The sequence below is a fragment of the Anguilla rostrata genome, chromosome 11 (assembly GCF_018555375.3).
Source record: "Anguilla rostrata isolate EN2019 chromosome 11, ASM1855537v3, whole genome shotgun sequence".
Classification (NCBI taxonomy): domain Eukaryota; kingdom Metazoa; phylum Chordata; class Actinopteri; order Anguilliformes; family Anguillidae; genus Anguilla; species Anguilla rostrata.
Genome location: NC_057943.1, coordinates 10,039,511 through 10,179,746, shown reverse-complemented (window position 1 = coordinate 10,179,746; position 140,236 = coordinate 10,039,511). Strand labels below are relative to the sequence as shown.

General features: G+C 43.8%; 12 protein-coding genes and 1 long non-coding RNA gene across 27 annotated transcripts in view; 6 read left to right on the top strand and 7 right to left on the bottom strand.

Annotated features, from left to right (window-relative positions):
• The window catches only part of mfn2 (mitofusin 2), an 18,464-nt gene extending 16,075 nt beyond the window's left edge, over positions 1-2,389 (bottom strand). The window contains exon 1 of one of the 4 annotated variants that reach the window (XM_064297796.1): positions 1,939-2,389. The gene's annotated coding sequence lies outside the window, so the exon portion shown is untranslated. Of the gene's footprint in view, positions 427-999; positions 1,891-1,938 lie in introns of those variants that run through there. The other 3 variants (XM_064297792.1, XM_064297794.1, XM_064297795.1) reach the window with 3 other exon arrangements.
• Positions 2,390-3,476: 1,087 nt separating this feature from the next.
• plod1a (procollagen-lysine, 2-oxoglutarate 5-dioxygenase 1a) lies at positions 3,477-18,955 on the bottom strand. Of its 5 annotated transcripts, none has more exons than XM_064297800.1 (20): positions 18,726-18,869; positions 17,751-18,095; positions 16,445-16,536; positions 15,618-15,751; positions 14,902-15,065; positions 13,891-14,003; positions 13,574-13,637; positions 12,130-12,227; positions 11,618-11,719; positions 11,227-11,358; positions 10,653-10,774; positions 9,734-9,838; positions 9,492-9,617; positions 8,878-9,019; positions 8,436-8,549; positions 7,778-7,843; positions 7,493-7,597; positions 7,243-7,389; positions 5,637-5,762; positions 3,477-4,284 (listed from the first exon to the last, which is right to left on the bottom strand). In XM_064297800.1, exons 2-20 carry the CDS (start codon positions 17,851-17,853, stop codon positions 4,129-4,131), a joined length of 2,211 nt encoding a protein of 736 aa, XP_064153870.1. In that variant the 5' UTR covers positions 17,854-18,095; positions 18,726-18,869; the 3' UTR covers positions 3,477-4,128. The 5 variants fall into 5 exon arrangements, with proteins under 5 accessions (XP_064153870.1, XP_064153871.1, XP_064153869.1 ...); XM_064297801.1 differs by lacking the exon at positions 5,637-5,762 and adding an exon at positions 5,308-5,433; XM_064297799.1 differs by lacking the exon at positions 3,477-4,284 and having other exon boundaries at positions 5,322-5,762; positions 18,826-18,955.
• A 32-nt stretch (positions 18,956-18,987) lies between these two features.
• On the top strand, positions 18,988-25,641 carry kiaa2013 (KIAA2013 ortholog). The gene is made up of 3 exons (XM_064297802.1): positions 18,988-20,586; positions 20,824-21,677; positions 23,302-25,641. Exons 1-3 carry the CDS (start codon positions 19,596-19,598, stop codon positions 23,332-23,334), a joined length of 1,878 nt encoding a protein of 625 aa, XP_064153872.1. The 5' UTR covers positions 18,988-19,595; the 3' UTR covers positions 23,335-25,641.
• A 123-nt stretch (positions 25,642-25,764) lies between these two features.
• Positions 25,765-35,745, top strand: LOC135233876 (atrial natriuretic peptide receptor 1). 2 transcript variants are annotated; one of them, XM_064297805.1, is made up of 7 exons: positions 25,765-27,446; positions 28,277-31,196; positions 32,047-32,221; positions 32,697-32,795; positions 33,481-33,572; positions 34,112-34,255; positions 34,684-35,745. In XM_064297805.1, exons 2-7 carry the CDS (start codon positions 30,990-30,992, stop codon positions 34,966-34,968), a joined length of 1,002 nt encoding a protein of 333 aa, XP_064153875.1. In that variant the 5' UTR covers positions 25,765-27,446; positions 28,277-30,989; the 3' UTR covers positions 34,969-35,745. The 2 variants fall into 2 exon arrangements, with proteins under 2 accessions (XP_064153875.1, XP_064153874.1); XM_064297804.1 differs by lacking the exons at positions 32,047-32,221; positions 32,697-32,795; positions 33,481-33,572; positions 34,112-34,255; positions 34,684-35,745 and having other exon boundaries at positions 28,277-30,985.
• Positions 35,746-52,936: 17,191 nt separating this feature from the next.
• LOC135233872 (uncharacterized) lies at positions 52,937-53,670 on the top strand. Its single transcript, XR_010323984.1, has 2 exons — positions 52,937-53,198; positions 53,592-53,670. It is a non-coding gene; the product is annotated as an uncharacterized LOC135233872 (long non-coding RNA).
• A 4,951-nt stretch (positions 53,671-58,621) lies between these two features.
• nppb (natriuretic peptide B) lies at positions 58,622-59,941 on the top strand. The gene is made up of 3 exons (XM_064300218.1): positions 58,622-58,853; positions 59,066-59,348; positions 59,718-59,941. Exons 1-3 carry the CDS (start codon positions 58,737-58,739, stop codon positions 59,720-59,722), a joined length of 405 nt encoding a protein of 134 aa, XP_064156288.1. The 5' UTR covers positions 58,622-58,736; the 3' UTR covers positions 59,723-59,941.
• Positions 59,942-62,152: 2,211 nt separating this feature from the next.
• Positions 62,153-63,656, top strand: nppa (natriuretic peptide A). Its single transcript, XM_064297791.1, has 2 exons — positions 62,153-62,329; positions 63,101-63,656. The coding sequence occupies exons 1-2, from the start codon at positions 62,216-62,218 to the stop codon at positions 63,407-63,409; spliced, it is 423 nt and encodes a 140-aa protein (XP_064153861.1). The 5' UTR covers positions 62,153-62,215; the 3' UTR covers positions 63,410-63,656.
• A 2,599-nt stretch (positions 63,657-66,255) lies between these two features.
• Positions 66,256-86,721, bottom strand: clcn6 (chloride channel 6). The gene is made up of 23 exons (XM_064300252.1): positions 86,629-86,721; positions 85,393-85,452; positions 85,129-85,194; positions 84,569-84,634; positions 83,453-83,519; positions 83,029-83,175; positions 82,193-82,258; positions 81,620-81,696; positions 81,323-81,381; positions 80,610-80,742; positions 80,110-80,223; positions 79,561-79,727; positions 78,539-78,656; positions 77,840-77,969; positions 77,260-77,413; positions 75,790-75,946; positions 75,037-75,143; positions 74,394-74,580; positions 73,758-73,918; positions 73,519-73,675; positions 73,051-73,158; positions 72,594-72,719; positions 66,256-72,033 (listed from the first exon to the last, which is right to left on the bottom strand). The coding sequence occupies exons 1-23, from the start codon at positions 86,701-86,703 to the stop codon at positions 71,953-71,955; spliced, it is 2,583 nt and encodes an 860-aa protein (XP_064156322.1). The 5' UTR covers positions 86,704-86,721; the 3' UTR covers positions 66,256-71,952.
• Positions 86,722-86,739: 18 nt separating this feature from the next.
• On the top strand, positions 86,740-98,629 carry mthfr (methylenetetrahydrofolate reductase (NAD(P)H)). 2 transcript variants are annotated; one of them, XM_064297790.1, is made up of 12 exons: positions 86,740-86,896; positions 93,039-93,307; positions 94,245-94,483; positions 94,673-94,783; positions 94,921-95,114; positions 95,373-95,623; positions 95,775-95,909; positions 96,164-96,344; positions 96,516-96,698; positions 97,191-97,292; positions 97,401-97,520; positions 97,917-98,629. In XM_064297790.1, the coding sequence occupies exons 1-12, from the start codon at positions 86,885-86,887 to the stop codon at positions 98,118-98,120; spliced, it is 2,001 nt and encodes a 666-aa protein (XP_064153860.1). In that variant the 5' UTR covers positions 86,740-86,884; the 3' UTR covers positions 98,121-98,629. The 2 variants fall into 2 exon arrangements, with proteins under 2 accessions (XP_064153860.1, XP_064153859.1); XM_064297789.1 differs by lacking the exon at positions 86,740-86,896 and adding an exon at positions 90,977-91,173.
• Positions 98,630-102,679: 4,050 nt separating this feature from the next.
• LOC135233869 (protein SFI1 homolog) lies at positions 102,680-106,739 on the bottom strand. 2 transcript variants are annotated; one of them, XM_064297787.1, is made up of 5 exons: positions 106,138-106,739; positions 105,522-105,655; positions 105,099-105,222; positions 103,700-103,817; positions 102,680-103,130 (listed from the first exon to the last, which is right to left on the bottom strand). In XM_064297787.1, the coding sequence occupies exons 1-5, from the start codon at positions 106,306-106,308 to the stop codon at positions 103,027-103,029; spliced, it is 651 nt and encodes a 216-aa protein (XP_064153857.1). In that variant the 5' UTR covers positions 106,309-106,739; the 3' UTR covers positions 102,680-103,026. The 2 variants fall into 2 exon arrangements, with proteins under 2 accessions (XP_064153857.1, XP_064153858.1); XM_064297788.1 differs by having other exon boundaries at positions 103,707-103,817; positions 106,138-106,738.
• Positions 106,740-106,873: 134 nt separating this feature from the next.
• On the bottom strand, positions 106,874-119,948 carry LOC135233863 (protein SFI1 homolog). The gene is made up of 15 exons (XM_064297778.1): positions 119,710-119,948; positions 118,634-118,827; positions 118,096-118,237; positions 117,409-117,607; positions 116,637-116,809; positions 116,271-116,367; positions 115,112-115,318; positions 114,268-114,411; positions 113,755-113,933; positions 112,283-112,491; positions 110,710-110,854; positions 109,594-110,073; positions 108,979-109,252; positions 108,577-108,694; positions 106,874-107,798 (listed from the first exon to the last, which is right to left on the bottom strand). Exons 1-15 carry the CDS (start codon positions 119,922-119,924, stop codon positions 107,596-107,598), a joined length of 2,979 nt encoding a protein of 992 aa, XP_064153848.1. The 5' UTR covers positions 119,925-119,948; the 3' UTR covers positions 106,874-107,595.
• An 18-nt stretch (positions 119,949-119,966) lies between these two features.
• LOC135233864 (protein SFI1 homolog) lies at positions 119,967-126,980 on the bottom strand. Of its 2 annotated transcripts, XM_064297779.1 has the most exons (8): positions 126,066-126,980; positions 123,868-125,740; positions 123,712-123,767; positions 123,234-123,432; positions 122,673-122,863; positions 121,621-121,797; positions 120,811-120,999; positions 119,967-120,174 (listed from the first exon to the last, which is right to left on the bottom strand). In XM_064297779.1, the coding sequence occupies exons 2-8, from the start codon at positions 125,665-125,667 to the stop codon at positions 120,069-120,071; spliced, it is 2,718 nt and encodes a 905-aa protein (XP_064153849.1). In that variant the 5' UTR covers positions 125,668-125,740; positions 126,066-126,980; the 3' UTR covers positions 119,967-120,068. The 2 variants fall into 2 exon arrangements, with proteins under 2 accessions (XP_064153849.1, XP_064153850.1); XM_064297780.1 differs by lacking the exons at positions 123,712-123,767; positions 123,868-125,740; positions 126,066-126,980 and having other exon boundaries at positions 123,234-123,460.
• A 118-nt stretch (positions 126,981-127,098) lies between these two features.
• pex10 (peroxisomal biogenesis factor 10) lies at positions 127,099-131,259 on the bottom strand. Of its 4 annotated transcripts, none has more exons than XM_064297783.1 (7): positions 131,116-131,259; positions 130,064-130,177; positions 129,652-129,732; positions 129,067-129,473; positions 128,291-128,463; positions 127,911-128,046; positions 127,099-127,778 (listed from the first exon to the last, which is right to left on the bottom strand). In XM_064297783.1, exons 2-7 carry the CDS (start codon positions 130,173-130,175, stop codon positions 127,710-127,712), a joined length of 978 nt encoding a protein of 325 aa, XP_064153853.1. In that variant the 5' UTR covers positions 130,176-130,177; positions 131,116-131,259; the 3' UTR covers positions 127,099-127,709. The 4 variants fall into 4 exon arrangements, with proteins under 4 accessions (XP_064153853.1, XP_064153854.1, XP_064153852.1 ...); XM_064297784.1 differs by having other exon boundaries at positions 131,131-131,259; XM_064297782.1 differs by lacking the exon at positions 131,116-131,259 and adding an exon at positions 130,562-130,709.
• Positions 131,260-140,236: the final 8,977 nt, after the last annotated feature.

The window sequence follows — 140,236 nt, the reverse complement described above, 5'->3', positions numbered from 1 at the left end:
ACATGCCATGTGACCAAAGACACTCCACCCACCCCCTCCCTCCGTCAGACACTCCTTTTTGGCACATGCAAATTCAACTTTTATCTGGCAGAGAAAACCAAAACTTCCTGCCAATAAGTATTGGAAAGTACAATTTAAATTCAAGAAACATCTGTCACCATTGTTGCTCAGGAGTGTTACAGACATCTAGCTGATAAGCAACTTTAATGACTTAAATACAACTGATGTTTGAAATTAAAGACAATAAAAATGGATGAAGGGAACTGAAGTCACTTCGTTCACATGCAAACAGACAAAGCAGAAAATCACATTTTCTTGAATATGTTACTTTTGGTAGCAATTAAATAATCAGACTAATCAGAAATAGTCTGTGCAGCTAAACCCAGTTAAAATACAAGCAGACTTTGCGCCAGTGAACTTGTATTCAGTGACACATCTCTCTTTCTCCATGGCTCCAACCGGGGGGGGGGGGGGGGATGTGAGGAGGGGTGAGGAGGGGTAGGGCGGTTTTATGTTTGTCTTGCACCGTTATCTGTGAATATGTCGCCCACTGGGCGACATAGCTCAGGAGGTAAGACCGTTTGTCTGGCAGTCGAGGTTGCGGTTAAAACCCGCCTGGCGTGTCGAGGTCCTTGAGCAAGACACCTAAACCCTAACCCCTAACTGCTCTGGCGAATGAGAGGCATCAATTGTAAAGCGCTTTGGATAAAAGCGCTATATAAATGCAGTCCATTTACCATATGTCCACAACTGTTTTATAAAATGTTTTTTCACACTATCAATATCCTAACATCAATAAATAATAATAATAATAAGAAGAAGAAGAAGAAGAATGATAATCTAGTAATAATAATAGCATTGTGAACAATTCAATGTTACTTTTAATCTCCTAAAATGTAGCACATTCAATTCATTTCTCTCAAAACAACCTAGCAATTCAAGCTCTAAGAAGTTTTGACAGCCAGGTCCGTGCAGACAGCAAGACAAATTCCAGCTTACCTTGAAGTATGGACAGTATATCCAAGAAACGTAACTTAGTTAGCTAGCAGACTCTTCACCCGCTGTGACCGTTCACCTACATTCCCAGATGACAGCCAGCCATTCCCCGATGTACGCGATTTACATGAAAGCTAATTCCTTAGCCTAGCCCGTGCGTAATTCCAAAAGGGCATCGAGTGCTGATTGTCAAGCTGTTCGCTTCAAGGTCACGGGCAAATAGTAGACACTTATCATAGCTAGCTATATTCACAAATCAGGTTTATCACGAAGTAATAACGTTAGCCTGTGTAAGCTCGGAGAAAAAATCATAGCTACAAAGAGCATCAACAGCGCAGGTAGAATACATTAGAAGTCAGCAGACGATAAAGTTACATCCAGATATAGCACAGGCAGCCTATCAAATCCCAGGTCATCTGGCACTGAAGAGAGGAAATGCCAGTTTGGTAATATTTGACAAATGAGTGAAATACTGAATTGAACGGTGAAAGTCCACACAAACTGCCTTAGCACAGAAAGAGGCCGTTTTAGAGAGCAGAAATATAGCCAGCTCATGCTAGCGAAATATGTCGCAACGAGTTTCCTCACATTCAGTAACTAACCTTAGCACCGAATATGAGCTTTGTTAGACAGAAGCTGGCTCGCGAACGTTCTAACCGTTAGCTGACTAAACTGATATTTATACAAAATGTTAGCTCGCTATATAGCTACATTGGCTAGGTGAACGTGGCTAGTAGGAAAATGAAACACAAATACATTCTACGGTTTCTGTCGCTAGTGTCATCCATTTGCACGAGGTAAATACCTAGTTAGCTGATAGCGTCCTAAACGGCAAGTAACCGGTTCAAAGTAACGTTAGTCTTGTTGACAACACAGTAAATGGAGAAGCTGAAGAATACAAAGAAGCTAGCTAGCTAGCGTAGTTGGTGTTCAAGAACTTACCCAAGGGGTGAGTGCCGCTCACAATCCGTGCATTTTGATCCTCTTCACTGAACAAAACGATGATAGTTAACGGCTCGAATTAATCTTGAAGGTGTGAGTTGCTAGCTTAGCTTGCTAGGCGGGAAGAAATAGCAAAATAGGTATTCTAGCTACGGTTACGCCTACTGCTAACTAGCAATTAGCCAAGTTAGCTACCTGTGGGTATGTAGCTAGAAAAGATGCGGATACCAAAATTGTTCAAAATACGAAAGAACACTCAGTAACCTTCTCATATGATAAACGGTAGGCAAATTACAGACTGTGATATGAAAACGTTATTCCCGTTATTTTTTTGCAGCAATTCTCGAAGAACACTCCCCTGTTCACCTTCACTATCTGATCAGAACTGCCAATATTCGCCATGAGAAAATAATGCGTCATTTCAATGCGACGAGCTATAAAGCAGGCACAATACGTCGTCATTTAGAGGGGATCAGAAATGGCTGATACTGGCTTAGCCACACATTATGATTACATACATTACCCAACGTTTCTTCGTTTTTATCATACCCAGTCTATGGACACTATGCTACAAATAAGTCATACCCGAATAAAGTGGAAACTAGGAGGTTACTACTGGTCTCAGTTTAGTGCTGAATCTATGTTTTTAGATTAGATGTTAAGCATTTTGTCTTGATGTTATTACTAACCTCTTTATCTGAATCTGATTGTGATTTGTCAGCCTACACTCTTATACCACAGGTTGATACACCAGACTGCTCTGCCTATCAGTGAATTGTTAATTTATCTGATAATTATCAAATTGAATGATAGAACACTGAATGTGCGAGGAGTCTGGTGTTGAACATTAAATATGGGCATTAACTGTTAAAGCAAGCAGATTCAGCACTTGTTATTTATGTCAAATGGTCACACGCACAATAATCCATAAGAACATATTCCTAAAATCTATATGCCTACCAAATTATTACCATTATCATTGCAGGCTATAATTAAACTTTCATCAATATGTTTTACAGAAACTAAACAAGCACTGCTCATGTCTTCCTACATTGTTGTAACTTGTTACCCAGTGACAACCAACTAATCAGGGGAGGACAGAAGGGACCATATGAACTAAAAACAGGTTTTAAAGGTTATCACAATGACCTGGGTAGACAAATGCTTCTCCCTGATTGTCACTTCCATATTTTTCCAGTTTATAACTTCCCACAAATTATGAGATGGGATCACGGCACAGAAACTGCTCCAGCTGGGAATAAGCAGCACAGCAAGTCTCATATAGTGGATTGGTGGATGGCTGCCCTACAGACTGTGCCATATGGCCTCCTAGCTTGGATTATATGTAACAGTGCATGTAAAACACACAAGGGAGAACAAAATAGCACTCAAATTCTGTTTTCTTTTGGTTTTAATTCACATTTGGCCAAAACAGTAACAAGAATAAAAACCAGCAACAAGCAATCCTTTGGTTATAACTGATAACGGAATGAAGCATTCCATAGCTGCATAAAGTGAGTGGGCATGAGTTTCCCCCCCCCCCCCGAAATTACAGTATTTTAAAAAATAGAATGAAACATTGAACATTTAAAACAATGGGAATTTTGGAGGTCATTATCATCGATCACGGTTAGCACAAAAGATGCACCGCCCTGAAAGGAACGCATCTCATTTTCACCATTAAAAGAAATGTCCATTTACATTCCCAAATTCCATATTCAATCTTTGTTCTTTGTGACTCACATACGATTTCATCGTTTAAAAATTAATAAATATCATGAGCACTACTTATCCTTGCACACATGAGAATTGCATAGTATCATAGTGCATAGTATACTCAACAGCACCGTTGAGTATTGAATTTGGAGTGTTCGTACAACTGACAGCGAACATACACCGCTCCAAGTACAACGCTGCCAATGTATTTGAAGAGACAAACATTTCTTATTAAAAATTCACTGATTGACTAAAGGCACTTTTTTCATCAAAACATGGCAACTGCCCAATTTCAACACAACTGATTTCCCAGACCCCTGCTAAACCCACCCTCCCCTCCCATCCCTTTCAAGTCTTTTGGCTGGACATGTCTGGTTTAAAGTAGAACTAGGCCCGAGTTCGTTCTGCATCTCTACCAAAAGCCAACGTGGTTAAAATAAGGGGAAAAAAGAATTTAAAAGTCACGGGTGTGTTTCAGGGGTCCACGAAGGACACGGCAATGTAGCGGACCCCCCCGGTTGTGGGGAGCCCCTCGTGGTAGTGGGTGAGACGCCCGGGATGCATGAGGGTCCACCCTTTGCGTGGAGCCTCGACTGAGCAGTTATACCGAAGAAACCGGCATCCCCCACCCTTCAGAGAGGAAGCAATGGAGAAAAATAAGTCAGTTACATACCACACACAACCTGGGTCCGATACACAGGCAAATAATAAACACCATGCCTCTAATTCTCACGTTAAATAAGCCCGTTCTGATCTTAAGTTTCTTGTTTCTTCATAAAACTCAATCACAATTGGCAATCCACTTAGACAGTAAATAATACTAAAGATAGCATTCAGAGTACAGTTTTAAACTGTGTGTGGTTCAGCAGCTGATTAGATCAGTCCTGGAGGGTTGTAGGTATTTGTGGCTTCCTTTCTGTCAGCCACTAGCTAAGGCCATGAGATCAAGGTGTGTGGACTCTTTAGCAAATCCACCACTTAAATGAATCACTGGTGCTGAAACACACTGAAAACTAGAAGAAACTGTTGCCCTCCAGGACTGGATTCAGACACCATAGGACTACATCAACACCAGAAGTACAGTGTGACCAGCATGCATTTTCCACAGCTACTGTGCATCTACATGCATTTGTGACATTGGTCACACCTGGATGCAGGCTGACATCATCGGGTAATAATTATGTTAGACAGGTTTAAAGAACCTGGTTTGCTACCTACAGGACTGTTAGGAAGACATGCAACACAGAAAAGATGCAATATGTCCAGATCCAAATAAGAGAAAGCCATGAACAGAACTCATTCATGCCTAAAAGTAATGGAACGTAATCTCATGGCCCATGAAACACCTTTATAAGGATCCTTTTGCTACAAACTGACATGTCCATTGCCATGAAACCAAAAACCTTCCTTAAAAACAAGCAGAAGAAACAACCAAGAGGTCAGATAGCCTCATTATATGTACACGTCAACAATAACATGACTCTCAGTATCCATACTGAATCTGAAAACCTCAGAAACACCCATTATTTCCATTATCTACAAGGGGGGTGGGCTAAGAAACACATCAAGCAGTACACACGGCTACCAATCAATTAGCAGTACACACAGCAAAGTCAACAAAGTCAACAGCACAGCCACAAGGCACACACTCACCTGGTAATCAATCCCCACTTGGTTGAGTGCAATATTTATAGTAAATGTGGACGCGTCATGATGAGGCCTTAGAAACGGCTGTTCATCGGGTTTATACCTAACTACAAACGCCAAGTCAAACTGAGCCTGCAAAGAGAGACAATAACAGTGTGCCAGAAGAGTCATGCTGCATTCCCTGCTGAAGAGCTCCAGAGCAGAGACCCACCGCACAACGCACCGGCATTCACAGAGGAGGAGAGGGAAACGGATAGACGCGCATGCCTGCATCTCGCACTGCCCCTTCTCGGCTGCCTAGCTATGGTGTCCAGGGAGACGGCGGGCCCGTTTACCTGGTAGTCAACACCTTTGCTGTTGAGAGCTACGTTAATAGTGAATGTAGATGCGTCGTGATGAGGGGTGAGCAGGGGCTGCTCGTCAGGTTTGTACCTCACCACGAAGTTGAGATAAGAGGTACACTGTTTGATGGAAGAGGAAACGAACGTCAACAGCAAACAGAATATTTTGGAACAGACTGAGGAACCCCAACACTCCATTGGTCAAACTCTGAGTGTCACTTCAAGCAAATGAGAATTGAATGGTACAAATACAGAATAAAATCAGTAGTTTTGTAGTTGCAATATTTTACCATTCTTTATGAATTTTATATGCTCCTGTAAATACACATACCTTTCATTTTTTATGTATTGTGTGAAAGTGTATTGTACCATACTTCCAGATGTTTATGATGAAGAATTTCATATGTTAATACAATCTTACATCTATGCAGTTACCATTCCACTGTCGAGTATTTATGCTTTCTGTTGACTCAAGTATGCATATGTACAAGGAAAACTTTCAGTGCTTTAATAAAAAATAATAGATGAATGGAAATCACACATACTATAACATATTAATGCTAATAATAATATAATAATGTTATTTAAATGGAAGTAGTTATGTTCAGCACATTGTCACATATCCTTTGCATGCAATGACTGCTTGAAGTCTGCGATCACCAGGTGCTGAGCATCATCTCTGGTGGTGCTCTGTCAGGCCTAAAGTACAGCCATCTTAAGCTCCTGCTTGTTTCAGGGGCTACTTGCCCTATATTTTCCATTAAGAAACACATGTTCAATTGGATACAGATCAAGTGAATGACTTGGCCAATCAAGAACCTTCCCATTTTTGGCTTTAAAAAACTCCCTTGTTGCTTTAGCAGCATGTTTGGGAGCACTGTCTTGCTGTAGGATGAAGCACCGTCCAATGAGCTTGGAGGCATTTGCTTGAACTTGAGCAGATAAGATGCTTCTGTACATTTCAGAATTCATTCTGCTGAAGGGAGCCTGTACCTGTGGCAGCCATGCATGCCCAAACCATAACACCTAACCACCATGTTTCACAGTTGAGGGGGGATGCTTTGGATCTTGGGACCCTTTGGCCTCCACACATTGTCTGTGACATCACTCTGATACAAGTGAATCTTGGTCTAATTTATCCACAAGAACTTTTCCCAAAACTCTGCAGGCTCTTTTAGGTACTTCTTCGCAAACTATAACCTGGCCATCCTGAAATGGGGGTACTATGTATAAAATGTGCTGTAATGTCTACATGGTGAAACCAAAATGTGTTAATAGTCTGATTTTTTTTCTTTATTTATCTAAAATTGTGGTGTACAGAGCCAAATAAATAAATCCCAGGGCAGCCGCTGGGGCCTGTTACAGTTTGTCTGGATCCTCGGCCTGCCTCCACATGTTGATTCTATGGTTTAGGTTGCTTTGCAGATATCTCTGCTTCCCCTCTCACCTCATCTGCTCTTCCCTGATCGATCTGGGCTCATGTTTCTGATTTTCAGAAAGTTCATTTGACTATCCACGAGAACGGTTTCCTCCTTGGTGTAAGAAAAGACTAAATAAATGACATCAATTTAAACGGTTTACTTCAGCGAGTTAAACTTACCTTGGTGTAATATCCGGGGTACATTTTCTCTGTGATGGGTGCAATGTACTCCAGCAAGAACTTATGCCACTCCTTCTCATAGCCAACTTGATTCATGTGGATGTCAATGGTGGGCACGTTTTCATACCCTCCCTGGATCCGTGTGTCCTGCGGTAAGCCATACCAGGAACAGCAAGGCTCAGTAGGAGAGAATGCACAACGGTCAGGACATCTTTGCTTTGATGTTTTCTGAACAAAATAAATACCATACCGAATTTCCCCCTTTTGACCACTGGCCGAAGTGCTCCATCTCTTCAACGATGTGGTCACAGGCAACGTCCGAGAAAATGGGAAACCAGTAAACATCAGGGCATGGCTGTCGAAGACGAAGTTCACACATGAGCACATTATTTGCTGAGTGAAGGATTGAATTTTGCTGTACAAATTATAATTTATGAAAATACACGCATGGATTATGGAAAACTGAATTCTCTGAGAATGATTTTCCAGTCACAGGATTACTCCTTAGAAAAAATGACTTGACGAGGTTACTCACATTTTCTATTAAGTTGTCTTTCATTATTCGGCTGTAATTTGGATGAATGTATCGCTCTTCCCAGTCCTGTGGAGAAAAAATAACTGATTGCACAACTCTGCATGTACTTAAACCCTCATTTCACAAATCACATTATTAGCCACAGAAAAATTGAATAAACACAGCAGCAATATAATTTTGACATTATAGCATATCGTCCACCACAAGATAAAAACTTAATGGTAGCAGTGCAGTTTCTGGGTCTTCTTGATATATTTTTAGTCTATTTTCAATTGGCCTTAGACAAAATGTTGGCTTTGGGGTTTTGTGGCTAAAGCAACAAAAATACACTTCATATAGCTCCAAAGAAGTAGCAGTGTTATTTCCAGAGGCTGTACATACAACCAGATCTTCAGGTAGCGGAGTGTTTTCGACTTGTATACTCCAGTGGAAATGGTTCCAGACAGAAATAATAACAGTTCATTATTCTGACTTTCAACACAATACATCCCTTCAGTGAAATGTACCATCTGTTCTGAAAAAGCAGATCTGCTGCTATAGGGCATTAGTTCCAAAGTCATAACGAGTCTATGATCTTGATAACTTTTTATTTATCTTGGTTCTACTCTGCCTCCACCACCCCCATCTCCCACCCCAACACTGCTTCCATATTTCTCACCACAGGGTTCTCAAAGATTTGCCAGAGGTCATTGTGCAGGTGTGTGGTCAGATAGTTTTCAGTGGAAAGTACGCGTCCAAATTCATGCCTGTTGGTAACGAACATAAAGACGCCCTGCAAGAATGTAAGGAGAGAGTCAGCACAACACCCTTTAAATGTGAGGTAAACATTATAAACAGATAGATAGACAGATAAAGGCCTAATTAAAACATAAACTACATCATTATTTCAGATGTCTAAATATGAGCACATTTAGAATAATAGGTTTACACATTCTTCCTGACGTATAAACCATAATTTCCCGTAAAAAAATAAAATAAATAATAATAAATAAATAAATAAATAAAATTTCCTGTGGTCCATGGACGTCTGCACCCAGCCACCCCCAACACACACACACACACACACACACACCACCCACCACCCACCAGGGAGCACCGACCTGGGTTCTGACTTTGTGGCAGAAGGTCATGTCAGAGTCCAAGGTGTCAGACTGAAAGAGGTTGTTAGCGGAGAGTTCAGTCTTCAAGACGCTGCCCTTCACCAGGTACACGTTGGATATGTAGGGGACGTTCCAGACGCCACTGCGAGAAACAGAGGCACAGACTGACACCCTGGCTATGCCACACTGGATTTTCAAAGCAATATCAAATGAAAAAAATTAAATATACTAAACATATTTTACAATCTCAGCTTATAAAGAACTAAGAACCAGAGAACGGGATCATGGCTTGGATCTTGATCTAGTGCTCTCAAATGATTTAGAGGGGTATAATGCTGACAAATGTAGCCAGACAAAGCGCAAGAGCACCTACTGGGAGCATTCATAGTCATCAAAACAGAATTTTTTTTACAGGCATTAGACAGTTTAGAGTACTCACAAATCATTCCCAGCACACACTGCTATCGATAATACGTCACTGCTAAACAACAGCAGACGGCAGCCATTTTTAAGCTGTGAAAGAGCGACTGTGGGATTCGAGCTTCAAAAGGGTTCAGGGTAGGAGTTCCGGGTCTTCTGAAAGCCAGAAGCAGTTTACAGGAAAGCACACTCACAGCCTGCGCCTCTGCACGATGTCCACGTAGTCCTCGGACCTGGCGTAGTACCCGTCCGCACTGAGCGCGCCCCAGAAATTTGACCACAGCTTGCCCGTGCGCCCCACCATAGGAGCGATGACCGGTCTGCAGGCGAGACGGTATTTAAGAATCAGGGGCATCCCCGGCTCCTCCTGTGTTTCCACACGTACCACCTGACACGGAGAAACCCCGCGGGGAAACCCGGGCGTCTCCACACTCACCGGTTCTGCTCGATGAGAATTTTGAGGGTGTCGGCGTTCTTAAGGACCACTTCCGCGTCCACGCTGAAGAAGTACTCGCAGTCGCTGTCCTGGCGGCAAACATCTCTGCAGGGGCCACACAAACAGAGGGACGCCACTGACAACTGCTCACAATCGCAGTTTAAATGCAGCAATGACGGCGTACACTTTCATTGGCATGATTCACATCTGTAGACAGTGAACAATAAATTGTTGTTATTTTCAACTTTCATGTCTAACCTTACATTAAAAAATGAACCATATTAGAAAAAATGTAAAGAAAGCATTTCCACTGTGTTCAGTGAAAAATGTGTTTGCCTCCATTAACTTAAATGAAAGTATTTGGACATCACGTTATATGGGCCATAAATTTCTACCTGACTTTTTAATGTGTAATCCACCAAATTACCGAAGTTTACCTCAATTAGTCACTCAGCTGCCGCAAATGGTGCATGTTGCAGTTCAGCGCATTGTCAGCAGGTGGAGCTGCACACACCCACTCATATACATGGCATTTCATTCCTAATACTGCACTCAGATGATCATTGGAACTAGTGCTCACTATGTGGTGTATTTTCATGAGCCAAAAGAAAACTTACGTACTGTTAACGGCTATTACAATGACACCTACAGGATAAGGGCTGAAATGCAGGTTAGCTCTCTCAGGAACAAGACCAGATCAAAACCTAGTATATGGCTGGACCTAACACACGTGATCCGGCCGACCAATGGTGTAACTTCATCACTCAGTCACTCAGTCACAGACATTCGCGTTTGTAGGGCTGGCCCCGCTGCTGCGGTCCAGCCAAAAACTCATGACCCCTATTTACTGTATGACAAAAAACATGAGCGTTTATGATTTCATTACACTTTTGCCAGTGGAATTAATGAGTTAACTCACAAGCCAAGATTGCGTGATGTAGTGCTATCCATCTCCTCCTCTGGATCAATCACTTTCACAGCCTGGTACTCCGTCCCATGACCCTCTAGGAAAGAACTGATATGTTTCTTGTGGTGTGGTTCCTATGAGAGATAAAGGAGGAGAGCAAAAATATAAACTCATGTCAGATAGCGAGCAACATACGTTAAACATAAAATGTTTCAATTCACTTATGTAGAATTATAATAAGAGTTTTCAGCCCCTAATTCAAGCACCATCTTCAAAGAAAGTCAAATATTTAAAATTAACAATATTTCCAAGTTGTGTAAATACAATACTTAATCAATGCAGTACAGCAGACAACTCTTACTCCGTCTAAAGACCCCAAGGGTCCACAAAACCCTAGTTTTGACTCTGAAGATAGATGTAATGCTGCTATTTGAACATTAGATGGCACTGTATTTCCTCTTATTAATTTAAACCTGAGCCAAACTGCATTCTCAGGCTTTCTTAAACAAGTTACTCGTTTACATTCAACCTGGTCTGCACAATACAGCAAGTGTATGTCCTGTGCTCCAGCGAAAGTGTCACTCACCTGATTGTAAATGAACAGTTTTAGTCTGTCCTTGGGGTATTTCAGGTTCAGAAGGCGCTCAAAGAACACAGCAACAAAAGGGGTAGGCTGCTGGATAAAGATCCCTATGAGGACCACGGGGTACTCGCTCTCCTAAGGAAGATAAACAGAGCTCAGCCATAGCTGCAGCAGGACTGAGCTGCAGAATCATTCTGAGGATAAAGCCTGTAATTATAACCAGGGTACAGCAAGTAAAGAACAAAAAAGGGCTATCAATAAATAAACAAATAAAAAACATGGGTTATGTTAAAAATGGAAAAAGAAAGCATGGCCCGTGCAGTTGAAAGACATGCACTTTGGGAGAATCCCATTTTAAGAAACAGCCTCCCCTGATATAATACGAACAGCCCACCGTTAGCCCAGAGAGTGGCCTCAGGTCAGTATCACACACAGTGCAGCCCGTTTCAAATGTCCACGCCGTCGGGATGTAATTGCCCAGGTAGTTTATCTGGAGCTGAAAAACACAGACAAATTTATACTATTAGTGTAATTACACATGAAAAAAGTAAAAACCCACCGCCAATCTAACTTGAATGAGAAATGGGAGAAATAATCCCATCAACAGAAAAAGACACATGAATACAGACTTATAATGTTGATTATATGCATGTAAACAAATAAGACTGACTTTGATTAATATAAGCATTTCAAGGATCTAAAATAATTTCAAAAAGTATTATGTTGTTGAAAACACTTCTAGGATATTTGGCAAGAAAATTAGAGATTTTAAGTAGTAGATATTTGAACCTAAGTAAATTTTAAATGGCATTGCTTTCTGGTACATTTCATCATTTTGATTGGCAAATGTGCATGATAATATAATGCATATCCCTTAGTCTTCATTACCTAACAGTGTCTTCTCACCTTGGTAGGTCCATTTCCATGAATCATTACTGGGAGAGTGTCGTACATCACATTTCTAGCCCGCACCCTTCCGTCCTCAAACTTCAGAACCACCTCATCTGAACATCAACACAAGCCACACACAAGAAACGTCAGTGATTTCTCAACTCTCCTAAACTTCAATATTTCTGGGTCAAATAGTGACACACATTGGTATCTGCACAAAGTCTCCACTGAGGGTTGGCCATTAAAACGGCAGAAGTTAAACTGTCACTTGCTTAGTTAGTTACCTGCTTTAAAACAACTTGGTGTGAACAGTGCCATTTCATAATATTCACAAGCTTTGTGGAGACTAAATCTACAATACTTAATATTGTGCTTTTGGTTTTATGTTCACTACTAACAGAAAATCTAAAATAGTTCTTGCAGAAAAGAAATCATCATTTCACATTTATTTTAAACCTTATTTTTCTAAACAAACATTAAAAGAGGAATATAAGCATTTTAAAATGCTTTTGCAGGAGAAACTCAAAACTGGCATTTTAAAAGCCCAATCAAGCTTAGTAACACGTGCCTAAGACACGCGAGCTTCAGCACACAGAGGTGCAGAAAGCTGTTATTTTTTCCTGCTGGGACACCAAATGAGAGCAGGGAAACAATGAGACGGCTGCAAAGCAGAGGTGTAACGTTCCTGTGATCTCAGCAGGCTCCAGGTTTACAGGAGGCCTAATGAAGCAGCTGGCTCCTCTTTACGCGCGCAAGATGCTAGCGCAGTCACGGCGGCTAGCGGGCCGCTAGCTACCGCGGCGCAAGTTGGCCTACGTGCGCACAGTCACATCTCGCAGCGCACTCAGAAATTCCACACCCATGTGCAGCCAGTCTGGCCGAGAAGCTCCCACTCAGAAGGATCTGGCGTCGCTCCAGGAAGACCACCCCCCCCCCACCCCCCAACCCGCCAGAGCGGCGGAAAGAAGGGCTCGGATCCGCGCGATAGAGCTCATTACCCACCGCTCTCCTCCAAAACCTCAAAGGCTCTGAAAGCTAATACGCCATAAAAAGAGAAATAAATATAAAAAGATCCTTCCGTTTCCCTTCTATTTTTTAAATTTTTTTTAAATCGGAGCTCATGCTGGGAAGCCATCAGAATCTCTACTAAGCAGAAACTGTTCAAAGCACAAGGTTGCAGATTTTTTTAAAGCTTGTGCCAGCTTTGATGGCTGATGTCTCATTATCTGGGGTAGTTATAATATATATGCGGCCCATTTTCACACATTTTACCAATATATCAGTGAATATGTCGCTCCTCTTTATAGTAGGGATAATAACTTTTAGACATTGGTTTTCAAGAATAAATCCAGCAAATATGCACATGAAAATATAAATATGATAAACTTAGATGAACAGTGTGTCGTTTGCAATAGTTCCTTGTTAAATATGAAACTTGAACAAAATATTAAAGCCTTACCAATAGCTCCATGAAGATTCTGAAACAATCTGCACTTGCTGTCCAAAGTTATATTTATAGATTTCTGGAAGACAACACAGGACAAAAAAGAGGTTTTACACATTTTCTAAAGAGGTACAGAAAGTCTACCACATACGCAATAAAAGCCAATAACCATAATGAGTCCCTGAATAAGCACCAAATAAACAAATAAAGAAGTGAAACTAAATATATAACAAAATCTTTGAGCTGAAGCCGAATTACATCATTACCCAAACTTTTCATATAAGCCATGATTTAGAAATACAAAAAAAAGGATGAGAGTAAACACTCTGTACCCTTTTTTCTGGATCGATATACATCTTGGTGTAAAAAAGTTGATCGCTCTCATTGTCCTTTCCTGCCCAGTCTGCAACCAACTCTTTGAGGTTAGGCACATAACCAATGAATCCTGCAGGGACAGAAATGGCCATGGAGCCATATTAAGAGAAGAGAGGAGAGAAGCAGGAGGATCTAGCATGCATCACCCTTTAATGTGTAAGATCGCAAACGTGATTAGAATTTTCTTAATGGTGTTCACCGAACAATCAGCAATCACTGCTGGTAACTGACACCAATGGACTTCTAGAACACTGACTAAGAATTATGAAAAACCCTGCTCTTCAAAGGGTCAAAGCTCTGCAGTTCATAACTTTCGAACGCAAGTCTGAGTTCCTGTTTTTGCTTCTGCGGCTTTTTAACTCAAGGGTAGGTTTCAAAACATAGACATATAAATTCACTAATGCTGAGGCTTTCCTAAATTCACAGTCTTGGTCTGGAACAACCAAGGCACTGCCAAATTAAATCATGCCTAGCATCCTGAAAGGAGCTTCTGTCCTCTTGCATGAACTGAATTATGAGAACACAGTACAATTCAAATTTTCAAAATGGCCGAATTAGGGTATGACTGAATATGACGACACCTAGACGGCTTTTACCTCCAGCCGTCTTGCTCATTACATTACATTAATTTACCAAATGCTCTTATCCAGAGCGACTAACAAAGAAAGCTAGCGTAGGTGCATCCACCAGATTTATGTGAGCAACGGTGCCAGGTCTGGCTAATAACATTCCCATTCCAGCAAGCATACATGTAAATCAATGAAGCATTTAATGCAAGCCAACGTCCACTATGAAACACGACTCCATTTAGATGTTGTATAGGCCAGAGTTCCACCCTTTTATTTTGAAGGATGAAAGTTTTGTTCCATATCTGTACGGACACTGCCATGATGAAATGATCACAGGAAGGAGAATTTCATATTTCGGGGGCTGTTGGGATACGTTTACAGACGTCGCTTTATAGGCACCTCCTGAGCCCAGGAACCTCTTCCCCTCCCTGACGTGCGGGTGCTTGTCCCCAAGGTGTCGGTCGGGCCAGATGAGCGTCTCGGCGGAGAAGACCACCTTGTGCCGAGCCTGCTTGAACTTTTTCAGCAGCTCCTTTGGGCCCGAGGCGAAGACCACATCGTAGCTATAAACAGGAGAAAAACACCGTCACACCACTAACACCAATAAACCCTCTGAAAATAGGGAGGCATGGATACTGGCATTGTGTAGGGCTCTCCGTGAGGCGAAGACCACATCGTAGCTATAAACAGGAGAAAAACACCATCACACCACTAACACCGATAAACCCCCTCAAAATAGGAAGGTATGGATACTGGCCAGACCTGGGTCAAATACGTATTTGTTTTGGATTCAAATACTTTTATGTGCTCTGTTGATCTTGCCTGGTGTAACTGAGCTTGCCAATATGACCAGAAAGCGGGGTTTGCACTTTTTGAGAGTATTTTATTGGTTCCAATACACCAGACAAGATCAGTAAAGTGTAGAAAAGAATCTGAATCCAAAACAAATAGGCCTATGTATTTGACCCAGGGCTGATACTGCCATTGTGCAGGGCTCTCCGTATAGCATGCCTCTGAGGGGAAATCCTCAACTGAGGTTCATAACAAGCGATAAAAAGAGCTCAACGTGAGATGTGTTCCGACATACTCAGTTACAGATGCCACTTTGTCTGTACCTGTCAATGAACAGGATGACCTTCTTCTCATCCTTAATCTCTTCCAGGGCAGATTTAAGCAGCCGCACTTTTTGGCCACCCCCGGGGGCCGACATGTAGTCCCCACCTCGCCATTTTTCACCCCTTCCCAACACCTACAAAAGCAAATACTAACCAGTCAAATCCGTACCTTTCCTGTGACAGACAAAAGGTCTTCCATTACCAGCATTAGTTGGTACGGTGCAATCCGCCTATGAGCACAAGTGGATGTAGAAATAACCAGGATGCTGTCATTAAAAACTATTGGATGGACTCGTACCTTATTTAAAAGAATAATTTTCACCTATGTTAATAAATGAATTATTTATATAATGTACAATCTGTTAATGCCACATAATTTTTTTCCGGTATAATAAATTGGCCAATAAAAACTATTTTTGTTTAAATCAGAGTAACATTGCGATGTGGTTGCTGTCAAATCACAAAATGACATGAGTGAAAGAAACTCTTCATTTGTATTTCAAAATTTCATTCCGCAGCAGTGTCATTATTGGCCATACTTATTGAGTAAAATGACAATGTAGCATACAGTTCAATTATTTCAAACAAATCAGGTCAAAGTCATTGTGCATTGTGGATTATTTTCCTCAAAACCCAGAAGTAAGTGTGTTTCACTGTAGAGTACTGTAGCTAGTTAATGTCTGAAAAGCACTGTGCTTCTAACAATGAACTGCCCTGGGAAGATTATATTCCTACAAGCAGCTTTGAGTCTCTCTAAGGAAATCATCACAATGAAACCTACATTTAAAAGTTGAAGGATGCATTCTCTTATGTTTTTTCCCTCATACCTTGATAGTGTAGTTAAAATGCTGGGCCGATCTTAAAAACCTCCTGAAGCCGTCTGTCTCTTTCGTGGCCACAGTCAAAACTAGAAGATTGCCTGACAAATAGAAAACAATTTAAACAGATGTTTGAACAGATGTCATAATACTCAAAAGAATAATGTTTCTACAGACTACTTAAGAGTCGAAAACAAACAAGGGTGTACAACTTCATTATTTTTACAATTTCATATTTATTAGGGTAGAACTGAAGTGTTTTATGTCAGTCATTGTAACTCTTCATCGAGATATTATGAATGTCGAGGCTACAGGCATTGTATAGCCTACATTACAATGCACACGTTCAATATGTATTTTTCAAAAGGGTCAAGCAATATTTACACACGTATCTCAGAAAAGGCCTTAGAAACCACAGCATCGTGACTGATTCCTAAAAACTAAGTCAAGAAAATTAATGATTTCGATGAAGCGGCCATCAAATTTGGTTTTCATATACATTACCGTCGTAAATTCTGAGCCCACCGTGGTTCGCGTTTAAGCATTTATTTCACAGATCGGATCACATCCCAGCTATTTCTTTTCGCTAGCGCCTCGTCAAATTCAGTTTTCAACATGCAGGATAAATAAATCACTTCCGAAAGCGACAGGTTTACTCTGCAGCCCTTGGAATCGCATGTTGCGCCTGTAGTAAAATCTTCCCCTGCAGGCAGTATAAAGCAAAGAAGTTTTGATTTTTTTGTGACATACCGCACCCGTTTATCTCAAACCACAGTGTAGACTATAGTCATCTCTTTAGTTTTTGTATTAATCAATAGATAATGAAGAATGCACCGAAGAACACGCACAACTGCAAACATGCACTAGCTAAGCCTTGTATTTTCCCATCCCGTCCACGTCAGCAAGAGCCAAGACTGGAAATCTCTAGAACGGAGTATTTCTTTACATTAGTTGCTATGCAGCTGTAGCTTCCTTAGAACGTCCCATTGTCACAATATATATGCCCATCTTGTAGCTTGCTTGCAGTTTGCTAGTCTTACAAACAAGCTTTGGCTGACCGGCTACAAGCTAGCTATTGACTGAGTATGACTAAAGTTAAACGTTAGCAAGTTTAGCCAACAATCCCGCAGACTTAAATAGTAGGACTAACGTTCCCAATATTGAGTACCAAGATATAACCGTGGTATTCAATAAGTGTTACAAATGAAAACAGTTCACTTTTTCATGTCATATTAGTCGAGACACATTTAGCTATCTTCCCATAAAAAAACAGATAGCAAACCACATATCACAGCACAAAAAGAGAAATTCTTACCTTCGGGTATCGGACGCTCCGCCTCACAGTTTATCGCCACCAACAAAGTGGCGAGCCAAATCCCAGAGAAAAGTGCCAAAGCCCGAGCTCTCATTTTCAGCATCCTCGCGCACTGTAGCAACCTCGGGTAACGCAGTTTCAGTCTCTGTACTAGAAGCTATATACGAAAATGTATTTGCTTTGATTTATTTGTCCGCCCTTTTTCATACAGAGAAGGTAGACTGCAAGCTTAAACACTCAGACCGCCCCTCCACCCTCTATACATCATCAGATCTTCTGGGGTTCCCACGAATCAGCGCGCTGCGGCCACAAAACACATCTGGGGAAACTTCTGGTGGGAGAGATCTTCCCGAACATGTTAAAATTAATAGGAAAACGACAAAAAACATTTAATTAACATACCGATTAAGGACGATTCTGGTGAACCAGCAATGCACATAATGTATTTAGTTTATGACATTTAAACTTAACGTCAAATTATTCGTCTTTGAAGCGCTGAAAATAATGACTATTTATAAAATATGTACACTAATATGCAGGACCACATTCATCTCCAGAGCATACCATTCTTTGTTGGTGGACAGAAAACGTGTTTTTACATGCCTACACGTTTTACAATTGTAATAGCCTACAGTTGGGTATTTGCTTAAACACTTAACATCTGCCATCCACGTTAGAAAAGAAAAAGAAAAAAGTGTCTGGGTAACCAGCCAACCCGACTGGCTACGTGACGCTCTGCATGTGTGGCGCAGTTGAACGACTAAACTAAGCGTGACACAAACAAACAATAGTCGCTTAATTTCTGGGTAGATTCGCTTTCATATTAACTTTCGCTTAATATATTAGTACATATGACGTGTGTGTAGTAACATTACTGTACAAATTAACGTCTGTTTCAGTTTTCCAGAGGCATGCAGGTCATGCAAAAAACACTAACATTACGCCACTGGGTCAGACGACAGTCAGTACTGATACCTTATAAGCCAATACTAAATCATTGGCTGAAAAACGTTAAATTGTTGCAATTTTCTCCCCTGCTCAATAGCTAAAGCAATTGGCTAGCGCCCGTTATTACCTAACTGCTTGAACATAACTTGCCTGCGGCAAGCTAAAAATTCTGCAGAAAAAAAGTTTGGACTTCGAAAAAGCCGAAAGCTAAAATGTCGTGAAATGGAACGAGATACAAAATCGCGACACTTCCGGATTATGTTTTTTTACTTGGTTTACGGCACTGAAACCAGAAGTGTCAGGACGAATGCTGTGATCGAAAAAATGGTGAAGCGAAAACAAACGACTACCAGGAAGAGGAACTGACAGACTATCGAAAATGTGAAATTGGGAAACATATGCATGCTGGGACAGGTGTTCCGTTGCTAAAATGTGAAATAAGATTAAACAACCTGGCTTTATTGTTTTGTGAGCTAGCTAGGGAGACAGATAGCTAGCTTACTTTGTGTTAAAACAAAGCGCGTCGACTTTTCTAACTAGCTGGCTAGCTACACAGATGAGGAAATACATTTTTGCTCCTGCTGTTTAAGCACAAATAATTGATGATCTTGCGTACAACTGACAATAGTATAAGACCGACGACAAAAGTAATTTAAATCTGAAGATAATTAGCGGGGTAACTAACTAGCTAAACTGAGATACGACAATATTGACGTGAAAGATAGCTTGCTAGCCAGCTACCTGGTCATCTTATCTGTCCAACTACGTAGTTACACATTATTCGCTAACTTCTTATGTTAGTCAGGGCACCCGTGTAACTTAATTAAAATGTGTACAGTCCTTATAACTATCTAACAGATCTGTGATAGGACTTTGCCGGAAGACTATAAGACATAAATGATAGATTTTTTTCAATATAAAAACGATAAAATGTGGCTCCAGCAAAGACTAAAGGGCCTACCTGGTTTGCTATCCAGTAGCTGGGCTAGAAGGGTTCTTATTGTATTACTTATGTTCCTGATTTTTTATTGGTATCTCAGCTCCGATGGAATTTTGAAGTTTTTGAGTGCCTCAGGGAAATCGGGAGGAGCAGCAGGCGTTTGTTTACAGACTGAAACCCTGAGATGGAAGCCACTTGTTGATCGGGGAGAAGGGGTTGTCTTTAGTCCCCAGAGCAAAGTCGTCGCCCCTGCCGTGGTCGGTAATGGGCATTTCTTGGTGGACATTGACTCCAACAAACTTTGGGTGAGTTCCTCTTCTCAGGCAGGGTCACCCCCGGTTCACTTGACAGAGTATTCCCCTGTCGTTACCCTGGACATGCAAGGGAAGCGCTCTGAGGCACAGGCTTCTGTGCTCTGGTACCGGAAGGGTTCCGTTCTGTCCGTACGCTGTATCATACCGGGAACAAGCCAGTCTTCCCGGGACTGCGTTACTGTGAGAGAGGAGTTCATAGCGCACCGCAGCCGGCCGAACGTCTACCTTCAGCGGGTTCACGTCACCAATCCCTTCGACAGGACGGCCACCTTCGACGTCACTTCGCCCTCTCCCTCCTTTGGAAACAAGTTTTCGGCCAGCTTGGAGAAGACGGATGACAAGGAGTTCATCCTATCCACTGGTCGAGTACTGACTGAAAAGAACCACATTGTGTTGGTGGTAGTAGCCGCCAAAAAAATACCCAGCCGGCTACAGGTAGCTGCAAAATCAGAATACATGGAGAACATGGTGTCAGTGGTCCACATATCTGAACCCATTGAGTCTTCAAAACTTGAGGAGACCTTCACCAAGCTGAGAGATGGGGCCAAGAAGGAGATTGGGGATCTACTAAGAGCCAATATAGAGGATCTCATGCAGGATCACCTGCAGGCTTGGATGGATCTGTTCATTTCAGGTAATTTGGAGATCAATAATTTATCAAAAGCCAAATTTTATTTGTGAAGGATATGTCATCTTTCTCTTGGCAGACGGTGGATACAACTCACTGGTTTCATGGGAGATCAGAATATGAATATAAAATATGTATATTTCATATTAAATATGAACATGATTGGAAAAAAGTGTAGTCTTGAGTGACTGTGGTGTTCCAGCCTGTCTATGTGTTCAACGTTGTTCCTCTTGTCTTTTGCAGGGGTTGAGATGAGAAAGATTACAGACTCCCACACGCCGTCCAGCCACACAGTGAACACCACGTTGTATTACATCCTCTCCACGTCCACAGCGCCCCTGCTGGACAGAAGGATAAGCGCGGACGAGCACGAGCGGCTGGAGTCCAGCCTGAATTACGCGGACCACTGCTTCAGTGGCCACGCCACCATGCACGCCGAGAACCTGTGGCCCGCCCGGGTCAGCAGCGTGGCCCAGATCCTGCAGCTGGTGACGCTGTGGAACCTGACGCTGCAGAAGAGGGGCTGCAAGGTGCTGGTGGCAGCCGGGGCCCACGGCGTCATGCAGGGCATGGTGCTCAGCTTCGGCGGGCTGCAGTTCACCGAGAACCACCTGCAGTTCCAGGCGGACCCGGACGTCCTGCACAACAGCTACTCGCTGCGCGGCATCCACTACAACAAGGACCTGATGAACCTGGCGGTCCTGCTGGACGCCGAGGGCAAGCCCTTCCTCCACGTGTCCGTCAAGCCCCAGGAGAAGCCCGTCAAGCTGTACGCCTGCGAGGCGGGGTGCATGAACGAGCCGGTGGAGCTCACCTCCGAGGTGAAGGGACACACCTTCCCCGTGATGGTGACCCAGCCCATCACTCCGCTGCTGTACATCTCCACCGACCTGACGCACCTGCAGGACCTCCGGCACACGCTGCACGTCAAGGCCATCCTGGCCCACGAGGACCACATGGCCAAGCAGTACCCGGGCTTGCCCTTCTTGTTCTGGTTCAGCGTGGCCTCCCTAATCACGCTCTTCCACCTCTTTCTGTTCAAACTCATCTACAATGAGTACTGTGGACCTGGCGCTAAGCCCCTCTTCAGAAGCAAGGTATAGACGCTTTGTTCTTGGTGGTGGCAACGTTCTCCTTCTGTCTTTCGCCTCTCCAGCCATGGCCTTGTCCTGTCCTTTTGCTTTTTTTTTGTTTTTGTTTTTTTGTCCCTCCTCAGAATGGCTGTCTAGAAAATTCTGGAATTTGACAGAAAATCAATTTGCAGGATTTTGGTGTTGGGAGTGAACCAGTTCTGTGCAGAAATTGCCTTCTCTTTCCTCCTTTCTGTGAGCAAATGAATGCCATGAATAATCGTAATTGATTGCTGAATCCATTCGGTAACAGATGTGTGGCACAAAAAAATAATTTAATGTAGAATTCCTCTGTATTTCCCAAATTTAAGAATTGACCTAACACAGTTCTTCCTGCATAAAACTACTTTCTAAGAAGGTCATTCTTATTGCAGAATGTCATGTAATTGAAAGCACCAGTGCAAGCATTCAAGTGGCGTTTTAAGATGTAGACTGCAAAATGGGGCAATTCAGTCGAAGTGAAGTTACCCATCTGGAAGTAAACAAAAATATTAAACAAATTCTGGCAAACAGTACAATTTAAACTAGTTTAAATTGGTTATTTTTGGCAAACTGCCCATCCAGGTAGGATGAATTGTGCAATAAAAAGTGATATTATAGCACTAAAATAATACATATCATTTAAGAAGGCTTAACATGAAACTTAATTGTTTAGAGTAAGTTGATAATTGGATAAAATAATTTAGGAAAATGAAATTAATGCTAATACAGCCCTCAATTCATATTCAGACATTCATGAATATGGCTAAATTTATTGTGTGAAATTGAATTGCCCCCTTAAAATATCTATTGTGATTTGTACAATTTCATATCATTTGGAAATTTTGACTTCAACGTACAGTGCTTCCACTGGTGTCTTCAAGCAGTTCCTAACTCACGTTGGTGCTGTGGCTTTCTTTTGTCTTTACAAGACATAATATATCTCTTAACTGCTCGTAGCTTTGGCCCTGAGGACAGGCCTGCTCTGTGTTTGCCTCTGGAGTAGTTTTTACCATCTTATTTATTTAATTTCCAAAGACTTTAATTTAACGCATAACCTGATTGTGTTCTTGTTTATGTCATTGCATAACTTTGTGTTATGAAATCAGAATGTTTCCACAAAACCAGTATTTTTTATAAGGTCTCTTGGGCCCTGATTTTCCTTCGTCTCTAGTCGTTCTGGAATAACTCACAGGTAGCACAAGATGGTACAAACTATTGCTTTAATCCTGAGTGATATCTCATAAAGTTTGTTCAGTAATGTGAAATGGTTGCGCCCTTACTTGCAGTGATTTCATGAGGAAGTAAGCATGGAATTGGTGATGCTGCAAAGATATATGCATACTTGTTTGGAGTGAGGTTTTTTTATCACCTGTGTCTACCTTAACTTCAGTGAATTCAGACTAATAATAACTTATGGTGGCTTTGCTCTTGTTTGGATGGTGTTTTTTTATTGATTCACTTTGATTAAATTAACGAGAACCTACGGTAAGACTGTCGTCTCTTTAATGATTGCTGACGTGTCGCACCAAGCGGTAAATGTCCATTCTGCAAGGCAGGAACTGATGGTTCAGCCAATGACTGTTTTAATCATTACTTTTAACCTCACCAGGTTCTGACCGCAAATGAGGAAGTCAGTCCCTAGAGGACAGCAATGACATCAAGTCCTTGATTGGAGGGATTCTACACAAGTTTGTTTTTGCTGCCCTTCTGTCATATTGCGTGTTCTCTGATGGGGTGGGGTGGGGGTAGATGTATGTGAGTAATTTTAAAGTAATTTTTAAAAGAAGTTTAAATGTTATATAAACTATGGTTATAGCTCGCTTAGTTACAAAAATAATAGTTTTTTAAATTTTGTGTTGTTGGAGGGGATGTGATTTATATTTATAATCCAGAAAATGTGATGGGATTTGCAATGCACTGAATAATTGTCATGATATTTTTTTCACAAGATGATCAAAAAATTTTACTGAATTTTAGAGTTCTATTTATTTTTTTGGTATAAAACACTGACATGCTTAAACTGATGGAAAATTTCAAAACCAGCCACAGAAATGGGGCTCACAGAGAGCTCTTGTGTATTTGAAACATTTTAAGAAGCTATCAGCAGTTTCAACATTGATCACACCTCAAAAATGTCTTTAAATTTTAATATAAGACATGGGGACATGAGAATATTGGTCAGATATAATTGTTTGACCTCAGAATATTATATTTTGTGCAAATAATGACATAGCAGTGAAACATTTGTTTTTCACCATAACTAATCATATTTTAATTGATAGTTGTTTGGTGTAGTTACCCAACAGGTGTTATAATTAATAGATTTGACAAAGTTTACTAATAGTTACTTGCTTGGTCAAAAAGAACAGGGTTAGATGCCTTGCTTGCATGATAACGTAACCCATTATCCTGCTAGATGACCAATGATTTGGTAAACTGGATGAAATTAAGAGATACTTGTTTTAAAAATCGCAAAAATAATTTTTCAACTCGCTGGAATTGTGCTCCTTTCTTGGGAATGCAAGTTCTTCATGCGTCTGCTTTTAGATTAGTTTTTCATTTTGCTTTGGTAGTTACTTACAGTGGCAAAACAATAAAAACAATTGAGCTAAATCTGATTGGCCCTGACCAACATAGGTGGTCATGTTGCCATATAGAATGGCATATAAAACAGCTAACATGAGGAAGAACAAAGTGAGGATGCACTGGCTCTGCTGGGCTGTAATGCTCACCCATTTGTTGTGTAATCCGGGTGTGAGGGGAATCGTTTGGGGACGCGTGATGCTCTCCCATCACTTGGGGCTTTGTGTGAGTGCAGCTGGGTTTATCTGACTGAACACGCAGTGGTGATGTCATGCGTGACACCTTCTCACTGCAGGTGGAATCAGGGTTAATGTGATTCAAAAACGCATAATGTATACATCTTACAGCACTGAGGCTCAGTTTGGCCTGTGGTGTTATATTTTGGGCATTGTTAGTTTATGGAGTAGTTTTGATTTTTATACACTTTCTGTGTACATTTTGGAGGGGAAATGGTGAGCGTTCAGGGTCCCACATCACCCATTACCTACATCAGGGGTCGGCAACCCTGGTCTTGTATTTTGTTTCATCTGAGCTTGAGTCCAAGATATCGGTGAATTATTATGAGCAGCCTGAATGGTTAAAGCTTTAGTACCTCCAGCACATGCTTGCTTGCATTCGTAAAACATAACCAATCCAATTATGTTGTTAATGGTTTGAGCAAAAACCAGGAGCTCCTCTGTCACGCCAGGATCAGGGTTGCCTATGCCTGACCTACTTCATGCCGTTTCTGTTTCTGTATGTATCCATGCAAGCAATACTGACGACTGCCAGTGTGGGTATGCTCTTGAAACCCTTTGAACTTTGTTGGACTTGAAATGAAGTGTGTTCACACAGGCAGTTACTTGGGTGAAAGTTAGATTACAGAGGGGCTGCCCAACCCTGTTCCTGGAGATCTACCGTCCTGTAGGGTTTCACCCCAACACAAAAGAGCACACCTCGTTTAACAGCTAGAGATCTTTTTGAGCTCCTAATTAGTAGAATCAGGTGTGCCAAATTAGGGTTGAAATGAAAACGTGCAGCATGGTTGTTCACTAGGAACAGGGTTGGGCAGCCCTGATTTACAGGCTTCCGTGTGACTTCCGTTTATCTCTTAAGTGATATAGTGAGTTCTTAAACCACTGACTGTGCCTTATCAAGTGGAGTTATTAGGGCTTTAATTATTTATTTATTATTATATATTATATGGGCAGATATTTTTTAATCCAATGTGAATTTGGCTTGAGAATTTTTTCTCTGCAGAAACAAGTGTCCACTGAATCTTATAAATTTGTCTCAAAGCTATTTTTTCCCAAAGCTGCAGAAATTCCTGTTTTTTTTTTTCTTTCTTTGGAAATAAAATTTCAGGGAACTTTCTCTCAAGACTTGACATCTCATGTATTTGATTGTGGTCTTTGCTGTTAGAGGGGAGGACAATGGCTGCTACAGTAAACCCAAGGACATTTTTGACATGAATTCATTTTGTAAATAGTTGAAAGGCAAACAGTGATGCATAAATAACATAAATGTGTAGTCTGAAGATCACAAATGAGCTCAAACTACTTTGCATACCTACCTTAACATAATTATTCTACCCTGCTAATGTTTTCCTATGGCCCAAGCGTCCCTGCATGTATTTGTGAGTAATTACTGCAAGGCCAGTTTACCATCAAAAGCACTGTCGATCCAGCTTCGTAGTTAGGTCGTAATGTAGATGTAATGTAGCTATTATTGAAGATTAAATAGCAGGTCTTGACATCAAGATTTCGATGCTGCTGGCCCATCCTGATGAGCACCACGGTATGTCATCAGACCTGCACCCTGCCAGCGCTGGCTCTGTTTGCTCTGACGTTGCAACGGAAGGGAAGGCTTCCATGCACTGGGTAGAGAACACAATTAAAATAAAAATTAATAATGATAAGGCTTCCCTTGTTGGTGAGCCTGGCCTTAGGTAAATCATTAAAAAAGCTTAATTTGTCGCAGCAATTATTCCAGTATTCAACGGTAAGTTCTTTATTCAAACTTTTTTTTTTTTTCCAGAAGCATAATTTTAGGTAAAACTACTAATTATTCTCATAGGCCTACTTCCCTGAAGATAAGAGGAATCGCATCTGGTACGTGGAAAAGACAGGAATGCATTAAAGGGCTATGTGTTACAGTATAATAGCCTCAAAGGACGACCATTAAACCCCCAATTATCAATACGCGTTGTATATGCACTCCATGTCTATACTTGCCTATTTCAAACACCACAGTGCGGCGAGCAGGCAATATCGGGGGTGTGAATATTATCCGTAGCAAAAAAATTGCTCTCCTGTTGCCCACTCAAAACCAATAATCTAGCCCGTTGATACTTCAAAATATTAGCATGGCGTGATCCCGAGATATGAATGTTGCCATCTTGTTTGCATATTTAGGTCTCAGAGTCTGTAAGGCTGTCCAATAATTTATTGTAAACAAGAACATACCACTCCTATACGTTATAGGCCTATTCTACCTTTTAATTGGCCCCATAAACGGATCTTATCTTACTTATTTTCCACATTTGGCTTTCTGGGGAAAAATACATTTTAAAAAAGGATATCAGGAAATAGTAGTGTAAAACATTCTAAACATGGAATTTATCTAGCACATGCAACAAAATAAGGATTTTCGTACGTCTCAAAAATAACAGTGTGATGTCTTTCATGTCTGAAGATGTCTGTTGCCCTGTCCCGCAACTGAGTGAACTGAATGGACCTCTCTAGCAGCATCCCACTCCGCGTGCTGGGCAGATATCAATTTCACATAATACAAACATGGAGCGGACGTCGCTGTTCATTGCGTTGCATCACAATAGAAAAGACCGTTGATTATTATAATGGAAAGTGATCATTTAAAAAGAAAACCGTGAAAATTCACAGTATCCATAACTAATATGATATACTTGTTCATTATTTACAGATAGCCTAATTCAGGTTTTTTTTTTTTTTTTTTTTCAAATCGAGTTCTTTTTCCGTACTGTATTTAATCCAAAGGGGGAAAGCCGATGTCATCAGTGGAGTACAAGAAAAAGGACTGTTTTGCTTCTGGAACCCTATCTTCTGCTTCTATGAAAGGTACATTTACTAAAATCCAACGAAGGAAGGTTAAAGCAAGAAAAAGACCATCAGCAAAATCACTAGAAGACACGGAAAGTGACTGTGAGATTTGCAGGTAAATTGCGCGTGGTAGGAAGATGAAACGGAAAAAAACTTTATAGTTCAGTATAGTTATTCTCTTGAAATAAACCGAAAATATATAGCATATATATTTATCAAATCAAGTTTGATTAACTTTAAAATGCTAAATATGAATATTGCTTTTAACACTGTGTTCCATATATGTGTGTAAACACATAGGCTACATTTCGGCCATCAGAAATAATGTCAACATTTAGCTACTATTAGTCTAATAATATTTAGCTATACTTTTAATAAAATCATATACATAAACATATACAATAATAATAATAATAATAGTAAAAATAGTATTATTATTATCATAATCAGAATAAGAATAAAGTCTGTTTTATATAAAATATTATAAAATTGGAGAATGTTATGCGAGACTAAGGGCCATTAATCATTGACATTATTAACCCGTTTAGGCTACACAAAGTGGAATTCATTAAATTATTTTATTGAATTGTGATATGTAATTACACGGGTTTAATTTTACTGGACTACAAATGCCAGTAAATTTCTTTTTTCTTCTTTATGAGTGTTATTTAAAAACAGTAACACTTTTTTGTTCATGTTACAAGTTAGCAACCCAGTAGCCTACCCCACACTGGATATAAAACGTCAAAACATTATTTGGCATTGTTTCGACAATCAGATTTATAATGATTCAACAACATTTATTTTTATGTTGTTGTAATTAATTGTCCTCTAACGTACAGCCTGCAAGAATTTATATCGCATGGTTTTTTTTGTAAGCCGTATGTATTAGGGCGAAAAATTACTTTTGGGCTAGTTGTCTCTACGCTGTCTTCCTTCGTTTAGGTGTTCTGTCTCCACTGGGGTCGCGAGCAGCCGCACGGTTCGCCGCATTCTGACAGCCTGCGTGATCTCATTTCTGTCTCTCTTGGGCTCGGTGTCCGTGGACCTCAGTGCAAACATGGAGTTGTGGCGAACCACCCAGGATGCGTTTCAGGAGTTCACATCTTGCCGGACTAATATCATACTCGGCCTCGTCGGAGCGCTTCAGAATGAGCGGAGTCGATGCACTGCTGCAGGCTCAGGTGACATGTCAGAACCTGGAACTTGCATTCTAACAACTTCAGATGTTCCGTACCTGGTTATCCAGATTTGTAAAGAAATGCAGGTTCGTAATGATGGCCAGGGACTTCCATGCGATGATAAACTCACTCAGTTTTGCGTGGAGATTAAAGATGACATTGTCATGTTCATGGATGCAACTCAGAGAGCAGGAAACACGGACGTCGATAACGTAACTTACCTATCCCTGTCAATATTGCGTGTTCTTAGGTTTTGGGGGGATCTAGAGAAGGACATCGGGAAAGTCAGGCAGAATGTTGATTGGGCCAACGTTCTGTCTCTAAGACAGCTGGTGATATTCAAAGAACTCAATTACCAATTAAATGAATCGCCCTTGTTGGTGCATGAAACAAGCTTTCAGAACTCCTGGCACCATTCTCTTAGCGGCCTGATCTTTGGTAAGCTGCAGTCTGAAGCCTTTCACAAGTGCTGGATACAAAACGCCAGTCCAAGGCTGAACTCCACCCAGCAGTGGTTTAACGATCTGGTCCTGCTGCCCTGGGTTAACTCTGCGTCCATCAGTCCTGCTGTGCCGCCATTCGCTGACATACTGGTGGACATACAGGACTGCTTGCTGGAAAAGGGCGGGCAAACGCTCCAGCGGAAATCCAGGGACTTCCTGTCCAGCTTAAGCCTGAAGTTCTGCCTGCTGGCCATCGCTTGCCTTATCTATCCCATAGTGCTGCTGTCCTTCAAGCAGATGACCGAGTGGATTCAGAACTATGCGCAGAGCCTGAGGGACAGGACAGAGGACCTCAAGCAGCAGAGGCGTCTGGCCGAGGACCTCCTGCACCAAATGCTGCCCAAATCTGTGGCCAAGCAGCTGCGTCAACAGAAACACGTCAAAGCAGAAAGCTATGAGAAGGCGAGGCACAGCTTATCTACGAGAGCACAGCCATCACAGTAACATGTAGTACCTACCAGAGCACAGCCATTACAGAAAAATGTAGTACCTGCCAGCACACAGTCATTACAGTAACATGTAGCACCTACCAGCACAGTCATTACAGTAACATGTAGTACCTACCAGAGCACAGCCATTACAGAAAAATGTAGTACCTACCAGCACAGTCATTACAGAAACATGTAGTACCTGCCAGCACACAGTCATTACAGTAACATGTAGCACCTACCAGCACAGTCATTACAGTAACATGTAGTACCTACCAGAGCACAGCCATTACAGAAAAATGTAGTACCTACCAGCACAGTCATTACAGAAACATGTAGTACCTGCCAGCACACAGTCATTACAGTAACACGTAGCACCTACCAGAGCACAGCCATTACAGTAACATGTAGTACCTACCAGAGCACAGCCATCACAGTAACATGTAGTACCTACCAGCACACAGTCATTACAGTAACATGTAGCACCTACCAGAGCACAGCCATTACAGAAACATGTAGCACCTACCAGAGCACAGCCATCACAGTAACATGTAGTACCTACCAGCACAGTCATTACAGTAACATGTAGTACCTACCAGAACACAGCCATCACAGTAACATGTAGTACCTCTACAAGCGCAGCTATCACAGTAACAAACACAAGCACAGTCATCACAGTAGCATGCAGCACCTAGCAGCACACAGCCATCAGTTATAATAACATTTTCCCCTATACATGTAACATATCACTTGTACAAGTAACATTTTATACTTCAGTAATGAAATAACAGAAACAATAATTTGGTGTGATGGGCTTTTCTGATTCTTTAAAGATCATGCTGATCTACAAATACAAATTTGTGGCAAGTTTCTCAAGGGATGTAACTTTATTTTTCTCAGATTTAGTGTACTTCTTTCATGTCAAAGACCTCTCTCCACACACAAACACACACAGACCATTTAGAAGAAAAAAGCCCACTCTATCAGATATGTCGGAAAAGGGGTAACATAATTTATGAACGCATTCAATTTGTTTGTTCTCATTGTTGTAGTAATTACCTATAATTATGGTTTTACATATTCAGTAGGAGATAAAACAGGATCTGCGAGGGAAAATGGTGTGCCTCTTATCCAGGGTGGCTAACAGCTGGGTCCTAAAGCATTACACTCTCCTTAGCAAAATTGTGTCTATTCACCCTCTAAGCAGCTCTGACACAGTTTCCATGAGAAGAAAATGTGGTCATAAATGCTGCCTATCTTCCAAACAACAAAAACAACAACAATAATAATAATAATTTTATTATTATTAATACTTGGTCAAGGACATTTATTTTCAGTGGTTGCGGATATTATGATATCGTTTAATATACCATGCTGTGAAAGTGCGCATAAGTAATACTACTACAAAAGTAATATTTTGTAAGGATGTATACTTAGAATTCCTGTCTCTCTTTTATAATGCACTAACTGTAGTTTAATGGTACTACACAGTATTGTACGGACAGTATTCCGCCACACATATTATATTTGCTACTAACTGTTGGGGATGAGTCAAATGATTGATGAAAATTCTCCATGGATTTGTTTACGCGTTGATTTTTCTCATCTCATTTTCCAGGTGACAATTTTCTTCTCAGACATAGTGGGCTTCACAATGATCTCCGCCTCCTGCACTCCCTTGCAAGTGGTGGAGATGCTGAACAACCTGTATGTGTGCTTTGACACACGCATCGACTCCTATGACGTTTACAAGGTACGCACGGGACCTACATGTGTTCCCTGAAATACTAATTTACACCTGTTACATGTAAAATATGTTTTTATTTTACAATTGCCATGTTGCAGGTGTATCTTTTTACGGTTTCGAATGATCTAAAACTTAAAAAATGTTTTTTTTTTATTTTATTTTATTTTTTTACATTTTTATGATCTCAGTTTTCCCCTAATTTGGAATGCCCAATCATTCCCTAGAATAACTGCCTTATTCAGAGGAGCCACCCAGGAGCACCAGGAAAAGAATATTACTGGAAATTTAGTATGTGATGTTAATGACATTTACAAGACTGACGTATAAATTGTGCTGTTTAAGGGATACATACTGCATGGTGACATGACTTGTTCCTGATTGGCTTAGTCAGTATAGGTGCTTGCTGTGAGAGTTTAGATATCATAGATACGCGTGATCAGCTGACTATGGCTACAGGTCTGCAGTGGTGGAACTAGTCAATACAGTATTAGGTGAGCTTTAGTTGGTGAGTGTATCTAGGTTTGCTCCTGCATCAGTTCCTCTTGCTGACAGAATAGGCTCCTATAGCTCACCGACAGTTAGCAACTACAGATATATCTGTTCTCTGATTGGTGCTAGCTCTCCTGATGTATGCTGCGAGATTTGTTTTATGTGAAGTTGTCATACATTAGGTGTGTGTATCAGAGGAGTGCAGGCATGCACAACTGGTAGTGTTGTCTGTGTGGGCAATGGCATCAAAACACAAACTTACCATTCGATAATGGGGAGAAATCTCACTTGACCAGAGTTTAACATGATGTTTCATGGCATGACTGTAAAAATTGAGCCAAAATGGCCCATACCCCTCCCTCAACAGGTGGAGACCATAGGCGACGCCTACATGGTGGTGAGCGGCCTGCCGGAGAGAAATGGGGACAAGCACGCCGACGAGATCGCCAAAATGTCCCTGGACCTGGTGGCGGCAGTGCGGCAGGTGAACATACCCCACATGCCCGGCAAGAGGCTGCAGCTCCGCGCGGGCATCCACACGGGTGTGTGACCTATCCCGCTGTCGCTGTCACTGCTATCGTTGTCATGGTTATCGTCGCCACCTCTATAGCTATCTCCGCCGTCGCTGTCGCCCCCATCGCCACCACTGCAGTCCACGCAAATCCTGTCATCGTCACCGTCACTGTCAACTGCTATCACATTGCCGCCATTGCCTTCACCACCACAGCTGTCACCACCATCAGTGAATCTGCCAACGGAGTCACCGCCATCACCAACCATCAGTGCCATAGTCATCACGCCCAGGGGGCTCATTTTAGGCCGAGGATTAAATTCATGCACATCGCGCTGTGTAACCACACTTTTGGCCAAACTCTATTATTATCTTGTTAAGCTGCTGAAAATGTAAGATGTTCGGGTAACTGAAGTATTGCTAGGCAAGGGGACCTTATTGCATTTCCTCATATTATGGGATGGCAGTAAATTTCTCTTATTAACACCTGTGCCATTTTCCCCCAGGGCCCTGTGTAGCAGGCATCGTGGGGTCTAAGATGCCCCGGTACTGCCTGTTTGGGGACACGGTCAATACTGCCTCTCGGATGGAGTCGACCAGCCTGCGTAGGTGGAGCTTCCTTCTGATTCCTCAGGGGAGGTTTTTTTTATATTCAGCACTGTTTGCTACTGAGAGAGTGTCTGCTTGTCAGTTTTGATTAGTTTTTTTTAAATCTGGCAGAGAGTGTTTTCATGAATACGTTGTCTTACTTGGAGTACCAATGAGATTGCTACTCAGACAGGTGCATGAAAACCTGGTTAGCCTTCTCTCAGTCCAGCCTGGCTTTCAGTTCCTTGAGTTCATGACAAAGCCGCCCCTGCATGGTTTTTAAAACAAAGTAACAACATATGCATGTCAAAAAAGGAGGTGATATTTTGCCTATTTTACCTGATCATTTGCTACAGTGGTTCCTAAACTGTGTGTCGGGACCAGCTGCTGGGTTGCAGAATACATGTGAACAAACAACTTCCTGTGTGTTATACTCCTTTAACATAGATACAGTATACACCAGGTAAATTAGACTACTGCCTAGTTACATGTAGCACTAGTTACAGTGTAAATATAGCTGCTTTGATACATGTTGGTGAAATATTTTATTACCATATTTGGAGGTATGTTAGGCTGTATTGGGCCACAGAAACTGCATTTGCTCATTAAATGGGTCATAGACTTGGGAGGGTTTGGAGCCACTGTTTAACCCCCAAAATAGACATGAAACTGCAGTGCCGCCCCTGTGTTCCTGTGCGACAGCTCAAAGAGTCCATGCCAGCTCGGACACCTACATCGCCCTCATGAAGGACAACGCATACGAGCTGGAGTTCAGGGGGGAGATAGAAGTCAAGGTCAGACTCCATTTCTCACACGCTGGAATGGCCATACCATTCGTAATGCAAAATGGCATCCCTTCGAAATGATTTCTCACTGATTTCTATAAAGACTCAATTTTTCCCCATTTGATTAGGCAGTGTAGATAATGATAAACACTGAATTCCTCACATGCTTGAATGACTGAACGTACCTTGTGTAAACTGGTGAGGGTCGATGCAAATGCGAATTTAATTGTAGCACAATGCTAACACCCTCTTAACTCTGCCTGTATTTGCGCAAGTGCAATTAGCCCAGTCTATTATTGCCATTTTGGCTAATGATGTGCTGTAGTTAACAACCATTAAAAAATCTGAGCTGACATTTCATGGAAGCCTTCTGAAGAGGTGCGGTAGGAGTTAGCACAGGCGAGTGAGTGTTGGAGTGATGGTGATCTGTAGAACAATGAGTGGAAATGTAAAGCACAGACACTTAGTGTTCATCTCATTATTGGGCACTGACCGTGCGTGTGGCATACTGTTTGTTGCCCTGCTGCCTGCATTGTACTCACTTTCAGGGAAAAGGCAAAATGAAGACCTACTGGCTGATCGGTCACAAGAACTACAGCGTTCAGAATGACAGCCTGGTGTGCCACTGGAACCCTGGTATGGCCAGGAAGAAGAAGATAGTGGTGCCTGGTAGCAGTGGGTCTATAGAGCACGTGAGTATGAGACTGCAACTGGCACTCTCTCTCATATCACTGTATCACAGCAGCAGTGCTCTGGCTCCAGTGCATTGTGGGAAATGCTCTTCGACGCACAAGGCAGCTGTGAGCTGGCTCCAGTGCATTGTGGGAAATGCTCTTCGACGCACAAGGCAGCTGTGAGCTGGCTCCAGTGCATTGTGGGAAATGCTCTTCGACGCACAAGGCAGCTGTGAGCTGGCTCCAGTGCCTTGTGGGAAATGCTCTTATGACCCACACAGCGGCAGTGCTCTGGCTCTGGTGCATTGTGGGAAATGCCCTTTGACCCACACAGCAGCAGCGCTCTGGCTCTGGTGCATTGTGGGAAATGCCCTTTGACCCACACAGCAGCAGTCCAGCGCAGGACGTCCCCAGGCTGTGCTTTCACGTCTCCTTGTCTCCCGCAGTCCAACGCGAGCACCCTGCTGCCCAGTCCCAGCGAGAACACCACGCCCGTGTCCCAGCAGGACTCTGACTCGTTGAGGGCCCAGGAGGCCGAGGGCCCCCTGCTGGTGCGGGCGCAGGTGGAGCAGCGCCCTGGGGGATCCGGGACCCGGGCCTCCGTGTCCAGGGGGCCCCAGGGCTGCAGCAGCGAGGCCAAGAGCCCTCAGGAGTCCTCCGGCAACGGGAAGACCTTCTCCCTGACCCAGGACAGACCGCACCTGCTGCCCGGCTCTGTCCCGCCCATGTAGACCGCGCTGGATGCAGCACATGCCTCATACAGCATCATACACCTGCTTTCATTTTCCCTGTAAATTACTGCGTGGTCCTGCATTCAATCAACATTCACCCTTAAACCTGTTGGTGTTTTTATTCTCAAACACGGTCTAATGGGTTCTGCAATCAAAAAGCATAATTTACAATACATTTTTTGTGGAAAAGCATTTGCATTTGTTTGTATTCCAATTGGAACTCATCTTAATTGAGTCCAGTTGACATTGTAAATCTTCTACAGTTTATGGATGTTTAATGCATGACCACATTTCAACAACGCTGCAACTCCTAGGTGTATTTGTCAGAAATACAATCATTTAGAGGATTGTCTGTATTGTGTTGCCATAAAGCAGTGATCTACATTCCTGGTCCTGGCAAACCACCGGGTCTGCTGGTTTTTGTTGTTACTAGCTCTTAATTGATCAATTGAAGCGGTCAATTACACAGTTAACTGTTGATATTAAGGTGAAAACAAAAACCAGCTGACCCTGCGATCTGCCAGGACCAGTAATGAAGATCACGACCATAAAGCTAGTAATCAATGGGATTTAGATTCATCAATGTGACTGGCTGCAGAAAGTAATGGATCACTACCACATGGCCTCTGCTTGCATTTCTGATGGCTGCCCTCTTGGTTCATCTCATCCACTTGATTATTGTTGTACGATATTATCTGTGCAAATGCATTCATGGCACACTTGCTAAAGTTATGTGAGTAAACTCACTTTACAGTAATAAAGATATGTGCTTTGGTATGCTTTTGAGAACGCTGTGGTATTTTTAATTACTCATTACTGCCATCTTTTCAGCTGTGTCACTCATCTGAAGCAGAGCCATGACACTTACTTTAAAAACATTCTGTTCAAACACCCAGCACCCTTATAATATACAGTTATTATATGAAATTATATCTGTATATTTCTAATCATTTGGAAATTAAGTTAATTAAAATTAAGTACTTAAAATGTATTAAAATATAAAACTAAAATCACAATGAATTTGGGATGATGCATTCACTAATCTAAGAGACTAAGAGGCAATATCCAGTTGTAAAAATTCATGATACTTTCCATCTGTAAAGTACCTGCTGTATTTGTTCCTGGAGGTGAATAAGTTGATGCATAAACTGACATTCAGTGCAGACACATTCTTCAAAGAAAGAGTTTGAATCTCTGCTGGTTTATTAGAATGAGATTACATCAGGGGTGCACAACTCCGGTCCTGGAGGGCCGGTCCACATGCTGGTTTTTGTTCCAATCAGTCACCTCAGTTTTAGTTCTCTGACAGCTCTATAAACTACGCTGGTTCACTCCTGTACTTGAGCCCAGTAAAATCTTTAGGATAAACATGCAGTCTGTGGCTGTAGCTGATGCTTGTACAAATTTCAGATCAAGGTATGACTGGGCAAATTAAATAATTAAGAACTGAAGTTGGCACAAAATCCTGAAACGGATCAGCCCTTGTTGTGGATCACATGGAAATGGTTGGGGATCGTGACAAGGGCTGTTAGAAAGAGAGAGGCTTTGATTGATGCAACATCTGAAGGAGAGGCCTAGTGTGAGTGTGTGTGTATTTGCTTGAGGGTGTGTGTATATGTGTGTGTGTGTGCCAGTGTGTGTGTGTGAGTGTGTGCGTGTCTGTGTGTGTATATATGTGTGTGTGCGTGGTTCCATTGTGTGACACTGAGACAAAATCTTTGGATAATTGCTTTGCTGAAAGCACGCCGGGGTCTAGAGTGCCTGCTTTTGTCATAGAATCCACAGCAGTCTTTCAAAACACCTGGTGCAGCGAGCAGCATGTATAAAATGGCTGCCGCATGCAATACTGAAAACAGCAACCAAGACTGCACCCAATAAATGATGTCTACTGTAAGTTTACTTTACTACAATTCAGCAGACAGCTTACTGTTAAGCAAAGAGAAAGCAGATTATGCTAATAGTTAAAGGAGATAAGGATCTTGTGACTGGCAAATTGAATACATGTGCTGAACAATATTAAAACTGCACTTGACTCCAAAGGTTTTAATGTAAATATTTATTAATTTGATTATGAAGGCCAGAAGGCAAGGGTTCTCAGCAGCACTGACGTTTCATGCACTCCGGGGCCTGGTTTCCGTGAATAACAATTTTACCACAAGATGGCAGTAGGTAGTCATTTTAAATTTTCGTTCGCTGTTATTGGTGCCCGAACATTATGACGAAATTAGTATAACCATATTCAAAGAGTTGGGGAAAGCATTGAATATTTTTAAAAAGCTCTTAATTTTAATTTACCCATTTTTCATATGATATTGTATGACTTACAAATTTTGTGTAATGGTTGAGCCATTAATCTTATCTTCTCCAATAAAGCACACAAAAATCATGCATATTACGCTTCTTTTATCAGGCTTGAACCAATTTAAATGAACGAATGAATGAATAAATAAATAAATAAATAAACCTATGTGGAAATTGCAGTGCACTACCTCAAGATTTTTATTCATGTAATAATACAGGAGTGACAGACTGGAAACTGCAGAGATCACAGGTTCAGTGAATCACAAGTAGCACAGTAGTGCCCTCTAGCAGGCAGTACTGGAAATACAGTGTGGGGCATTAAAGCTTTAACATGGTCCATTTTTCTGCTCTAGATACATAGCTTGCCACCACTCAGGGCATGCTGATTTGGCTAATTACCATTTGCTTTGTCCTTGAACTCTTCATTTTCCATATATGATTTTAGTGTCAATGGCCAGGTTTGCACATTCAGCATTTAAGACCTTATTGATTTCAGCTGTTCTATCAATTAAGTAATCAACATAAAATGTGATCTCTTCTGAATTCAGGCATTTACCATGACACGTATCAGAAAGTGAAAGCATTAGTTGTCTGAAAATTGACCTGACTGGCTGAATATCTTGAAATTAATATGGAATATCAATGCCTTTTAACATGAACATCTTTCTGACGTGTCATTGAACGAGTAATCATCTCTCATTAGACCCTAGAAGTCTCTAATTAAGACCAATTAGCAACTCATGACGCTTCAGGAATTGCCATAAAGATCTGAACAAAAACCAGCACACAAAGGGGTAGCCCAGGACCAGGGTTGAAAGCCACTGATTTAGACAGTAAGTAACGGGAAGGCTGTAAACAACTGGCCTTGCTATGCTTCCATACATAATCAAAGGTCTGGCAGACGTAAGTAGAAAATGCAAGCGCATATCCTATAGATATGCGCCTGCACTACTTGAAAGAGTGCCAAAAATAAAGGAAGCCACGTAAACTTTCCCCTCCATCCCATAGTCGCATTTAAAGTGCCTCCCTCCCGTTTACATTGGGCTGCTGGGAAATCATATGACTCAGAGCACTGTATCCTGTAAACACTTGAAGTTTTCAGCAGCTCGCGAATGACATGTAGTCACTGGGCAGAACTGGAACGGCAGAGTCCCTCTACCCCTGACCCAGCGCTGGGTCCCGACAGCACTGAACCAGTTCATACCAGCCTGCAGCCACCCTCACCTTTTAAATAAAACATACGCATACGCTCACACGCTCACTACAGTAACATGTGATGGCACTGCCAGAAACATGTACAGGGAGGCTTACTGCCCAAAATGACCTGGGCACTGTACACAAATAAACAACTTCTTCTTCTTCTTCTTTTTATCATTATGATATATAAATTAATCTCACATAAATGCATCTGGTTTTATAAAAAAGGAATCCTGTACTGAATATTTTCATCGAGCAATATATGATGTCTTGCAAAAGAGATTTTAATCCAAATGAGACTTCCTGATTAACAAAATTAAGACAATGACAAGTAGCGGAGAGCATGAGAATGAGATGAATGAGATTTTAAAATGTTGGAATGAAATTTATGGTACTATTGTAGATAAATGTAGACACGGTGTGCACATAGATGTGTGCTCACTCTGTTATGTGCAAGTGCAAGTATGCAAGTAAAGTATAAACATGAAAAAATTGCATCTGAAATGAAGTGGACTTCTAAAGTGGTTTCTGAAATGGAGAGTGCAGCATTTAGCAATGCCTTTTGTCCAATTGATACTTGATACTGAGAGCCACATAAAACCAAGATGAGAAGCATTATTGACAAGTACTACTTGTTCTGTACCCCCCGCTCGATTGGCTGTAAATGGGGTGTTTAATACCACTAGGTGGCTTACGTCAATTTTTGGAAGCAGTGACTATGAGCTTGACCTCTGTGTAATTGAGCAAGGCACCAACAGCAGAAATCGTGATTGGTAGCCCCATGAAAAGCGAACAGGGTCTCCTCTGCAGTTATCCTATGACCCGTCATCGAGAGGAGATCAGAGGTAGACGTGATCCACAAGTCAGTAATTCCAGCTCCAATTTTTCAGGGGGTAATGATGAACTATTATATGAAACCACTCCATATGAAGCTATGCAGTAATAGCTGTTAGATTTTCATGCAGTCACTATAAAAATTATTCATCTGCTTTTTGTGTATAAAAAGGGAAAGATAAAACAAAAGGGCTTTAACAGAAATAGCTTTTTTTTTTAAATAAAAAAAATATATAACAAGAAAAAGAGAAAAGCTAAGGTCTACTTTTGGTCTGCTTACTTTAAGTGACATGATACACAATTTTTGCGTTCTCTTCAAAGTGTGCAGAAGGTCCCCAAGTTTAGAAGTTTTCTGCTTCTGCAGGCTGGTGAGAGGCTGAGCTGGAGCAGAGCGCCGTATGGCTGGGAGCCTGGGCCACGCCAGGACCTCCAGACTGATTGAGGAGGCTTGGAGCTGAAGGAGACAGCGAAACCTCAGCGCTGCTCTCCTCCCCCCCTCCGCCCCCGACCCCCCCCACCCCTGCACCCCTCCCCCGGACGCGGTGCGCCTGTTGGCGTGCCGAGCCGAATGTCAGCCACACTCACTTGTCTGGAGGTGTGGAAGCTGTCGGAGTCATTAGTGGAAATGGCTCCCCACACATTCCGGCAGATAATAAAACTGTCACGGGGGGGGGGGGTGGGGGGAGCGTGATGCCTGCCGCGCAATCAGCCCTCTCTCCGGCTCCTGGCTAATGCCTGTACCCTCACCCCCCTCTCCCCCCCCCCCCCCCCCAGAATCATAATGCTGTCTCTGGGCGGTGATTCATTGAGACCCCCATTCACCCACGCGAGCACCCCACTATCGCCGCCCTCTGAGCCACGTTATGAGCTCAACGTTTCATGCAGAGGAGGAGAAGTGAGCAGCAGGAAGTCTGTGCGGGACAAGCAAACGGCCCGTGTCTGCCCTGCCGGTTCGTCTGAAGGTGCCCGGAGCCTCGTTTTTAAGCCAATGGTTAATGTCCGTTTTTAAAAGCAGCAAACCTCAATTGTATTTGTGTTCCTCCTGTCTCATCGCTGCTAAATGCTCTTTAAATTTTGGGAAGGGGGGCAGAAAACCACACGCTTTCCTCTGCGTGTTCCAAATCCTTTTTTTTCTTTCATCGTCCTTTCGTTCGAAACACACAGCCGGTGTCTAGTGGTGAATAGCTCCACTTTTTGCTCCAGGAGGCTGTTGGTTTTCTCTGTGACTTTGTTTAAAAAAGGTTGTGCCTTCCAGGTTCATGGACAACTGCGCGCTTGATTGGAGGTGGAAGTGAACCGAGTAGAGGGGAACTGCCACAGACCAGAACAATCAGGATGATCAATAAGGTATTGATCATCAAAAACTCACAAATTCAACTCAAATCATCAGTAAAACATAAATCTACCTCACACCCTCCCTAGTTGGCTCATGTCACTCAAGCTAATTCTGTGCTATACTTGATTGCCTTGGCAACAACACAGTCTGTGCAAAAGCACCAGTGTCCTCGTCACCAGTACCTGCATCAACTGTAAACAGCAACATGTTGAGTGCAATATCAACTCTGATGGAGCACTTTAAACTCCAATAGAGTACATCGGGTCCCTATTGGAATCATATAAGTTGTTAAAGGTGAATTAACACTGAGAATTTTGCGTTGTTTTTAGGTGCCTGTTTCCTGTGCATAGGTTGAACCAACAGGAGCCGGATCTTTCAAAAGAGCAACAGAATGCCAGCGTTGCCTTGGTGGCGTGCCACACTCACGGTCATGTTCTTCAGTTTCCCGGTGCTTGTGTCCATGTGAGTGAGTACTGACCTCCTGGAAAGAGGTGCTGTCTGAGAATTCCTGTTCCCTGGAAGGCTTAAGAACAGACTGACCCAGATCAGAGGTTAAGCTCGCATTCAGTCCCAACCTATCAATATATTTCATAAGGAATTCAATTCACTTGAGGTGCTGGAAGTGCTCACATGTACTCTGGGTATATTGACTAGAGATAGACTGACTCTAGACATGGTATTGAAAAGGACCTCCATCCTGAAAACGTCTTGTTTTGTTTTGGGGCTGGTTAGAGTTGAGATACATCTATGGATGAATAGAAGAAAGGAAACAGCAGGATTAATGGAGAATAGACGAAGCGCAGATGCAAATGAAAAATGATAAAACATAAAACATCACATTGACAAATTGGAAGTGATCACATGCCATCCTTGCGCCCTTCCGTCTCTTGGTGCCCCCCCCCCCCCAATCCCCACGGGTCAAGCTGTCATTTGCGGAATCCTGGCACACAAGTGCCCCATGCATTCCACCCCCAAACATGGCCACGCCTCGGCGGGACGGGGGGAGACGGGAGGGGTGAGCCCCCCCCGCTGACCGCTCGACCAAGCCACCACTTCCTGTTTGCTCATTTAAGCCCCTGACCCTTCTCAGCCCCCTTGCCCCGGGCGGACAAAAGGAACGGGGGCTGAGGAGGGGGACGTGACAAACCCGGCGAAGGCGTGGGGCGCGGCGGATGCCGCTGCACACGGGGCCCTTTTGTGCCCGCTTCAAAAAGCAGCAACTGATACAAAAGAGAAAGAAAAAAAATGCTAATTAAACAGGCCTCCGAACGCTGGCTTGCTTTTTCTCGCAGGCCTCATTCATTGACAGTCTCCCCGGTGTAATTAAAATCGCTCGGCGGGAGTCATTTACACTGGAGGTGATTAGGAGTCTGGACGTCTTTTCTTGATATTAAGACAAAGCTCACGTCCAGCTGATTTCCTTCCTCCCCCTGATCTTGGCTAAATGCAGGGCAAGGCCCGGCTCCATAAATAGTGGAAATAGTGGGGCGACGTCAGCCAGATATTCTTTCCTCCATCCTGGCGCTCCATCATTAGTCACTGCAGGAGTAGAGGTGCCCTGCAGAAATGCTATCAATATATGTCAGAGAGTAATGGGGAGTGCAGTAGGGCACTAAAGAGATTTTAATGATGCGCAACACAACTCTTTTTGGATTCATGTTGCAGCATAATATGTGCGGAGAACAAACACCCCACACAATGGAGTGAGGGGGTCAGTCTGGGGTGTCACTGTGGACGGTACCTAAACAGGCTGTGCCATTGCTTATAGTCTGTATTCAAACAGACTGTGCCATTGTTTTTAGTCTGTATCTAAACAGACTGTGTCATTGCTTTTGGCCTGTATTTAAACAGGCTGTGCCATTGCTTTTAGTCTGTATTTAAACAGACTGTGTCATTGCTTTTGGCCTGTATTTAAATAGGCTGTGACATTGCTTTTAGTCTGTATTTAAACAGGCTGTGACATTGCTTTTAGTCTGTATTTAAACAGGCTGTGACATTGCTTTTAGTCTGTATTTAAACAGGCTGTGCCACTGCTTTCTCAAATCATATCTCAGCTGAGCACACAGTTAAATGTGGTCTACTGCCCACAGTTGAGACCTGCAAAATACTAAACATCCAAATGAACCCTTGCCTCAGATATGAGTTTGTATTGCAGGCACTGCTTCACAGCAATCTGAAATGAGGGTGGCACATCTCAGTCAACAAGGTGAAGTGCAGTTCTACTTTTAAGCATTCAAACATATCCACTTTTGAACAGTCTAGCAATTCCCTGACAAATCCCAAGACAGCAGGAACTGAAAAAAAGCCTCTTGAAAAAATGTTTTCACACAGCAAAAAATTTTTTTTTGTCATCCTTGATTTAGATGTTTCCCTCGGGGAGCTTTAGCTTAGCCAATCACTGATCTGAATCATCAGCTAACAGTTATAAAAGAGCTTGCCGTTGAATGGATTGAGAGGACAGTCCTTCCTTAGGTCTGTGCAGCACTGGTATACATAATAGTCTTAGAACAAGCATGTGTGCAATATGTTTGTTTCCAGTGGCTCCAGTGCCCATACATTGAAGAATGTCAATATTTATTAGTCATGATTTCACACCTCCTGGTTGCCTTGTCCAGCTAATGTGCTAGGCTAAGACTTACTAGGAGCAGAGATGTGTCCCACGGTCTGAAATTCAGAGCAGTCTTTTGGCATTTTAGGGGTGAAAATAGTATTTTCCTGAAGTATTTGTATAGAATTACAGGCTTTCAGAGTTTAAAGGTGTTACATTTACAGATCTTAGTTCTTAATTTTGCATCTGCCTGACGGAGATTATAGATGTTCAGATAAAGATTTTGAAATATAGGCAACAGACATACAAATGTACCAGAAATGAGCCGTTCTTGTTTATCTTGTTTATCAAGTTTATCAGTTTTACCAGTTTTGTTTCTGTAGACTATTGCTCATGGAAAGCACATCTATAATCTGTCACAAATAATAATTTAATTACATAGCTTGTTGTTAAGGGTGAATATGGGACCGTGCACAACTTTCACACTGATCTCAAATCAGCCTCACATGATTTCAAAGTGACAGTTTTCAATGAAATATTTTTAGACTGAGGCACAGACTTCCCTGCAATGTCAAGTGTTCCATCCCATCATATATGTTACAAAGTTAATAATAGCACAGTCTCAGGCTAAAAATATCAAATGGCGTCTTCTAAAACAGTCTTATCGGTCCTTAAAGGTGTCACTAGAGAGGACGCAATGAGCCTACCGCGTGGCAAGACTTCAGCCTCCTGTAACGTCGGTAACCAGATTCCACCTATAGCCACGAGTTATGATGTAACTGTCCAAACGTGGACTGGAACAGGCCCACCACCCCTCCCCAAACCCCCCCTCCCCGTTGGCACTGGGTGCTGAGAGGGTACGTGCGTTCACACGTCACATCTCCTGCCCCTCGTGAATTTGAGGCACGGGGTGGGGGCGGGGGTGGGGGGGGGGGGGTGGGCGTGGTGTCTCTGACGGGGTGCCGACACCATAGCACCGCGGACAAATCTATCTGCCACCGCAGCCACTGCTACATGCCTTCTGCAACAGGTCACCTGCCAACACAAAAAAACAAAATATCACAACCAGGCCATTGTTCCACCATCCAAAACTCAAAAAAAGAAGACAACCAGTTTACTCGTGATATTTAATAACTAAAAAAGCAAGTATAAATAACTATAATACGACAAGCTGGTGAACAGCATTTGCATCCCTTCAAGACCTTAACTGCACAGTAAAATGTGTTGGTTCCACTCTAACACAGTACATATGAGTAAAATAGGGAGTTCAGTCTCTTCATTGTTCATCCACTGTCACTGTACTGTATATACACAGAGATTAAGCTAAGTGGAGCTTTATTTCAGAAGAGCACTCAGACCCAGTCGGACAGCATTGGCTCATCCAGCCCAATTAGACCTACTGTGAAATGAGTTCTTGATGACATTTCTATATCTTTTTAGTTAATGGAAATGTCAGGTGCTGTTTTGACATCGGTAATTACTGTACGGTACTTGAATCAATTAATCATGAATAACTAATTAAAAGGATGACGACCTTCTCAAAAAACAGCAGCTGTGGCATTTCCATTCCCATGAATGTCCAATTTCCAGTGTGAGAGTAGCGTAAACTTTGCCCATAATCATTCGTGCTTTTCCTGCTTTTTGATTGTACTACATCAAACAAGACTGCATCAAAATTATGGATTATTTTATGGATTTTTGCATCAAAAGTATGCTGTCAAATAGACCCGCTTCCTGTTGAATTTAATGCAAGGCACAGTAGAATAGAATAGAATAGAATAGAACAGAATAGATTTTTTTTGTCAGGGGGAACTTCAGGACAATGAAAACGGTCTTTTCCGAGCACACGTTACTGTGGCATGTTTACTCTTCCAGTCGGCTGGTGTCAGGCTTTAAATACTGAGGAAATAAGGCAATGTCTTCCCTTTTATTGTTCAGTTGTCCGATGACTCAGAGAGGAAAATGCCATTTCAGTAAGACATAACATCTGCCTCACCTTTCATGACCCATTTGCTCTGAACATCTCATACTGTTTGTGTAACGTTTTAATGTCACTAGTTGTGTTCTAATAATCATTACATGGCTGGTATAATAATCTGAACAGATTACTAAATATTTTTCTGTGAAAATGTATTTTTCAAAATGGGTGCTTCAGGAAAAGTAATGCATCTCTCAATCCTTCATTTTGTGGAACAAGTAATGCGGGTCATAGTTATATTACTCTAGGTAATGCAGGAAGAAATGTTAAGAAGTTAATAGAATCTGCACATTGACCACTTATGAATTGTTTGATTGCAAATCTAGAATTGTGGTGTACAAAGCCAAATCAAGATTTAAAAAGTATTTGTCCCAAATATTATGGAACTCACTGTATATACTGTACAGTTTAGGTTTCCATCTAATACTGGTTACACAGTGGTGTACTTAATAATTTTGCTCCCAGTTAACAGTAAACAGAAGCGCCTTCCCACATTATTTGTGTAGTCAATGAAGATGCTTGTTGCATCAAATAATCACTCTGGTTTTTTTTGCCCCAGTTCATAATAAATTTCTACATGAGCAATATGTTCAGTACCCCCCCCCCCCCCCCACTCAATTTGTAAATAACATAAAATAAATTTATAATACTTGAAAAAAATTCACATTAACTGATCAGCCTTCCATTTCCTGGTTCTCTCACATTCACATTGATAAGACTACTGGTTCCTAACCACAAAGTGCACCAGACTCAGTGCTGACAAGCTGGGTTTGTAAGGACCATGTCTCTGATAGACTTTCTTTTGCCCCTAATCAAGTGAGAAATTCTTCTTCCTGACCAAGACAGGCAGGACTGATTGCAAGGTCAGAATTTCCCAGTGCGGTGGAAACCCTTCAACCGGAACCACCAGATTTTTCCACTAAGCTTCATGTCTGTGAACTCGTCCATCTGTACTTCTGAATAAGGTAGATTGTATAACTGAATGTTAGGGAGTGACAGGGAACGATGAGCAGTTACCTCCAGCACATCAGACTGACCGCCCAGCATGGAGGGACACATGGATTAAACGACATTCGGCCAGACTTGGCACACGGAGCAATGAGCTTCAGTAAGCTCAACGCTGCAGCCATTTAGGAGTCGCCTTCACGCTGGATATCATTAACTTTTAGAGAATGTTTTACTCCCATTTAGCGAGTCATGGAGATAATAGTTTTTGCAGTACCTAAATTTAGATCACGTTGTAGACACGTTTTTTTTAACCCTGTGAGCGAGCATTTTGTATGTGAACTTCTTCTGCTATAATAATACATGTAATTATTATTATTAGTGTTGTTATATTGTAATTGTCATTATTATATAAATAACATTATTTACCAGGAGTGCTTATTGAGCACTGAGAGTGGCCTTCAGTGCATAGGCCTGTGCATACAATTCAAATTAATATCTGCCTTTATTAAAAATGACAGAGAATTAAACATTTCTTAGGATCCTGTCAAGAGACAGAGACGGCTGAGCATTGCTTTTAATGTGCACAAATGAGCTGATTAGAGACAGCTGGCAACTGCAGATATGGTGGAATTCCAATCAAATTAAATGGGTATGCATAGAAAAAAACAGTCTTTGAAAATAAGAACATTAAATAGTAGTGGAAACCAATATAGCAGTTTGAAGGCTGAAGGCTGTTTGAAGGTTATATGCGCATACTGGTAGGCCTACTTGCACAGAGAGTCTCATTTAGCTAATGGCACATTGGCTACACGCTGTTTAGTCTCTTCAGTGTATATCAGAATGCTGTTACAATTCCCTTTTTTGTCTTAGAATGTTTTTGCTAATAGTTTGCTATTTTATGAGTTACATTGAGATATCCATATTTTTATGTTCTCATCTCAGTAAACAATGAGAACATGGAAACAGAGATACTGTCACTAAGATAAAGAATGCGCTGCAGTGGTCCTCTCTCATTAACATCTTAATTAGCGCAGCGTCGGTTAATCACTCAGATGCTGGTGCTCAGTGAACTGTGCATTGCGGAGTGCACTGGTGTTAAAATGAATTATGAGCCTTGGGTAGTCGACATAAAGCAAGAGGAAACAATGAAACGAAATAAGCGTCGGTATTAACAGTGGTCGTGCGCTCGCGCTTTATCATTCAAGACCCAGAGGTTCCCTCCTTTTACTTATACGCTGCATCTTAAGGTTAACCTCATGCACAAATAAATACAAAATAGCATAATAAATAGATAGGTGCACAATACGTTGAGTGTGCTTCTTAAGCAGTGGCTAATCACGGTCATAATACACACGAGCGCGCGTTTTAACGTTGTTAACAGTTTAGCGCCGAAGTCTTACAACTCAGAAATTCGTTAGGAGTTCTCACCGCCGTCTACCTTTCGCGGAGTCTGAGGCATTGGGATTGTCAAAATTTGAGAGCTCAGTATAAACACGGATATCTAACATTGTTTCTGGTCAACCAGGAAAGTGTTCGTAAAAAAAAATTAGTGCTTTTGGCGTTTTCTCCAATTTCCATCATCTCACTTACAGAGTGGGAGGCTTATTTGTACCTCGGAACTTATTCGATTAAGCAAACACGAATAGATTATAGGCCTAATAGCAAGGACTGGGGAAGGAGGTTCGAAGCAGCGCTGCTCGAAACATAATGCTCAGAGTCGAACCGTTTTGAACATAATATCTAACTCCGTTCACCCTCCTCCGCGACGAAAAGTGATTAAATGGTCTGCCCCGCGGGGTAGCAGGCTACAACAAAGGCCAGGCTAATCCGTATTTGGCCAAATGTTTCCATGGAGACGGAGAGAGTCACTGTATTCCATTTTAGAATCGCTGCCCTGAGCAGCAGTGACCAACAGCATTAAAACATATGTAGGCTAATCAGTGAACATAAAACGACGTAAGCAACCTTTCGCGTTGTAAATGGAGGCGTTTCTTGGAAATCAGAGCCCACATTTTAAGCAACAGAAATATTGCGTAATTAAGACCTTTCAGGTAGGCTTTGGAGTATGTACATAGAGAGAAAGAAAAAAAAACGATGGGCAGGTTAAGATTTTTTTGCAGTGTGGGTCAACAGTCTGTCCATAACCAATGAAGGACAGGAGTGGATGACACATCAAAGGAAAACAGCCTCTACATATTTATCATTTGCTTGTTTTACATTTTTTAAAAAGAAAGAAAACTCCATTCCCGTTTGTTCAGAATGCGTCTTATTAGCGGTATACTAGTTTGGATTTTAGTGGTATTCTTTAGAACGTTGAAAATCATAACCTGGCTGTACACAGGGCCCGTTTAGTTGTTAATGATGCATTTTAGTCACAGCACCAGCCGGTAGTGTTAATGTTAATGCTTTCCGGTGACAATCAAAACGTGTGAAAGAGGAAACGGAAGTGATCCAAGTAAGTTTCCATGCGGTCATAGACATACGCTGTCTGCATTCAAATATTTCACCGGGTTGATTATTACCAGGAGAAAATTTCGTTATATTTTCAGCGCCAGTAATTCAGACTCGCTTGATTGCCTGGACTGGAGATCGAAAGAGAAAGAAATAAAAATAATAATAAAATGTTTCAATCTAAGAATAATTCTGACTGTCAATCATTACTGACAGTCAGAATAATTCATTTAATTCACATGAGAGAGTGTAGTACAGACTGTCCTGTTTTGTCCAAGGCCAGGTTGGATCTCATTTCAAGATTTAATATGAGTGTGATGAAAGGGAATTTAGACCTAGCACTGCAAGATCCAGGAGGAGTAACAAAGTGAGAAAAAAAAATAATGGAAATGGGTTTTGGGGGGGTCTTAAAAGGAATTGTATGTATAATTCAGTACACCACACAATACCCCCTCTGTCTCAACTGATAAAATATTATTAGACTGCCTTGTGATATAGACTTGTTGTTGATTCATTCAATAGTTTTAAAATGTCTTTCTGGCTTTGTTTTCTTTCACTCTGTGTATGAACTGTTGTGATCGGACAGCAATCTCAATGCCATAGTGATATACAGGTATGTATGGCATGAGAGATGAAACTTCTGATTCTGATGATAAAAAGGTTGTTTTAACCCTCCAAATTTTGATAAATTTAATTCGTATCATCCATAAAACCCCCTACCCCCCCCCCCCCCCCCACATTTTTTGTTTTCATTTTATCTCCATAGTTCAGGTTTATTTGGTTATATCTAACAGTTATTGACTTTAGATTTGATTTATTTCAGTGTGTTATAACATTTCTTCATTATTTACAGAAAGGAACATGTTATATTAAATCTACAATTATGTGGTTTGTCTCTCTGTGCAACTATTCCTAATTATAAAAGCATTTAGAGAATAGATTGATTAGACTGATGATTCTCCAAACCATATTTGTCTCGTTACAGTTTTGAATGCCATTGAGGGAGATCACAGGTCACAAGTCAACTGTGACAGGAGAAGGCTGTGTACTGTGATGGAAATTACTATTGAAAGCCAATGGGGCCTCCAAAAATACTACTAATTATTGTGAAAGAAGATACCCAATGTGCTTCAAGCCATGCTAAATAAAAGAGGGCTGAATAGACATTTTGTGTGCCACTCAACAGGTTGAACTCTGTGCCTGATAAATTGGCCAGCGGGGGTGCTAGTGAGTGATGCGATGCTGTCATCCAGGTGGACTGACACCATTCCTCCCCTGGGCAGAAACTAGCGGCAGCTGTGCATTACCCTGAGGAGCTGTCAGCCACAGTCAGCACTGGCACAATCCGGATTTGGAACCAGACCGTGGGGGCCCATCCACGCTCTAGAACAATGCCTTAATGGGACAAGCCCCCCAGCGGGGCGTCTGTTTAAAGGCCGTTTCATGGTTTATGCGAAAAATAGCTCGGAGGGGGGTCTGCACAGGGTTGTGTATGTTGTGTGCCTGTCCACAGGGTGCCACACACCTCCCTGGATTTTTAATTACACAACTGGCAGTGCAGGTATTGTATAAGCAATGATTGGTTGCTTAGTGAATAGAGGCAGGGCTTCCTGTAAAAATGGCCTTTGTGTAATGACATGTACATACAACCGCTGCGCCCAACTGACACAGAGGCATAACTTGCCCATCGCATTCGCCAGTTTTGAACATGCTTGCACACACGGCTACTGTGTTGCTTTCGCATAACCTTAATAAAGTGGCCTTAATGTGCAACCATTTTCTCTGAAGAATCTGCACCAGACCAGTGATTGTCCCACAGTGAAGAAGGTTACAATCACTACTCACCACTGTTGAACAGATAAATAAACGAGGTACCCTAAATGTCAGACGCACAAACGTCACCACTCATCATTCACTCATAATATACATCAGTAAATAGGCAGCTCTTTAAGAACAGTACTGAGTTCCCTGCAATGCCAGCACCTGGTGTCTCCATTCCAGCTGCAAACAATTCTTTAACCCACCCAGCACCACCTAACCCCACTCTGTGAGGGCTCAAGTTGGCTGATGGCTTGGGAATGCTCACTTCTCTGTACAGATTAATGCTCATACTGTGAGCTCACCCAGCGCCCGGACCTCCTGTCGACCATGACGCTGTGCTCTGTTTCGGTGTTCTTACTTTGAGGGTCAAGGAAAGAAGAAAGGCCCGTCCAGCCAATGTATGTGAGGAAGGAGAGGCTGTTAAAATGAGAAAAGATTAACCAGAGTTCCGCTCACAGATCTCTCGCTATGTTTCACCCAGTCTTGTTTACACTATGCATTGCATAGGAATTTACCAGGTGCTCTTATCCACGTGGGTTTACATAGGTTACATTCCTTTTACATCCAATTCATTTATACGGTTGCATTTTTACCAAAGTAATTCAGGTTGTGTGCCCTGCTCAAGAATACAATTGCAGGGCCCCACCTGGGAATCCGACCTATAGCCTAGGGGTTTCAAACCCAGTTCCCTAACTGTTACACTACACAGCCACCCATACGGTCTGTTGAAGTGTGATGCTCACGTGTTGAAAAAGAATATGCTGTATGGAGTTTTTATTGTCAACAGCAAAGGGATGTAATTACTTTGTATTATGTGTGTAGGGCTTGTCATAGGTTATTTTGTGGGTTGTATGTGGTTATAACACATAACATATAACCATAGCCAGTTTCATACCCAATTAATCTTCCCAATTAAGACAGATAACTGTTATATCATTACTTCATTATGATTATTTCATAGCTGTATCGTGTTTGCTAACATGTTTGTGCTGTCAGTAGCCAATACAGGGAGTAAGTATTCAAAATAAATAATAGTTTTTAGTTGCCATATTTCAGTTCTAATAATGGCTTGATCACAGTGCTGTTCTTGAAGTGTCATGTTCATGAATTTTTGTCACCTATGATTTTTTTTTCATTACATATTCAGGATAATTTGCATTAGATTAAATATGACTATACAAAATGTGTTGAGGCCTGCAGTGGTGGACATTTTTCATGCAGCAAGCCTTGGTTACAGTGTCATCCATTCCTGCATAATAGAGCACCGGTGGTTTCTCTGTCTCTGTTTACCTTTTGAGATCACCGAGATCACTTCCAATGAAGGCAGGGCTGAGGTTATGATTTAATAGGTTACGAATAAATGCATTCACAAACAAACATTCTACAAAAATAACCTCAGATGGTCGGCTAGCCGGCTAGCTGACGTAGTTGGTATCCTCTCACCTGCAACTTCCTGTACTGGAATACAGTGATAGCCCTTTCCGTAGGTGGAGTGCTGATCAGGTCTTACGAGCAAATCTTTCATTTAACCTATTGTATGCCTTATAATTATGTGTACATCAGTTTTGGATTTACTTACAGCAAAATCTGATATTATTTCATGTCATCATCACAGAAGGTTTTGATACGTAGATTTTTCAAATTGTCGGCTACTTGCCTGGATAATTACATTAATGAATACTATGGAGAACAGTGTCTGTAAGGAGAAACCTATCCTATGCCTGGCCTCTAACCTGAGATAGTACATTTCTTGTTGTTATTTTGCTGACTGCCCGACCTACAGTATGTGACAATAACATCCCATACAGACACGCACATGAAAACGGACAGCTCTGTCGTTAATGACCTAATTCTATGGAAAACGCTTGACTACAATGTGTGTCTGTTTGCAAACTGGCAGGACGAAATAATAAAGCTTCCCTTGAATTTTAATTAGCACTGTTAATGATAATGAAAGTGCTATATTTTTCAGATAGTTTCTGGATGAACCATAATTAAATTTGGAAAAAAAAAAAAAAAATCACTTAGGCTAAAGGTAATGTCATAACATTATAGGTTGTGCCTGAATATAAAATGTAGATACAAAAAAGTTATGAAAACGGATGTGAAGCACCCAATTTCACCGACTTGGGTGCAAAGTACCACAACCATGACAACTCTCGCTTTGTTCTCCGGACATATAGTTAACAATTGTCCACATCGTTGCTTAACGTTGCAGTGACTTGAAAGATGACGTAGAATGCGGAGAATGAAAAGTATGAAAACAGACAAACGTCAAGGCAATGTCATATAGGTTAATCAAAACGGAGGCGACTTTAGAGAGTTTAAGGTGAACATACACTAATATAGGTAGTTAATAGGTCTTTCTCTCAAGTATCACTCAGTATCTCAGGAAACAATCATCTTGAAGTAGTCTCCGAGCTATGATGACCCGAATATGGTAAATTGCTTAATTAGGATTTTAAAAAGCCCTCATTAATAATTTAAGGTTTTGTCCGTTGTACATTTCCAAGACTAATTAACTAGTCCCAAAGTGTGGTCCTCTCCTCCTAAACTGGTTTATGGTTGATATTTTCTCAGGTCTCCGTGACGCAATCCACCACAGATATAAAAGCGCACCTGCTGACGATGCCCTACCAAAGGAGAGGGACGAGAATTTAATAGGACCACACAGCCGACAGGTCTCCTCCACGCTGAGCATAAAGCTGAAAACGAACCATCCCCCTTCAATTATGATATCAAACATCACTATTTACTGCATCTCGTCATTGCTGTTTTTAAACCTGGTTGGGGGCAAACCAGTGTCCAGCTTGCAGGTAAGTTTAGCCTGCATTAAAATAATACGAACCTGTTATAATACCCTTATAGTGTAGTTATACCACGAATCTTTCATCTTAGATTGAATTTACAGTAAATGCTAATTTAACTTATAAAACAGGACGCAAGACAAAGTTGCACACGAGGATCACCATTTTGATGTTTTCATTTTATGGCATAGGCTATTGTATTTAAATATTGTTATATTCCTTCTACAACTAAAATTTTGGAATTAGATAGAAAAAGTCTTTAAAGTACTGTAGACTTTAAACCACATATGGAAGTTTTTTTCCCACTCCTAAAGTGCAGAAATCCATTCAATGAGAGGCGTCTTGCATTGTTAATTACAAATCAGGCTATTTCAATTAATCCGTTTGCTATTACTCTGCCAGAGTCTCAAGGAGCTCCTGGAAGAAGAGAGCAATGCGCCCTATCTCGACTCGGAAGAGGCTGAAGTACAAGGGAAAGAAATGAACGCAGAGAACGCAGCCTTCACCAAGGCGTCCTTGCATTCCTGGGACCCTAATTCGAGAGATGCCGCGCTCTCTTCAAAGGAGAACGCACTTGTACGCCTGCTGGATGACATTCTGTCATCTTCCAAGCGGTCCTGGAGCAGATTCAAGAAAGGAGGTCTACGAAGCTGCTTTGGCGTCCGACTCGAAAGGATTGGTTCATTTAGCGGACTAGGCTGTTAAATGGTAGGTGCGCTTCGTTTGGCGCAGTATTCTACCGACAGAGCGGCGAAACTGATTAGAGTCGTATACTTACTGATGTAACCTTGAATCAGAATGTAAGAAATGAGCAACAACTGTTTCGAGACGATGATCGAAGTATTTTATTTAATTCGTTGTTTTAGATCATTGGGAATATCACATGTAGTAACGCACACCTGATGCAGCTATTGTAACTCTATGAGGAGTAAAGCAATTTATGGTGGATAAAATGTAATCAATAAACTTTCCACTGTTTCCTCAGGTATGACGGAACTTGATGAGTGCGCATGAATCTCCCCTTACTTGAACTCTTCGGATAGGACGTACCTCTTCAACCCAGAAAGAACTGCATACACGTTTACAATAGTATTTATGATATTATTTATTGAAGATATATTTTGTGTTTTTGCTGTCTAATGGAAACTGTTTAAACATAAATATACATATTTTCAAATAGACGTTTGACTGTTCTGTATATTGGTGTTTTATTGTATAAAGTATTTAAACATATAATAGTATCATATTGGAGCGAAATAAATATTTTGCATAGTAAGTGGGTGGTGGCGTGTTTTAATCGTACTATTTATTCTCTATAATTGGACACTATAGTCGGTCAGAATCACTGATACTTAAATCAGATATTATAAGATGGTCTGCCAAATACACTTTGTGAAAAATGGCCTTTAACGGGACATGAACTGATAGACTTCACGGAAATAGTTGTCACATACACCCCTCCCTCAACCTTGGTTTAAAAAAAAAAATTCGATTACTGTACTGTTGGTGATTTAATGCGCCTGTGCAGAATTCGATATAATGTTTCCGTGCATCCTGGTGCTCAGCTTACTACTAATAATAGGGGTTCTATTTGTGCGCTCTATAGAACAGTAACGTCTCCCCCCTCATATATGTATCTATCCTGGAATCTTCAGAAAGTATTTTTGATATGGTCAGATCGTAGTCGCGAGAGAACGGCTTCTCCCTGCATTATGCGTTTTACACCAAGAATGAGGTTCACTGCCTGTGCCCAAGCCTTTTGCTGGCAAAATGTCATTTGGCACGTGAGACATGTGGTCGTTGGCCAATTACCATCATACACAATCTTGTCAGCCTCGTCATCGTTCTCATGGTCTACAGCCCCCCAACTCCCAACCCAGAACCCCCCCCTCCCCCGCCGAACATTCTTCATCATCCTTCTCCTCCTCATCATCATCGTCATTATCATTATGATCATCAGTATCATCATCACCACCACGAGGGTTCTGTAATCAATAGCCCACTTATTTTCAATCAAAGTTGGCAAAGCTCTCCCAAGCCTCCAATAGGCAAGCTCTCTGCGGCACGGAACTCTGTCTGGTCCAAGTATTATCTTAAAAGGTAGTGCGCTCAGAGCAGAGACCGGCGCTCGTATCAGTACAGAGGCGACAGAATGTCAAGATGAGTTCTGTCATAACACGGCGTGAAAGATATGGACCGGTCGGCGCATATATAGAAGGAGTTCACACTCACTGGCTCACTAAGATCTCAACGGCGTATCACGTATAAACTTGAAAGACCCTATAGACTTAACAGGATCGTCACAGAATGGCAAAGTCTGGCATTTACTTGGGATGTTTTATACTGATCCTAATACAAAATATGGTGGCGGCAAATCCTTTGTTCAACAGGAACAATGTCCAGGAGCTGGAAAATCTGAAGGTAAGACACACTCGCTGGGATGAAATCCAAAAGGAAATGAGGTTTATACCGCAGTAATTACGAGTAACGCAGTCGTTTACATTAGTAGACGACATTAAGCAGGGACGCTCACATATTTTTAACATTACGCATGTACACAACAGGGAATTTATTGTAGTTTTTAGAACATTATTCAAGGGTGTCCCATCTGATTATATTCTGGAATGTTTTTACTTCAAGCTCAGTTTCACAGTCACATATTTGATCTTGCTCTCTTTCATAACCACAACAGGAGCTCATCCACCAACTAGAAGAGAGGGTGGCAGTCAATGAGGAGCCCGAAGTTTACCCAGAATCTGAAGACATGAAAATGGATGCGGAGGAAGAAGACGCCGGAATTTCACCCGGAGCTCTCCGTCGAAGTGAAGAGAATCTACTCATGAACATCGTCGACAGAATTGCCCCAGAAAGTCCCTTGAGGTCACGGTTCCGGGACCTGGCTGGCTTGGCTAAAACGGCCAAGTCCTTCAACAGCTGTTTTGGTACCAGGATGGACAGAATTGGCTCGTGGAGTGGACTTGGATGCAACAGTTTGAAAAATGGTAACCGTCAACGTCATTTCACGTATACACAATATATATTTCCTTTTGCACGGTGCCCTCAGCTACACAGTTAAATGTCCAATGTTAATTGAACTCTAACAGAGTACATACGAGTTCAAGAGGCACCATATGCACTCTGTACGGGTTGATTTAACACTGAAGCGCACTTGGGCCGTCAAGAGACCGCTAAACAAACTAGCCTATAAGAAAATTTAACGGTCCCCAGTAACTTACACACAACAAGGACATGTAGGCTACTTCTTATTGGTGTATGACAGACATACAAATAAATTACGCTCGACGGTTTGATGCCTATATTCCGACCTTTAATAGCATATACTGCGTAGAATCGAACATATTAGCTAGTGATACTAATTACGCCTCTGTGAAGAATTTGATTGTCATTTGATTGTAATGACATTGCAGTCTTCAACATACAGCCTTATCCTCCTCCAGGTACCAAGAAGAAGATATTTGGGAATTGATCTCCAAACATGGAGATTACCAACCACGCTGACTACGGCTACCACGACTATACGACGACAGCAGTCCCTTTAAGTCCTTTATGCAGGAAAACGTAATGATAATTATAGTTTTCCAGTACATTGATGCAATTTAATGTTTTTTGTTTTTTGTTTGTTGTTTTTTCTTCCCAAAAAGAGTTCCTGTCATTATTCCAGTTCATATGCATATTTCCAGTCACGTTCCCCTTCTTTACGCGGAAGACTTTTTAATTTCATGAGTTAATTTGTGCTGAGATTCTATCAGAAATGGACGTCTTCAAGATTGAATACCACAAAGCTGTGTATTTATTTGTGTCTTCCTGTGGGATAAAAAGCTTCCAAAGAAAGTGCTATTTTCCTTTGCCAATATTCGCTTTGAATGTTTGTACAGAATTGAAAGAGTCCACTTGTGTTCATTGTCTTATAGTTTTCTACTTTAAATTGTATATGTGTACTGAAATATTTATAATAAACTACTTTTAATCAACAGTTCGTCGCATTACTAAGTGATTTATAAACCAACAGTATTTCTGACATCACCATAAAGTGGAAGGATGTTATTATTTTGAGGTATATTCATGGTCCATTTGTGAAAAATAAACACTGCCATTTATGGGTTAGGGATACTGAAGATAGGGTCATACCACAAACAAAATTAGGCGTATACAAGTACATTAATTCAGGCTATTTCGGTGTGATATTTAAATACTGAATTATTTCCACACAAAATGCACGAGATCTCCTAGTCATTAACCACAAATTATTCCCCCTATATCATGAATTAAAGAAAAACAACCAATATTTACATGCCATCATTTTCATGTATTTTGTTTTAGATATAGGCCCTAGCCTTCACACTTAATATGTAAACATGCATAAACAACTTTGACAAAGATTATGAAGTCGCAGTGAGGAAGTTTTGATGGATAAGTTTTTCGGTTCTGGCCGAGTCAATGCCTTGGTTTTCTTTTCTACGTGTATGTATCTTCCCTGATATAAAATAGCACGAGTGGAGGAAAAAAAACATTATATATTATTCCCGCGGGGCAATTCGATTCATTTCCCTTCGTAAATACTGCACGTAGGTCTAACCTTAAATGGCAGTTCAATAGTTATTTCAAGTTCTTATTCACTTCTGAATGTTCAATGGAAGATACTATTTTTAAGCCCTCAATTTAATTAGAACTAGCCATTCACTCTGAATTTGCTTAACCGTCTCAGCTTGTGCCATGTGATGCCGTCTTTCTTAGCATGAATATGTATTGTTTTTAAACCTGTCCGCAAACAAATTTCCCTTGGTGGGACAATAAAGTTATAAACTTGACTTAACTTTTTTTCTCTCAGCAAACGCCTGCATTTATTTTCAAAGCAAAGTTAAAAACTAATATTTTTTTATTCCAGTTCTCCACATCAATTGTCATAAAATGCTCATAATATAGACAGTCAATTCAACTGACAGTCTGTTCAGTCAGAAATAATAAAACGTTTGATCTCATACTCGAAGCTCAATTAAGTGATCTTGCCTTAACCGATTTTGGAAGACAAACGTCATGATGAGGCATGCAAATGAGTTGACTCTGAGAATATATAACTGATGAAATATCTTTTTTACATATCTCAGTTTCAAGTTCCCCCGTCAATCACGCATTCTCTCTCTGTTATATGCCCAAATTCAGTATACGCCGGCAGGCGCAGTTAACATGAATCACCTTCCCAAACTGCAGCCCATTCCAAAGACTATACTGTTTCTAAACAAAGGGCTGAAACGACACTGGCCCAGATGCGTTGCATATATGATAAAACAAAACTTAAAAAGGAATCACTTCCGACAGCTTGCTTTATCAAAATCAGGTGACGGTATGCAATTCAAATTCCCAGCATAGCCAACCGTGTCAGAGTTAAACGTTTAAAAGGCCTAGTCCTCAGCGCTTAGACAGAGACAAAGAGCCAACGAGAAGAGAAGACAATCACGAGAACTTCAGAGAAGCAAATATATATACTTTTTACAGTAGTCTACAGTCATCTATCAAGAAGGAATTAAGATGCAGCCAGTAAACATCTCCATGTTCTGTTTTATGCTGTTTCTCAATGTACAGCTTTTCAGCGCATATCCTGCGTACAGCGACAAATGGACCAACGATGACATGGATGTCTTAAAGGTAGGCAAACCACTTTGTGTGAAATAATGAGGACACACTGGAAAGCAAGAAGTCCCTATATCTAAAATATATTGTATACGACAATGGCTGTTCCGTTATCTAACATAGGCCTGGGAATATGGACATAGAATGAACACAATAACAGTCGTAAAATTAAGTAGTCAGTCTGTATAAATTAGTCCAAATTGTTTTTTTTCAAACTTTCATTACAGGTGCTGCTTCAGCGACTGGAGGACTCCATTCTTGAACCAAGAGAGGTCACGCCATATCAGGCCGAGATGTCGGAAAGAACGCACTTCGAGAACATTTCTACAAAGGAAAGCAGCGAGCAACCTCAAGAGAAAATCGACCAAGCCAAAGAGTTTCTTTCGGCCAAGGATTTGAAAGCTGTCCGTGGCGACTCGTCATCAAAGAGATATTCAGGGTGCTTTGGTCGGAAAATGGACAGGATCGGTTCCATGAGCAGTCTGGGATGCAAGACTGTGAGCAAACGTAGTAAGTCTGCAATTCAACATTTATGATCACGATGAAGGCCCCGTTGCGGATAGACAAGTGCTCCCTATTATCTAGAATAAGTTCTAACCAAATACACGAGTGTTTTGTTGGATAAAAAGCTTTAATTGATTGCATATTCAAGTAGACTACGGTATCTTTCTACAGCAACAAGCCGGGGAATGTAAAATTATAATCATAGCGATTTGTGTCTTTCATCATCATCAGATTATGTAGTTTACGCTCTGCAATTCCGGAACAATGCTTATGCGGAAGTTTTTTAATTATTGTTGAATGATTACGTTTCGCTTTGAGAAACGAAAGCAGAATATTTTAGGCATCATGCTAATTTCATTCTCTCTGTGTTTTCAGATTGAAAAGGGGATGAAGTCTTACACGGTGGACACCTGAGACTGCCGAGTCATTACAAACCTGAAGTTTTAAACTTGATATTTATTTATGTGTATTTATTCCTAAATATTTATTAAACTTTATTTATGGCATACTTTTGTATTTTCAATGAAACATCAAAAGTGATTTATACCTGACCGTATCTGTGTTGTAATTCAAACAATTAAAACTGATATTTGAGCAAACATTGCTTGCATTCCGGATTATTCTGTGCTGTATTACAAAACTACATCAAAAAAAAAAAAAAAAAAAAAAAAGGTATTTGAAGGGTTTGGTTCATAAACGACCAAAGGGTAGATGTCTTCCACTGCATTCATGACTTTAATGGAGACTGAAACGCTGTAATAAAAAAAAAAAATATATATTGCAATATTATAAAATGAAAAAAGGATGAATTAGTAATGAACTAGTTACAATGTTATTACTTGTTTCTTTGAATTATCTGACGAAAAGACGAAAATATACATACACTTTTCCTGCTAGTCGTTATTAGTCAACTAACTTTCCGAGCTTTGCATGAAAAGAGTGCTAAATAAATAAATAGACAAATAAATGTACACCCAGGATACTTGTCCAGCGTGCAAATATAAAACGTGAGCCTGCGCACTAGGCCTACTTAGCCTACTCACAACTGAGTGAAAGAGCAAGCCCCCTCAGCACCTTGGAGAGCGACAGCGCGAGAGAGTGCGCAATGGCTAACAAAACGTATACTTTCATATTTACTTTCATGATCGCGTGTCATAGCATATTGATTGGACTAAATATTAAGCTCATACTGTCAACTTTCCAATGGTACAAGTACTGGTTTAATCACAAATGTACTTTATTGAACAATAAACATAAATTTCAATAGCCTATTAGCATAAAGGATCGACACAGAAAAAAATCCTCCGGCTGGTTTAGTAAACAAAGGAAATAGAAACCGGATGAACGAACACTACACGAGTTAACATACAATATATATATTTTATTATTCAGTGTTATTATCAAGTATAACATGGTTTCCACCACTTAGCCCTGAAGGACAAGCATGCATTTGAATTCGAATCAAAGTTGAAGCACGGCCCGATTATGAACCGGGACTGAAATTCTTCTGCTACCGTTCCTTCTCCGCAGTCACGTGTCCTACATAAATCGCATTCCGTTATAAACGACCCTCCCTCCAGTTTGTCGCAAATCGGATGTCGGCCTTTGGCTGTATATCAGACTTTCAATGGTATTATAAGCACTAGAACTTTTGCGTAATTAGTTTCTGCGAACTGAATAACTTAAGGAGTGAAGACATAGTTTAGTTTAGTTTAGTTTAGTTTATAAGGAAAATGGTAAGCAGTACATAATGCAGGGAGACGCAAAAACCCCAAAGGATCTCTTATTCATGGCATCTACCTAAATAGAAAAATTATTAAAAAGATAGAAAAACTAAGAGAAAATATTTTCTAAATAGAAAATATTGTTCACAATATTGCACAAAAAGACAACACAATAATAATAATAATAATAATAATAATAATAAAAGAAAGGCATAACCAGTGGAGCACGTACATGTTGATGTATATGAAGTGATGAAACAATACAAAGAAAAAGAAAACAAAATTATAAACCAGAGATTAAATTATTTTGTAAACATTTACTCTAAGTTTTAAGGAGGATGAGATTTTCTTTAGCCTGATAAGAAATATCATTCCATAATTTTGTAACCCTAAATCCTGTTGAAAATTGACCTCTGCTCTATCACATATGTAGGCCAAAGATAATGGAAGGGGAAGCTGTGAGCTACGAGATAACCCAGAACAGCGCAGCGAGCGGAAGAACTGCTTTTTAGGGTCACACATGAGCTTTTTCCAGTACACTCACGTCAGATTCTGCACGTCACACAACAGCATCTTAAACCCTGTGCGGTATATTTAGCGTGGAGGTGAGGTAACTGTGCCACATCTGCAGCCATTCGGAGCTCGGCATGCGAGCCACGCCAGGTATGCGTGTCGTCGTGGTCGGTCGGGTTCCGGATGCCCCCCCCGCACAACACATCTGAGCTCAAGCCTCAATACCGCCCCCTCTGTGATCAGCCCCCCCCCCCCCGCTCCCCACACTCCCTCCTCACCACCCCCTGCCCCCCACACTCCCTCCTCACCCCCTCCCCCACCCCCCACCCCCGCTCCCCACACTCCCTCCTCACCCCCTCCCCCACGCCCCCCACCCCCCGCTCCCTCCCCAGGCACGAGTAGGCACGGAGGACTCATCAGCACATGCACATCACTTCAGCCACTTGAAAGGAAATCTTCCATCGGCTTTATCTGAGGGAGGTGTCGGAATGCACCCCGGACAATTACCGAGATGATGAGCCGAGGACGCTAGACGGTTCCCCCCGGGGGGCCGGGCTATAAAAGACGGAGCGGAGGCGAGCAGGCACCCAGGAGGAAAAGGCATCGTCGGAGAAGAGCCAAGAAGACGCAATCGTCATGAGGAAGATCATTCTCACCGGACTGCTCCTCGCGCTGCTCTGCCAGCAGGCGATGGTGGCGGCGCACTTGTTGAGCCGGCCCTACTCGGCCAACGACCTGGCCAGGCTGAAGGTAAGGAAAGGCTTCTCTCGGTTCCGTCACGGCCAGAGGTTCGAGATGGCGGTCGGCGACCCGTGGTTTGCAGCCATCTCTACACGTGTTAAACAAAGTGCCTTTTATAGTGGCACCGTATTGTGGCATGATAATTCTGTATGCACATCCACAGTTGCTGTTGGACTTAACAAACCACCTTCAACTGAAGAAATTTAGCTTTAGGAAGTTCTTTAGAAAGTATTAGTTGAGGGCAAAACAGCAATATATCACCATGCAGTAAAATATCCAGTGTTGATTCGAATCTAACAATGTTAATTGAACTCTTAACAGTTGAATTAAGACTGTTAGAGCTGAATTAAGACTGGACATTTTACTGTGCAGGAATTTCCGCAGAGCAGCTCTTGGTTACAAGCTGTGGCCCGTAGGCACTAAAGCACAATATGTGGTATATTTGAGGTAAACCTGAACTTCAGGTTCAATGTCTCAAGTTTACGGAGTGAATTAAGCGGGAAAACTCTGTACAACTGACTAAGAAGCTCTTCCCACGCATGAATCAAATGAAAAAACGGGAAGGTAGCAAGAAGTGATGCGTATTGCAGAAGTAGCAAAACACAAAACCACTTCTATGCCCATAGGCTGAGCTAGATACTTGAGTGGGAGTATCACAAATTAGATGATTGTACCCTCACAGTAAGGCTGCTTCAGTGGCTCAGAATGGAAGAGAAAGGGAAAGGCACTGGAAACGGTGAGCTAGCGTACGCTGATGGGGTTCCCGTCTCCCTCCTGCAGAGCTTGCTGGAGCAGTTTGAGGACACGCTGGCCAGAGAGGAGGTCGCGGACAACCCCGGGGATTACGAGGACGCCAAGCCGGAGGAGGCCGAGCAGGGTCAGCCCGGGCCGGAGTGGGACAGAGAGAGAGGAGGCCAGGGGCCCGCTTCGGACCTCAGGGGCCCGGGGGACGGCTATCAGGCCCAGAGGAGCCGGCTACAGGACCTCCTCATGTCCACGCGCAGCAAATCCAGCTCTCCCTGCTTCGGCGGCAAATTGGACCGGATTGGATCCTACAGCGGCTTGGGATGCAATTCCAGGAAAGGATAGTATTGCCCCGAAGGCACACGGCTACTGACACCAAAAAGACTGCTCTGTACCTACGCTGGCTTTAAACTAACGTTGACTTGCATGAGAGAGAAAAAAAAGGTTGTCTGGTGTGGTTTGCTACAGAATGTCAAAGGAGTAGATCAGATATGCACCCAGCTATTTCACACTAAGCAAAGCCCTCAGTGTACCTCGAGGTTATTCCAAATATCGAATATTTATTAAAAATGTTGGAGTTATGTAAAGAAAATGTACTGTCTCTTTCATGGATTTGTTTTCGCCCATGCTTCTCTTTCCATTTATGGTTAGGTGCGTTAAAAGTACAAACAGTACAAGCACTTCACGATACAATGCTTTATATAAAACAAGTGTGGATTTGACTTTTAACAAGACCCGGTCAAAACCTAGTATATGACTAGACCGTGTATGGGTGTGCAGATGTGTCGGTCTGAAGTATGGTGTAACACACTTCATCCAGCCAACCAATGGTGTAACTCATAACTCGGCCAACCAATGGTGTAACTTCACCACTCAGTCACTCAGTCACAGACATTCGCATTTATAGGGCTGGCCCCACTGTTGTGGTCCAGCCAAAAAGAGAGATAGAAATAGAGAAGGCCCACATTCGTGTAAGCAGATAAAATGATTTATTGACCAGATGTTTCACCAATCAGGGCATCATCAGTGTCTGTATCTCTATTTTTCTGTGACTACATTAGGTCAGCCCACCACCAACTATTCAGAAGAAAAGTCAGTCAGCAGAGTTTGCTACAGTTTTCTAGATTTGACTTTTGAAGACATTAAAAAAGCCTACAGACTTTTGTGGTATTGTAACTGACAACGAATCCGCTTAAATCAGGGGTGTCCAATCTTATCTGGAAGGGGCCATGGTGGCTATAGGGTTTTTTTTTTAGGCCAGTACTCTGACATTTGATTCAACCAATTAACTACCACGATTGTCAATCAAGACCTTGAAGGTAGCATCAGGTGTCTTAGTGCTGGGAGCCAAAAAAAAAAAGAAAAAAGAACTGCACCCACATTGGCCCTTTGTGGAGAAGATTGGATTGGATTGTACTGCCCATAATTGAGGTCATAGTTCTGGACTGGTAGGCCCATTAAATGGACAAATTGTCACCACCTGTATTCAGCATTATTTGAAAGTGCTGGCATTAGTCATCTAATGATGAGACACTACACTGGCTATTGGAATGACTTCCCTTATTTTACTCCCCAGTACAGATAGTCCTTATTAGATCGAACACCTTTAAGCAGGTTAAGCCAGGAACACAGTAATAGAGAGAGAAAAAAGATTAATGTAGCCCACTGTCCTTACGGAAACACCTGTCTCGCCACCCCCAACACCTTGATGTGCACTCCACAAATTACCGTTGGTGTTTGCCGTCTACATGAATACCCATGCGTGCGCCAGACGCACAGGGGGGAGAAGAGCGCTCTTCTCTCAGCTCATCCCTTCTAATTAGAGTGCAGCGGAAGGGGTTGCCACGCGCGGTGCTACGGAGACCGTCGCCCGCCCCCCGGCCCCCCGGCCCCCCGGCCCCCGCCCGCTCGGATCAGTTCCAGAGACACGTCAGCGTCCACGCCAGCCGCCTTTCCCTCAGCACAGAACCAGACATGACACAGCTCTCATCCTCACCCTGGGGGGGGGGGGGGGGGCAAGACGCTGTCGCCAACGCTCAGCGATGGTAGCGCTCCTCCGTCTGCGTTCAAACACTTCTGCAGGCACCAGTCAAGTGAATTCCCCTCATAATTATACGCACTCAACAAGGCCTTGCAGTCAAATAGAGACGCCGCAAAGGCAAGAATGTTTTCATACCCGCCGCGTTCCAATCAGACTGGAGTGGCTGCACAATTTTAAAGTGATGTAGTAAAATGCAGAAGAACGGCTAGCATACAGATCCATGTGCTGCAATGGCTGTGAGTAACTTAGGGACATATTCATATGACTGGCACAGCTGTGAAAAGCCAAAATATCTCACTGAATCTGCCTGCTTTGCATGTAGGAATTTTTGGTTATTTGCCAGGACTATAGGTGCAGCAAACCTCACATAGCCAAGAATGGCTGCGTGCAAGAAACGTTTACACGACACAAACATATAGAGGGTCAACAGGCAATTTCTTTGTGGCAAAAACCTCAATGAGCAGGACGGAAAAGATTGTAACTTCCTTCTCTGAAAGACACAAGTGAACAATACGAAAGTCAAGCATGAAGTGAAAGATGGCTTCCAACAGGCTTTTCCACATTTTTGTTTGTGAGCATGCAGAACTTAAATTTACTGCAAAAATCACACAACCTGCCTGTAAGCAAAATTCACTTGTCTGAAAGACGACAGGACTCCATGCATCTTTGTAACCACATGAATTCTGGATTCTTTCATGCTTCAGTCGGAGAAAAAAAAATTTGGTCATGAACTAATGGGCCCTCAGATGTGAGACAATTTCTCTTGAGTTTGTAAAAATATCAGATAATTCTTATAACTAGTGGAGTTGAATAATAATAACAATAATTACAACAAGAACAATAATAATAACAACAACAAAAGCTTTTTTTATACCCGTAATAAGTTTGCGTTTGGTTGTTGCTACCCGTGATTATTCCATCATGTACATAAGTTGTAATAATCAATATGAGCAAGTATGTGTCATGTTTTACAATTGTACAGCTTGAATTTTGTCTGCCATATATATTACTGTTGTATGTAAAATAATTCCTCATTTCTCGTTTCTCATTGGCATCATATTCTTACCACATAACATACCCTCATAGATTTAAAAAAGAAAAGCTATTTTTCGCAGTCTCAGATTTAAAACATTACAGGGATGCAGCACAGTTAAGGAATGTATGGCTTTATTTCAATGCAGTTTCAAAAGTGATAAAACCTGTTCCATCTGTTAGTACAGGACTGTGGTCCTTTTCAAGCTCAGCGTATCTGCAAAGGGAAATACAGACTTCATACAAGTGACCTTAAGTTATTACAATATCCAGTTCAGTGATAATGCACTGTTCATCCAATAATGGGCTGTATTATGAACAAATAAAAAAACAAATAAAAAAACTTTAAATTGGGAATTTGGTTGACTGACATGGTAGAAGTCAAAGCTAAGAGACGCCTTTAATTACAAGCACACCGAAATGCACAAATATTCCACCTCCCTCTGTAGTTCAACAAAATATTTAGGAATACCGTTAAAATATAAAAGATTCGTAGGTAGTGATTTTCAACCTTTCGGTGAAGAGACCAAACCCACATTCAGAAAAAGGGCAGATTTGTCACTGATGTCTTAGATGCTGCCAGCATTTCATACTCACATAAGCAAGGACTCGAAAACATGACCCTGTCACATTGTAGAATCCATTGCCAGTGAGCGAGTGCCAGTGTACTTCATATAAAGTTGGCCAGAATTCATTTTTCCATGTCATTTGCTCAACTTCAGTGACACTTCACACATTGTTCTAAAGACCCCCATGTTGTCCAAGTCACCCCCTCTCCCAAACTTCTATTAAAACTCGCTATATAAGTATATATGAGGAAAACAAGAATTCAAACACATATTTCAACTTCATAATTGTGTTTTTTTTTCTTTTCTTTCACAGGTGTATTTAATATCTAGGAGTGTATCAGGCAACACTACATTAATGATTAGAAAGTCCCAGGTTCGAGAAAACAACAGGTGCACGAGGATCGCCACCAAAAATAGCAGCCAAAAAATTATGTCAACAGCGTGCGTTTGTTGCCAAGGTGCGGGGGGGGGGGGGGGGAGTGGCAAAACCGGCGCGGCATTTTACTGCACATTTTATGGCTCCGCGCCGAAGCGAAACACTTTACAGCGATTAAAAACGGGACCGTCTGGGGCACTGGACCGAAGGGACGGAACAGCTGTGGCCTGATGAGGCCATGGCCTCTGGAGGAACGGCTGAACTGAGCTCAGTGAGTGAAGACTATAACACACTGTGCTGAAGGGGACAGAGACGGCTGCACTGCGCTCAGTGAGTGAAGACTATAACACACTGTGCTAAAGGGGACAGAGATGGCTGAACTGCGCTCAGTAAGTGAAGACTATAACACACTGTGCTAAAGGGCACAGAGACGGCTGCACTGCGCTGAGTGAAGACTATAACACACTGTGCTAAAGGGGACAGAGACGGCTGCACTGAGCTCAGTGAGTGAAGACTATAACACACTGTGCTAAAGGGGACAGAGACGGCTGCACTGCGCTCAGTGAGTGAAGACTATAACACACTGTGCTAAAGGGCACAGAGACGGCTGCACTGCGCTCAGTGAGTGAAGACTATAACACACTGTGCTAAAGGGGACAAAGACGGCTGCACTGCGCTCAGTGAGTGAAGACTATAACACACTGTGCTAAAGAGGACAGAGACGGCTGAACTGCGCTCAGTGAGTGAAGACTATAACACACTGTGCTAAAGGGGGCAGAGACGGCTGCACTGCGCTGAGTGAAGACTATAACACACTGTGCTAAAGGGGACAGAGACGGCTGCACTGCGCTCAGTGAGTGAAGACTATAACACACTGTGCTAAAGGGGACAGAGACGGCTGAACTGCGCTCAGTGAAGACTATAACACACTGTGCTAAAGGGGACAGAGACGGCTGCACTGCGCTCAGTGAGTGAAGACTATAACACACTGTGCTAAAGAGGGCAGAGACGGCTGAACCGAGCTCAGTGAAGACTATAACACACTGTGCTAAAGCGGATAGAGACGGCTGAACTGCGCTCAGTGAAGACTATAACACACTGTGCTAAAGGGGACAGAGACGGCTGAACTGCGCTCAGTGAGTGAAGACTATAACACACTGTGCTAAAGGGGACAGAGACGGCTGAACTGCGCTCAGTGAAGACTATAACACACTGTGCTAAAGAGGACAGAGACGGCTGAACTGCGCTCAGTGAAGACTATAACACACTGTGCTAAAGGGGACAGAGACGGCTGAACTGCGCTCAGTGAAGACTATAACACACTGTGCTAAAGGGGACAGAGACGGCTGAACTGCGCTCAGTGAAGACTATAACACACTGTGCTAAAGGGGAGAGAGACGGCTGAACTGCGCTCAGTGAAGACTATAACACACTGTGCTAAAGGGGACAGAGACGGCTGCACTGCGCTCAGTGAAGACTATAACACACTGTGCTAAAGGGGACAGAGATGGCTGCACTGCGCTCAGTGAGTGAAGACTATAACACACTGTGCTAAAGGGGACAGAGACGGCTGAACTGCGCTCAGTGAGTGAAGACTATAACACACTGTGCTAAAGGGGCAGAGACGGCTGCACTGCGCTCAGTGAAGACTATAACACACTGTGCTAAAGGGGACAGAGACGGCTGCACTGCGCTCAGTGAAGACTATAACACACTGTGCTAAAGGGACAGAGACGGCTGAACTGCGCTCAGTGAAGACTATAACACACTGTGCTGAAGGGGATAGAGACGGCTGAACTGCGCTCAGTGAAGACTATAACACACTGTGCTAAAGGGGACAGAGACGGCTGAACTGCGCTCAGTGAAGACTATAACACACTGTGCTAAAGGGGACAGAGACGGCTGCACTGCGCTCAGTGAGTGAAGACTATAACACACTGTGCTGAAGGGGATAGAGACGGCTGAACTGCGCTCAGTGAAGACTATAACACACTGTGCTAAAGGGGACAGAGACGGCTGAACTGCGCTCAGTGAGTGAAGACTATAACACACTGTGCTAAAGGGGACAGAGACGGCTGAACTGCGCTCAGTGAGTGAAGACTATAACACACTGTGCTAAAGGGGATAGAGACGGCTGAACTGAGCTCAGTGAAGACTATAACACACTGTGCTAAAGGGGACAGAGACGGCTGCACTGCGCTCAGTGAAGACTATAACACACTGTGCTAAAGGGGACAGAGACGGCTGAACTGCGCTCAGTGAGTGAAGAGTATAACACACTGTGCTAAAGGGACAGAGACGGCTGAACTGAGCTCAGTGAAGACTATAACACACTGTGCTAAAGGGGACAGAGACGGCTGAACTGCGCTCAGTGAGTGAAGACTATAACACACTGTGCTAAAGGGGCAGAGACGGCTGCACTGCGCTCAGTGAGTGAAGACTATAACACACTGTGCTAAAGGGGCAGAGACGGCTGCACTGCGCTCAGTGAGTGAAGACTATAACACACTGTGCTAACAGGGATAGCTGCTACGGGCTGAAAGCCCCCTACAGGTGACTCAGAGCGATGCGCTCACAAGCGCAGATTAGATGTCGCGGTCTGTCAGCGGGATTCGGGAGGGGGGGGGGGGTCCGGGGTCACAGGTGTTCCCAGGTGCAGGGAGAGAGAGAGAGAGAGGTAGAGAGAGAAGCCAGGAGGCACCGTCGTGCCCTGAACTTTTTTTTCCACCGAGGGAAAAAGCGGCCCCCTTAATTACCGCCTGAGCGCGCCGGCCTCCCCATGGTTATTCACGAGCGGAAAACGAGGACGTGCCGCACGCCTCAAGCGTTTCCGTGTCGGTCAGCCACGTCGGGGCGCGTCACGCAGCCGCGCCACGCGGCCTGTCGCTGCGCCGCCTGCCCGTCCGGCGCTCTGCTGGGCGCGAGAGAAATCTAATTACAAACGGCCAAACCAGCCTTCCAGCTCACCCCCTCACAGTTTATTCATTTAATTAGACAGACAACGCCTTTTCTTTTTTACACTCAAACAAAGGAGCAGCTTTGTCTGAGAAACTAATCTAAGGCATTGCAAGCCTGGTCCCCATCTTACTCTCTCTCTCTCTCCCTCCCTCTCTCTCTGTGAGGTCACCAAAGCTCAGCCTCCACAATGACAGGCAGGTCACACCGTCTTTGGGCAAAACATTCCTGTGGTCTCCAATACTGAAAATAACACGTAGGCTTTAAGGTAAGTCTACATACTGCAGAACCTGCCATTTTAACTTTCCTCACAATAACAGATACTAAACAGATAAATGTGGTCGTGAGATGAGACATATTTGTAACGTCTAAACTGCCTCTGCTCGCAATGTGCAATAGCTATCCATGATGTAACCTTTGATTTGATCTGTATCTCACACTACTGATGACACACTAAAAGAACACCCCAGTTCAATTCATAGCAAAACATATTAAAAATGTACACAATAAAACTTATTCCTTAAATATTACGCATACTGTAAGCACAATGCCCGCAAAAGTAAATGCTTCAGAATATAAATAAACAAGTTATTCTGCATCCTTCCATTGGTCACCTGATTGGTACAGCACTATCCTCATCTGTCCCTCTAGAAAGGAGACGCTTCTCAGTCTGGATCCTTCGCAGCGAGTAGAATTCCTAGCGCGCGCTGCCCATTTCCAAACTCTACTGCGTCTAACTGGCGCGGCCTCAAAGTGCCTGGGGGTCACATATTTGACAAGGGCGCGATGCCACCAATCTCAAGTAGGGCCTTACGGGATTCCAACGGCGGAAGAGATACGCGTGTCCTTCCACAATGCCACGGGTTACAAAACACACACACGGTCCCAAAAACTGGCCCCACTCGCCAAAGTCCTTCCAGTGACTACAATGTCAGTTACGTATGACGAGCAGCCCTCTGCATTTGTTAAGTGTGCAAAAAGAAATAAAGAAAATAATACAATTGACTTCACATTGCTCCCACAAAGGTTTAGAAGCACTGAGAACACATATCTTCCAGTTTATGACAAGGTAAGCAAACTGTTAAATAAATTGATTTTCTTATTTTGATCTTTGATCACAGTAACAAAATTTGAAAAGGAATAAAACCGGTACAAAAGAAACACTCAAAATGGCCCCTGCCCACAAATGGAATTCATATAAGTGGTTTTCCCCACAGCACAGAGCAATCAGCAGCTGGTCTAAATGTCTGTCCAATAACATATAGGCACTGAACAGACAAGTGCAATGCCTGACTCTCCATCTACCTACAATGGCACATTACTGACTCATAAACATTTCAGTGGGTTCTTCGATCACTTCTGACCTTTCAACAAAGTGAAACAAAACATTTCACAAACCTTGGCTGGACAGGTCCTGGTTTAAAATGGTTTTAGTGCAAGATAAATATACACATAAATATACACCAATAAAAAAACCCCAACATATTAAAATCTCAAAATAAAAGTGCTACAGTATAGTTTGTAAAGCATATTTGATAAAGCATGGAATTACTGAACTTAATGCCTCCTTTCACTGTGGTGCTTGGAGGGATTGGGTCAAAGGAAAAGCTTTTCTCCCTTTCATGGAAACTGAAAGACAGCTGGTCACTCGGAGAGTTCCCGTTCTCTGGAACCTCCTGGATCCTCCCTGTGTTTAGTGTGTGTTACTTGAGGTGTGGCGGACGGCGGGAATGGCTGGAGTTCGGGAGAGCGTGGCGGGGCCGGCTGGTTTGGGTCAGGGCCGGCCGGTTTGGGTCAGGGCCGGCTGGTTTGGGTCAGGGCCGGCTGGTTTGGGTCAGGGCCGGCTGGTTTGGGTCCGGGCCGGAGGAGTGCTTCTGATTCTGACTGGCGGGTGACTGGTGGGCTCGGTCGGTCCTCATATGGTGATGTAGTGCTGCCGGAGTTTGGCCAGCAGGAACTCGTGGGTCAGGTTGTGTCTGGTGATTATTCCCACGATCTGAAAGAGGGCCACAAGCAGGGTCACTCCAAACGCAGCGCTACCGCCACGCGTGCAGCCCTAACGAGCTCTAGAAACCAGTGCCTGAACGGTGTGTTCAGAGGTGATAAACAGACCATCAAGCCAAGCGCAGAGTCCTGAATACTGCAGACATACAGCTACCAGAAATCACCGCTTTAAGGCAAAAGCTTTCAAATCATCCTCTGATCAGCCTCAACTGCAAATCTGACAAGGAATTCAAGAAGAAAAACTCCAGTATTTGGACAGAGTCACCTGAGTAGCAAGCGTGTAGTTTGAGTCTTTGGACTACATCACAGCAAATATACAGACATGCTCTCCACAGATGTACAGACACGCTCTCCACAGACACACGCCCCACAGGCAAACTCTCCACAGATGTACAGACACGCTCTCCACAGACAAACTCTCCACAGATGTACAGACACGCTCCCCACAGACAAACCCTCCACAGATGTACAGACACGCTCTACTCAGACACACGCCCCACAGGCAAACTCTCCACAGATGTACAGCCACACTCTCTCCACAGAAAGACGTACCTCTCCCACGGCGTTGACCACAGGCAGGTGCCGTAAACCCATGGTCCTGAACAGGTTGAACACCTGGGACACGTGCGTGTTCGGAGAGACCGTGTAGGGGCTCGGGTTCATGTATGGGGTCACATCCTAAAACACAAGAGCCAATGACACACTTCCTCAAAACAGGGTAAAATGCACAAAGAGAAGAAAATTTTTCAGATATAACAAATTCTTTTTCACCTAATCATTGAACGCATGCTGCTTACTTTGAGCATATGGATTACCCAATTCACACAGCTAAACTTATTCAGTAAGTAAGTAAGAGCTGCAGTGATGTAACTGGAATCCAAGCTATCCATCTTACAGGTGTAAGCGCTCTTTCCCCACGGCGTGCAAACAAGCATAATAGTGAGAGTGGGTCCAGCAGAAGCACCCTGGCCTGGTGTTTTGGTGAGCAGCATTGGGAGATGGGACTCACTACGATCATGCGTGGATTGAGCAGGGCCAGGTCCAGGTCATGGATGTCTGGGAAGCGGGGATAGTCCTCCGTCATCTCAGCGTAGGACAGCCGGGGCTGAGTGGCACTCTGCACACGTACACGCACACAAACAAACACACGCACGCACGCACACACACACACACACACACAGAGGCACATTTAAAGGGTTACAGAACTTTCTCTGCATAAAAATATTTCTCTGTCTATCAGATTACATACTGACTGTGTGAAAAAAACACATACTGACTGACAGTTCCTCTCATTAACAGATCACAAACTGATGGACTGTTTCTCTGAATAACAGATTACACACTGACTGCCTGTTTCTCTGCCTAACAGATTACACACTGACTAATTGTTTCTCTGAATAACAGATTACACACTGACTGCCTGTTTCTCTGCCTAACAGATCTCACACTGACTGGTTCAGACTCATGACACACTGACCGACTGGTTCTCCGCGTAGCACACGCCGCGGATGAGCAGGTTGACCAGCTGCGAGCGCAGGATGAGGCCGTGGAAGGTGAGCGGTCGGAAGCGCTCCTCCATGGTCCACTCCTCACTGGGGGACTGGTCCGGGTACAGGTTCGGGTAGGGCTCATGCCTGGAGATGAAGAGAGAATGAGCACACAGCCGAGCACTGTGGAGCTTTCCGGAAGCCCGGCAGCCGGACCGAGAGCTCAGACCTGCGCTCCAGCATCTGCTGCAGGATGTCCTGGCGCTCCTCGCTGGGCGCGGCCACGGCCTGCTGCTCGTCGCACACGTTGCGCAGCTCGCTGGACGGGTACGACTTCATGGACTGGCAGCGCCGACGCTGCTCTCCTGCCCGCGTCAGGACGTTGGTCTTCTGCAGGAGCGCAGAGGACAAGGTCCGGTCACTACTTACACACACACACACAAGCGCGCGCACACACACACACACTCACGGGCAAACACATGCGCACATACACACACACACACACACACACACACACACAGACACACACACGCACACACAAGCGTGCGCACACGCACACACAGACACACACACACAGGCACACTCACGGGCACACACACACACACACACACACACATTCCGCTTTCACACCAATTCTCAACAATTACAAGCATTGTAGGTGGGCTCCTAATACTAGTCGTCTATTTCTGTGATATGAAATCCATTCACAGCAGTACCTACACGAATCTATGCAGTGCAGAAATTCAGCAATGACAGCATGAACCTCTGTAGTGTGGAAGTGGTACTGTAACTGCATGCATCTCAGCAGTGCAGGGGACAGTGCATGGAGCACATGCGCCACCTGCTGGACACGGGGTGGCGTTACCTTGAAGCGGATGTTGTTGCTGACCAGGATGTTGCCCTTCATGAACTCCTTCTCGTTCTCCCGGTTCTCGGTCACCACGGGGAAGGCGTGGTACACGGTGGTCCTCAGGATGCTCACCAGAGACTGTATGCGAGTGTGGGGGTACACGTACGTCAGGTTGGGCTCCATGATATCGCTGGCCGTCAGTCTGAGAGAGAAGGGCAGCGGTGATCCCACACTTTCCCCACTCTGTTCAAGGTCCCCCCCTCCCCCCACAAAAGCAGCCATCCCCCCAACACAAACTCAATGAAACATAAAGAGTGTAAAGAAAGCTACAGCATGCGGCCACAATCACTAAAGCGATGGGTTCAGAATGAGCGCTATACCCAGGACCAGCTCTTTGAACAGCAGACAAAACCTCCTCCATTTTAAAGTGTGTAGTACGATCCAGGATAACGTCTAAGGCCTTTATTTATGTGGACATGTAACTGAACAAAAACTGTAACATTTATTTGAAAAAGTACCTAGGTCAAAAGCTTCTTAATTTTCAAGGCCATTGAATGTTTTGATTTAATATTTCTTGAATGTGTGGAGTTTATTAAAAGAGCGGGGAACCAATGGGGACCAGAGATAAAGGAGGGGAGCCAACAGGGGGCGCTCTCACTTGTCCATCTCCACCTCGGTCTCCCACTCCAGCAGCGGAACACCCTTCAGAAGGATGTGGATGTCGTAGATGCCCATGTTGAAGAAATCGCCCGTCCACTTGGCCACCTGAGTGCGCGGACAAGGACAACAGACCCCCGTGACCGACTCATACTGACACCTGCATCAGAACGACGGACACGGTGATACTCTCACAAAGCACTGTGCAGCGGTACGGACACATGAAATAACGATTTCACCTACTCACAAAAACATTTCATTGTCATTAGAATTTACGAAAAGAAAAGGCTAATATGAACGTCATATTTTAATTTTAAGGTTTTATTATCCATGCTGCCAAACACCCCACATGCTGGTGAAATTGAGTCCTTCTATCTGGTAGGCACGTTAGAAATAAACACCTAATAATGATACCATTGAGCTAGTCTATATATTTATGAGATATATTGTATGTGCTTATTTGGCAGTTGTATTCTCTGATGCATTAAAATTTCTCATGTATTACATCAAGTAACCCTGCATGAGAATATGTAAGAAACAAAAATAAATAATTAATTCTACATTATCAGGAATACAGACTCACCTGAGAAATGGGGTGGTGGGATTCGATGCACCCACAATTCAGTAATTTCAAATCTGGACCTTGATGTTATTTGAGTTCTCAAATATATTCCTATCATAACTGACTCACACCACAAGTTTGTTTCACGTCCCATTTTAAGAAAGGAAAATCAATCAACATAAGGTCACCTACCATGAGGGTTATCATAATGGGCAGCCCGTATGTGATCTCATTGGTCGATTCGATGAGAATGACAGTTAGGCTGATGGTCATGCGGACGGTGCCTCCGAGGAAGGCGGCTGCACCAATCAGAGCGAAGGTCCCGGAATAAATGTCAATCCCAATGTTTCTGCGGAAGAGGAGACAGACAGAACAGGTGAACAAGACGCCATTTTCTAAATCCTTTTTTTATAAAGATTTATAGAGCTGGCACAGCCAGGCACTGTGGGAAAGAAACATTAAAGGAATGCTCTGAGGTTAGAGAGGCATGGGCAGAGCTGTGCTCGCCAAGTAGACCACAGTACCATCAGTCACTGGCCTTGAATCTATCAGTGATGTACAATATGAGCGACATACTGCTGCAAGTGGGAACAAAGCCCCATTATGTGTATATGACCGGCTGCCAAAAACGTACCCTTCCTGAAACAGGGCGAGGAGGAGGAGGAGTTAGGGGAGAAAAGGAGGCCACTTGCAGGGGTGAGAGCTTCGCTAATGAGCTCACAGCATCCAGACAGGGAGCTACTCAGTCCAGTGGTCACATCAGTAGTACCACAGGACCATTTAAGTCCAATGTGTGCTAACTTTTAGCAAAAGTAAAAACACTGAACTCGTATATACATGTATTGAACTACCCAATACTGTGCTACCATTTTAAATATTATCAATAACAATAAGCATACTGGACACTAACCAGCAATAATATTGAATAATATATATTATTAAAATACCCTGTGAATATTTACTTTGATAGACAGTTGTAGCAGGTTGTGCATTATTGTGGTTTGCTATAATTACTTGACAGCACCCATGGATAGTTAGTTGGTAGAATACCTGAATGTGAATAATAAATGACTTGGATTTAGCAGAAGATTAAACTCTAAATGGATTAGCAATGGCTGGATAGGCTTCTATGGATGTCTCCACCCGTGACCTCTACGGGCAGACATCCTCCCCCACTCATTCACTAGCTCACACGGAACTACATTTCCCATGAATACATACTGTACAAACTTTTCACATTAAACAGATGTAGTGCAGTAAATGTGACACCAAAACACACAAACACAAAATAAATGAGTACATTTAAAAAGAAAAATGAACATACAAAGAAACACTGGCTTACATGCAACTGTTACACACTCACAACCTTGTTAGCACCTGCAAAGATGTTTCTCAGGTGTGCAGATACCACTTTTAAACACAGTGAGGTGTTGATACATGTGGTAAGCAAGAGCGCATGGATGGTAAAAGATTAAAACGTGCAGCAATTTTATTTCATAGCGAAAAACGTACCTAAAAATAGATACAATAAAACTGCCGCACATGTGGACCTTCTTGCCGTGCGTGTCTGCTTGCGTACCGCTCACGTCAACCCCAGAGTCACATGGTATATGACGAGAGGCCTTTGTGCGGCAGCCACGCCGCCGTTAGCGACGCTCTTACACTTTGAGGACGTTGGCCACCAGGCGCCCGAAGGCGGCGCCACAGAGCAGGCAGGGGACGAAGAGGCCGCTGGGCACCGAGACGCCGTACGTCCAGCAGGCCAGCAGGAAGTACAGCACAAAGAATATGGTGAGAGTGACCGGGCTGAAGGTTCCTGTAAGGACAGCATGGGGGGGGGGAGAGAGGGGGGGTCACAGGAGGCCTTTCTGACACCTCACGAGATCAGCAGGATCAGACAAATATGGACCCAATCGCTGACGGCAAAATGGCACATTGACGTCAGGAAGCGCAGGGTTTGTGTGTATACATGCGTGTGTGTGTGTGTGTGTGTATATGTGCCTATGTGTGTGCATGATTTGAATAAGGTCACCTGTAAGGTGTGTGTGCCTACATGCATTAGGTGTGTCAGTGTGATTTGGCGTCTCAGATCTGTACTGTGTGTATGTGTGCGCGCATGTGTGTGTGTGTGTATGATTTGAATAAGGTAATCTGTAATGTGTGTGTGCCTTCATGTGTTGGGTGTGTGGCAGGTGTCTCAGTTCTGTTCTGTGTGCGTGTGCACAGGTGTGTTATCTCTCACCATCCTGATGAAACAGCTGGTGTATGGCCACTTCCTGGGGGTTAAAGAACAGAGTTGCCATGTCGTTGTAGGTCTTATTGGGACAGAAGAAGTGCTTTATGGTGGAGTTCACATCCTCAGAGACCGACACCTGAAAAACATGCGTGAGAGAAACAATATCTATCAATTCAAATAAACAATCAATAGTTTTCCAAGTGATTGCACAACTACATCTGACGGGCCAAACTTATTGCAACTTATTACAACGAACGGGTTCAATCAAAATACAGCACAGACCAGAAACAAGTAAAACAGTAAAAAAAGAGATTCTAGTAAAATATATTCTGAAAAGAAATCACCACGTACTTCTGAAATTATACCGTCCAATTATATAGGAGTATAGAGTGCATTCAGTTAACCTGTGCTATTTTTGGATGGTGGTTTGGCACCTGTTGATGATGACATGGCAGGGCAAAAAGAGTTTGCTTAAACAGGGTCAACCTCTTTGGCAACCACCGTGTGTAAACTGGCACAGAGGCTGTTTATAAAGCCGAGGTTATGAACCATATAACGTACAAGGTCCACAACCCTGAGAGTGAGCTGTTTGTTTTCGTGTTTAGTTTTCAAGAAGTGTCAATAAAGTGCGTTTTGAATCGTGCTCTCATGTAACCCAGTCAAGAGTGTGCTTAACTCCGGGGTAGTGCACTTGGTGAGCCTTACCAGTGTGGTGGTGTTGTTGGTGGTGGGGGTGAACAGGTCCCGGCACTCTCCAAGCGTCATGGAGGCCAGGAATATCACCAACGTGGTCACCATGGAGACCAGCAGGCTCTCCAATACCCTGCCGGTATCCAAGATTAGGGAGGGACAGATCAGACCATGCAACAAAAACGTCACGTATTCGTTACTGCTGCTTCTTTGCAAATGCTACAATCGAAGGTATTCATTCAGAAGATTTAGTGAAGCAATTCAGACACTCTCAAGAGCACAACAGGAGAGCCCCGCCCACATCTGATCTGGCCTCATTCTGGTAGCAATCCCACAATTCCATACTGCCCCTCACATGCAGACAGGAACTTCTTCATCTCTCTTTATTTTTTTTTTATCATTGCAAACAAATAAATGGAAAGACCGTTCAAACATAATTAATGCAATACTGCTGCCACTACTCATGTAATCACAAAAACAAGACAGCACAAGCAGGAAAGAGAGACCCCCTCAGAAAAAAGCCTAATAAAATGGCCTGGCTTTGGGACAGTGCCTGATGAATCTGGTTTTGGGACAGAACCTGATGATCTGGGCTTTGGGACAGTACCTGATGATCTGGGCTTTGGGACAGTACCTGATGATCTGGGCTTTGGGACAGTACCTGATGAACCTGGCTTTGGGACAGTACCTGATGATCTGGGCTTTGGGACAGTACCTGATGATCTGGGCTTTGGGACAGTACCTGATGATCTGGGCTTTGGGACAGTACCTGACAAAGCGGGCTTTGGGACAGTACCTGATGATCTGGGCTTTGGGACAGTACCTGATGATCTGGCTTGGGACGTACCTGACTGGTTGGGACAGTACCTGATGATCTGGGCTTGGACAGTCGTGATCTGGCTTTGGGACAGTACCTGATGAATGGCTTGGACAGTGCTGATGAACTGGCTTGGGACAGTACCTGCGAACGCTTTGGACAGTACCTGATGATCTGGGCTTTGGGACAGTACCTGATGATCTGGGCTTTGGGACAGTACCTGACAAAGCGGGCTTTGGGGTGCACGTTCCTCATGCGGTACTTGGACAGCCTTCTGTTGATGCAGTTGAAGAGAGCACCCAGGAGCCCCCCCACGATGCCCATCATCACAAAGAAGGCCAGGTCCACTGCAGTCCACAGGTGGCAGTTCTTATCCCCGTCTGGACACTGGAAGTGTGCGCACACACACACAGGAGGGCAATTAACACTCTGAGACACACACACACACCCACATACACATACACACACACACAGGAGGGCAATTAACACTCTGAGACACACACACCCACATACACACACACACAGGAGGGCATTTAACACTCTGACACACACACACACACACATGCACACACACACACACACACACAGGAGGGCATTTAACACTCTGAGACACACACACACACACACACACACAAACACACGCACATGCACAAACACACACACAGATGGCATTTAACACTCTGAGATACACACGCACACACGCACTGACACATACACAAACACACACACACACACACACACACCTCAGTCAGTACACACAGTGTCTGACCTTAAACTCTCCAAAGTTGAGCAAGCCAGGCAGCTGGAAGGAGCCCCACTTGTTGAAGTTGATCCCAGAGCGGAAGAAGTTGAGGGTGAAGGTCGCTGACATGGAGCAGAACAGCTGAGGAGAGAGGGAGAGAGAGAAGGGTAAGACAAAGAAAGGGAGGAACACTCGAAGGAACAGCACAGATTTTGCTGTGAGCCATTTAGCTGCCCCACAGGCTGACCGTCCTGTAGAGCACAACCCAAACCCTAACTCCACCCTCACATTTCAGTCAGTAAAACCCTGCTACACCCTCCTATTTTACAGTCATTACACCTCATTAATGCATCTCAAATGGCAACACTGCCTAAAGGAAAGAAACAAATGGATATATGCAATTCCATTCTTGTTTGCAGTACAAAATGGTCGCCCCCGGGTGGGCTATGAGATCAGACTCCGGTTCATCCCCGGTCGAAGCCTGCAGCTGCTTCTCTCCTCTCCGCTCGGCAGGAGCGGTGACTCACCACTTTCCATGTGAGCGCCTGGTTCCAGAAAGAGGAGCCCTCCTCCAGGCTGAAGAGGGTACCCCCGATGGGAGCCCCGAAAGCTGCAGCCACACCCGCTGCGGCTCCCGCTGAAACAAAGTCCCTTTTGTCCCTGAGGAAGAGAGCACAGAAAATACACACACATACACACACACACACACACACACACACACACACACACACACACATTGTTTTTAAACATGGGGTGGTAGAGAGATAACCAGACGCAGGAGTATTATGCTGCACTGAGGGACTCAATGGAATGAGAGGGCTGGTTGGTATTTTTGCATCCTACAAATCCTAAAAAAAACGTTTTCTGTGTAGTATGTGTAGTAACGGTGTAATCAACTGGCTGCCTCTCCAGGACCAGGGCTGGCCACCGCTACATTAATCAACATGTCAGGGCCTGTCTGCTTGTTTCTACACCAGTGGCCTTAGTATTCTGCATTTAAGTGGCTGTCCTATAAAAATTTCCCATGGGTGATAAATAAAGTTCATTTTATCTTTTAGAGTTTCTCTGCCTCTCCACGAAATGCATCTTTTCGCTTTTCAGCAACGCTCACTGTTTGCTGACAGCGGGAGGTACCCCTGAACTGTGAATTATTTTCACAAATGTATGTGTTGCAATATACTCCTGTTTAAACAGCACTATGTGTACACGGGCTGTTCATTAAGCCAGAGGCTGTGCTCACCGGTCACTGCGGAAATAGGGGAAGTCGAAGCGGATTCTCTTAAAGGTAATGCTCTGGAACTAGAAAGAGAAAGGGTGTTAAGGAATTTAAGGTTAATAACTGGAACACAACAACACAGAAAACATATGCGTTTCCAATCTCAACCTAAATGATGTCTAATGTTACTTTAAAAAATGTAGTATTCAATGAATGGTAAATATCGCATACCAGTGTAAAATATTGACAGTTCTGTCTGCGTATCAATGGATCATTGACATGTCACTCTTAACTGTGTGACTGAACCGAAAGTCTGTGTACCTGAGGGAGGCCGGCTCCCACAATGGCTCCGCTATGGATCATAGGCCCCTCCTTCCCCACGAACAGACCTGGGATACGGAGGACAAGTCACATATGAGAACCTGCAACCCAGTCAGAGCATGGGCCTGCACTATGTACCATGCTAACTGCAATGACCAGCACTGTGGCCCATGCTAAGAGCAATGCCCAGTACTACGGACTATGCTAACTGCAATGCAATGCCCAGCACTATATACCATGCTAACTGCAATGCCCAGCACTATGGACCATGCTAAGTGCAATGTTCAGCACTATGGACCATGCTAAGTGCAATGTTCAGCACTATGGACCATGCTCAATTCAATGCCCGATATAACCGAGCTCTCTGCCTACACTAATATCCCGTAATGAATGCCCACACTGATACACTATTAACCAATGCCTCAGTTTCTATGGTTACTGAAGCTGCCCGCCAATTCATGCAGTGAGCAATGCCGCACTTGGCCTGCTGTGCAATGTTCAGCACATGGCCTTCAGCAACACAACTGATTAGCAGAGAGCACTGCTCAAGCGAGAATGACCCCGAGCGCTCACCATCCCCTGTGTACTGGACCCCCTGCAGTAAGCCTTCTGGCACTGGCGGTGTGCGCCTCCGCAGGCCTTGCCAGGAGAGTGCGAGATGCACGTCACGGGATCTTCCCGGCGCAGGTAGCTCGATTCCGGAGTCCCTGGCCATCCTCCGGCCTACGGGCTGAACAGACGGACGGCGCAGAAGGCGCAGCCGTCAGCGATCCGGATCATTCACCCTGCTGCAGGTCAGCGATGAAATACACTCACACTAGACAGGAGCGGTCAGAAGGCACCGTTCAGTGACAGTAGCCAACTGCGCATGAACAAAAACAACGTATTTTCAACTGGAAAAAAAAGTGTCGCACAGTCCGATGGAACACTGAAAGTCACTGTCATGGATACATTTTTTTTTTTGCTCCACTTCCTTATTCTGGGTTTGAATGGTGTTGATATACAGGAAGGAGATACGAGGAAAAACAGTATTGACAGATGTAGTTTATTAAGTCATTGAACTGGTTAGCCGACATTCGAAGATAGCTGAAATGCCTGTCTTCATCCAACATGTCACACATCTGCATAACTAAGCTGAAACATATTCGTCTCGTTTCTCCCTCGTTTGGTTTATGTAAATGACGGAACACCTTCTTTTCTGTTCATGTTGTTTTTTTAACAATTGTAGATTTTTTCCTCCTGTATTTCTGAAAAAATTTTACCAAAATTTTTTTTCCATAAATGTAAACATCAGCGGTTTGCCATCTCGTTACCACAGAGACAGCAGAACCTTCCCCGCAGGCATTTTTGTCAAACGACATTCGTGTAAAAAGTCATGAGACAAAAGTATGAATCAGGCTAAACAGGACTGCATGCCGTTTGGCTGGTATTACATTTCGCTCGTCTTACCTCGATGAGAACTAAAACACTGGCGATGAAGACGAAGGTCATGTTGAAGGCGAGGAGCTCGAGCAGCGACAGAGCGAGGCAACCCTTCTCGGTGCACTCTGTCACAGCTAGCAGACAGGGGTCAAGGGAAACGGTATGACCAGGAGAAAGAATGTGCCGCTAAAGGGGTTACATTATTCACCTGCTTGGAGGATGCCATTATCTCCCCACACCCATCAGGACTTGAACCTGCAACTCCATTAGTTCAGGCACATAACAATGCCACATTACCACCTGCGTCAATTTCAGCAGACAGAAAAAAAAAACGTAAATGCCTATTAAACCAACTTTCTACCAACCAACAATACATTACAGTGTGTGCTTTTGTAAACATTGGAAGGATACATTTTTCCACCACCTTAAACTTCAGTTGGGTGAAGAGTCGGACGAAAAAATCCACGAAAAGACCAACCTATAAAGACAACCGTCTGATTAAGGCAAAGAACACTCTCATTTAGCTCAACGAGCCCAGTAAAGCCTCTCATTTGTACAACTGTCAGTTTGGCAGAGTGAGCGAAAGATAAACGGTCATGGTAAAGACAGCTGATCCAGTTTTAACTTTTGAATGTAATTTGGAAAGGTGTAATGTAATGTAAATGATAATGATTCCTAGATATTTATAGGATGCAATTACTTCAAGATCTATTCCATCACAACTTTTTTTATTGGGTGCAGAACAGAGGTGAGGTTGTTCTTTCCAAACCATATGACTTTAATTTTGGAGCTGTTAAGTGTAAGGCGTAAATCGGTAAATGCTTTTTGAATAAGAAGGAAACTATCCTGGAGAGACTTTAGAACATAATCTGAGGAGGAACCAACTGAGTAAAAAATAGTACCATTGGCACACATGTGGACGTAGGAGGCTTGGCCTCTGAGAATGTGTTATAATATTTTTATGTAAATAGAGAAGAGAAAGGGACCTAAAATCAAGCCTTCCAAATTGGGATTTCCGAACCGGGGGAAAACGATGGTCTACTCTAGAGAGTGACTGTAAAGCCATAACAGGCTGTAGTGAAAATGCTCATTAGAATGCTACATAAAAGATAGTATCACTCAGCACTGTTCATCGCTCTGGATCAGGCTTTCTGACAAATGGCTATAATATAATGCAATGTGGTTTATCACTCGTTAATGGTCGACACTAAAAGAGGCAGTATTTTTACATAATCATCTGACTGGATGCCAAATGGATGGAAGAAATGGGAAGTAACCTCACTTAAGACCTTGCGTGTACATCTATTCAACCCACCTCCAAAACTCCCTTTTTTATCCATTATAAAAAAGATTTTGTTTAGTTCATTTCTGTCATTTTTTAATTGACTCTGGAAAACATACTCTGTGAGAAGTGCTGTGTATCTGACATTTAAAAAATTGACTGTTTACAAACTGAAAATACACATTGCTGTACTTAATCAATAAAAATATATACACTGCATTTTTGTAACTAATAAAATTACTTACCAAACCAATAGTTACTCCTATGGCAAAAACAAGCATCCACTTTACAGCTTCATATTTTTTGGCTTTCTAATTTGGGAAGAGGTAACAGAAATAAAATGGATTAAAATGTGAAAACAACTACTTTTATTCTTGTTAATTAAGTCTTATTAATTTGTAAGTGACCATACATAGTGGGGGGCTTCAGTGGAGAAGGACAAAAGTTGGGTTAAAGCAGGACAAATACTATGACTGATGGCAAAATATATTAGTCCTATATTTCATGTAGGATATACACATTCATTAAATATTGTAATTATTATTATTATTATAAGCAAAAAATAACTATCTATTAAATAGTGCACTTCAAAATATACACAATGTACCAAAAATGGAACCTCAGGAATCTATGAAAACAGTGCCTCAGTTTACAACAAGACCATTAACAGTCTTCTAATAAGTGGCGAAAAATCCAGAGTGAACCATGACTGTTCAAAGGTGGATGGTACTCAAGCATAAAAACAGCACAGGTTGGGTGGACGACTCAGGAACTTTTTGTACATGGAAACACACTCAGGCATTACCTTATTATTCATTCCCTCCAGAACCTCAACATATGGATCATTGATGCACCTATCGTAGTCCAGGCTCTGCGACAACAAGAATCCCATTAATCGTTTCATGGCAAACTCTAGTCATTGCAAATGAATGGGACACAATGATAACAATTACTGGTTTACAAAATAATTTTAAGTGAGTGGAACAGCCTAAATTTCTAACTCTCAGTTAAGCAGCATGTTAGTAGTTCCATTGACACATTCTAGCTCTAGTCTAGTTTATTCCCTCACCTCATAATCTTTCCTTGGCAGAATTTCATCTTCCTCGTCATGGGTTTCTCCTAGAATTGCCTGATATGAAAACAAATGGATGTAAGATGGTCTCTTTCCAACAAATTGTAAGGATACATAATAACTAACGATCATGATTCAGATCATGATTCAGCCCACAAAATACAAATCAATTATTCATTACAACATTATTAAAATGGCAGTAACACAAAATATAACGACAGCATACAGAATTCCACAATTTCATCAGTTTTTTTAATCAATCAATAAATGTAGTGGTAACCTCATTAGAAAGTACAGGCTGGACTGGGAAATACGCCCCGTGATCTGAGTCGCACTGGCACGAGGTAGAGGGGATACACCCTCAGACCTGATCTAGAAATTAAAATATGGTTGTCCAGGATACTGGACCCATGAGGAACTTTAATTAAGTCTCAATCCGACCATAAAAAACATTTTGCCAGCATACAAGATAACAGGAATAATCAATGGTTAATTGGTTAACTGCAGTAATTGACCAAATTTCTCTTCGATGCTAATAGCTAACTAATGTTACAGCCACCAGAAAGAACAGCACTAGCTTGGTAGCGAGCTTCATTGATCAGCGAAAACAAAGCAAATCGCCCGTGCCAGCTGTCTAGCTTCCTCGCTACCCTTTCTTTTGTCAAGCTTCACCTCCTAAAGTAATATAATTTGCGTTTTATTAGTAAATTAGCACAAGCTACTCTGTTGATGCTGTTATGCATTGTGACAGCTGACTGTATCCGAACACTATAACAGTGTACCTCAGTAAGCATACTGGAAAATGCTGCTAGAAGTAGTTAAACTAGTTAAACTAGCTCACTGGACAGCAATCCGAATCAGCGTCAACGCTAGCAAATAGCTAAAATAGTAGTAAAATAGCTTAAAATAAACATTATACTATTTACCTGTATTTACACGCTATATTTCTCGGAAAGATGAATATCCGGTTAGACAATATGCGGTTAAAAACATTTCAGTTTTGCACGTGCGTTGGTTCAAGTATTTACACTTAGATTAGCTCATGCTTGCATGCAAGCAATAAAAATTAGCTAGTTTGCTAGCTAGCTACCAAGGGAGGGTGCAGCTATCTTGGTTTCTGAGCCTTGTGACCAAGTGGCTAGATAAAGCATTTTAACAGCTCCGTACGTCTGCACAGACAGGAGCTTAAGCGAGATCAATATATAGAAAAAGAAAGTCGTTCGTCCATCATACCAATTCCTCGGGTGTCCTGGTCTCCCCCTCCCTGCAGCAGCACTGACAGCACAGACAGCTCCCACAGCACGCCATCTTCAGTGCCTCACTGCCTCATCGACTGTCCGGCACACAAGACAACACTCCTGTCATGTGACGCACAACGCTGTCACGTGCTGAAGCTGCAGCTACAGGCTAAGAAGAAAGGCCATATGGCGCTGAACAAGAACGGTTTGAATAAGGTTAGACCGGTACAAAATACAAATACGTATACACAATGGAACAAAATGTGAGTATCATTTCGGATGTAGTTTTCTGCATTGTTTCAATTCCACGAAACTGTTTTCCCCACAAAAATCATTTTAAATATTGGTCGTCATAACTTACGATAAAACTTTTGGGACAGTTAGCTATCATACAATGGAATGAAAACCAGCATTGCTTTTTTGGAAGCGAGCTGTTGTGCTGCATAAACCAAGCCAGCTCCAACAAGTTAACACCATAGGCTACTGTAGCAAATGTATTCATGGTACGTCAAAAATACCACTCGTTTTAGAAGAACTTGCAAGCTGTGCAAAAGGTCGCATCCCTCTCTATACGCCAAACAGCGTTAAAGCGTTACACATAATTCGTGTAATTTTTAAATAAAATGTTGATTTAGTAGCTAGCCAGATCGTTAATCCGAACTGTTAATACGATTTTTAATGCACCGATTTCAAAACCGTACCTATTGTTGTCTACTCCGGGGCGCTCGGTGTAATAATAGGTGGGTAGTATACTATGTGAAGAAAAACTTTTCAACGCACAAAAATGCCAAGTTACTCACACATACAAAGCACTGTCTATAAATCACTAAGACTTAAAAATCTAGACTGATATCTAGTACGTCTATAAGTCACTAAGACTTAAAAATCTAGACTGATATCTAGTACTGATATAAAAATTCGGCCAAGTTACAAGAAACAATATTGGCTATCTTAGCTCACACAAAGTAAACATGCTGTATTCCAAAGCAATGCTGCTTCCCGGTGTTTTCTAAATAGTTTCAAGTAACCTGGCCCTGTGTTTTTTCATATTACCATCTGAACACATTGTGGTCATTTAAAGTTTTAAGTGTCACCTTATAAGTTCCCACGGGGATTATAAGTTGCAAAAGCAATAGTTTTAAAGTAACAGCCAATTATTCGTTAAAAATTAAGCTTGCATAGCAAAATAGAGATTTGCCTGAGCATTAGGTGGGATTCGATCCTGCGCCTCGAAGGTCCCATATGCAACAAGCTATTTTGCATGTATATGTGATGTTTTGATTGGCTTGTGTAGCTAAATGTCCAATTGGAAGATGTATTGTTTGTGGGCCTGGAGCATTTGTAACAATGTAATGGGCAGGAAAAAGAAGACGGAAAAAATGCAAAATCCCCTAATTTTTGGGGCTTTATTCTGTGGATGTGTGAAGGCATTACATTACAGGCATTTGGCAGACGCTCTTATCCAGAGCGACGTACAACAAAGGTGTTTGTGAATTATGTTTGTTGACATGAGGTCAGAAGGTACAGAAATTTATGTTTTTAAGGGCTGAGAGTCTGTGGTCATTGTGGTTATTTTTCTGTATGAAACCCTGGAAAGTACCAGACTCTTTGTACTGTATCTGTGTGGGACATGCCGTCCCTATAGTCAGCACTGTTGGGCCAGAATTTGTGCAGATCTGAGTTGCTAGCTATCTGGGTATATACCATAGCACTAAATGCCAGTTTAACAATTCTATGCTTGCCTTATAAACTGAATGATGTTGGAAACTTGCCTTGAGTGTTTCAGTTTGTTTACAAGGTACACCTGACTACACGCTAAGGTTGCTAGCTAATATCGGTCAATGGTGTTTCCCATTATGCATTAGCCTGCTAATGCTAACTTTGTGAAAGCTGCTTAGTTATCTATAACTGTTAGCCGACTTCATTGATTTCTGGTTTTGTGTGTGTTACGCACTGGAGAAAACGTTACCTGATATGAAATGGGCATTGCAGACACAAAAACTATGAATGATATCATCAGTCCAGTCTGTTCTTGTAATGGCTTGCAGCCACATGTCTGCACTTAGCTTAAATGGGGGTACTTGACAGTGACATTCAGTAAAAATGAAGGCCCTATTTCTTTGTTATATGAACTTTGATTGGCAACAGCACAACGAGACATTTTAGCCAACTCTCTCCTTATTAGTGTATCGATACTTGTGTTCTGTCACCACAGGGCATGCTCAACTTTCCTGACTTAAACGTGACATACACTCCAAAATGGTCTATTAATTTGTTGATAGTGGCTTGTGGATAGTGGATAGTGGTAATGTTTGTGCTCTTGGGTTGATTTGTAGTATGTTTGTGTATATCAGCCCCTCAAGCTGTATACCAGCATGATGCATATAGGACACAACGTGACCAATAATAATAAAAAAAAGTCCTTATGGAAAAAACCTCTGCATATATAGATAGTTGACATGATTAGTACCAAAGGTAGATTTTTAAATCTGGAATGATAGAATGTATGTATGAAGTTTGGCAAATTTGTACGTCTGGAAAGCCAGAATGTGTTTATGAAGTTTTGCATCAATTGGACTATAGGTATGAAAGTTGTGGGCCAAAAACTGAATATATGCCTTTTCGTGGCACCATTTTGCCAATGTGTGTGATACCTTTCCTGAGCAGTGGGGGGCATAGTAGCTTGCCTTCCAAATATGGTTACTCTAGGAAAGAGGTAACCAACCCTGGTACTGGGTATCTACCATCCTGTAGGTTTTCACTCCAACCCTAGCAAAGCACACATCATTCAACAGCTAGAGATTTCATTGAGCTGCTACTTAATAGAATCAGGTGTGCCAAACTGGGGTTGAAGTAGAAAGTTCCTGAATGGTAGATCTCCAGGAACATGGTTATTTACCACTGCTCTAGGAATTACGGTTTCTGAGCTACAGATACGTTTATTGGAGAAAAAGAAAGCAGTTCAGCAGAAACAATAGGGTTCCAGCTCTACCGTATTTAAAAGCATGTCAGCATACATTTAATATGATTCTTATTCAATTATCTGAAATGTTTCTTCTGAAAATTGCAATTTGAAAATTATAATATTACCAAGGGGATCCTCTCACCTACTTTTGTTTACAAAATCAGTGGCCTTCTCAGACTTTGTTTTTGGTGGTACTACCACATAATTACCACATGAGGTCAATAGAAACACACCGATGAAATCCATTCAGGTACTAAAATGTGCCCAAAAGTATTTGCTACACAGTATATGAAAAACAATAAATTGAATAAATATATACAATGAATAGAAATCGGGTACACAATTCAGAATTAATCACAATTAATTAAACAATGAACAGGCCACTTATTGTTGCATCTCATAGATAACATTACTGTTGCTTACATTTCTCACCATTTTCCATTCAGCATAGGGAAAAAACATGGTACCCTATTGAAGGTGCTTAGGCTCCACTGTAAAATTTAATAGGATGGTCGGTGTCGCTGACCATACGCGCACAGAGTCAAACGACAGGACAGCTAGTTCGTTCGACGTTGATCTACTACAGGCTTGATCTGGCTATCCCGTCAATGTGATTCGGTTCAGGTATGATGAGTTGTGCAGAATCCTCTACTTTATATTGTACATTCGATGGCCGTTTAACACAGTACAGCTGCCAGTTCTACATAGCAACACTAGCTACACGCATCACAGCTTCGGGCTTTCGCTGCTCCGCTGGCGCCGCGGACAGGTAGGCTACTGCTGCTGCGTTGTCTATGGTAGGATTGTCTCTGGGGCTGTAATAGATATATAGATTTATATAGAATTTATATAGCAGTATTCTTTTTGTGTCGTGTGGCTCTTTTTGTTTGTGCTCTGTATATTATGTCTTTCGTGTAGCCTATGTTGTTTCCATATTAAAAAAGTTTTTTTTTTTAATGAAAATGTGTCAGTTGGACAGTATGCATCGTTTGTCCAAGACAAATTTCCTTCGAGACAATAAAGTTTATCTTATCTTGCATTCCAGCACTGCATAACATTCAGCAGTAGCCTATGCTACATAAGTCATTCCTGACCGTTATGTACCTTAGTTTTTTCACTTTTTTAAAATGCGATGTTAAAAAAAAAAATAAATAAATAAATAAATAATAATAATAAATATATATATATATATATATATGATGTTTTGACTTTGGACTGTTACGGCTCTTTTTCCAATATTATGAAAACACCAAAGGTCCGACAATGTTCGTCGGTCACCGTTATTTACGGTACCTTTTCAATCTTTTCCCAACCGCGACTTCGCTGCGTTTTCTTTAACGCCTCCTGCTTATTAAATGTCACGTGATTGCTTGTAGCCTACATGCCTTTGGAGGAAGGCGCATTTCATTCCGTTTGCTTAGCCAAAGCCATCAGTGTCGCTACTTATAAGCGGCTTGTCGCTACGACTGATCATAACGGATGTGCGACTGTTGCGAGGAAAGATCATTGCAGTCGCAGGTAGGCAGGCTGGCTGTGACCGAATCCCGGGAGCAGCCCAAGTGGTACGCTTTCAAGGTATGCTGGTGTTTTTAACTCACTAACATTTCATTTATCATACAAGCATGCTGCCATTTTTACTAGCTTTCGAGCTGTGATTCCTTGTATGAATGAACACAATTTGCAAATAATTGCATGGCCGACTGTATTGTTCTCGTTCGGGTTGCTGATAATAACTGCACCACGATATGACCTGTGTAGTGGCATTTTTGCGAACTGTTAGATGGGTAACATGGCAATATACAGCTTGCTTATCTATATGAGGCATCAATTGTAAAGCGCTTTGGATAAAAGCGCTATATAAATGCAGTCCATTTACCATATGATTCTCATGAGAACTCCTCCTTTTAGTCAGCGGTGGGTAAATCCATTCCTGAAGGACTTGAGTGGATGCAGGTTTTCAGCTGACATTTCGGCTATCATTCATTAAGAAACGTAGCTTAATCTCAATTGCTTAATGATTCGACTGATTTAATGATTAAGAACAGCAGTTGGCACGAAATCCATGAATGGGTACGGCCCTCCTTGCCTACTCTTAACTAATCGAACATTACTGAACGTGTTCTAATACGTGCATTACCTGCATTGTTTAAATCGAAAAGGGTATTTCAGAAAGTAATGCGTGAGGTAGCTAACGGTTATATATTGCGACATTATTAAATATCGGGATATCTTGCGGCTATTGTAGGCTCTGCATTTTCTAATCTAAATACATTTGTTTGTATTGTCAACTTATTCTACGGAATCTGCAGAACTACTGTAACATGCATGGTTGAAGTTGTTGTGACAATATCCTCTTTTCCACATGTTAATTTTAATGACAATGGATTACCTATTGCTGGTGTGTCATGGCCCGGATCATTGCATTGTCATTAATTGCTACCTGGAACGTTGGTGATTTGTGCATCGAGGTCTTTTCTTTGTGCACTGATTGCAAGTCACTCAGGATGAGGACGTCAGCTTAATGCCTCAAACGTAAATGGTACCTAAGGCATGCTGCTGACAAGATTAAAGACGGCAGTAAATTCTTGGCATCCTCGGTTGAGATGGCAATACATTTAAAATAGATTAATTCAAAGTGTAGAATTCTGTCTAGGGAATACACTACATGCTATGCTATCCCACAGCAACCAGCCAGCTGGCCTTTAATGTCATGTCCTGTTTCGTACTTTGTCAGGGTGTACGAATCTTAGTAAAAACTCAACTCGCGCACCAATACAGTTGCCCCGCAGTTGCACTAAACCGTGTCGTACATCTCAGCAGCTCGTCAACTGTTACCTTTTTTCAGCCGACATAGCTACAGCCTACATTGTTCTCTCGTTTCATGGCCATCTGATGCTCCCATATTGATTTATCTTCTATCTCTTAAAAGTGAAGTGTTGGCCAAATTCGAGATCGACACTTACTGATTTTGGGAAAACGCTACAGTGTTGGCTAGAAGTGAAGTGAACACTATATGAAACGGAACAAACCATCACAAACGCTGCTGGATTATGTGAATATTACGAAACGGAATTATGCACCCGTTATACAGTGCACATAATGCACTGCGTACTGTGTCATGTCCACGTCTCACCAGTATTGCACCAGTATTAACTGTCCTCTCACATTTACAAAGTTTCATTTTTGTCTGGAAATGTGTTTAAATAATAAATACTTAATGATTAAGCATTCTCTAGTCCGTGTCCCTAAACTGACCCTCTGGCTACAAATTTGAGAGATCGAATATTCCATTTTTTTGTGCGTGGAAGTAGTGGATGCATTACATAAAAAAGATTAAATTCAAGTCTTTCCTCTTTTTGAAAGCAGCCCACATAATTAGTCTGATTGTTTAAAAAAAAAAAAAATGTATGTGTGAGTCTAACTGACCTCTCGTTGGGCAGGCGAAGGTGACCTCTGACACCATGGTGAATCACGTGCAGCGTGTGGATGGATACTGGCAGGCCGCCAAGAGCGACTCGAGCGGCGGGAGCAACAGCGGGGGCGAGAGCTCGAAGGAGAGCTCGCGGTGCTCCACGCCCGTGCTCGACGCCGACCGCAAGGACAGGCTGCGCGACAAAATGAGGCGCAGGACGGAGTCCGGGGACCACTGGTTCTCCCTGGAGTTCTTCCCTCCCCGAACCGCCAGCGGCGCCGTCAACCTCATCTCCAGGTCAGGCTTCACCGCCGGGCGCGGTGCCGGTTTAGTAAGGCCCGCACGTGGTCGGGTATCTTAGTAACGCTGTTACCTTGGATGCCATTTCTGTTGCGTCTTTCCCCGGATCTCTGTTCTTGCAAGTATTAGCCATACTGGTTTTGCTATGTAGGCTACGTGGTATACAAAATGTCAGTTGCCTAACTGTCGATATTTTCCTCACTGCCTTGTCCATGGTACATTATTTTAGCAAACTTAATATTCGCAGTCGCTGTACCTGCCTTACCTTAAGCTTATAAAATGCAGGTCATGTAATGAGCAATATGCACTGCTACAGTGTACTTGGACATAAGTAGGATGGCTGCCTGTTGCCTGCAATAAAGTTTGAAAATGATCAGTTCATGTTTTTGTCCCTGAAAGGGCTGTTATACAATAAACCTAAAGAACAAAAATGCTACAATAACTTGAAACCCTAAAACTGCTATTTTTGGGACGGTTTTCATACTGTGAAAATATCATACTGTTGCATCCCTAGTGCTTGTCTCTGCATTATCGCTGAATGGTACTGCCTTGTTAAAATGACCACATTGTATCCCATGTCACACATGGATCTCTCTTCTCGTGGATTGGATTTCTACAGCTACTTCCATGGGTCTCAAAGCTCTTCATTGCTAGCTGCCAGGGTGTCTCACTCAGTGCCAATGTGCATTCACATGGGTGAATCCCTGTGGCTATTGCCAGAATACCCATCTCGCATGAGGGATTTATTTAAATCTGGGGTAAAGGTGCAGTAGGATAGACGGGGACAGATTGTGAGTTTGGACAGGGCTCTGCTGTTGGACGAACCGTGGGGTTTCGCGCTAAACAAGAAAATGAAGCCAAAAAAAACCAAGCGAATAGATTTATGCGAGGCGTGTTTTGACGTACCGCGGGTTCTCCCCGTCTCGTTTCGTAGGTTTGATCGCATGGGATTGGGTGGACCGCTTTTCATCGACATCACCTGGCACCCGGCGGGGGATCCCGGATCCGACAAGGAGACGTCGTCCATGATGATCGCCAGCACGGCCGTCAACTACTGCGGCCTGGAGAGCGTCCTGCACCTGACCTGCTGCAACCAGACCAAGGCTAAGATCACCGAACACCTGAACAAAGCCAAGCATCTGGGCCTGAAGAACATCATGGCTCTCAGAGGAGGTACGGGCATCGCTCAGCTGGCTCTCTACAGACAGCGTGTTCACCGATAGCTCTTCAGGTCGCCCGGGCCTTCTAAAGGAGCACAGGAGTGGATCTGAGCTTGTGTAGGACAGTCTTCCTGGGCTGCAGCTGACATTTTGTTTCTGTGTGTGTTTTTTGAGTGTGTATGTGCTCGCCCCCGACCACTAGATCCCATGGAAGACCGATGGGAGCAAGAGGAAGGAGGTTTCAACTATGCCGCGGAGTTGGTCAAACACATGCGCTGCGAGTTTGACGACTACTTTGACATCTGCGTTGCCGGTAAGCGTCCGGGAGCGTCTGCCTAGGTCACAAAGTGTTTGTTCTTCTGGTGCGAGTGTAAAATGCAGTGCTGGATGACCCATCTCTTGGTTTGATGTGTATGGGCTGTGTTTCCTCCCCCTCTCGTGATGGTAAAGGGTACCCCGCGGGCCACCCGGAGGCTGAGAGCTACGCAGACGACCTGAGGCACCTGAAAGAGAAGGTGGACGCCGGGGCCGACTTCATCGTCACCCAGCTCTTCTTTCGGGCGGAGACCTTCTTCACGTTCCTCAAGGACTGCAGGGCCATTGGCATCACCTGCCCCATCCTGCCTGGAATCTTCCCCATCCAGGTACCTGGAACAAAACTGCACATTGTTCACATTAGGGGGGAAGTTGGGGTAATCATTAAACCTGCAGTAAGTTTTTGTACTCTAAACTGAGCATTCCTTCAAGAATCCAAGTGATACATGCGTGGATATTTTATGTTATATTTATTTTTTCCATCTCACGTCCAGCTGAAGAATTAATTACCATTGGAGCAGAACAGTAGTAGGTCAGTTTGTGATGTTTTGTGTATTTCCCACACCATTCATTTTGGGTGTTTTCAGGGTTACCAGTCCCTGCGACAGTTAGTGAAGCTGTCCAAGCTGGAAGTGCCAGAGGAGATCAAGCAGGTTATTGAGCCCATCAAGGACAATGACGCCGCCATCCGGAACTATGGCATCCACCAGGCAGTGGGCATGTGCAAAGTGCTCCTGGACAGTGGGGAGGTCCCAGGCCTACACTTGTACACGCTCAACAGAGAGGTGGCCACTATCGAGATTCTGAAGCAGCTGGGACTTTGGATTGAGGACCCCAGGTCTGTGTTCATAATTTAAAAATTTAAAAGATTTGGTACTCGGTTGTACTTGTCACATGCAAACAAAACAAGGAAAAACTCCATAAATGTCACAAGGGAAACTTTTCAGCAGTTTCGCCTGATTTTGAAAACTGATCTTCTCTCTTTGAAGGCGACCGCTCCCCTGGGCCATCAGCGCCAATCCAAAACGCTTAGTGGAGGACGTCCGGCCAATCTTCTGGGCCTCAAGACCCAAAAGCTATATCTACAGAACTCAAGACTGGGATGAGTTCCCCAATGGGAGATGGTGTGTTTCATGTTCTGTTTTTTACCGTACAGTTGAGTTTGTTGCCCATTTTCACGTTGAATGTATGAAATCAGTATAATTGTCTTATTCACTGTACATTTTAGAATCATCAGTATGTTGGAATTACGTCAGTGCTGAGAACTAGTATGCGCACATGTAAGCAATATAATTGGACAACGCAAGGGGTAAAGTCCACTGTGAGGAGCATATAAGAGGCTGTGCCCAATCAGATCTTCCTAACTCTCAACCGTCAGGGGAAACTCGTCCTCTCCTGCCTTCGGCGAGCTGAACGATTACTACCTGTTCTACCTGAAGAGCAAGTCGTCCAAAGACGACCTGCTTATGATGTGGGGAGAGGAGCTCATGAGTGAGGAAAGCGTCTTCGAGGTGTTCACCAGCTACATCATGGCCCAGCCCAACCGTGGTGGACACAAGGTGAGGCAACATCACGCACTTGACTTACCAGAGCTTAGCAGACTTACCAAGAGCGCCCTGTCTAATATGTAACCGAGGCTAAATCTAAGCCTTCACTCCGGCCTTTCTCACTGGCTCTTTCATACCAGGACTCTTTATTGTGATTGGCTATAAACGGCTGTTACTTTTAAGGTGATTTGCCTGCCGTGGAACGACGACCCGTTGGCCCCGGAGACCAACCTGCTGAAGGACGAGCTGGAGAAGGTGAACCGGCGCGGCATCCTGACCATCAACTCCCAGCCCAACATCAACGGCAAGCCGTCCTCGGACCCCATCGTGGGCTGGGGCCCCCCGGGGGGTTACGTCTTCCAGAAGGTGAGGGCGCGCGACGTGGCTCGTCACCGATTTGCTACCACGAGTTCACCACAAAATGTTTTAGTCAGTGAAGTCAGCATTGTGCAATTTGGAAAGCTACTTTCAGGATACTGGGTAGTGTGACCTTGGGGTTATGAGTCATCTTGTACTTCTAAAAACTTTTTTCCCTTATTTTTGCATTTTATGAGGTTTATTAACTGTTGGCCAGTCAGGCAAATAAAAATGGACCCCAGGTTTGTAATGGAAGAAAGGAAAGTTTAGTTACACAGTCACTGTGGGAACACAAACATGTTAGGAAGTGTTGAATGGATGCAAGGTTTTAGCAATGGCCCTGGAGGGTAAGACTTCGGGCCCTGTCTGATTGCTTTGGACACTTGATTGTTACAAGATCTCTGAACAGCCAGACCTCAAGAATTTGTCTGATACACAAGCACAGACGTCACACGATGTTTTTATGCGGGCTTAAAAACAACTTCCTTGCATAATCAACAGGCTTATCTGGAGTTTTTCACGTCGAGTGAAAACGTCACTGCACTCCTGAAAGTACTGAGGAGATACGAGCCCCGTGTGAACTACCACATCGTCAACGTCAAGGTAAAACCGTCTTCACGCATCACAGCCTCCAAATGAAAAGTGTGTGCTGATGGAGGCAATGAGCTGTGAAATGGAGACTTTGTGAATGAATGAAAAATGTCTCACCAGGGCGAGAACATCACCAATGCCCACGACATGCAGCCCAACGCTGTGACCTGGGGCATATTCCCTGGCCGGGAGATTGTACAGCCCACGGTGGTGGATCCAGTCAGCTTCTTGTACTGGAAGGTAAGGTTGTTAAGGTCATCTTTTTTGTGCATCATTTGAATGTGTTGTTCATTCTCCATTTTAAAAGGGGCACATGCACGTGGCATTACTGTGTAACGGTAGTAATGACGGCTGCTGCAAGAGAAACCACTTACAGGCCTTCTTCAGTTCAGACAATCCCTCAAACTTCAGTACATTATTTATATTAGCAGGTCCCCTTATTCAGGGTAACTTAAAATTTACACGCAAAATAATTATCCATTTATATGGCTGGATATTTAGATTGAATGATTTAGGTACCTTGTCAGCTTAAGTTTCCAGAAGCCGATTTAATGCTTTGATTGTTAGTTAAAAATGTAAAAGGTCCAAAGCTGTGGAGAAAAGGTGGTTTTATGGGAGCCTGTTGATGGTTGGCAGGACGAAGCCTTCGCCCTGTGGATCGAGCAGTGGGCCAAGCTGTATGAGGAAGAGTCCCCGTCCCGAATGATCATCCAGTACATCCACGACAACTACTACCTCGTCAACCTGGTGGACAATGACTTTCCCCTGGACAGCTGTCTATGGCAGGTCATAGACGACATGTTTGAGCTGCTGGACTCGCCCTCGGAAAATCTGCAATAAAACCCCACCCCTCCTAGCCCCCATTTCACACGCCACCACGCCTTTGGCACGCGACCCACCTGCCCGCCCGCCCGCCCGCCCCCCCGCCTGCCAGTGCTGCTATGAGGACCTCGGATCTTCCATTTCAAACACTAATAAAGAATGAAGCGGTGCTATGCAAGTTATACTTTCAAATCCCTCAGCTTTTACGTAGCTTGTTCTTCGGTACTTCTTTAGTAAATTTTTTGAAGCAACTTTTGGTAAGTGGAATGATCAAATGATACGAACTGTAAACATGGCAGATGTGTGTCACTCAAGAGACTGATTTATATACATAGACTGTGCCCCCTTTGGATGCGTGCACTGAATGTTTAACAGTATTTATATATCAGTGAAATTTCAGTGAAAGTGCTATTGAGTGTTTGACGGACACGTTCTGTTGATTGTGGTGTTTTTATACTTGTGAAATGTCATTTTATACTGATTGTGTTGAATGTTTTGTAATTACATTAAATTTATGGCTCTACACACCTACAGTTGTACATGTATTATTCCACAGACATTGAGAAGAAACAAGGCAGACTGTCGATGTGGAAAGAATCTAGGCCATTCTCGGCTGTTAGTCCTGGCTATAAGCATTCAGCATTGCTTGCTGAATTTTACTCAATTCAGAAACATTTTATCAGAAGCTCTAATATAAATGATGGTTGCGCAAAAAGTAAATAAGAATTAGATATTGTAATTACTGTAATCTTCTGTATAAAATGGTTGGTTTAAGTATTAGCCTTGTTCAAACATTTGAGTGATTCTATTTCTAGATGTTTGCATCTTGCAGTGTAGCCTCTGTAGTTCTGCTTGTGAAGTCTACGAACAAATCCCCACCTACCTCCTGAGGAGTGTTTCTGTCATCAACTGTAGAGGTATTCCTTGGCCTACCAGGCCCTTTGCAATTACTGGGCTCACCAGTGGTCTCTTCTTAATGATCCAAACAGTTGATTATAGGGTTTGGCCTCCGTCTCTGACAGTTTTTTTCTTATTTCTCAGCCTCGTAATGGCTTCCTTGACTTTCATTGACACTGGTCCTTATGTTGACAAACACCAACAACAGACTCCCAATGGTAATCAAAAGCCTAAAATCAAGACTAGATACTGAAAGCTATCTCTTGGACCTGCACCAAGGAAGCAATTGAACACACCTCACTAAACAGAAGCGCCCATGAAACAATGTGTCCCAAACATTATGGTGCCCTGAAATCGGAGGTGGGGGGGCTAAGTATAAAAAGTGTTATATTATCTACAGGGTGAAACCAAAATGTACAAAAATTTGGTTTAAACAAATCTGCACTTTGACCACATGTGAATTGGTTGATCACAAATCTAAAATTGTGGAGAACAGCCAGATCAAGAAACAATGTTTTTGTCCCAAACATTATGGAGCTCACGGTAGGTCTACAAAGGAAGTGCCACTAACCTAATCCACTGCTGTTTTCATAGCACCATTGTGAATGTTTAGGATCAAGGGTTAATGAGGTATACCTAGTTGGTATTGATTCATGAGTGTTATTTTGTTACAAAGTCCAGGACCACGTTTCCCACCCACAGAAAAGCACGGTGACTGGGTATTCCCAAAAAGACAGCAGATGAGCCCATTACTTAAGCCACACCAGAACCAATCAGGATCGAGCCTAATATTATCAGCTGACCGCACTGTGCCAGAAGTTACGTTGGCCAGAGTGCAACGCGTGTATATCACAGCGTATTCTTATCTAACACACTGATCCTATGACCCTGATCCACTTACATGTCATTGCCTGGCCGCGTTCAACTCTTAGCACACATCGTCTTGGCAACGCAGAACTGCAGCGATTCCATTTCAGTGTGCCACGTACCAAAGGCCTGCTTTATCAGCAGCTAGAGGCATAAATCGAAACTGGCATCATTTCATAACTCATTTTACACTACTTTTTTTTTTTTTTTACACCAGAGTGCGGAAGTACTGCTTCCCAGATGCTTCATATGTCTCAGTCAATCAGGCTTATTTTTAAATCCAACTGCCCTGAAGTGACCATCGGGCCAGTTTTGGCTGGTTTGGGTGGGGAGGGGGCGGGAGGGTCTTGCAGATGAAATATCCCGAAACATTAAGGTGCAGAAACATAAATGTAGGGCAGCTGCTGACAGGGTTCACAATGTGGGGCGGTAAACCTGCTGACCCATCAGGACAGAGCACACTTACTACACCTCAGTCCAGCTCCATCTCAGCACAGCCTCTTCTTGTGCTTCTGAAACTACAACTCAAACACAAACAAAAACCCACAAAGGCTACGGTCAGATTCCCCCCCCCCCCCTTTTTTTTGTTTGATAAGAACTACTGCGGGAGTATTTTTCAGAGCGGGGATTTTCACAGTCACAGTTCTCAGGACCAGGCCTGTAAGCTACCACTAAGGACATCGAGGTCATGTCCTGGGAATTTCTTTTTCATATCCATTTCCAAAGCCCATATTTAATTTCATTTTTCAGTGAGAAAATTTTCATTTCATTTTTCAGTCTGTTGCCATTCATTTCTGAGGGAAATGAATGACTTCTGTATTTTCTCAAATAAATCAAATGACTAAATTAAATGACTAAAGGGGGAAATTGAGCATACCTGGCCAAACCCCCCCACCCCCACCTCACTCCCCCCCCAGCTAAGTCTCTTGACCTCCCTATTTTTAAGGTCCTGGTTACACCCAGGACGATACCAAGAAATTATTTTAATAGAGCTCTGCAGGAATCAAACTTCTTCTTTAGGGAAGGGCTACTGGCCTTCACAGGATAGTGTAACTGTAACTTGCACCAACACATAATTTCCTTTAGGAGAAAACTCCAGATATTTATGGTGTCCACACACAACCACTCTCTGCCTGCTGAGTCATACAAAGTATTTATAGCTGTGGCGCAAACCTTCTACACACTGTGTGCGCGTGCATGTGCACGCGTGTGCATGTGTGTGTGTGTGTGGACAGCAACCCTGATGCCAGTTGTTCCTATTTGAGGGAGAGTGTAGTTGGCTTCCATACAGGGTAAAAACTGGACTATATTCCCCTGCAGGCCAGGCATAGCGCCAAATGAATCAGACTGCTTTCTCCAAGCTCCGAAAATGCAGGCAACAGTAAAGGAGGGCAAAAGCAAAGGAGCAGAGTGTGTGTAAAGTAGAGGTCTGGAGCCCTACCTGAGCCTGATGGGACCTCATCCTGGTGGACGGGTTTGGCCTCATTTTCTAATAAACACATCCAGCTTGGGTCGGGCCCGGTGCATTTTCTGGCTAATTAAACATTCTGGTTATGTATTCTATTAAATTTTAGGGCTATGCATTTCATTTGACACGTACATAGTAGCCTATGTATGTACACACAGCAGGCTGTTCCTATCTTACCTACTTTTCCTTGCTCTCTTTTTGTTTTACGTGCGTGAAGAGGGTGAGTCTTAAGTCCTAGGTTCCAGTTTTCAGACTAAGCAGCCCCCTCTTCTTCATCATAATGAATAAAGTCAAGCAACAAACAAATAGCCAAAGGAGAACTAAAACAAATATTAAAAACATCCGGTAAGTCCTGTGCATGGGCCAGTTGTGATGTTATTGCTAATACTGACAAAGAGCCCACTCGGGTATCGGGTGATGTGCAAACATTGCAACGCAATCCTAGCATATGGCAGCAAATTGACCATGTCAATAGACACTTGGAACGTGGTTGCCATATTGATGGTTTTGTATCGCTGTTTGTGTATCTGTGCTGTTGGACAGGTAATTCCTATTCAATGTGTGCGCTTTGTGCTATTTCCTTGCATTTTTACTTGGAGGCTGATCTGTTAGGCCTGTGTGCCATGGGTAAAAAACTGTGTGTGATGTGATGTTTTAAATGGCTGGCAGTTCACTAATATTGCTCTCAGAAAATATTGTTGAGAATCACTGCCCGTCCACTGTCGTACACGATCTGGAAAATCATTCAGTGGTGCCGTCTGTATTTGTGTGTGTGTGTGTGCAAGTGCGTGCGTGTGTGCATTTGTGCTTCAGTGTCTAGATCTACATGTTTTACAGAGGAAAAGCAGCAGGCATGCTGGGAATTGAAATAAGAAGGAGCTCTAAAATGTTTATTGTTTTGATCTGGGGTTCGTCAGGCTCGGGCGAAAAGGGAACTTCTGTCAGGTCAGGGGGCTGGGCTTGGCTAGGAACTTCTTGACTCGTGTTGGGTTTGGACTTCTCTCTCTGGCCCGCGCAGAGCTTTAGTGTAAAGGCTTATGGTGAGAACAGCACGTGGATACACACAGTCCCAAGGCTAGCAACTCTGCCTGCTGGACACAGCTCGCAAAACACATGGGACTGTTGTCATGGGCAGAGACACAGTGGGACAACAAACCCACTGCCCTCTCAGGCTGCTGGGAATTGCCCATATCTAAACAGAAGGTTCCGGAAGGTCTGTCCGTTAAATGAGGACCAGTCAGCTCTTCTGCGCCAGGGTTTGAACTGGGTTTTTAGCGTTGAGCTTCACTGTGTTTACTGTGCATGTGTTAAATACGCAGGGGTTAGAACAGAAACAAAAGTAAACTTCAGAGCCAAATAAAATCATTTAATCCCACTCAGAAGCAATGTAAATACTAAAAACATGTCATTACCAGTTTAAAAAAACGTGAATCAGAACAAAAAGAGCTAACACTGAAAAGATATATGGCAGCCTATAGCTTAGGGAGTTATGTATGAGGCAAAAGCACCCATTTCTTCCAATAATTCACAACAAATTTATGTCATATGGCCGTATGTTTTGGTTATCGACATTTTTCTGTTGAAAATTCTCAGGGATCTTCAGGAATATTCTCAAAATGTACCGGCAGCTGAAGAGTTAAAGCAGTTGAGACATTACTTGACCCCGGGGGCGGTTTTGGGGGAATGGCCGCTCTAGCCGTCCAGCTTCTCGTTCCGCCGCCCGGCTGTCAGAGTCCAGCGGCCACACTCCCCCGCGATGTGGGTCAAAGGATGCGGCCCCTCCACAGGCGGAAAGCCTACGGGGGCATTCCAACAACGCACAGCAGATTACACCCGCGTTACATCATCAACAGGCCAGCTTAAACGTGTGACTCCTTAGAACAGGCTGTGCTCAGTGTGAACGCAACAACATTGCACTCGACACCGTGTACACCGTGCACCGCATTCCACTTTAAGACATTCAGAAATGTCTCATGATAAAAAATGCGAGGGTAGACTGTTTGGTAACCCACACATACATCGCCTGCGTGGCCACAGGTTTGATTCCTGCCCGTGGCACTTCCAGTAAACCCCCCTACTTCCCCACTGGCTTTATAAAAAATACACAAGGAGGGAAGTTTCCATCCTTTAAAAAAAAAAGCTGTTGCATAAACAAAAGAACAAGTGAAACCAAATCAACGGCAAATACTTTACGCATGAAGGAAGGGAGCTCTAGAGCAGAGAGACAAAAAGTGTGAGGATCTTCTGCTAAATAAATGAAAGTGAGACAGGGAGAACCGTTTGCAAGGCCTGCAGTAAATGCATGCACTGTGCACAGATTGAGATGTATTGATGTCTGGCTGGCTGTGCGTGCTACAAACCCCACCTCTGACCTGGGCTAGGAGTGCTCTGTTCTGCTGGGCCTCGAAGGTCAAGGACACCCCGGTCCTGATCCGCCTCTTCCTCCAGGTCAGCCACGCCCGTTCCTGAAGCCTGTGCGCAGACTGGAGGGGAACCAGAGCGATGGCCGCTGTCACCCAAAGCCTGCTAAAGCTACCGCTGCCATTTTATAAACGAGACACACGTCACACAGGCTTCCTACAGACAGCACTGGCAGTCTAAAGAGGGGTGCAGTGGTGGCTACAGGGCCATCATAAAGGGGTAGGGAAGTTAGGATGATTCCAAAGGCCCTCACTGACAGGGGCCCTCAAGAAATATCACATAAGATTTTCTGGGGTGGTGGGGCCCGATGTAAGATCTTCTCTTGGGGTCCAAAATCCCTGGTGGTGCCCCTAGGGGGCAGTGTGTCAGGAGCTTACTGTATATGGAACCCATGAACATTTTCTGATCACTTCCTTTTGAGCGCTACAGAGTGAGAAAGACTGCACTTTGAGGAAGGACAATAATACAACTGGACTTTCACCAACCAGGGCTGCCATTTCTGTTTTTAAGCAGCCAGACCACTGTTGCTTATCCTTTCAGTTTATACAACTGTATCTGACATAACCGTTACAGTCATATCAGGTCAGCAAACCTCACGACACATGATGATGTTCTGAAAGAAATGTCTGTTGAGTAACACATATTCCACACTGTACACTGTTGAGTAATGCATACTCTATACCAGGGGTGGGCAATTCTGGTCCTGGAGGGCCGATGTGCATGCAGGCTTTTGTTTCCACCAGTTGCCCTGGGTAAATGAGCTGATTGACTGTGTGAACCAACACTGGTTCACTTGTAAATCAGATCACAGAAACACGTTTCAGATAGGGACACAAGAGCAGTCTTCGGCTGTCATTCACATGCTCATCAAGGAATGAAGCAAAAATGTCAGATGGTGTAAATGTTAGGGCTAATTGCATAATTAAGGCCAGAAGTTGGCATGAAAACCAGAAACAGATATGGCCCTTGTTGCCCACCTCTGCTCTATACTGTACACTGTTGAGTAACGCGTACTCTATACTGTACACTGTTGAGTAATGCATACCCTATACTGTACACTGTTGAGTAACGCATACTCTATACTGTACACTGTTGAGTAACGCATACTCTATACTGTACACTGTTGAGTAACGCATACTCTATACTGTACACTGTTGAGTAATGCATACTCTATACTGTACACTGTTGAGTAACACATACTGTATACTGTACACTGTTGAGTAACGCATACTCTATACTGTACACTGTTGAGTAACACATACTCTATACTGTACACTGTTGAGTAACGCATACTCTATACTGTACACGCTCACAGGCCGATAAGTGGCGGTGGCTCTGGTTACCATGTGTCTGAAGAAGACCGCAGCTGCCGCCTGGCTCCTCCAGGACGTCCAGAGGAGCTGAGCGCGTCTCCTCGCGATCCTCCGCTCCAAGACCAGCTGCCGCCACCTCCTCAGATACTTCTGACTGTGGAGGTCACAGGTCACAGACAAGACTCCACCAGACATCAGCACTATTGACCCTAAGGGTTATCCGTTATCAATTCAGGGGTTTCTCAGTTAAATTACATTACGGGAATTTAACAGACAATCTTATCTAGAGTGACTTTACATTTTTACACAGTTGGATATACTGTAGCAATTCAGGTAAAGCAATCCTCTTGCTCAAGGATACAACGCCAGTGTCCTAATCCGGGAATTGAACCTGCAACCTTCAGGTTACAAGGCAGGTGACCATGATACAACACTGACACCCCAGTCACTTACCTGAGCCTGGACTCCTCCAGCTCACTTCCTTTCACCTCTCTCTGTTTCGTACTGCGCGCTACAAGCATCTTCTGAACCCAGACGGAGAGGTACTTCTTTGAAAGGTGGAGGGAGCGGCACTTCTGGGCCTCAACCTGATTCGGAAGGAGGCGTGAGGACATAAGAATGGGCCATTCCACCCATCTGAAAGTCCATCTGCATTCAGGAGTGGATCCAGCAGCGCATTAAGTCTGATCTTGAACAGTCATAGACATACGGCATGGTGTCATTTTCTTTTTTTTTTGCCACAGCTAAATATGGTACGTGTGTGGATTTGAAGAAGAAACTACAGAAATAATTTAAACGTTGTGATATATGCTTCAAACACAATGAGACAATTTATGACAGGACTTTAACTGGCAGTTGCATAATCACGCATGTACACACACACACACACACACACACACACACATAAAAACAAACATAAACACATACACGGCCCTTATACTTGCACCCATAAAAACAGACATAAACACACACACACAAACACACATGCTCGCATGTACACACACTCACACACACACACACACACAGCTTGTACACACACATACAAAAACAGGCACACAGAGACACTCACCTGCAGATGCCATGCCCTAAGTGACGCAGACAGCAGTCTCCTCTCCCGTCTAGCTTTTGCCTGCTGTATGTTGATGCGCAAGGCATGCTGGGATAGCGTGCGTTTCCTCCAGGTGGTGAAGGAAGCGTATAACTGCAGGGTGTGCACCCGTTCGTCCACAGTACGTAACATCTGCCGCTGTGTCTCCACAGCCAGCCGCCACTCATAAAGACACCTGCAAGAGAGGAAGTGACATCATTACTAATCTTCTCAGACACAAGTCCCTGTTAAGAATTAGGACTGTGAAATAACACACATGAACATAATTGACTGTATATAAATAATGTAAGAAGGTTGTGTGTGATTAAATATGGGCCAATTTGTCTACAGGAAATCGGTACTGGGCCAATTTGTGATACAGGGTATATTTCCTGACCCCTGAAAGTGTCATCAAACTAAACTCCTGGAAAATGGGATACAGAAAGGACAGCTTAAACAGCTTGAATAGGGCGACTCAGGTCCTGTGTTGCTCAGGTCTGTGTATGATCTGCAAGAATAACAGTCGTAAAGGCCAAAGGTCATATGAATAAGCAGCTGACTTCAAGATCTGATGGATCTGAGAGAAGTATGTATACACATTCCATAGTGCAGCTAGTATCAATGACAAAATTATTTGTTTATCATGTGATAAATGATCAATTAGAAAACATGTAATATTGCTTATTAAACAAATAAAATGAGACTGAAAAGCAAATATTACGGCTCTATAATCAATATGAGCTGGGAAAACTCACTGCTCAGAAACAGCTGAAATAAAAGGGGCGATTACTCATGTTGACAGTGTCCAGAACTTTTCCCCCAGTTTATTCCAAATTTCTTTTATCACAATTAAAAGCACTTCATTTTCCTAAGATATTAGTTAGCCTGCTTACAGCAGCTATGCATTATAATTGTGAAGTAAAACTAAGATACAGTATTGCTGTTTTTGAGATAATTATGCTTCGTGACTGCTAGTTAGCGGTCAGTCAAAAGGAAGGCAGCACTGGGATACTGAAATCCTGAAATGAACCTAGCCAGTAAACATAAAATAAAGTTTATACTTTATAAAATAGAGTTTATAAACCATTACATTACAGTCATTGCTGTGAGGTAGGCTGATATTGCAATAGGTCAATTGTTAATTTTTTTTTGCTTCTAAATGATCAAAGCACACACAGCAAATCCATGGTAGGCCAGATTTGTCTCTGTCCGTGTCCATATCCATGTGTGTGCATGACAGTGTCATGCCTGTGCCGTAGATTATGCATATGTGCAGTAGATTATGTGTCTGTGCAGTAGATTATGTGTCTGTGCAGTAGATTATGTGTATGTGTAGTATATTATGTGTTTGTGCTGTAGATTATGTGTATGTGTAGTAGATTATGTGTATGTGTAGTATATTATGTGTTTGTGCTGTAGATTATGTGTATGTGTAGTAGATTATGTGTTTGTGCTGTAGATTATGTCTGTGTGATGCTGGGGCGTGTCAGTATCCTGCCTGTGCAGTAGGCGGGTGCAGCTCAGCTGGGAGGCCTCTTTATTCTGGTGGGACACTCTGACCCACTGGTAGAAGGTGCTGGATACTCTCCTGCCTCGAACCCACAGCCACACTGCCTCGCCCATCTGTCTCCGAGTTTTATTCTCTGATCGCAACACACAAAACACACAGGGGCACGCGTCATGTTTAGGATCAGGGATCGTAGTTTTACGTCAGGTCAGGTTTGCTCTTAAGAATCCATCCACATCTAGATTCTGTTCCATTCATCCATACATTCATTATTCAAACCCCTTACTCCTGGTCAGGGTCGTGGGGGGCTGGAGCCTATCCCAGCAGGCATTAAAGGAGAGGCAGGCACACCGTTCACTCACACATTCATGTTCATGGGCAATATAGAGTCTCCAATTAGCCTAACCTTGACAGGTCTTTCAAATACACAGAAGTTGGTTCAATTATTTAATTATTTTCTGGCACAGAAATTTTATTATTAAATTAAATATTTTCTGGCACATTTTACAATATGTCTATATAATGTACATTGTCCCTGTGTTTGGTCCAAACACTTACCATAATTTGTACACTGCAATGCATACATTTTAGACAGATTAAACATTTATTTTATCATCTGCTACACCTCCCTCTTCCTCATATTCTCACATCGACTACATTGTATTTATCTGTGTTCTACAGCAGTGAGACCCAGGAAGAAGGACTCCACGGAATATCCTGCAGTTGTTTTTCTGCTCCCTGTTACGGGTGCACTGTGACACTCCCCACGGGGAAGGGTACACTAGGGGTTCTGTGACGTTTCCACTAGGAATGGCACAACAGAACAGCGATTGATTAAATGAGACCTTTAGTGATTCGTGCCGGTCAGGCCAAGCTGAGCAGGCCGCGCTGGTTCAGATGCAGTTAGCCAATACCTTTAGTCCAGCGCAGCCACACCCCGAACAGGCTCTGTGCTGCTCTCCTGCCGCTCTTCACACACAAGGCATCCGCAGCTTTTATCACCTCCGTCTTCTCCTTCCAGCAGCCGAACAGCTGCCGCGGAAGAACCGCAAATGAGCACGCTGAAAAACGCTGACACCTATCACATTACCCGACTGACTCTCTGCACGCTTGAATTATTAAAGAGAAGAAGCCTTTTGATCTCTGCAGCTTCCAAGTATTACTGCACGAAGGGGAAAGACACAGCACAGCCTTCATTTGACTGAATTCAACTGAAGTGAATGCTTTTTAATACCTATTAGATATGCGCAGAAAATAACAAGGACTCGCAACATTTGGACACCACCAACAGACACCACTGCACTTTATCACTTTACCTTCTGCAGCTGAGATTTGTTGCGATTTCTTTGCATCACGCGCCCTCTAGTGGCTGTTGTCCAGCGCTGCATGACAGCCAGTGTGGCTTGCTGGTGCTTCCTGCTGAGGCTCTGCTCCAGTACGAGCAGCCTGCACTGAGCCCGCCGCAGCGCCGTGCGCCACCGGGAGAAGCAGGACGCCGTTAGCCTCTCCTGGCGGCGGGCCTGGAAGCGGGCCACCGCGCTCCTGCACGTCAGGGTCACCACGGTCAGCCTGCGCCAGACCAGCAGGACTCTGTACACACAGACAAAAAAAAACAAACCCCACAACAACAACATGACCAAAGGATGATGTCACTTTCAGACGACATCCAAACACTCCGCCCCACCACATTCGCGGGTCACAATCCACTCCGGGGGCGATACGGTTTGTTTAGAGAGGAGTTCAGAGAGGGCGAGCGGGAACAGCGCGTTCCGCGGGGGGGAATCGGGTCGGATGTTTTATCGACGTTCCCGCGGCGTTTTGCTTTCATTCGTTGCCGGTTTGGCAGGTCGAATGAAATTGGAGGGGTTGTTGTGCTACACTTTCACACACACATCTGATCTGAGGGGCAGGCCAGGTCTGCGGGTCCCCACCTCCTGCGCTGAAGCTGGGCCTGGAAGGAGGCGCTGGCCAGGGACCAGCGGTACGCCGCGGCCCAGCGCCTGAAGCTCCCCGCCAGGCCGCTCCTGAGGCCCCGCTGCCGGAAGGCCAGCGCCTCCTGCTGGCGGGCGAGGCTCTGACGGGCCCTCCGCAGCCACTCCCGCGCCACGCCCCGGACGCGCCTCCTCCTCTCTCCCCGGCGGGCCTGGGCGTGTCTCCAGCGCAGGAGGGCGCAGTTGGTCAGCCGGGCGACGCGGTGAGCCTCCGCCCTGCTCTGCAGCGCCCTCTGCCTCCAGTGACAGGCCGCCGTCCGCACCCTTCCCAGCAGCCTCTGCTCCGCGCTCCGCCAGCGCTCTCTCCACAGGACAAAAGCGCCCCGCAGCGTCCGCCGTGTCCTTTCCGTCTCCAGAGCTTCTACCGCACGCCCGGCCCTCGCCCCACACCGGGCCCAGCGGTGCCACTGCCGCAGGCACCTGAGGAAACACGCTGCGCTTAGATGGACACCATCCCCAAGCACAAGGTCCTATTACATAAAGTCTCTCAGTACTGTTCCTTATCCTCAGACCCCAATATAAATCAGTCCTTTGTACCAATTAGCTCTATGTGTAAACCAGTCCCCTGTACAAAAGAGGTCTTAGTAAAAAATCAATGGCCAAGAAAAATCAAAGTGTACTGGGCATTTATTTCAAGTTCATTAACCACAAACAGGCTACATTTAACATTACACTCTCATTTGCTACTTAAAGCACGATATGCGCAATCACCCTCTTGCATATTCTATGGGGCTTAACATGTCGCAGATTGATGTAAAGATTACTGTTGGTCTGACACCGAGAACCTGGTATCGCCTCTGATCTTTGCCTAACATATCTGTGCATATAAAAGTGACTTTGGACAAAAATGCAGATCTAAGAATCGGTTTCCAGAATTAATAATTTCTCCGTAGTGATCAGTTTTCAGAACAAATCAGCTCTCAGTACAGAGAGACTGAAGAGCACATCTGATCCCAGTACAGACATATCCTCAGCCTTCGTCCTTCCTCCCTGTCTTGTCTTTCCTCGTCCGGCACTCTGTTCCCTGATATTATGTTAAAATAAACCTCCCCGGACCTGATCTTCAGAGACTTCTGCGCTGAGATATCAGCCCTCCTCAGTCTCTCTGCGCCCTCAGCCCAGCTCAGCAGAGCTGTCCTCTTCATCCTCCTCCTCTTCCTCTCCACGTGTTCACACTGCAGCCGCCGAAGCCTACTCCTGCCTGTGTCGGGCACATCAAACACCACCAGTTCACCTGCTGTTTACATGGTGAAACAGTCCGCCTAGAAATAATCTTTTACATTGGAAATGTGGCTATCGGCACAGAGACCAGACTGGGGCCAAAACCAGCTGCATTACAAATTCCGTTGGTGAATACCTAACATCCCAGGCAGTTTAAGTATTCAAATGAAATGCATTAAATGTCAAACGTGTTCATTATTTAAACATTTATCCCACAAAACCAAACACTGTTTTATGTATTTAAAGCAAATCCCCCCTTAACAAACATAATTTGGAAGTATTTAAATACTATTCATAAGATTTTAAAATAGATTTTAAAACATGGAAATATATTCAGTGGTTTCCAACAGCAAATGAGAGTAATTTAAGATATAGGAGGATTCCAAATCAGGAGCAGTAAGGTTAACAAGGACAAGTGAATGCCTCTAGAGTACAGCATAATGCAAGGTTAAAATCTTTTTTAGTAGTGCAATGCATTAAAGCTACTTCATAAATATGTAAATATGTGTATCATTTGCATTCAAATAGTTTTTTTAATAGTTTCCGGAATGTGTATTCAAATGGGCTTGAAAAAGACCTACTTTCTCTGATATTTTCTGCCTTTCATTATTTTTAACAGCTCATTTTTCATAAAGAGTATTATTGAGCACTATATTTAGCCCAGGTCTGATGCAGACTGCTGTTTGCACAAAAAGCCTTAAATCTGATCCAACTGCGGCCCGAAATCTCTTCATATGGCGTCTGGCGTTTCCACAGAATTCACACAACATTAGCAGCCCGCTATGCCTCAGGCTGCAAGCTACCAAAGATCTGAGAGTAAACAAGATACTGCAGAAGAGGCTCTAATGAGACCAGGGTAAGGCTGTGCGCGTGTTCAGCGCACAGTCAGCTACGGTGTTCATTTATATCTAACCAGCTCCAGCTTTCTCTCTAGTACGGCAGTTATTGCTTTCTCTGTCTGTGTGTGTGCGTGTGTGCGATTGTTTCTGTGCCTTAGTTAGAAGGGGGTCATTATTCAAACAGTGCGTGTGCCACTATATTAGTGAGACATGATTGTTTCTCTAACCGTACCTATGCGTGTGTGTGTGTGTGCGTGCGTGTGAATGCATGTGAAACAGGGCTGTTTTTTAGACTGCCTTCTTGATAGGGCTGTGTGTGAGACAAAGAGTGTGTGTTATTGAGACAGGGTTGTGAGTGAGACAGTGCGTGTGTATTATTGAGACAGGGTTGTGAGTGAGACAGTGTGTGTGTATTACAGAGACAGGGTTGTGTGTGAGGCAGAGTGTGTGTATTATTGAGACAGGGTTGTGTGTGAGGCAGTGAGTGTGTATTACAGAGACAGTGTTCAGCCTCTGTGGAGTGTGGCTGTTGTGTGAAGTGGCCAGGAGGGGGCGCAGTTCAGGCTCACTCTGCGCATATGAGTGCCAGCGCTGCAGGATCTCTCTGGCCTGCAGCGCCAGTCTGTTCGCTCTCCTCCTCCGGACCTCCAGCTGCTGCTGCGTGTGCAGCCTCCAGCGATCCAGCGCGACGCTGCACAGCCCACACCTCAGCCGCTGCAGGACCAGCAGCCTCCTCTCCCGGGCTAGCCACGCCCACGTCTCCCAGGCAACAAACACCCTGTGGTGGGCAATAAAAACTAGCTGGATCAAAACCGGGTCAAACATATTTGAAATACATCATTTTTTGGATAATAGTAAAAAAATTTGAAAAAAAAAAAAGGTGCACTGTCAGTCATAATTGGTACTGGAGTCTTTTCCCTACTGTGGAAATTCAGTGTTTAGGCACAGAGAACACACTAAAAGCTCTCCTCTGAAAATGGCATTCACTGTAGTTTTGACACCGTGGTAAACAGTCCATAAACAAAAACAGCTTCCCGTTGGCGGCAGTGGAATATTTCAGCGGAAACGTGTCTGTTGTGCGAAGCTGACAACTCACCGTGGCTGAGATTCCCTAATTCAAAACTGAAAAGAACGTGGACCCTGAGAGAGACCTGCATCCTCCCCGCTGGAGACAGTGACTGAATGTCTGTACTAATCTAACAAGTGCAGATTCGCCCTGTTTGTGTGTGCGAGGATAATTCAAAGTGAGAAACCTGACTTTAAGGGATGTGACAAGAATGAACCTTCAGCCCGTGCGCATCTCCTTTCCCTGGCTGTGAGCGCCTGCTTTTGTTACGCTGCATGTTAATCGCTTCTAACCAGGGTATCTGAGGGAATAAATTAGCCTTTGATCACAGTATTCTGAAAAGGGGAAAAAAACGCATGAATAAAGTAATAAGTAAACCAATGCCGTACTGGGAACTTATTATTGCGGCCAACAAAAACACACCACGCCATCTGTCTGGTCCTTTTTTCAGACAGATGGTTAAATTATTTGTATCTGAAAGAAAATAACCTTGAGAAGAACATTTTGTGTCTGGTGCGTTGTTGATTGAGGAGCCACAGCTCAGTGGAGGACTGACTGACTGACTGTGTGACTGACTGACTGGCTGACTGACTGGCTGGCTGGCTGGCTTGCTGATTGACAGACTGACTGACTGTCTGACTGGCTAAATGACTGACTGACTGGCTGGCTGACTGATTGACTGACTGACTGACTGTCTGACTGACTGTGTGATTGATTGACTGTCTGACTGACTGGCTGACTGACTCTCTGGCTGACTGTGTGACTGACTGACTGACTGGCTGGCTGGCTAAATGACTGACTGACTGGTTGGCTGACTGATTGACTGACTGACTGACTGTCTGACTGACTGTGTGATTGATTGACTGTCTGACTGACTGGCTGACTGACTCTCTGGCTGACTGTGTGACTGTCTGACTGACCGACTGACTGACTGAACGCGGTGATGGGCGGACGTGCCAGGACTCTGGGTCTCACCTGGTGAGGACGGCCCGGTGGTGGTAGAGGCGGACGGCGAGGTTCTGGCGGGCTCGGGCGGCCCAGAGGGCGAGGCCGCTGCACAGCCTCCGTTTCTCCGCCCTCCTCAGCAGCCACACGACCCGTCTCTCCAGCTGGGCGGAGTCCTGGGGCTCCCAGAACGCGAGCTTCACTCTCCCCTGCCAGGACACAAATTCAGCCCGAGAGTCGAACCCAGCCCACAGGGCTGTGACAGAGCAGAACTGAACTGTTCTAGTAAAGCCACTACCTGCTGGCTGAGGAAAAGTGGACCCTACGTGTTCTGCGGTCTGGAACTATAGATAAAAATGTAGGCAAGCTGCATTGTGAAGTATTTAATTTGAGTAAGTTCGACAACCAATCACAGTTACACTATAAACCAGTGAGTGACTGATTTCACATTTAATATGCAGGCCAACTGATTTGTGCTTGAAACACCCCTCTATCCTGTTCTGAAGCAAAAAAAAAACAAAAGGTTAGCCCTTCTCCGCTTACCCTTCTCCGCCATGTTGAGAAGCAGCGAAGGAGCAGACTGTGGGTGTGAAGGCGTTCGGCTTCCCTCCGCAAAATGGCCTTTCCCCTCCGGAGAGACGCAGCCCCGCTCCACTGTGCCAGGCAGCGAGACCGCAGAGATCTCTCCTGCGAGGAGGCGGGGAACGGGGTGTGAGAACAGCGCACTCTTGACATCACGTGCAGTACCGGGGGCAAGGCCGCGCGGAGCACCCCCACGGAAAAAGAGCCTTTCTCGGAAGCGCTGAAAGGCCGGCTGGCTTCCAGAACGCGGAGACCAGCGCGTACTCCGAAGAAAAGGAGCCTCTCCTTTGTCGAGCGGAGCACATAACCTCCGCACGCTACGCTAACCTCACTATCTGCAGCCCCAAGGCCGGCTCTTTACCACAAAAGATAAGCACAACTACGGAAATAACGATAACTATGTAACTCCAAATTACCGTTTTAAAAGAATCTAGTTCAAATGAATTAGAGTGTGCACAAAGCAGTCATAACAATAAAAATGTGCTAGAATGAGAACAATAGCCATTTTCCGAATGACTCTCAGAGTAATGTTGAGAACACATCTCCAGCGATAACACACATCGCACCATCGTCTGCCTGCTGCGTACCTCTGTAACCGCATGAAGTGTGTGTTGACTAGCAGGTGTGTACAACGATAAAACACTCTCGGGTGTGGACACTAGTAAATGATATAGTTTATTCAGCTATAATTATCGCCCCAGGAGAAAGAGGCTTTTAGAAATGTAAAGAGCGGCTAAACCGCAGTGCTTCTGAGCTAGGACTGGGGAATAGAGAGGATAAGGGGGGGGAGGCAGGCAGTGTTTACCCAGTGTCTGCGAGCAGCTGCGTGCTCCAGCATCCCCGTCCTCCAGGTACGGAAGGCCCGGCTCAGCGCCGCCCGGGTCCGGACCTCTCTGACCGAGCCCAGCAGCGCCCTTTGACCCCTGCGCACCCTCACCAGCGCCCTCCACTGCCAGAAGGCCACGGCGACGGGGCCCCGCCTGATCCTGCCCAGCGCGCTGACCGCCAGAGTCTGAGCAGGGGAGGCATTACATTACATTACATTACAGGCATTTAGCAGACGCTCTTATCCAGAGCGACTTACACAACTTTTACATAGCATTTTACATTGTATCCATTTATACAGCTGGATATATACTGAAGCAATTTCGGTTAAGTACCTTGCTCAAGGGTACAACGGCAGTGTCCTACCCGGGAATCGAACCTGCGACCTTTTCGGTTACAAGCCCAGTTCCTTACCCACTGTGCTACACTCCGGGCACCCACGGGCACACGCGCCCGCCATGTTACTGCCACAAGCCAAAATAAGAGCGCGAGAACGCACACGCGCCCGCCACGTTACCGCCACAAGCCAAAATAAGAGCGCGAGAACGCACACGCGCACTCAGAGGGAGACGGCCAGCCGCCCGCGACGCGGCGTTCTCAGATTTATGTGCCGATCGGCGCTTTCGGCAGAGTGGAATCTCACGCCTGAGGAGGCTCCGGCCCGTCTGAGCGGCAGGGCTGGCCCGGCGGCCTGTGGCTGTGCGGTCTGATGGGTTCTGTGTTTAAGGCTTAAGAGATGGAGCTCGGCTTCCTTCTCCGCCATGGAAACAGCGTGGTGCCCCCCCCCCCAGAGGAGAGCGCCCCCTCCCCCCCTCCCCCCAGAGAAAGGGTGGCGCGTGCCCGCCGGCGCCTCCGTGGGCGGCCGACCGTAGCGTGGCACGGGCCCCCCCGGGCGCGTTTGATATTTATCCGTCTTAATTGCTCCTCTTCAGGCATCTTCATCCGACGCCAGCGGCCGTCTTTCAAAACGCGGCTGAACATCAAGCAGCGGCGCGGTGACCAAGGCCCCGCCCGCTTCATTTCTAATTCCGTTTTTTATTTATTTATTTTCTATAAGGACGACGGCGCGTAATGAGGCTGAGCGCGGCAGCGGGTGCACTCGCGCAGAGCGCAGCGAGATTAAAAGCGGGGGGGGATACCTTTAATCTGGGGGAGCCATTGTGAGCGGGGCCGCTTTGATCAGGAGGACGGAAGGTTCCGGGAGGCGGGGGGCGGTCCGCGCGCTCCGCCCGCGCCCTGTGGGGCAAGAGCAGACGAGAGGTGGCCCCTGCATTCGATTAGTGGAACAAAGGGAAGCGGGGCGCGGCAAGCGCAGCGCTGTTCCCCTCGATGACACCATTACCGTCTGCGGCTGGTGGAGAGCTCTGTGTGTGCTTCCCCAGGGACAGCGCTATCGACTGTCTCGCAGCAGAACACTTCTACGTGTCACGTGTCACACCGCTAAGCCCCAGCCCGTTTGACCTTTCCCATAATGCACGGCGTGTCTGCTCTGCAGTGAAACAGACCCGGCTGCGTGAGTGCCCGGCGGAGGGGAGGCCAGCAGGGGGCGCTCTTGTTCAGTCTGCCAGGAGGAGCGGGGGGTGCAGCCTCCGAGTTCGGCGCTGTGGTACACTGGGTGTGCCCCGCCATGCACCGGTTCCCCACCGGGGTCACTGCACCTCTCTGTCACTGCCAGGGCCTGCAGGGGTCACGCAATGGAAAAAATAACACCATTTCGTCTATTATGGAAACAACTCCACTTACTCTTACACTTCAGGAATTTAAGCAGGCTGCCTTACACAGCTTAAATTTGTTTTTAAATGCAATCCATTTATACTGCTGAATATTTACTGAAGCATTTCAGGTTAAACACATTGCTTAAGGCTACAACTGCAGTGCCTCACCAGGGAATCAAACCCACAGTCCCAGTGTTGCAAGCCCAGTTGATAAATGGACTGCATTTATATAGCGCTTTTATCCAAAGCGCTTTACAATTGATGCCTCTCATTCACCCATTCACACACACACTCACACACCAACGGTGAAAGGTTGCCATGCAAGGTACCAATCAGCTCGATGGGAGCAATTAGGGGTTAGGTGTCTTGCTCAGGACACTTCGACACGCCCAGGGCGGGGGATCGTACTGGCAACCCTCCGACTGCCAGACAACCGCTCTTACCCCCTGAGCTATGTCGCCCCACAGTTCTCTAACCAACAAGCTACATTATGCTACATAGCCACTCAAATAGCCATTTGCGATCTCACACTTTAAAGGGTTGAGGGGCTGGAATCCTTTACCTGCTCAGATCCGACAGAGGTTCCCAGGAACAGGCAGATGGGAGAGGTGCTGTCAGACCCCAGAGAGGGGGCGGAGTCCAGCAGGGCCAGCTGTGTGCAGAAGCTGTGCACCTGGGCATCCAGGGCCTGCTGTGCCAGCCTGTGCCAGTTCTGCAGGGCTGCCCTCACCTGCTCGAGCTCCTTAGTCACATGGTACACTCTGAAATGCACACGGGATCTGCTCAGTGTGCAGTCAGCAGGGAAGCAGAGGGCCAAGGCTATGTGGTAGAAAGCATTTTACTTGGCTACGCTGAGGCTATGTAGAAGAGAGCATTTTACCTGGCAGGCTGAGGCTATGTAGAAGAGAGCATTTTACCTGGCAGGCTGAGGCTATGTAGAAGAGAGAATTTTACCTGGCAGGCTGAGGCTATGTAGAAGAGAACCTTTTACCTGGCTATGCTGAGGCTACGTAGAAGAGAGCCTTTTACCTGGCTATGCTGAGGCTACGTAGAAGAGAGCCTTTTACCTGTCTAGGCTGAGGCTATGTAGAAGAGAAACTTTTACCTGGCTATGTCACACAGGTTGTTTTACCTGTCTAGACCAAGGTTATATAGCACAGGGTGCTGTGCAAGGCTTGGTTGAGGTTACGTAGTGCAGGGTTTTTTTTAACCTTCCTAGGCTGAGGCTATGTAGTACAGGATGCTTTACCTGGCCAGCTGCAGGTTGTGTGTGCTGTCCTTCCAGGTGTGAAAGGCCTGATGGAGCAGCAGGTCCAATGAGCAGTGGGCTGTCCACTGGGGTGATGCTATTGGCTCAGACTCCCCCCACAGCTCCACCCCCCACCTCAGCTCTGAGGAGACAAATCAAGGTACCATACATTTCTCTCAACAGGAAGTCACGGCACTCTGTATGCACACTAAATACAATACTGAACCGACTGTACAGTACTGGCGTATTTCCCAAGTGAGTCATTACGACAAGCATCCCTGGCTGACGTTCAGCGCGCTGGAAAACATGCGCGCGCACACACACACACACACACACACACACACACACACGCAGGCAATATAAAACCAGTATTTGTAAATATGGAGGTATCTGGCAACTGCAAATGAAGCGCAATAAAAGGAGGTGTGAGTAACAGGTTAGCGTCTGAGCGGCAGATGGGCTCCCCCGGGTTCGGAGTCCCGCCTCGCCGCATTTCCCGCCGCGTTTGTTGCGATTAAAGAGCGGGGACGCGGCGAACCTCGCCGTCTCCCCCGGGCGCGCCGTCGTCTCCGCGGGGAGGCGCGGGTGATGAATGCGACGCCCAGGCGGCGCAGCTCCAGCGCATGCCTCCAGCGCTGCAGGCAGCGGCTCAGGGAGAGGGCCCTGCGCCTGGAGAGGCAGCGCAGCCACGCTGATCTCCGATGAACAGCCTCCCTCCAGCGCCACAGGCACCTGCAACACAAACACACAAACAAATACACACATATGAGTATGCTCCAACACACACAAACAAATACACACACACACACACACACATATGAGCGTGCACAAACACACACAAACAAATACATACACACACACACACGAGTATGCACAAACACACACAAACAAATACACACACACATATATGAGTATGCACCAACACACACGAACAAATACATACACACATATGAATATGCACGCACACACACAAACACACACACACAAATACACATATATGAGTATGCTCCAACACACATAAACACACAAACACACACATATGCATATGCACCGACACACACACACGCGCGCATGTGTATGCACTCACACAAACACAAACAACACACACACAAAACACAAACACACATACACACACACACACTCACACATACACACACAAACACACACATACACAAACAAACACGAACACACACACACACAGCATCAGTGCGACTAAGTGAGTCTGAAAAATGGAATCGATAATGTGAAACGACACAGCACAGCTTCCCTCTCCCATCCATTTAAACGGGCTCCGTTTTTTTAACTACAGCTATTCGCGAACCTTAAAAATGATAAATCTGCCTGACACGAACCGAGATTAATGCTCTAATTACACTGTTACGTATCGCAGACTGTTCCACTCGGGCTGCGTCGCGCTGTCGGGCTGAAGCGAGCTGGCAAACGAGTTCATTTCTGCGAGGTCTTTTCCTAACCTGGTTTCCCAGCCGGGAAACCGAATTAAATATTCACCCGCAGCTACGAGCCAGCGCTCCCCGCAGGGCTCCGGGGGTGTGAGCCGCTGAGGATCGGGGGAGCGATAAAGACGGAATGATAACAGAGAGGGTGGGGACTGACCGGGAGAGCCGAGCTTTCCGCGCTCTCTCCAGAAGAGCCCAGGCTGCCCTCCTCGCGCTGGAGCCGCGGCGCCAGGCGCCGAACGCAGCCTGCAGTCTCCTCCTGGCCAGCAGGTGGCGACCTCGCTGCACCAGCCTCTGCTCCAGGGCAGCCGAGGACCTTGCCTGGCACCACTTCCCAAAGGCGGCTGCGGGGGGAGGGGGGGGGAAACGCATCCATTACTTCCTCCATTTAATGAACCTCCGTCCAACGAGTGAATCTCATGAACCTCGGGGATCCAATTTCAGCTTCTGCCAGCCTTCTAAGGAACGTGACACTGTTCTTTAACTCTTCACCGGTGAGAGGGATGGAGAGAATTTTCACTTGCCGGATAAGGTCCTTTTGGCCAGCAGTTGCTCTGCCTTGCAGCAGAGCCGAGCCAGTCTCCTCCTCCTTGCAGTGCCCTTCCAGCGCAGAGCAGCCGTCCTGAACCACGACAGCCCAATGACACAGAAACAGCCCAGAAAGTAACGGCATCAAGTTACAGTTATAAGTCCAGAGACACCTTCATTTACCACAAACTCAGGTAGCACTTTCAATCCATAGATGTCTGACACATTTCAAATTCTAGCAGAAACAGACTGGAGCACTGACTGGAAGCTGCCTGTTGTTGGTGCTCAATCCTTCTGGGATGACAAAATATGCTACTGAATGCATTGGGAATTCAATACATATATCTGTATTTCGCCCTCATTAAAGTTAAACAAAAATATTGAATGAAATAATATAAAATCAAATATTAAGAAACATTACTAGACTGCACGTATTGAACAGCTTATCACATTGTGACACTGGAACATGAGTGGCTTTGTGCCTACAGTGTTGAACAGATGTACACTAATTTTAATGAGTGGCAATAACAAATAACATATCAATATAAATATAAACCAATAATTAAACCAGACATTTTCACAAATGCAGTGTGCTGTTATGTATTCGAGTGTCTGGTTTCTTCTGCAGACGCTCCATTATATTCCATTAGTGCCTGGCGCAGTGGGCGTAACTATGGTGATGTTTGCTGTGCGGTATCCAGTGTGCTGGTGTGACATCAGCTGCAGTAACCTGGCGATCCTGTTCTGTCTGTCCCTCGCGCTGCGGTGCTGCTCCGCTCCGGCTCTCCAGCGACTGAGGCAGGGCCCCAACAGCGCCCTCTGGTGGAGCCCCTCGCTCCGCCTCTGCTGCCGCAGCCTCGCCTGTGTTCTCCGCGCGAGCTCCGCCCACCTCTTCCACACAGCAGCCAAACATAAGGCCCTGATTGGACGGGAGGGACCCCAGCACCCCAGTTCAGATGCACCCTATTTATTCCGTGATCACTCTGCAGTTAACGCCATCCATAAATGATCTCCACTTAGCATTGCTCGACATGAAACTACATGCTGCTCCATAACACTATGTTTTATGTCCTTCTGTACAGAAAGACCTACACAGTCCACTTTAAATGCTGCTGTTTTTGATGCCATGAGTATTTTTTTAATGGTTTACGTGGCAGATGGCCTTATCCAGGGTGACTGACAGAGCATTAAATGACGCACAATAAAAATAGGAAATAAGCATGTGCAATGACAATGAACATCACGGCACACGGTTGAAAATGATTGCCGACATATCCTGAGGCAACACACGAATGCATTTTAAATGACAAAATTAAAATTCATTGACAAGTGCCGCAAATTTAATGCAGAAGACAATTACTTGCCGTCAAAAACCTGCTGTAACCATGGAAATTAAAACCAGTTGGAAGATAGGTATAGATGATAGACACTAAGGTTAGCTCGGTAAGTGAAGCATGTCGGTTACTGGGCTTTTAGTGGGTTTTCAGTTCAGGATGGGATTGGGATGGGGGGAAGGACCTGGGTGAAGGACCCCAGATACCTGTGATGGGCCTGGGCCTGGCACGCTTTGTCCCAGGCTGATCTCCAGGTGATCAGGGCCCGTCTCTTCAGTCCGGCATCATGATGGAGCTCAGCCTGCCGCTCCAGCTGCACCCTGGACTCCCTCATCATCTTCCGCCTCCTCCACTCCAGCCAGTGCTTAAAGAGCAGAGTCAGACTGTAGAGACACACAGACAGACACACACACACACACACACACAAACAGCCAGTGTTTAAACAGCAGAGTCAGACTGTAGAGACACAGACACACATGTGCACAAGCAAACAGACACAGACACAAAGACACAGACATACAGACAGACATACACACCCAGACACAGACACACACACAAACACAGACAAACACACACACAACAAAGAACTGGCACAGAGGGGCCAGGGAAAAAACAGTACAGCACATCTGTTCTGAAACGCAGGTCCACATGACATACGTTAGTTCAAGCAAGGGAACCTTTACTTTGATTCACAGACGGACGGAAAATTACAGACCGTGAAACCCCACACTGAAGTACTCGAGATCCAGGTGTAACGCAAGAGGTGGCACTGGAGAACCGGAGCGATGAGGTAAGCGCACCCCACGGGGAAAAGGCTGTCTGGGGCTTGGAGTTCCGTCATACAGCCAGGTCTGAAGAACACACCGTCTCTGGTGTCTCCTATTCACTCTTACAACTTAAGCCAACAGAGCCCACGAGGCTGCCGTTTCATACGGTTCAAAAGGCTAGGGGAACAAAACCCTGAATCTGTGCCATTCAGCTCGCCCACGTCAGCTGATACAGACCAGGGGCACGCTGACGACAAAACTGCAGGGGAACACAAATAAAGACTGTGCTGCCTCCATTTTAGTAGTCTGTCCTATTGTCCTTTTTTAGGTGAAAACTGTTCTTACTCACAATGGTGGCCTATGCTGTTTCTTGGGTAAAATCATACATTTAGCTGATTTGAAGGATGGCGATTATCTGTGATAATCTGCTACGTGGTGAAAGCTGGCAGGAGTGATGGGTTTGGTGTGTGTGAGGATGTCTTAGCTCATACTGGTAGTGTATGTGAGCTGCTCTGAGCAGCTCCAGGCCTTGGAAGTGCCTCCTCCAAGCACAGTAGGCCATCCTGAGGACCAGGCCGTCGCTGGGCTGGATAAGCCGTCTCCTCAACGCCTCCACGTTCGCATCGGAGTCCCGCCGGGGCCTGAGGGCTGAACACCGCTTCTGCTCGAAACAGGCCTTCCACTGTAAAATTAAATCCCAAAAAAAAACAGAGCATTTTAAACTCTGCCAGACTGGGGCCAGGCATAGCACGGGAAACTGGCCATAAATCTGCGTCCACATTCCTCCCGCTCTTGGCATTCTGTGTGCAGATGAGCAGAGAGAGGTGGAATCATAAACGCTCATAAGAATAAACATCCTGTCGTGCACTCGAGCGGCGGGTCAGGTTCGACAAGTAGTGACACCTGACAGCGAGGTTTACATTTCACACTGGCCTTAGGGCCCGGGGACTACCCTGCGGGGATGACGGAAGGGAGAAGGAGAGCTCCGTTTCAGGACAGCTTCCAGCTGTGCAGGGTCACGCAGACTCTGACATCACCTCCCAGCTACTCACATGACCGAAGCACCGAGACAGGAGCGCGGCACGCCTCCCTGTTGCCATGGCGTCCATCTGCATTGCCCGCATAGCGACGGCCCACTTCAGGGCGGAGAGGCCCCTCTTGAGGACCCGCCTCCTGTGCTGGCACCGTGCTGCTGTTTGGCATCTGCGCCTGTGGCTCCAGGTCTGGAGGCATCGTGAGAGCAGCCGCAATCTGCAATGCGCCAGGAATCCGCTCCACCGCGGACGGAAAAATGCCGTCAGATATCATTCACCACAACTACCCCGGACCTCTCCCTGCAGCCCCTTTAGCCTTTTAAACATTCTTCATAAAGTACACAGAAAAAACAACCTGAAAAATCTAGGTCATCAACAAACATATTTGTTAGTAAATATATAACCACAGCTATTTGCCTTCTGAACTATCATGCCTCAAGCAGTTTTAGTCAGTGATTTATCACAGATACTTGACCTAAAACCCGATCCTCTTTACCTTTCCTCCACTGTCACAACAGAACTGGGGCTCCACACCTCCACAGCATCAGGAAGCTGTTGAAAGGACAAAGGCGTGCTAAGCTGCATCTTCTCCCATTACACCACACTCCGGTGACCTTTGACCTCGCCCCGTTGTGTGTCACCATTAACTTACCCTCCAGAACTGATGATCTGCAGAGAATCCTTTTCCTCTTTGGACCACTTCCTTTCTTTTGTCCCCAGGATTTCCATCACTGTCACAAAAGGCACCTTCTTTAAATGCACACACAGTGGAGGATGGCTGAGCCACACCCCTTTGATCTATGTGGGAGGTGCCACGGAGTGCATCAGGCACACGTGTTCCTCCATTTCGTCTTCCTATACTCTTTTCCACAAATGGTGGGTGACCATCTCCACAGTCCTGAGGGCACGTTAAGAAACGGCCATGCCTGACCTCTCCCTTGGCGACCTCACGAGTGTCTTTAATTAAATTCTCCTTTGTTGTAAGTCTTTCCTTAACCAATCGGAAACGAGGCACCTCGGTACTTTCTGTCACGTGATACGCAGCCAACGAGGGACTCGTATTTATGGCGCCCGTGGAATGGGAATATGAACGGGATTCTTCTTCATCGAAATGGCTCTCTTCCTGAATTAAGCTCGTGCAGGATAACTTTGCACAGTCTTCAGAAAATCTTCCTTCTGTGCTGGCTTCTTCTCGACTAAATCCATGTTGGAAGAGGGCTCTGCGTGTACTGCAGCGCTTCTCTAAGTACTGGTCTGGGGCAGTCCTGTGTACAGAAAAGGCATCTTCTGGGCCACTTGTCGGATGTTTTTGGCTGCTCCCTGTGTAATCTTGTGACAGTGCCATTGGGACCCATGAGGGATTTAACGTTCTCGCTGAATGAGGCCTAACAAGCTGTGAGGACCGCCTGCTATTAATCACTATATCGCCGTGATGCAGGGGACTGGTAACCCGGTTCTCCTTGCTAATAACAGGCCTCCCTGCTCTGGAATCTATTCCGCCTGCGTGACAGCTGGTTTCCCTTTGCTGGCTCTGAAAGAAAGAGCCCAGCATGTTCGCATCGTAAGAGGCAGACATATCTGAGCCGTCCTCCGCAGCGCACTCAAGTGTGTCCAGATGGGAAAAATCATCACCCTCCGCCTTTGGTGAGAGAGTGCCCAGCTCAGACAACAGCAGCTGCTCGCTCGTCTCCAGGTCCAGCATTGATCGGTGCAAGCTCGCAGATGTCCACGAAGATTCGAGGAGACCGTGCAAATCTGACAAGCTCTCGGTCTCATCTTCACACAGGTCACCTGCATGATCCACATGGTGGGAGTCCGTCAAGTCTCTATTAAAATATGCTGGCTGTTTGCCCGCCGGTTCAGAGAGAGGAGCATCAAATTCAGTGTCTCTGCGGAGAATCCCCTGTGACATCTCTGGGGCTTTGCGGCTTTGGAGCCGAGCTGTGCTGGCAGGGGTGGAATATTCTCTCTTCACCTGCCAATAGCCACCACTGCCGAGTTTCTCAGAATCCATGTGAGCACACAGCGTATCCCTTTCAATTAGCTTGCCGGGATGACGTGGGGTGTCAGGGTGTCTTTCCAAATCGGCAAACCTGACAGTCCTGGGCGTGGTACTTATTGTTTCAAAGTGAGCTGCTCTATTAGATTTGCCCTCCCGAGCAGGCAGAGCATGCCTGCTGCTAGGGGAGGTCGGCTCCACCTGGCTGCTGAGATTCCTCTGTCTCAGGATGGACCCAGACCTGCATGCATTCCTTCTTCCCCCCTCAATGACAGGGGAAGTAAGGGAGGAGGAGGGAAGATCCCCACTCAGCGATGACAGAAGCTCCACCAGCTCATCGACATTTTCCCTGGGGGGGTGCAGATTGCCCTCCAACACAGAGCCCCTATTCACTAATCCTTTCTGAGGCCTAGAGGGGCATTTTTCCTGTTTTCTCTTGGGATTCCAATCCATTCCTAGGCTCTGTCAGCTCCCAATTAAGCCTGCAGCATTTCTTTCTGAGTTAGCACGACGTATCATCACAAACCTAAGACAAATGGGGGGAAAAGTCCTACAATTAATTATCTGACAGATGCCCATATCAAGAGTGATTCACACAAAACTAGTTTATACAAATGCAAAGTAAATATTTTGTTTAATTGGATACACAGCGTACTTCGAAAAGTCATTATGAATCACGATTGTACATTCCGCAACAAAAAGTGATTTTATTTGTCAAAAAGAAAAAAATGTGATGCTGATGCACAGAAACCGCTCGCGTAGATAAAGTCAACCACACTCTTCCAATTTCCAACAGCAATTTATTTCAGGTGACTAGCTAATTTATGAATCACATATTGATCTACACTCACCCACATGGCACCTAAACATTCGAAGTGTAAATCAACATTCGCGTATGATCCTTGTGATATCAACCAGAGCTTCCTCGGTGTTTTCTCTTTGTGCGGTGTGCAGTGAAGTATTCCTTAGCAACACATGGTACCACGGTAAGAGGATCAGCTCCAGATTAGTGATGGTCTGTTGTGTTGGGGAATACCCCCGTCAGTTGTAGTGCAGTTCTGGAAAAAAAACAACTTAAACTTTCCCATATTTAGAACAAGCCTCTCTCAAAGATATAGTTACCATCTTGGAAATATGAACACTGATTTCGTTAGTCATTGGGAAGTTGCTTTACATGACAAGTTATCATCTAGCTACGTTAATATCAGCTGATCAATAAAACTCTTTCATATCCACCTAGTTACATGCACTCTAACCAAGACGTTTCCAACGATTTCATCTGAACGTTAGCCAGCGAAGACAGCAGTTAAAGCTACAGGCGAACTAGTTAGCTAGCTCTACTTAGCTTGTTCGACAGTTGACTTGGTATCTAATCTAATATGTATGCATCCAACTTGCTGGTTACGTGTCAATAATATCCTAGTTAAATGATGTACTGGTAAAACGAGAAATCAGTTTGAATTTACCTACATGATCGTTGCAGTTGCTGGCTTGTCAACAAACAATGGTCGGAACGTAATGTGCATCATATTTTCTGACGTAAATCTACACCAGACAGTGGCACGAGGCAATGAGCGAGCCTACATACACTGTCGAGGAAGACATCACTGAACACAACATGTGCCCAATAAGCAAATACACAGTAGGTTCAAAATACATCACAAAATATTCAAGAAATTCTGGGAGCGCTTCAGTCAGATGTGGTTTTAGGCTAGCCTACATTAAAGGCCAGCAAGGCTATTTAATACATGTTCATGTTGTTTTAAAATAATTGAATTTCCAGATTAAGTATTTTTACATTGATTAAAGATAGACAGCGACCGCATAATGTGATACACATCGAACGTGCATTCGACAAAAAAACAAAATAATGTCAGTCGTTAATGAGTTCTGCCCAATGCGTTTATTTATGCAAGACACCGTCCATAACCACAAAATCTTTGGATAATTTATTTTTTGCAAGTCCTCGGGCATACAACAGCTCATTTGACACATACTGCAATTTTTAAGTTGATGGCACTGTTGAACTACGTAACGATATGGACACAATTATTCAGTATATTACAAGACAAAACTTTTTTAAAAACTTTTTTAGTATTTTGAAATTTCGAAGAATTTCGTTACAGTCGAAATTAACGGAGTTACACGGATTGATGCAATCCAACTTGTAATTTACAAAGTCATTCATTGAAAAATGTATGAAAGTTAGTGTTTATATATAAATGAGTTATATAATAAATGACAATTTCATTGCGTAATTTTACCCCTCCCCTCAAAAAAGGAAAAATGTTCGTAGCTTTGTACAGCTCTGTGCACAAGTACAGAACAGGTATTCTCTGACAGTTACTCCAGAGCAATAAATTAACTCAATGCAATGCATCACTACTTCGTTTGGTAACAAAAGGCTCATTGACTGGCAACCCAACATAGTGGGGTAAAATACATGATGGATCAAAGCATGTGTTAGTTAAGCTCAGGTGCTGCCAGTAGTTCCTCTATTTGTAGTTTCGTAGATACACCAATCGTTGAGGCTGGAATTTCTCACGACACAGGGGACACTCTGCCTGCATAAAAAAAAAAAAATAATGAGAAAATATTTTAAAACACCCTACAAGGACATAAGATGTCGTTTGTCATGTGATCACATGGCCCACGCTGCAATACAACCAATGCGCCGTGCTGGGGATGTAGCTCACCTTGGTATTGCACCACTCGGTGATACACTCCCAGCAGAACAGGTGGCCACAGGGGGTGGTGGTGGAGTGCCGTCTCTCCTCCAGGCACAGGATGCAGCGAGAGGTTCGAGAGGCGGGGGCCTCCACGGGCCTGACACTGGGGAACAGAACAAGGGTGAACGCCATGCCTGCATCACAGTCATACAGCTCAACAACACTTCACTAAATGTGTTTGGCAAATATGCAAATAATGGGCAGGCAGAAAGAAAAAAACATGTTGATGACTATTATGATCCAGACCGTGGGTGGAAAAAAAAATCTTGATTTCCTGTATTAAAAATAAAGTGAAATAATAGGCCCTGCATTATTCAGTTACCCTGAGTCTTTTACTGAGGGCGTACCTGGACGGAAGGTTCCTGTGGCGCTTCCATTCCTGCCTCGCTCTTTGTTTCTGGCGGAAGTTGTTGAGCTGCAGAGCCAGTGTGAGGCCCAGCTGCAGCATGGAGACCAAGCCAAGGAGTCTGTAGCTGACGCGGATGGCCTGGTGATCACCGGCCCCGCCATGCACACGCAGCTGGGCAACGGCAAACCAACAGCATGTCCATATTAATGACATTCAGCACTAGCAAGGATAAACAAGGGCACTTGCTGATGTCACAAATGTGCCATTCTATCTAACGCTGTTAAAAAAAAAAAAAAAAAAAAATTACATGTTCGACAGCTGTTACTTTATTACACTTACAGATTTCTCGGATTCTGTCAGTTTTTGTGCTCATACGGTTTATTGCAATTGTAATGTGGGATACCAGCAGAAACGCATCATTTGAATAATAATTTGAGCATAATTTGACTAATTTTGAATGTTTGTCATCGCAAACATCAGTTATGCTTACACTCACATTGCTAACTGTCTGTCAGATTTCTATCTTAATTCATGTTTAAAATAAAGAAATTGAATTAATAAGCCAGTGTGAGTTTATGGAACTGCCAAACTTGCCCAGATAAAGTGATTGTTATATTATTTGGATGACCTGAGACCAAGTGGAAAACATGAATTGAGTCATCCAGATGAACTGGACAGACATAAGAAGGCAGTGCTTCAGTTTCTGAGAAACATACCAAATAGCAATATCTTGTTATTAGAGTTATTGGAGTGTCAACAGAGCAACAAACTTACATAACTGACGCCCGCTGCCCTCTTCCCAAGGTGGTAGAAGGCCCCGTTGATGTAAAAGAGAGCCACGTGAATCCTGTGCAATATGGTGAGCCCCTGCTGCACAGCGAAGAGGACCGGGAGCAGCGCTTTCTTCTGCACCTCCGTCAGCATGCCCACCGCGCCGCGGATCCTGGCCCTCAGGCAGGCAGCGGGGTTCCAGCGAGAGGCCGGCGGGCTCTGGCCTCCTGGGGACCCGACGTGCTCAGCCTGCAGCTCGTTCTCCAGGCAGACCAGGAGCTTGTCCAGGAGGTACGGCAGGAAGCTGTGCAGCAGCACCAGAGCCCCGCGTCGGGCGCGGGAGGGCACCCTGCGTTTGGTGGGGTCGACCTGGACGATGCTGCAATACTCTTCACCCAGCGTCTGGTACCCTGAGAGGAAACAATCACAGTTTCAATTGCATTTATAATGCTAACAGACACAAGACTATGATTTAGATGAAATCACTCATTAGATAGATAATTAAAAATATTTTGCTTTGAAGTTTATTTAAAGCACAAGAAAAGTTAAGAGTGAATGACTGAGAGCAGAAAGTGAAATTTTGCATACCTGTAAATGTTGTTAAACCATAATACGCAAGGTCAGATACTAACTCAATCTCTTTTCTCCATTGTAGCCACCTCTTGGACCCTAAATGGGATGCAAATGCAAAGTATTGACCATAGATATGAAAACGACACATGGCAAATAAAAAATGAATCCCACATTCCTTCAAATATGATCTCATATAGTAAAATGCCATGCCAGGAAATTACAAACATGATACTACCCAATGACACTGATTGAAGTTACACTGTTGAAAGAAAACATGCATTATTTATAAAACAAAGTAAACAATAACAAATATGGCCAAATGTAAAATTCCTACAATAAGCCCTGAACTTTGTGAGATGATGTTTTAGAACGTAGCTAGCTGGCTAGGTTCATTATTGACACATGGGTTCAGCTCTTCTCTACTTGCCTGCAAACGTTTGAAAGGCTTCGTTGGCGTTGTTCCGCAAACAGTTCTGGTAATACTTATCTTTCTGACTGGCGCGGATGAGCTGCGGCTGGTTTGCAGGAAGCAGTGGCATTGCTGAAACGTAGAATAGCTATATGTTCAAATAGCAACAAAAAAAGCTAAACGTTTTTAAACAGAACATATTTGTTAAAGTAAACAACCGCACGACTGAACAAAACATGTATAGCCAGCACACTCGAATACATAAAACCGCTAGCTAACTAGCCATCGTCAAAACCCTGTAGTACAACGTAGCAAGCTATACACAGACTACCACATAGTGCTAGTTTGCTCGACCGAGAATGTCAGATGTAACGTCAACGTAACGCTTGTGTTAACTTGAAAGTGTTAAGCGGGGTAGTGTATTATAGGCTATACCGTCTACTTTTCAGCATAAACTAGGTTAACCTGGAGCTCACTAAGCTAACGTCTATATATTTATTAACTTTACAATCGTACATGTACACCTTGGTTCACAGCATTGGCAAGGAAGCAACCCGGATACAGCTGGACGAGGACAAGCATTAGCAAGAGCAGTACCAATGTAGACGACGATAGCGAAAATAAGTCTCTAGAATTTTACAGCGCTACCAACAGGAGGTTAGCGTGAACACATATTTTAACATGAATGGCACGGTCAATTTGTTAGTAATTTGGGTCTTCTGGGGATATGATAAACTTTCACGGAATGACAAACACTTAGTCTGTCAGTGAGCACATCAACGATTTCAGTTGTTTAAGAATTGTGGTAAACAGAGTTGTTCAGAAAAATACATAAATTATATTGTAATTAACGACAAGGTGTCGAAGTAACCCGTTTATCGCCTAGATTTAAGTGGTATTTCTATTTCGGTTAGGTTAGCTGTCATTTGATTACAGCGTCGTTAAGCATAACCTCCGACAGCATATGCTGCCTTCCTTTTAACAGAAGGCTGTAGTCTACTAGCTATAACTTTAGACAACACCAACAACAACAACCACAGCAGCAATAACAACAAAATATTTGCTATTACTTAGGCAGGCTTAACTCAGAACATGTCCTGTGTGCCTTAGAACTTGATCTCCCCTTGTAACGTTTGGCTGATCTGTGGGGCTCTTTGTTTTCTTCGTGTGGGTTGAGATTACACTCGCTCACTGTGGGTTCTGACTCTGCCCTGTTACTTGCTGAACCAGTTTCTTTGTTATTTCTATAAAGCCAAAAAAACAAGCCGAGGCTTTTATATCCACAAGGTGTTCCACCCCCCTCCCTTTCTCCTGCTGTGTTCAGTCTGCAGATTTATTGTCCTCGCCTGCCTTTCCTTCACAGTCAGGAAAGTTATTCCTGTACAGTTTGATTGGAGCTCATTTCTGCATGCTCCAGACAAGGGAGCTTTTCTGTTTACAGTTGAGGAAGAGGTGGGGGGGTTTTCTTTCTCCCCAGTTGTGAGTTACTTGCTATTTCTTACAGGGTTAAGCTAGATGGTGCAGACAGCACACACAACAAGCGAGCAGTAAAGGGCCCTGCAGTGAAGTTGGTATCGGGAGATCAGAATTCAGAGGTAAGAGAATTACCCCTGCTGTTGTAGTACCTTTGAAGGCAGCTGAGGTGTGCTTTTGCGTGGAGGAATGGCAAGACTTATTAACACAATAACGCTCTAACTACTGGAGGGATTCACTCTTTTCTTCTTTGCTGAACTGTTATCCTTGTGCTTTTAAAAAAGTTACCGTGTTACAAAAGCAAGCCAGAGCTCTCTGTTTAAAATGGGTTTCAAATGAATGGTTTTATATAAAAGTTTTAAGTTTTTAAAATTGATTTGAGTTTGACACATTGTCCTGCCAACTTACTGAAAATAAACAATACAAACAAAAAATAAATATAAACATTCTAGAACAACATCAATGATATTATCTTGAATGACACACACCCCTTACATTCTCTAAATACTATCCATTCATACAGTTGGATATTAAGCAATTCAAGTTAAGTTGCTTATGGGTATATACAGTGCCCCACCTGGGAATGAAACGTACAGTGTTACAAACTCAGTACCCTAAATATTGTACTACACACTTATGACATTATATTTGAAGGTTTCAGATGATATGTTTAAGCATTTTATTAAAAAATTAAAACGGTGGAAACATTCAATAGGGGGGATTTTATTCTTTCTTGGGGCATATTTATTCCATATGTAACACAATAGTGGAAGTAGTGGCAGTAGTATATAGTGCTGACTAATACAAGCGAAGACAAAGACAGAATGTGAAACAAACCGGTCCTTCTGCTTCTCTTATTTAGAGAAAATTAAAGTACAAAAAACCCTGGAAGTAAAATTAGACAGGGTTGTAAGTATCAGCCAAGCTGTAAGCAGCTTATCGGCAACAGCAATGGAAATAAAACAGACATTTAATACAGGGGACATTCTGTTGCCCACCCTACTTGCAATTTATATAAATGGTTTGGCAAAAGAAATGAAATCTTTAGTGACAGAGTTTTATTGTCAAAATCAAAGGGCGACATGCAAAAAATGCTCACCCACACAAATGAATGGTATAAAAAAGTGGAGGCATTCCATGAATAGAAAATAACCTGCATTAATTCACTTTAGAAAACCAACCACTAGTCTCAGTAACTATCAACTATGTTGTGGAACTCACAAACTGATACATGTATTTAGGTCTTTACGTTTATGAACACGTTCATTTATTTTCATGCTTCTTACAAACTCTTCCAGACCTGTACTTGTGTCCTGTACTTGACTATGCTGCTAGAGTTTGGAGTTGTACAGGATTGTTAAGAATCCCTCAGTTTGTGAAATGGTGCAGAACAGAGACATTCGTTATTTCCTCAGTATGCCTGGCGTATACACCCACATTAGTAATAGCTGGAGGTATAGGCTGGGAACTCTGTGAGGTGTGTTAGAATTCCAGAGTGTTCTGCATTCCAGGGTTAGAGAACAGGCTACTTAATATGGATGAGAGTACGCTGACCAGAAGGATATTTAAAGTCTATCAGTGGGTCTCGGTCAAGAGATGTGAGTAATATTTGAGTTTCAAATATTTGGGATTGATGAGTTGTTCCCTACTGAGAGAAAGATTGACATTAAAAAGTAAATTTAAAGAACAACGGGATAACAAAATGTGGAGCAGACCAAAATTGCGTATACAGAGTGAGATGAAACGTGGCTATGTTATGGAGAACTCTGTTTCATATAACCCGTCTGAGAAGACTAGATCATTGTGTGTCCTTCTGAGATCTGGTATATTGCCAATTCATGTTGAGACAGGGCAATATGTCAGCCTGGAGGAGGAAAATCAGATCTGTTTAATGTGCCACTTCAGTGAAATAGAAAATGAATATCATTTTGTTTTATATTGTCATTTCTACTGGAAATTGCGTTATAATTATTCATTCAGTAATATCGAGAAAGAAGAAGACTTTTTAAATATGAATGATGCACAGTGGTTGAGTTGATTATTATATGAGACATTTAAATTAGAAAATTATTTTGAGAAACAAATACAGTATTGGTCATTTTAGTCTTGTTGTATAATTTATGTGTTTGTATATGATATGAATTTATATATGTTCATGTATTGTGTATATATGTGCTTGCGGTTGTGTCAATGGGCATACATTGTCATATTTTCTTTGGTTCAATGTATGCCTAGCACAGGAAAAATTTAGTTATTGTTTATGTGAAAGTGTCTTGTAATCCAATGCAGGATGGACCACCTTGTTTAGCTTGACACTTCTATTAATTCTATTCATTCATATAGGGAAAGCACAAACACAATCCAGGGTCCAGGATGCAATAGCTCACAATGTAGCAAATGCTCCAAGGTCCTCAAAACAGGCTGAGGTCAGATTTCCACAAAAGGGTCATTTTCACACAGGATCCTCAAACTCAAGTGACACGTTTCCCACTGCCACCTTAGTTACAGTTTCAGAAGAGGGTCAAGGCTCTACAGTGATTCCTCTGAGTGAACTGCCACAGTAAAGGCAACCAGTGACACATATCGGCCTTCCATGCTGGGCCCCAGGGCACGTGTTTTCTAGTCTCACTCAGGTAGAAAGAGGTATCTGTGGACAATGATGTTGTGCATTTATGTCGAACAGAGTCGGAGTGTAAATTCTGCATGTGTATCACGCCCTCCAAAATTATTGGCACCCTTGAAAAAGATGAGCAAAAAAGGCTGTATAAATTAACCAACATAGGTAATGGCCTCTACATTTGGCAGGCTTGGTGAGTTTTTGAGCATCGCTGTGTATTTTATGGCCAAAGTAATAAAAATAAAAAGTAAAAAATAACGATAAAAAACAGAACAAAAACAATTTTCTTTCTAGCAGCAGTGGTGCATTGATCATTAACAACAGCAGCAGGAAAGAGAACAAAACAAATATGAATAATACTAATAATAATAACCATAATGACAATAATAATAATAATAATAATAATAATAATTATTATTATTATTATTATATTTTTTGTCCAAAATAGGTATTTGACAACATAATACAGATAGAAACAGTACACTACAGCAACTGAAAGATTATGGGCATTACCATTTGCAGTTGTATGGAACACTGCACCATTAATTCCCAGTTGTTTCATGCATGCATAACCGTGTTTTATAAGATTATGCAAAGTAATGGAATACAATTTATTGTACTTTAGCCCCGAGAACCAACATAATCTGTCATTTCACCACTTCTTGCAATTAATCGCATTACTTGCGGCAGAATAAATGTAATTTGTTCTCTGTAGTTGAGCTGTTTTATGCATCAGAGGCAATTCTTGAATACACATTTTTAATTTGGCTGGGGGACATTATCATTTTGACTGTTCATTATTTTACAGAATATTTATTTATTTATTTAGACTAGGAGGTCTTGAAAATCAATTTGTTTCATTTTTGGCCAGGAAGAACTGATTAATTCCTTGTATGCAGAGGTGTTGAAACAACATGTTCTTTTACTCTCTGTGTCCGTCTCTTTCCAGATTGTTTTCTGTGATGTGGTAAAGAGTTTGGTTCAGTTTCTGCCTCCACAGTGGTTATGTGGCTGTCTGCAATAACCTCAGGACATGCATGTTTCATTGATATGTCAGCATAGACCCATTCATTCTGTCCAGATGAACTGCGGTTGTTGCCCCCATGACAGGTGTGTGACTTCATCACCACCTCCAGCTGTAGATACTGTGATGTCACATCTGTACTAAAGTTTCAGAGATTTGATTGGCCAGTGTTATTTGGTTTTAAATTTCACCTCAGAGATATGCAAGTGTGAAGTAAATATGTATGATGATAAGAACAGATTACAATTCATATGTAATGAGTAAGAGAAAGGGTTATTAAAGCATGCATCCCCGCACACAAAGTCTGAGAGGAGTTTATTCCCCCTTTGCACTTTCATACAGTTCATACAGTATATCCTCTACCAATACATTTGCGCAAACGGGTTCCATTCGATATTATGTCTAGAGACGGATTTGTCATCCGTGATGGCAGCCCCGGGCCATGTGAGCACTGCTCTCCCGCGTCGTGTCACGGGTCACCTGTAGCAGGTCGGGGGCAGAAATAGGGGTTCCTTTCAGACTCGTCCGCCGGGGGCAGCTGTGGAACTCCAGACGAGTCACTACCCAGAGCGAAGCCCCAGGAGGCTGCGGGAACAATCAGAAGGAAACGCTCCAGTCCCTGCAACAGCTGCAAAAAGAGGTGTTTGTGGCCCGCTGACCGGAGGCTACGTCATGCGGACGATCCGGGCCTGCTTTGCATGAAATCAGTATGTTTACTGGCGCTTCCCCTTCGGAGAAGAGCGGCGCCCTTGCGTGCCAACGGCTAACTGGCACAGGGGGATTTGAATTTCAAAACAGCGCAGAATTTCTACGGCGCTTCCACCTTATCAACGCCGCTGAGCGATAATATTTGTTTAACTCCTGCGGTGCAATAAAGTGTGACAAGTGTGGCATGGCCAGACGCTCCGAAGGCAGTTACAGCAGGACTTTGCCCCTGTGAAGGCACACCTGTGATGCTTCACTTACAACCATGGCTGCATGTGCAGGCAATGCTCCAGGGAAAGGCTGACATTCAGATCTCTGTGAATGCGGTCTGCGATGAAGCAGCCCTTACACCACGTTTAGGGTTAACTAGCTGTTTTCATTAACACTGAACAAAGGAGTGTTCCATGTAAATCTCTTGGCACACAGTCATATTTGTTCAGATAGCTGTGGTACTGGGTACCCCCAACTATTCAATGTACCATTTGTGCATAACAGGGAAGCCTGTTTCATAACACACACACACACACATAATTTGATAAATGAAGCCGTGTTTTAAGCTCATTTCTGAGAAACACAATATGCTCCTTTAAAACTTCATTGCATTATTTTAGAACAGATCGCATTTCACATCTCAGCCTTCAGAAATAAAATGAGGGATTATTTTTCACACAAGATAGATGTGGAGGCTGCCTTTTTTTTAAAGACAGAGAGAAACGAATACCTTCACTTTTATGAGTGTATTACAGGAAAGCATTTAAAAAAATGAACTGGCATTTCTGAGTTAATAAAACAAAGGAATCATATTTGTAGGCAGCTTTGACCTTTTCTCTGTTTTCATTTACGTATTCCCCCCTGTAAAAATGGTGTGCGTTCCTTCTCGGCTTTTTAAAGACTGTGTGACCTTTATCCCGCCCCTAAAACCCAAAGCTGATTCTGGAGAGGATTTTACTTGTAAATAAGCCAAAGGAACAATATTTGCCTTCCAAATATGCTGGAATGTAATAAATCCCTTACTGTTTTAACATCACATAAAATTTGTCATATGACCCATTGTGAAACCTAAGGTTCGAGGTCTCCTTTCCTCCTAATATCTACAGTTAAATTAACATTTTGTTTATGGAAGCGTGTTATAGCAACTACACAAAATTCAACCTTTCTTTATGAAAATATACATAATAATTTTCCAAAATGATTAGTGCATTATATGACATATATTTGGTATTGACACTTGTGATTGGATTCATATGTTATAGGCCATAGTGAGGGAAATCCCATGTCCATCAACCAAGCTCCTCCAAAAAAAAAAAAGGGAGGGGGAAGGGGTTGGAGATTCTATGGACAGCCAGGACTGTGATAAATAAATGACTTCCTTACCCAGACAGACTCCTCCTAAAGGTGAGCTGAGGAGTCAAAAGCATGGTTACATGTATAAAACTTTATTTAATAGAACAGGGTCAAATATGCCACACTTCCTGTTCTTTTAAATGTAGTTTAATACATGCAACAAGCTTCTGATTGCTCCAGGTTTTGCCCAGCTTGTCTCACTCTTTGGAGAACTTGCTTGTTCTACGATACAGTTATAGTTCTTTGTAACATGATATATTGCAAACTAGAATACCATCATTATTTTAGATGTATATATAGCAAAATGTATATATCTGGTGAATATCAAAATGCATGCTGTGTGGTTGCAGTTATTTTCAGAAAAAAAACATTTATTTATTTAAAAACACTTCTTTGTCCTTAAGGAAACTGAGACTTGTTTTGCTTTTCTTTCAACTCCGCAAAACCTTTTGAACATTTGTAGAGTAATGTTTACAGCGGTGTTAACTTTCATACAGTTCCCCACTCTTGTCGTCACTTGCAAGCTCTCAGTGAAGACGCAGTCAGTTGTTACTCAGGGAGGGAACGCCCACTTTCAGACAAAGTGCTTTCAAATGACATGAAACAACTTCCTGAAACGGGGAAACGTTGCTGCCATTCTCTGTGTGTGCATGGACAGCGGTGGGACGGTACTAGCCGGGGCTGGATGAATATGTTTTGCCGTGTAGCCAGCCTACCCTGGAGAAACCTGTCCGTGTCCAGCAAATTAGACTGAATCTGCCTGCTGCTTCCCTCAGGAAGGTACTGTAAACCCTGCCGCTCGTTTATCTTTGTGAATTCACAGGGGAATATCCGACAGAACGCCCCGGGGAGGCGGAACACACTTTGATCCCGGGAGAAGCTTGTTTCAAGTGGGTCATGTAGCTTTCTCGGGTTCAGCTGCCCAGTGGAAACAGGCTTTCTGTCATAAACGTTTGAGGTGAAGTTATACAGTAACGGCCGAAAGCACGGAAAGTAGTTTCTTCAGGTTGAACGGAGCGTACGGCACTAGAAAGACAGGGCAAAAAGTGTTAATTTTTTTTATAAATTCAGTTTGGTGAGGTTGACGTTCCTCAGTTGTCTGTGTCGTGCTTTGTGTGAATGAGTGAAAAAAAAACAGCGGCTCTACACTCTGAAACAAACAAGTTTGAGTGAAAGGGTTCAGCGAACGCTCTGTGCTGGAGGTCTTTTGTCATTTTTACCTGTTGACCGGTGCGCACTTGGCACTGGATTGACTCTGTGCAGTGAAGTGTCGAGTGGCCCATATGAGACGACACACCATTACACGAGCGCTGACCCGCCTCGGAGAGCCTCTTCGAGTGGGGCATAATTCACCGCCACTTTAAAAACTTGCCCCCGAGTGCTCCAGGCCAGAGGTGTGTGTGCGGCCATAAATCTGCAACGAAGCGGTGTGTTTAAGCAGGAAGCACTCTCCGCTCTGTTGTCACTTACAGACTCCGTTTGTGTTCCCTGTCAGGGAAATATCGGTCACAGCACAGGCTTTGTGTGTTGAACAGTGTGGAAATAGTGAGTGGAACATGCAGTATAAAATCTTTCACAGATTTATCAGAGGGCCACCTCTGATCCTCAGTGTTTTATTTCTTTAATTTTATGGTTTGTTCTCAGAAAGCATTGACCCATGATCAGTGAGGGTCTGGGTGTAATATCCTGTGTACAGTGAAAAACCCACTGTAAAATGCTGTTATGTGTGTTGCTGTGATGAAGATATTGAGAGAAAGGGCCAATGTGCCAGCATCCCAGTGTATCATTTTGTGACACAAAGTATTAGAAACTGGAAGTCAGCAAACTGATGACCACTGATATTTTTTTGTAGAGGTGTCAAACTCTGGTCCCGGAGGGTCATGATGTCTGCAGGTATTCAGTGTGTTTCAGAAACAGAGTGATTTATTTACATCACAAATTGGTAAAACACACCTGGTTTCCCAGGCCTAAAGTGGCTGGTGATTGAAAGGAAAAAACGAAAAACCAGCAGGCACTGTGACCTTCCAGGCCTGGGGTCTGCCGCCCCTGTTTTATTGTGTTCAGTCCACATAGAACGTCCGACATGTTTCCAGAACTCTCCGTCTTTATGGAAACCAGAGGAGTGTTTGTCATGTAGAACTTTAAATTATATTTTGCAGTTTGTGTGTAAAGAAAAAAAAAAGGTTGTGTTCAGAGGCAGTAGACGTGCTGAGCTGCAAGGATGAGGGTGTTTATGTCACAAAATGTCACTTTGCCTGTTGCAGTGTGTAGTTAAGGAAGTGTGTTTAAATAGCCTGGAGGCAGGTGTAGATAACCTGGAGGAGCCAATCATAAGATAAAGTAAGTAATAAGATTTTAATGTTCCTGCTTCTTTCGCTGGGAGGGAAGTGGTTGAGAGGGCAGACCGTGAAATTGCCGGGCCCCTTAAACCCCAACTCTGCAGGGCTGGACAGTTTTATTCAGGCTCAGGTCTCCTCTAGATTGTATCTGATCCTGCCTGTGGGGACTTATACAATGCAGTCGAGTCCGTGGAACAAAAGCTGATAAGTCTCACATGAAGACCTTGCTCCGGGGACATGGTACTGGTAATGACAGTCTTATCTGCGCCAGTGTTCTCTGCTGCTGCAGCATGAGAAACAGCTGCGAGAACATGAGGAGCATGTGGAAATAACGCTGAGCCGACCAAAAAGCATGCTGAGCTGACCAATGAGCACGCTGACTGGATTGATAACCACGCTGACCTGACCAATGATCACGCTGAGCTGACCAATGACCGCTCTGAGCCGACCAGTGACCACCCTGACCTGACCAATGACCACGCTGTGCCAACCGATAACCACACTGAGCCGACCAATAACCATGCTAAGTCAACCACTGACCAGGCTGAGCAGACCGATAACCTCACCGAGCTGACCAATAACCATCGTGAGTCGACCAATGACCAGGGTGAGCTGCCCAATGACCAGGCTGAGTCGACCAATAACCAGGCTGAGCTGACCAATGAGCACGCTGACTGGATTGATAACCA

What these genes read in the sequence shown, in the direction of transcription:
- plod1a (XM_064297799.1), bottom strand. Translation starts at nt 17,853, where the DNA reads ATGCTGAAAATGAGAGCTCGGGCTTTGGCACTTTTCTCTGGGATTTGG. An exon ending in AACTGTTCATTTACAATCAG is followed by an intron (nt 10,775 to 11,226) that starts GTGAGTGACACT and finishes TATCTCTCATAG; the next exon opens with GAACCACACCACAAGAAACA. An exon ending in ATTCTCATCGAGCAGAACCG is followed by an intron (nt 9,618 to 9,733) that starts GTGAGTGTGGAG and finishes TCTCGCCTGCAG; the next exon opens with ACCGGTCATCGCTCCTATGG.
- kiaa2013 (XM_064297802.1), top strand. Translation starts at nt 19,596, where the DNA reads ATGATAGATTTTTTTCAATATAAAAACGATAAAATGTGGCTCCAGCAA. An exon ending in GATGGATCTGTTCATTTCAG is followed by an intron (nt 20,587 to 20,823) that starts GTAATTTGGAGA and finishes TGTCTTTTGCAG; the next exon opens with GGGTTGAGATGAGAAAGATT. An exon ending in AGCCCCTCTTCAGAAGCAAG is followed by an intron (nt 21,678 to 23,301) that starts GTATAGACGCTT and finishes TAACCTCACCAG; the next exon opens with GTTCTGACCGCAAATGAGGA.
- LOC135233876 (XM_064297804.1), top strand. Translation starts at nt 27,280, where the DNA reads ATGTCATCAGTGGAGTACAAGAAAAAGGACTGTTTTGCTTCTGGAACC. An exon ending in AGTGACTGTGAGATTTGCAG is followed by an intron (nt 27,447 to 28,276) that starts GTAAATTGCGCG and finishes TCCTTCGTTTAG; the next exon opens with GTGTTCTGTCTCCACTGGGG.
- nppb (XM_064300218.1), top strand. Translation starts at nt 58,737, where the DNA reads ATGCAGCCAGTAAACATCTCCATGTTCTGTTTTATGCTGTTTCTCAAT. An exon ending in ATGACATGGATGTCTTAAAG is followed by an intron (nt 58,854 to 59,065) that starts GTAGGCAAACCA and finishes CTTTCATTACAG; the next exon opens with GTGCTGCTTCAGCGACTGGA.
- nppa (XM_064297791.1), top strand. Translation starts at nt 62,216, where the DNA reads ATGAGGAAGATCATTCTCACCGGACTGCTCCTCGCGCTGCTCTGCCAG. An exon ending in ACGACCTGGCCAGGCTGAAG is followed by an intron (nt 62,330 to 63,100) that starts GTAAGGAAAGGC and finishes TCCCTCCTGCAG; the next exon opens with AGCTTGCTGGAGCAGTTTGA.
- clcn6 (XM_064300252.1), bottom strand. Translation starts at nt 86,703, where the DNA reads ATGGCGTGCTGTGGGAGCTGTCTGTGCTGTCAGTGCTGCTGCAGGGAG. An exon ending in TGCCAAGGAAAGATTATGAG is followed by an intron (nt 85,195 to 85,392) that starts GTGAGGGAATAA and finishes TTGTTGTCGCAG; the next exon opens with AGCCTGGACTACGATAGGTG. An exon ending in CCAGCTGTTTCATCAGGATG is followed by an intron (nt 77,414 to 77,839) that starts GTGAGAGATAAC and finishes CTGTCCTTACAG; the next exon opens with GAACCTTCAGCCCGGTCACT.
- mthfr (XM_064297789.1), top strand. Translation starts at nt 91,078, where the DNA reads ATGTGCGACTGTTGCGAGGAAAGATCATTGCAGTCGCAGGTAGGCAGG. An exon ending in CCAAGTGGTACGCTTTCAAG is followed by an intron (nt 91,174 to 93,038) that starts GTATGCTGGTGT and finishes CTCGTTGGGCAG; the next exon opens with GCGAAGGTGACCTCTGACAC. An exon ending in CATCATGGCTCTCAGAGGAG is followed by an intron (nt 94,484 to 94,672) that starts GTACGGGCATCG and finishes CCCGACCACTAG; the next exon opens with ATCCCATGGAAGACCGATGG.
- LOC135233869 (XM_064297787.1), bottom strand. Translation starts at nt 106,308, where the DNA reads ATGTTACGTACTGTGGACGAACGGGTGCACACCCTGCAGTTATACGCT. An exon ending in CTGGAGGAGTCCAGGCTCAG is followed by an intron (nt 105,223 to 105,521) that starts GTAAGTGACTGG and finishes TGACCTCCACAG; the next exon opens with TCAGAAGTATCTGAGGAGGT. An exon ending in ACTCCTAGCCCAGGTCAGAG is followed by an intron (nt 103,131 to 103,699) that starts GTGGGGTTTGTA and finishes ATGCCCCCGTAG; the next exon opens with GCTTTCCGCCTGTGGAGGGG.
- LOC135233863 (XM_064297778.1), bottom strand. Translation starts at nt 119,924, where the DNA reads ATGCGTTTCCCCCCCCCTCCCCCCGCAGCCGCCTTTGGGAAGTGGTGC. An exon ending in CGGAAAGCTCGGCTCTCCCG is followed by an intron (nt 118,828 to 119,709) that starts GTCAGTCCCCAC and finishes TTTGTGTTGCAG; the next exon opens with GTGCCTGTGGCGCTGGAGGG. An exon ending in CGCCCGGGGGAGACGGCGAG is followed by an intron (nt 118,238 to 118,633) that starts GTTCGCCGCGTC and finishes TTGTCTCCTCAG; the next exon opens with AGCTGAGGTGGGGGGTGGAG.
- LOC135233864 (XM_064297779.1), bottom strand. Translation starts at nt 125,667, where the DNA reads ATGGATTGGAATCCCAAGAGAAAACAGGAAAAATGCCCCTCTAGGCCT. An exon ending in GTTGTGACAGTGGAGGAAAG is followed by an intron (nt 123,433 to 123,711) that starts GTAAAGAGGATC and finishes GGCGCATTGCAG; the next exon opens with ATTGCGGCTGCTCTCACGAT. An exon ending in CAGGCCCAGGCCCATCACAG is followed by an intron (nt 121,000 to 121,620) that starts GTATCTGGGGTC and finishes CCGTCCAATCAG; the next exon opens with GGCCTTATGTTTGGCTGCTG.
- pex10 (XM_064297781.1), bottom strand. Translation starts at nt 130,627, where the DNA reads ATGCTTGTCCTCGTCCAGCTGTATCCGGGTTGCTTCCTTGCCAATGCT. An exon ending in GGGCAGCGGGCGTCAGTTAT is followed by an intron (nt 128,464 to 129,066) that starts GTAAGTTTGTTG and finishes GCCGTTGCCCAG; the next exon opens with CTGCGTGTGCATGGCGGGGC. An exon ending in CCGAGTGGTGCAATACCAAG is followed by an intron (nt 127,779 to 127,910) that starts GTGAGCTACATC and finishes TTTTTTATGCAG; the next exon opens with GCAGAGTGTCCCCTGTGTCG.